Consider the following 123,826-nt stretch of genomic DNA (forward strand, 5'->3'; position numbering starts at 1 on the left):
AAGTTTCCAGACCAGCCCCCAGACTACCCACATCACAAGCCAACCATCATTTGTATAACTCTCCTGTGGGCTAGGCCTGGGGTTTCATCTTTCCCACATAGGGTTTAACGTCCTTTTTCTTGGAACTCTGTTCAGCATTGTTATCTTTGTGGGTGCAGTGAGGACTGTGTCTTTGAGAGGTGCCCTATGCCCATGTGGCTTAATACACTTTTCACAGTGAATCTGTGTATCAATCACAAATGCAGAAGCCTATTCATTTACCCATACATGACTCATTCAAGGCCAGTGGCTGGCAGTTGGGGCTAAACTCATAGGGGAAGACTCTCTGGTCCAAAGATCTAAAGGACTGTTGAGGAATTTTCCTCCTCATCAGTGATCATGGTGGGTGTGCTGTTGATGGAAATGCTGGTGTAAAAGTCATGAACTTCAGAGCAGGAAGGGCTCAAAGGACATCAGTGCCATGCCCTGAGCTCCATCCTTCCTTACTTAGTCACACTGAGTCTACTTGTGGTCACCACATACTTTCTTTTGTTTTCATTTATTTAAGGACCACTTCCAGCATTTTCCTCAATGGTATCTGTCTACTGCTCAGTGCTCTCCTACACTGTCCTGCTTTATTCTAGACATGAACCCAGAGCCATCTGTGTTTATAGATTGTTCATCTCTTTCTACAGCACTCTAAGCACATGGGAGAAGGATCTGATTGGTCTGCCCTACTCTGTAGCAACATTACCTGGCATAATGCCTGACACGTAGTGGGAACCCCTAATGTCCTTGTGAAAGAGTGAAGCAGTGAGAGTCTCCAGCCCTGCTTTTCTGGGAGCTGCATAAATTCATTTTTTTAGGATCTTATAATCATCCAGTAATCAAAATTTCAAGTAATAAAATTTGGGTCAGAGTGAAGTAGCTCTTTTTGGCTTGAGGGAAATAGGGCTTAGGGGTTCCTATAAACCCATGATGCCCTGCAAGCAGCACCCAAGTTTCCTTGTATAGTACCCAAGGGCTCAAAGAGCACAACTTAACACCCATAGATCTGGTCCAACCTCCTCATGAGTAAATAAAGGCAGAGAGTTGAGATGAGGTGCCCAAGGCCACATAGGAGAGGCAGGACTGGAGGACAGCTTATTTACCTGACCACACTATCATAATACCAGATGGATACTGTCCATGCTGGTCTACCTGTTTGTCTGGGGCCACCTATGGGCCAGCTGCCTCAATATATTTCTATCTCTGGGTTCCCAAACAAGGTCAGATCCCAGCTAACTGCATTCTAACTTACCTCTTAATATCTAAAGTAATGAAATTTGGCTTTTACTCCACATACAGGGAGAAAGTTGGTGAGCTGTAGCAGATGCCTCAGGCATAGATGGATTATCAATAAAGTCACTCTTCTATTGAGTCAGCTGCTCTTAAACCAGTGGGCTTGGGAGCAGAAATGATTTCTCCTTGAACTCTGGATGTGAAGGTTCTGATTTCTGAGGGAGAAAATGAGGATTAGATAAGGATCTTGATTATTTTAAAACATAGGCTCATGGGGGTGGTGGATGTTGATAGTGATGGTCTTGACATGATAGTGATAATGCTGCTGTTGATTGTATTAGTCAGGATTCTCCAGATAAACCAAACCAATATGATGGATGGAGATATCTATCTATCTATCTATCTATCATCTATCTATCTATCATCTATCTATCTATCATCTATCTATCTATCTATCTATCTATCTATCTAAATTATATATTAGATTGGCTTACAGGATTCAAAGCTGGTTAGTCCCACAATGACCATATGCAGTTTGTAGTACTAGAAGAACCAGTAGCTGCTCTGTCCAAGAAACTAGACCTTCAGAAGAAGGGGCTCTAGCTGATTAAATAATTTACTTAAGTCCCTTTCATTGAGAGGCGAGATGTGATTTAAATTTGTATCATCTTAATTATAGTGACAGGATTCTCACCATGGGGAAGGTATCTGAATCATCTTGTTTTTGTGTTAAAACTCCAGATATGAAATCCTGTAAACTAAACATGGCAGCACTGTGCCCTATTCCCTTACCTATGCATCACAGACCATGTCCCTTCTCTACTGGTTCCAGCTTCATGCTCAGGAATATGTATTACTCCAGGGAAGTTGCTGCTGGGTCACAGAGAGCCTGAAATCCCTCTTCCTACGGAAAAGACTTTGCTCAAACAAACAAACAAAAACCAAAAAAGAATGTAGTTTTGTAAAATTTCTGAAGATAACTTAAATTGGAAATGAATATACCTATTCAACACTTTCTTCCATTCCACTTCTATTAACTTCTATTAACTCTTACCAAGTGAAAGATAAACCCATTCACAGATTTATTTCTGAAGAGCCAGAATAAGGTCAGCAGAAATGGTAGAATTTCACAACTCAGCACTTCCTGATATTTTCTCAGTCCTGCCAAAGATGAAATCCATAGAGTGAACCATTGCCCTCATTATGGACAACTGAAAGACTCTTCATATGAGTGGTTCTCATATGAAGGCTGGAGAATAATAGAGAAATTTCAATGGATTACATAGGATAGGACATTGCATTCTCAGTGCTAAAAATTACACAAAAGGAACAGATTTCTGGACTGAGATGCATTCAGAATCTGCTATTTTATACACACTTTAAAAATTTAAAACCATCATTGAATTCAACAAAGAAGTTACTCATGTCATGAGTAAAATTATAACATATGATTCTTCACCAATTTTTCTTTTGTCTCTTTAATGTAAAAACAAAAACAAAAACAAAACAAAAACACCATCAGCCCTATTGGAACAATATGTATCAGTTGGAACTGTGGGATATCAAGAGAAAAAAGTTTGTGAAAAATTAGCAAAGGCCTATGTTAAGGGTCAATTGTCTATAAGGAATTTACAATTAACTGTATGATGTGCTTTCTAATTATTTGTAGATTATGTGGCATACATTATTTATATCAGTAAAATTTATAATTAAAGCATATTTACTTAAGTATAGAATTGTTTTGAGAACCAGAATATTACTGTGTGAATCTCACATAAATTTTAAGCAGGAATCATAATCCCTGATGAAAGTGACAAAGAATAAGCAAGAAGTTTTATGTTCTCCCAAAACAAAGAAGAATTGTAGACATACTCATGAGATACTGTAATCCAGATAAGACAGCAGGCAGTTCAGCTGGGAAGATGGGGTAGGGATAGAAGTAACTTCAGTAATGAAATTTATTAAATTTCTTAACAGGCAGAGACTTTTAGAAGGTTTATAAGATTAAATACACGTTCATCCAGTGTGAGAAGATTCAGCACTAAATCAGCCCTAAAACAATGTGAAAAGATAGATAATAACATTTGTTTTTTGGATGATCATTTTTATGAAAATATGTAGAAGAAATTAAATGAAGTAATGTTCAGAAGAATTTTTGAGTGATGAAAGAGAGGCTTCTAACAGAGATATCTCCATCCACAAAAAAAGTAAAAAAGATACAAATATATAAATGTATTTTAAAGAAAGTTCCAGTTGGAAAAGATTGCATATGAGCAGAGAGAGACAAAATTTGAAAAATTCAGGCTGGAAAACTCCCAAAAGGTTCAGACATATTAGAGGGAGGAAATGTGTTAGAAAGAGAAAAACCCTCTAAACCAGCAGAAGAATGGCAGCAGAGAGAAAGCCCTTAATAAATTACAGTAAGAGGGTTTCCCCATAAGACCTTAGGAGAGGGAGATTGGAAGAGCAGCACAGGCAATATAGAAAAGATTAGCATCTCAATTCTTTAAAACCCAAACTTGTGGTGCAACTGGGTGCCTGGTGACATCAAGTCCTCTGGTTGCTTGAGCACCAGGGGTAGCCAAGATAGCAGGGATGGAGAGGATTTTTGCTGAGACTCATGGACGTTGTACAGCCTCTTCACCTGTCCTGGAACGCCTAGACTCCATGGACCCAAACTTGGGTAAATGTCAGGGCAAGTACCTCCTGGGAAATGTCTATGGGAACTGGATGCCACACTCAAAGCATGAAAACCAGCAGTGGGCACCACCATAGGGACACAGGGCAACCCCATTAACATAACAGCCCCAGAGGGGATGAGATCAGACCATGGAGAAAGAGACCAAGTCCCAAAGGACATGTCACCCTTTGGCTGTTGAAATAGAACTGAAATTTTCTCAGAGTTCGTGCAAAGGACAGGAAAAATGATGGTATAGGTATGTTGGGAAAAAGAGAGAGACTCATCCAGATGGGGTGAGGGGAGTGGGAGTGCTCAAAGAAGAGACTTCAAGCTCCTTCTTATCATTTTCCTACAGAAAATGTTAGGGATTTCCAAGCACAAAAGACAGCAGGAGAAGTGTGGGGGAAGCTGGAAGGAAGGGCAGAAGAAGAAAAGGAGGGTGAAGGGGAGGGAAGGTGAAAGGAAGAACAGAAAACAGAGAATGAAAAAACCCAAAGGAGACAGCAGAGAAGGGAAGCATAAAAGAAGGAGAGAAAGAGAAAAGAGAGAAAACCACAGGGAGGAGGAAGTGGGTTAAGAAAGCCCTTCCAAGGGAGATGGCAGTCTGGGCCACACAGGTACATAGCCAAGCAAGTAGCTCGTGGATATGAGGTGATGGGGCACGGAGTGAACTGTGAGAGCACAGGGAGGTGGGAATGTCGCTCCAGAGTTCTTTTGGTCTGTGCAGAAAACCAGAGTGATTGGTACCTATAGCGCTTTTGTCCCAACCAATGGTCTCCTGGGCGCTCCCAATAGGTGAAGCAGCCACAATCAGGTGGGAATCTCCTTGAGGTTGATTGCCACGGAAAGAGGAGGAGTTCAAGGAGAGGCCACTGCAGTTGGTGGGTGCACTGGCGAGCAAACAGTGTGTGTTTTGTGTTTCTTGTGGTGGAAAAGAAGGAAACGCTGCCTGATGGCAGGAAAGGCCACACTAGGAAGTGGAGACCGGGGCACGAGCATGGGAAGGCCAGGATGGCACCCACTGGCCACGATCCGGGAAATTTCGGGGAGCAGCAGTTCAGGAAGACCAATTGGCTGCTGAAGAGGGATGCCGTGGAAGTGAGCAGGCAGCATACAACTGGAAAGCCAGGTGGGTGCTGCTAGATCCCTGCGAGAGAAAAAACGTCAGGAATCCTAGGCCAGGGGCTCACGGGGGTGGTGGTGGGTGGGGGGGGTGGGTGGGGAGGGTGGGGGGTGGGGAGAGGCTCCAGAGGCAGCAACTGAAGTCTGAAGGTAGCCCTGCAGACTTCCCAGGGTCCTGTGCAAAGGATCGGTTGCAGGTAGGTGGCAGGCAGGGACTGGGTGCCAGAAGAAGCAGAAGTGACTCCCAGGTCCCATTAGGTTGGGCAGACTTCCATGGCAGGGGAGATGGTACTGCTGACTTATCCCCAAGCAGGCTTGACCCTGGCCCACGCCCCCCTTCTCCAACCCACAAGGCCCCTGGGATCAAAATCCCCCTCCACCCCTGCGCCTAGGTTGCAGACCACCTTGTGGAGGAGAGAGGTGCAATTTTCTCAAAATTCGTTCACCCTAGAATTGCGTAGGTGGCGAGACAGGTATGCGGGAGCACTTGCTTTGCCAGAGCCAGCTAATAGAGCGCCTAGGTGGCAGGCCACCATCTTGACCCAGGGTTCCTGGGGCGGCAGGGATGGAAGTGGAGCATCAGCCTGATTCCCCTGGCACCCATGCACATCCCTGGGAATTGTGGGAATGAAGGGAAGGCAGGCAGCTGACAAGGTCAAGGGAGAGAGTCCCCCTCCCCTCCAAAGTCATTTCTATTCAACCAAAGGCTACTGGCTTACCCCTAGGTCTCTTTTCTTTCCACGAAGCTGGGGGTGGCAGGTGAGAAGTGCAGGAAGGTATCAGAGCCCTGGAAATTGGGAGGTGTCCTTGCAGGATGGAGCTGTGAACCTGTGGGGCATATATTTGATGCCTGACTGAGAAAGAGGAGAGCAGTTCCCTGGCTAGCGTTGCTGGACTATACAGCCAAACTAGCGAGGGGTAAGGGAGCAGATCCTCTGGAACTTTGGGAACCATAGACCCATCTCTCTCATGCCCAGCATCCTTCTCCCCTGCCTCTGTTTCTAACTCAGAGGGTTTTTATCAAGGAACCCGTATTTGCAGAGCCAATGAGTAGAGGTTGGTGTCTTCTATGTGTGTCCCCATGAGGGCAAGAGGTCCCACAGAAAAGTCCCAGAGAAGGTTGCATACATTGGTTTTGGGATTGTTGCAGCTAGCTGCCTTTCTCCATGGCCTTGCTCCTCAGGATGGATGGGGTTATGGTTTGGATGTGGATGTCCCAAAAGCTCACCTGTGAGGCAATGCAAGAAATTCAGAAGAGAAATGATTTGATTGTGAAAGTCTTAACCTAATCAGTGAATTAGTACCCTGATAGGGATTAACTGAGTGATAATTAGTGGTAGAGTGTCACTGGAGAAGGTGGGGCATTGGGCATGTGGCTTTCAGGTACATATTTGTATCTGGCAAGTGTAGACCTCTGTCTGCTTCCCGATCACCATGTGACCTGCTTCCTTTGCATACTCTTCTGCCATGAAGTTTTGCTTCACCCGAAGCCCAGTGGAATGGAGCCAGTCTTCTGTGAAACTGTGAGCTCCAAATAAAACTTTCCTCCTATACAATTGTGCCGGCCAGGTCATTTTAGTCACAGCAGTGAAAAAGCTGACTAAAACAGATGCTTTCATCTATTCCTGGCCTGTGCATCCCTCTGAAGGGGCATGCAAGACAAGGAGAGGCCTGAAGGGTGTTAGTAGAGGGTGTGGTGCAGGTACCTGCAACACATGCTACTCCTGAGGCCCAGGTGAGTTTTGTAATAGGTTGAGGAGAGCCTGGAATTGTCTTCTCATAGGGGTAGTTAGGGTGTTGGTGGGTGCTCCTTGTGTTCATTCTGATCTAGAAGGGTTCCTAAATGTTCCTGAAAGTCTGGGCTTGAGAGGAGCTGATTAAAGAAGCCTGAGGTTTCAGCAGGGATTGGAGGTGTTACCTGATGAAGTTGTGCAGATGAGTGGAGCAGCAAAGCCAGCATCACAGGCATCAGAAAGCCCAGGGTTTTCTGGGTGTCCAGGGGTCCTGAAGGACGACTTTAGTGGGTGTACATATTTCATCCCATCCTTGGGGCACCCAGCCCCAGGCCCCATGAGCCTCAGTTCCAGAGCCTGGCCTGCATGTCCTCCTGGCCCTTTGGCCAGCAGGGAGTCTGTTGATGGTGCAGCTCCTTTGTTGGGCTGGGACCTGGGGAGAGTAGCCTGGAAGGTAGCAGATGGAGGCCAGGAATGTGTCCTGGTGGCTCAGGCCCAGAGGACTGGATATCCAGTCCCATAGTTGCCTGGTCCATGTAGCCCCAAGCGAGATCCTGGAGTCCAGAAGGCACCAGGGATTGGTGAGGAGTCAGGTCAGTGGTGGCCAAGAATCTGAGAGCAGGTCCAGGGGAACAGTGAAGGGGGCTTCTAGCTTCCATGCAGGAACCACCAGTGCCCCCAGTTCCCCAGGGTCACAGTTGGGCTTCCCCTTTCCCCCTGTGGGGTATACCTCATGGTTACAGCTATTCTGGGGCCTGGGTGCTGAGCCCTGTGTTTCTGGAACCATACCAAGACTCAGCCCTCTGGGAGGCCCATCTCTCCTGCCAGTTTCCCCCTGACCTCAATCCCAGGAAATTGGGTGCCTTCAAAGGCTTGCAACATGATCCTGGTTTGAGTCTCTGAGACGGCTGTGTGCTTCCTTCTTTTCTTTCTTGGGGTGCCTAATTGGGGGCTTGTGCCAGCTGGAGGCCTTGCATGGCCCTGATCTTGTCCCAAGTCCTTGACAGAACTCCCTTCACTCTGTCTTACCTATTGAGTCCTCTGGTTCTGAAACCACACCTGGATCCTGGACTTGGAAATGCCCAATTCCTTGGCTAGGTTTCTCTGGTCATAATCCCAGAGTAGGGGTTCTGTGCATAGAAAAGCATCCTTCTGACTGGGCTACATTCAGGTGATCCTATTGCATGGGGTGTAAAGAAAGGAAAAGGAGACAGAAGCAAGATGCAGAGGCAAAGTGGCAGGATTGCAGGATGGCAGAATGACCAAAAAGTTAGAGTGGATTGTTGTCCAACCAGCCAGCTTTATTTATATCAATAGGTTAATTAGGTCACTGGCATCAGTAGTACATTATTGTGTCATTAGGCAGGTTACAGAGTTAGCAACATTATGCAGCTTATTCCTCAGTGACATATTCAGTTACATTCCTCAGTTAAAATATGCCATGTTAGGAGTTTTGTGAACTCTCAAGAAAGTCCATTGTTTAAAATTACTGTTTTGTGGACAGGTTCAGGTGCAGCAGAGCTTGGTAAAACATTGTGGTTGTCTAATAAGAGAGTTTCTTTATTCCAGGAGCTGTGTGCCTGAGATCAAGGTCTAGGCTGATAAGATGTAGCATACAGCCTCCTCATGCAGGGAATTGCTACAGCAGCTAGGCATCCTGTGTCTTTACACAGAAGTTTTTCTAGCAGGTAGGCATTCTGTACCTTTGCACAAAAACTTTCCCAGCAGCTAAGCATGCCACAGCCATGAAATCATCAGAGATGCCAATCCCAAACAGAACTGCTGAATCCTATTACTGTCATTCTGTCCCTTTAATCCCTTTACCCCTTTTAAAGCTTGGAATTTTCCTCCTAATATGAAAGGTATTGTGTTTTAATATTTATATATATATGTTTAATTTTATTAAAAATATTGACTGATTATATGGTATTTTACAGATTGTCTATCTGTCATGAAGACAGATAGACAATGTTTGGAATTTCTCAACTGAAGATGAGTTATCATATGAAAAAAATAATGTTTGATATGATGTGGCCAGTGGCCCTAATAGGACAACACCTTTGTAGCCTTGGGAAATGAAAGGTGGCACACTGGATAAGTTAGTAGCTAATTGAGAGAGTCCCTTTTGATGGGAATACATAAACTGTCAGGTTTACAATTTTGGGGGTAACACAATGGAAACAAAACTTTGGTTGCTTTCAAAACATGCAAAACAATACAGTAATTTATGAGATCCAATTTATAAATATTGCAAAAGACTATGATTTACATTAAATGGTGCATTCCTGCCACCATCAATGCAATTGAGGGTAAATGCTCATGAAAGGAATTTTATAATGCCAAACTTTGTAGGGGTTCTGTCTTTTGGGACTGGGGTCCCTGATGACTTCATGGCTGTGGCATGCTTGGTGCCTGGAGTTTCTGTGCAAAGGCATAGGATGCCCAGTTGCTATGGTAATGCCCTCCATGCTAGAATCTTTTCAGCTTTGACCTTAATCTTAGGTAGGAAACTCCTGGAGCTACCCGCCTAACAGTAACTTCAGACAATGGACCTTCTTGAGAACTGCACAAAGCTCCTAATTTTGCATATTGTAACTATTAAGTGTAATTGTAGAATAAGCAAACGTACTGATACTCTAAACAATTGTGTGGTTATGGTACTGATGACCTAATGTAACCTATTGTTATAAATAAATGTAGCCACATGGACAAAGAGCCACTCTGCTATTTTCCCTGCCTCTGCACCTTGTCTCTCTGTCTACTCTTTATTATTATTCTTTATAAGCCTTAAACACATTTTTGTAGTTTCATTATATATTTTTTACCAAAGGTCTTCTTACCCTTCATTAAAAAATTGTAATTTTTACCATGATTAGTAAAATTGCCCAGTGTTCTTTATTAAATAAGACATTTTTGAAAAACCAAAGATTATAATATACTCTGATTATTTTCCAGAATAAATTAATACTATAATTTGCCCTTCACTAAAGAAGCAATTAAAAGTGTCTCAAGTAAGTCAAACAAACCTTCCTCTGTAGTGCCCAAGCTGTTCACCAGCTCTTTTTGATGCCTTTATCTCTACTCATTCTGAATTTTATTTTGAGAAATTTTCATCTGTTCCACACTATAGAGTAAAGCAGAAAGGAGTCTGTCTACTCATGACCATACCTCTTCTGATGTTAAGCAAGTGTTGTATTTGTCTTCATTTGATTTTCAATGGGGTCATATGACCATGACGGCCACAATCACAGTCTCCCATACTCTTTTATTTCTTAGAAGATGGTATTTTGTTTTATGGAGGAGGATGAAGTATATTTAATATCATCTCTCTAATTATTTTAGCATGTCATAGCTGCTATTATAAATATAAAACCAGCTGTCTTACAAACTATGAACATTTATTAGCATTCTATAGGCTAAGAAGTTCAAATTCAAGATGCTGAGAGGTTAGTTCTGGTAAGGGTGAACTTTTTGTTTCATAAGTGACACAGTCCAGCCATGTATTTACATGGTAGAAGGCATAAGAATCTTGCATTTGCATCTATCAAAAGAACACTAATCTCATCTTTGAGGACAGTGCTCATTGCTCACCAGCTCCAAAAGTCTCCAACTCCCAATACCATCCTAATTGGTGATCAGAATTTCAACATAAGAATTTGGGAATTTGGGGGAGACACAAATAAGGACCACAACATTCACTATTCTCTGTGTTTATTTCAATGACACTAAATATTTATCAATATGAACCTGGGTAAATGTATGTAGATAAATGCAGTTGCATTATCTTATTAACTTTTATTTTGGCCAGTCATAACCTTTCTTTTCTTTTTTGTTCATTACCCAGCTTTGTGCATTTTTCCCACCATAATTTTATTGGGGTAAAATTGAAGTACAATAAAATGCATATATATGAAGTAGGAAATTTGATCAGTTTTGACATGTACATATTCAGTAAAATCAATATAAAAAGCATATCTATTACTTTTCTAAAAATTGAAATAATTCAGACTGTGTTTCCTTCATGATTTATTACATAGAAATCAATAACTTTAAGATATATAGAACCCACCCCCTACATGTCAACTATTTCAAAATTAAATGGAACACTTATAAATACCTTAGAGGTCAAAGAAGAAAGCACAAGAAAAGTAAATAAAAGTGTTTTAAATTAAGTGATAATAAAAGCTTAAAATATTAGGATTTCTGTGATGAAACAGGATTCAGACAAACATTTATAACTTAAAGTACTTGTATCAAAAAGTAGCTAGAATAACAATCAAGTTACTTTCATATTATGTAATAGGAAGTAAAAAATAAGAGTAGGAGCAGAAATGTATGAAATAGAGAAGAAATAATACATCTAAAATTTTATAAAAAAAGGTCTAATCAAGGAAAAAAGCAAGCACTCAAAAATTAATATCAGTGGAAAGGGAGCTATGAAAACAACCCTACTGATGCTAAAAATATACTAATGTAACATCACAATTGTATGCCAACATATGAGATAACTTACATAACATGATTTATATAAGAGAAGGATCTGTGAGTTGCTGGGAAGAAAATGTATTCAGTCATGAATGGGTGCAATATTCTATAAATGTCTGTTAAGTCTAAATTATAAATTATAATTTTTAGTTCTATATCTTTTTTATTTAGTTTTGTTTGGGGGATCTATCCAGTGCTGAGAGAGGCATGTTGAAGATACCCAATATTATTGTGTTGTGGTCTATTTGATTCTTGAAATTGAGAAGGGTTTGTTTGATGTAACATAGATGCTCCATTGTTTAGAACATAAATATTTATTGTTGTTATGCCTTATTGGTATATGATTCCCCTAAACAGTATGAAATGAATTTTTTGTCCCTTCTAATTAGCTTAAAGTGCACTTTATCAGATACGAGGATAGAAAGTCCTGCTTGCTTATGTGATCTGTCAGTGAGTGATATTTTGGGGTCTTGTTTTTTAATCCAATATGCCCTTTTGATGGATGAGTTTAGACCATTAATTCTCAAGGTTATTACTGAGATATGATGTGTATTCCCAGTCATTTTGGTTTATTTTTAGTTTTTAATTTGAAATAGTTTCTCATTTGATTGATTATTCCTTTAGTGTACTTGCTCCCTTTGCTGCTTTTCACTATTTTTTCACCTTAGCTTCAAATAATTTGTTGAGAATGTTCTGTAATTCAGGATTTCTAGTTGCAAATTCTTTTAATTTTTATTTATCATGGAAGGCTTTTATTTCATCTTCAAATATGAAGCTCAATTTTGCAGGATACTGGATTCTTGGTTGGTATCCATTTTCTTTCAGAGCTTGATATATATGTTATTCCAGAGTGTGAGTTAGAAATCAACTGAGATCTGTAATGTTTTCCCCCTATATCTGATATTTTCCTCTTGTGGCCTTCAAAATTCTATCCTTATTCTGAATGTTTGGCATTTTCATTATAATGTGCCTTGGTGTGGGTCTGTTGTAATTTTGTACATTTGGGATTCTATATGCCTCTTGTATTTGATTTTCCATTTCATTCTTTAGGTTTTAGAATTTTCCTGATATTATTTCATAGAAAAGATTGTGCATTCCTTTGATTTATATCTCCATGCTTTCATCTATCCCAATAAATCTTAAATTTGATCTTTTCATGTTATCCCATAGTTCTTGGAAGTTCTGTTCATGGTTTCTTAACATCTCTCTGTGGTCAACTCTATTTTCAAGATTATATATTTTGTCTTCATTGCCTAAGGTTCTGTCTTCCAAGTGGTCTAGTCTGTTGGTGATACTTTCTATTGAATATTTAATTTTGTTTATTTTTCTTCATTTTGAGGATTTCTGCTTATTTTTTTTTCCAGAATCTCTTCCTCATTACTGAAGTGATCTTTCACTTCCTGTGTTTTCTCTCTGATTTAATTTCTTATACCTTTTATTACTTTGCAGACAGTTTAACTATGTACATTCTAAACTCTTTCTTTGATATTTCTTCCACTGTGGTGTCAATGAATTCTATTATTGGAGTATCTTGGTTTGTTTGGGGCAATTTATTCCCTTTTTTTCATGTTTTTTGTGTGTCTATCCATCTAACGGTATAGATATGAGGCAGTGAAGTCTTTATCTTGTGATCTTATAGTGTCCCTGAAGGTTTCCAGGGACCCCACTGTTTGGGGGGGACAAATAATAACAACCAATGCAAATAATATACAGCAAGCCAAATAATTTTTACTATCACACCTACAGTGTTAATTATCACAATAAACAGAAATGATATGTTATTGTCTACATAAAAATAGCAATTTTACAAAAAGAGTTTATAATTTCAAATGGTGGGCAGGGTGAGAACAGAAGTGATATAGGATGTGATGATTATGATTGAGGAGGAGAGAAGGAGGAGTAAAACATTAAAGGAAGAGTGAAAGGGAGAACAAGAGAACTTGGCTGTTAGCAGAATAAAACAATCAAGGAAAAAAGGATAAAAATATATGTGAAATAAAAATTTTAAAAATCTTGAGATTTTTAAATACAAATAAATCATTGTATTTCAGTACTTAATGGTTCATGCTAGAAGAATGTACCTCAGCAAGCTCCATTGGGTTTCACTCATGTGGTGTGGGACACAGTTCTCAGTCTCTTACACTAACTTCAGACCCACATTTTCTGGTCTCAGGTTTAGTCTCCAAACAATCTCTCCCATCCCTGTCCTTCAAGCAGTGTCAGATCGGAAGAGGATAAGGGGTAGAACCCACTGGGTTTCCATATTCAGTTGTTTCCTGTGTAAACCTCCCTCCAAGTTTGATTTTTTTCCTGGTCATTAAAGCACACTATGTTGTGCAATGTGTGTTTACTGTGTCTATATTTTGGGCCACACTCAGTTTTTTTTCCAGGAATTGGCCCCCTCTGCTGCCAGTCCCCATATGGCTGCTGAAAAATTTTTTTCTTTCCTTTTTCTCCACCTGCTTCATTGGAGACATGGCAACTTCTTTTTCCTCACATGGATACTGTGCAGTTTATCTTTCAGGTTTCCCAGGAAATGTCCTTTATCTCTAAATGCTCTGTACCCAGACATGCCTTGGGCCTCTCCAAAATGCTTTTTCCTTTAATTCTCTTATCTCTTTACTATGCTCACAGAGGGACACTGTGGCAGTGGCTGTGTGGCTGGGGATTTCCCTTTCTCCTCCCCCTCTTCCTCCTCCTTTCCCCCCACCCTCCTCCTTCTCCTTCTTTTTCACTATATCTGATATCCTGAGCTCCTGATCTGCTTTGAATGTCCAGTTTTGAATTCCAGTAAAGTCCCCTACTTTTTTGTTGTTGTTTTCCACCCACCTTGCTAAGAAGCTCCCTGTCTGCTTTCTTGGTTTCACTTCATTGAAAGCCAGGAAAGCAACATCCTCTATTCTGTCACCTTGAAAAAGCCTCCTTATTAACTCCTTACTTGTTTCTTCTTCACAACCAACATTTCTAAAATCTGGAAATTGCTCTTTTTCATGTTCTATTGTTTTTTCCAAATTAAAATTTTTCTATATTCTTTTTATATTTGTGCAAAAATTGAATCATACTATATCTAAATCATAAAATTTAATAATTATTAAACATATCAGAAAAATGAATCTGAGGGGCTGGGATTATGGCTTAGTGGTAGAGCACTTGCTTAACATGTGTGAGGCACTGGGTTTGATCCTTAACACCACAAATGAAATTTTAATAAAAGCCCATCAACAACTTAAAAACAAAGTGAATCTGAGATTAGTTTTGTTGGACTTCAAATGTTTCATGGAGACTAGTTTATTAATACTTAAAATCTGGGGCTGGGGATGTGGCTCAAGCGGTAGCGCACCCACCTGGCATGTGCAGAGTGCTGGGTTCAATCCTCAGCACCACATAAAAGTAAAATAAAGATCTTGTGCCCACTGAAAACTAAAAAATAAATATTAAAAAATTCTCTCTCTCTCTTTAAAAAAATACTTAAAATCTCCCCTGTAGTTTAGAATACAGATTTAAAATGCTGAAATAGGTATAGTATTAAGTTTCATTCTAACTATAAATTAAATCCTGACATTAGAAATTTAAAAATTAACATTTTATGCTTTACTCTGTCCAGCTCTCATGGTATTTCTACTTTTAAAATTCTTGAAAATTTACATTATTTTTTCTAATTATAATTTTTATACTTCTTTGTCTGTTTTTATGTACACATAAATTCAGTATTTATAACAAAATTTTACCATATTCATATAAGGGACTATTAAAATCAATTCTGAATTTTATGGTCAAGCTAATGTTTCTGAGCTCCATGTTCTCTGGTACTGCCATTCTCACCATTGGTGAGATTGAATAATTCTGTATCACTAGACATAGAAAATTTTCTTTTGTTAAATACATATCACCTCTCTCTAATTTTGGTATCAGATGTGGAATTTGAAAGTTCAAATTAGTGACAGAAATTTTAATATATAAAACACATCAACTTAGATGTTGAGCTTTAGCAATTTTTTAGTACTGGACCCTAAAAAGACAGCCAATCAGTGAACATACTGCAAAAGACGAGGATCATGAGGAGGGTCATTGGAAAGGGGAGACATCTCTGATGCTTCCAAGGAAGCCACATGTCAGTGAAACCTTGACCCATCCTAACACAGATGGCACTAGTGAAGCTAAAGTGTTGCTCACAAGTTCCCCCAGAGTGAGCCCCCCACAAGGGAACTCAGGTGATTGTTAACAATGGGTAGAAGCAAGGTCAATTTGATCAGCTTGATTTTAAACACCTAGCAAAAATAGTTAAAAGTCAAAACATAGACATTCCTGGGCATGTAAAAAAAACAATAGTTATTTTGATGTAACTTAAGATGTACACTTACATTAGTCCTCCTAGAATAAATAAGACTGGAGGTGACAAGAGACATGACAAGAGATATTCTTATAAAGAAATGCCTGATACCTATCAAGAGAAACTGCCAGAGTCAGAAGTTTTTAGTCAGTTTAAGGCCTACAGATCTTTCTAACTTTCTATACAGGTAGGCTTGATCAATGTAAGCTAATATAAAGTGATCATGCCAATAAAAAGATATTTTACAAAAGTCAAATGACATTAAGTAACTTAACTAAATATTGTGTTGACATTTCTGATGACTTTGGAAATCTTAAAAATCTACATTCCCCCTTTCCATGACAATGCTAACAATTAAAACAACAGGCAGAAATAAAAGTAAGGTTAAAAAAAAAGAATTCAACAGGGCACTGAGTGTGACTTGAGTTTGAGGGTGGTGGGTCACCAAGTGGCTGATGGGTCAGATCTGTCAAAAGAAAAGGAAAGTTTCTTTCTAGAGCAATTTGAAAAAAAAAAAAAACACATTAGAAACAAACCAAGGTAGAGATTATCACAAACAAACAAATAAGGGACAAACAACAAACAAGATAAGAAAAAAATCGAGAAAAACACTCTCTCCTTCCTCTACTGGATCCCAGTCTCCAGACTGCTGTCATGGTCTATTTATTGCAGTTCACTGGTTCTTAACCTGAGCCTTGTGAGGTTTCTGGTCACTTGATGTACCTTGGGCATTACAATAAAGCACTTAATATTCTTTGAAAGATTTACAAACAAGCACTTGATACACCCCCAGAGGAGAGCCCCTGATACATCTTGAAAGATTTACAATCAGGTGCTCAGAACTACTAAGGAATTACAATCAAGACAAATGGAAGGAACAAAGCTACCTTCCAACATATGCAGTTTTGTCTTCCTTCAAAGCTTCTGGATTTACAGGTATGAGCCACATAAGACTCTGGAATTACAGGCGTGAGCCACATCATAAATTCTTTCATGGGTGGGCTCATCATTGGTCACTTCGGATCCCAACCCTTGCAAAGCAGAAAGCTCCCACAACTAGAAAGGGAGGGTTTCTTTCTCTTCTTCAAAGGATCCAAGATTCCCATGGAGTCAAAGCCCCATCATCTTGCTGGGACTTCCAAAATGCTATGGTGAGATTGCAATCAATCACCAAGTAGCTCTTAAAGCAAGAGACAGAACCATTTTTCTTCACCAGCCAATCATCTGGATCCACTAGCTGGCAGGCCAAGGGACAGGCTGCAAGTCTACACCCTTTGAGCCCTTCCAAGAGTTAGGGCACACATTTATAGTCCAAAATCACATTAATTATAAGTGGTTGTTACTATGATTCAAAACCATAAACAAACATCATGAGATCTAAAATCATAAGCAGAAGGAGAAAATGGGTCAAAATGACCTTAGTTGAGTACAAGTTAAAGAGTAGTTACTGATGTTTAGACAATCATTCTCTGACAGGGTACAGTGTCCAAAACAATGAGAACCAAAAAGAGAACAATTCCATTGTATAAGAATTGCCATTTTGTGTTGCTAAACATTCTATGCTAAGTGACTCTTGATGGGTACAGAGACAGTTCCCATAAGAGAAACATTTCTTACATGACACACAGTCTCAGGGGCCCATAACAAAACAAAAGAAAAAGAAAAAATATCTCAAAAAACTTTCACCTCCCAGTGTGTAAAAAAAAAAAAGTCAATGGGTATGTGTTGGCAGCTTTTATGGGTGACTATAAACTTCTACGATAACCAGAAACTGCCTTTGGAAAAGGGAGAAGAGAAAATTTTAAGTTAGTTGCAGAGGAGGGTAGAAGATATAGAGAAAAAGAGGAAGAGAAACTACTGAAGAAGGGAAGAAGGGAGAAAGGGATATTTTGATATACAGTTCCTGAGGGCCCAAACTGAGAGTAAAGAGAAGATTTAGATGATTCATGTCTCTTCTCTGACTTTGGGCTTAGACCATCTACACATCATATTTATGTCAAAGACATAGTGGTGGGTCTAGGCTAATTTTCTTTAACAATTACGTTTTCTTTTTATTATAATTCTCCTACAGGAATTTAGAAAATAAATGATGGCATACAATTTCTAATATTCTTTTTCCTTTTAATAAAGATGAAGGTGGATCCTAGACATGAAGGAACATTGGAAAAATATACTCTTTAAATAGGTTATGTAGCGATGAATGTAAAATCATATAAAGGTTATATATTTAGGAGCAGATACTAATTGTTTTGTTAGATGGAAAATGTGAGGCTCTTAGTAAAATGTAAAGAACAAATGACACATACACAAGCACTCACAAACATTGTTTAACTGTGGTGGCTAATGTGAGGAGATAATATTTGGATTTTTATGGGAAATGAAATAGTATTGGTCAATACTGAGTTTAACAGTAGACAAACCACTCCTCTGAGACTGAAGCATTGTTCAGTGATGCTGGTGGATAGATCAGGGCCAACAGAATCATTTCAAAAGGAAATTTTGCAAATTATGGAGGACAATCTTATACATTAAGTAAAAGTTTGAGTATTTAATCTGTAATTTCCAACAATCTCTGGGGCATTGGCATTTCCTGATGGTCCCATAGAAAGGCTTGGAGAGTGAGATTATCTTCATTCAACTTCAATAAAATCAATACATGTTCAAGATGTTATAGATCATAATCTGAGAAATGCAAAACACATACACCTATCCATATCCATGTGTTTACAAATGAAACACACACATCAAACAGAAAAATAGTGTAGGAAGAGATACATTTAAATCTATCATAATCATCTAATTATGTATCAGTTCAGATTATTTGCCTCTCAAAGACAAGACAAAACAAAACATTGCTCTATGGTTTTATTAGAACAGCCCAGGAAATAACAATGATCAAGAGGAATCTTTCTTAAGTAAAAATTCAGAGTAGAATCACAGGTGGATATTACAATTGTCCTCCATGTTATAATTCATGATTCATGGACTGAGATAGAAGATAAATTTTTCATAGGCTTTCTCTTGTTCAGTGAGGAGGTCCTTGGAACTGGATAGAGGAGAGTGTGGCTGCAGAGTTGCTAATCAAGACCTCCAGAGACCAAGCAGCAAGCAGGTCTAATTTTATTGTGCAGTTACCATGTATATATACTCAGGCAGTAGCTAAGCAGATTACAAGAACCACCAATACAATTGCTGGCCAACTGTCCCTGCAGTGACCAATCAAGGAGTTGGCCATGGAGCAAGCTCAGGGACTACAACACGTGGTCTCACACCCAGGGCTGTGTTTACAGGGTAAGAGGTTTGCCATTCACATGCCTAGCATGGGGGAATGGTTTGCCACTCAGACAGCCTTAATGTATGCCATGTATACAGTACTCCATGCACTTGTCTCCACAAACTTTGTCATCATAAATATAGTGCTTTCAGAGAAACTCTGGCTATAAAAACAAAAAGAAATTAGTAGTACAGGTATTTGTTTGGCTATGCCTGGCAGTGGAACATGTTACATCTACACATTTTCCTGTGTAGAAAACTGAATCTTATCATCAGAACTAAGTACTAGGGATTTTGATAAATACAACACAGTATGCCCAGATCAAAAGTAGAGAACTAGAATTCTCTGCTCCATTTACAAATGACACATTATGCAAATACAGTAATCCATAACATGCATTATGGATGCAATAAATATTGCTCTACACTTAAAAATTTTAGTAGCAGGAACAAGTTCATTTTCCATGCAGGTGAAAAGCATGCACATTCTGTGAAGATGCTTATGGATAGGGAAATACAAATGAACATCAAGCAAGAGCCAGGTATCTTCTATTAATTATCTCAGGCAACTTGAATTTATAGAAAGTTTTTCTGGAGAGTGGACATGAAGTGTTCTGAAAGGAATAGAGTATTATAAAACAAACGTGAAAATATGGCAGCATGAGCCAGCAGAAAATATGCTAGATTGTTAGAAGAGTATCAGTTTCAAACAGAATCAATATGGTAGGATCTAAGAGAGCAGGATTTGGCACTTTAATTCCATGAGCAAACAAAATCCATGTATTTTATTGGCTAATATTTTCATAATTATCTCCTTGTAGATTCATCAGCACTCCATTTGCTAAAATCTCATTTCCTTATAAATTTCTATGTGCATATGAAATTTCTATGCTCGGTTTCTTAATAAAAGCTATAGTTGATATCCTTTCTCAGTAGGAAATGGAGATAAAATAGTATCCAGACTTTAGGTAATTGCATGTCACATTTTAGGTATGGATTAATTTTCAAAATTCTACAAACATTTCAAAACTCAGTTAAAATATATTCAATTCCAGTTATATCCATCACACACACTATTATAATAACTGCTTCTTTCTTTTTTTTGGACTTTTGAATGGGAAATTCACTTTAATAAGTGAATAAGTGAGAGAGTAAATATCATGACTGGTAACAATGCCTGGAACAGAAGATTCATAAATCAAATATGTGTTTAATGGCACATAGCACAGATAACACCTTGTATCAATGTGATTTGGTTGCACTCTTTAAGTGTATTCATGCGGTGAATTTTATGATTGGTTTTTGTATGTTGAAACAACCCTGCATTTCTAGAATAAACCCTTCATGGTGCAATATCCTTTTAATATGTTTTCATATACAATTTGCCAGTACTTTATTAAGAATTTCTGCATGTATGTTCATCAGGAATATGAGTCTGAAGTTTCTTTTCCTTGAGATGTCTTTGCTGGTTTTGGTATCAGGGTCATACTGGCTTTACAGAATGAGTTTGGAAGGTTCCCTCCTTTTCTATTTTATGGGAGAGTTTGAGCAATATTGGTGTAAGTTCTTGGAAAGACTGGTAGAACTTGGCTGAGTATTGGCCTTGTCCTGGGATTCTCTTTGTTGGTAGGCTTTTTATGACATCTTCAATTTCATTGCTTGAAATTGATCTGTTGAAATTTTCTATGTCTTCCTACTTCAATTTGGGTAGATCATATGTCTAGAAAGTTATCAATATCATAGTTTTTCTTTTTAGTATAGATTTTCAAAGTAGTTTCTGATTATCATCGATATTTCACTGATATTCATGGTGATTTTCCTTTTTTGTCACAATTTTTCATAATTTGTATTTTATTTCTTTTTTTCTTTGTTAGCTTGGCTAAACATTTATCAACTTTATTTTTTCAAAGTACAAAATTTTGTTTCATTGATTATTTGAATATTTTTTGTTTCATTAATTTTGGTTCTGATTTTAATTATTTTCTGTCTTCTGTTTTTTTTGTGTTATTTTGTTCTTATTTTTTAGAGGTTTGAGATGTAATGCTAGGCAATTTATATGATGACTTTCTTTTCTTTCAGTGAATGAGCTCAATGCAATGTAGTTTCCTCTTAGAACAAAATATAGTGTCCCATTATATTTTGTCACTATTTTCACTTATCTCAAGTATTTTTTAAAATCACTTCCCTGCTATTTTCTATTATTTATTGGTAACGAAAAAGTGTATTACTTAGTTTCCAGGTGTTATAATAAATATATTTTTAACTTTATCTTTATTTCTAATTTTATCCCACTATGTTCTGGTAAAATGGAAGGTATTATCTCTATATTTAGTATTTGGAAGCATTTATTTGTTACCTAAGACATAGTCTATTTTAAATGAGGATCAATGTGCTCTTCAGAAAAAAAGTGTATTTATTTATTGATGAATGAAATATCCCATATATGTCTGCTAAGTCTAAATAATTAATTGTATTTTTTAGTTGTATAGCTTTTTAAAAATTTTTTGTTTGGAAGATCTATTGAGTGGTGAGACAACAATTTAAGGGTCACCCAGTATTATTGTATTTTAATCTACTGGAAACTTGAAATTGTGAAGGCTTGTTTGATGTATGTAGATGCCTCATTGTTTGGGGGCATGCATACTTAAGATTGTTATGTCTTGATGATTTATATGTCCCATAAACAGTAAATGGGACATAAAGATGGCTTCTTTTAAAAATACCTTCATTTTATTTATTTTTTAAATATGGTGTTGAGGATCAAAGACAGTGCCTCACTTCATCCCTGCAAGGCAAGCACTCTAACATTGAGTACAACCCCAGCATGAAATGGCCTTCTTTATTCTGTAATAAATCTGTAATTCTCTTCAAGTTAACTTTAACTTGAAGTCCACTTTATCTGATATGAGGATAGAAACCTCTTCTTGTTAACAAGATCCATATGAATGTTAGTCATCCCTCCCAACACCCCCCACCCCAACCCCTGCTGTATCATTTTGCTTTCAGTCTATGCATGACTTTGCCTACGAGATAAGTTTCTGGAGAGAGCAAAATGTTATTGTTCTTGTTGTTTTCTTTCAAATACAATCTGGCAGTCTACCTTGCTCATGGATAGGCAGAATTAATATTATTAAAATGGCCATATTTCCAAAAGGACTTTACAGATTCAATGCAATTCTGGTCAAATCCCAATGGCATTCCTCACAGAAATAGAAAAAGCAATTATGAAATTCATCTGGAAAAATAAGAGACCCAGAATAGCTAAAGCAATTCTAAGCAGGAAGAGTGAAACAGGTGGTATCACTATACCAGATGGTTACTATACTTCAGAGCAATAGTAACAAAAACAGCATGGTACTGGCACCAAGGCTGATAGACCAACCCACAAAATTACAACTACCTTATATTAGACAAAGGTGCTAGAAGCATGCAATGGAGAAAGGATAGCATCTTCAACAAATGGTGCTTCGACAACTGGAAATCCATATGGAACAAAATGAAATTGAATCCCTAACTCTCACTATGCACAAAAATTAACTCAAAGTAGACCAGAGATCTAGGAATCAAACCAGTGACTCTGCATCTAATAGAAGAAAGAGCTGGCCCTAATTTCCATCACTGGGGTTAGGCCTCAAGTTCCTTAATAAGACACCTATAGCACAAGAATTAAAACCAAGTATCAACAAATGGGACGAATTTAAGCTAAAAAGTTTTTTTCTCAGCAAGAGAAATAATGTGTGAGGTGAATAGAGAGCCTACATCCTGGCGACAAATTTTTACCCCTCACAATCAGATAGAATTCTAATCTCTTGGGAATACAAAGAACTCCAAAAAATTAAACACCAAAAAACAAACAAACAAATAACCCAAGGATAACAAATAACAAATGGGCCAAGGACCTGAATAGACACTTCTCAGAAGAGGATATACCATCAATCAACAAATATACAAAAAAATGCTCACCATCTCTAGCAATCAGAGAAATGCAAATTAAAACTACTCTAAGAGACCATCTCACTCCAGTAAGAATGGCAGCCATTATGAAGTGAAACAACAATAAGTGCTGGCGAGAATGCGGAAGGGGGGGAGGGGGGGAGGGGGAGGGCGGGGGAGGTACACTCATATATTGTTGGTGGGACTGCAAATTGATGCAGCCAATATGGAAAGCAGTATGGAGATTCCTTGGGAAGCTGGGAATGGAACCACCATTTGACCCAGATATTCCTCTTCTCAGTCTATACCCAAAGGACTTAAAAACAGCATACTACAGGGACACAGCCATATCCATTTTTACAGCAGCACAATTCACAATAGATAGACTGTGGAGCCAACCTAGATTTCCTTCACTGGATGAATGGATAAAAAAATGTGGCATTTATACACAATGGAATATTAGCACTAAAAAATAATAAGTTCATGGTATTTGTAGGGAAATGGATGGCATTAGTGCAGATAATACTAAGTGAAGTTAGCCAATCCCCCCCCCCAAGTGCGGAATGTCTTCTCTGCCTTGCGGGGGGGGGGTGTGTGACTCAAAATGGGGTAGGGAGGAAGAGCATGAGAAGCTGCTGAATGCTCCCAAATGAAGTTGTTCCTGCCATTCCGGAGAAACACCTCTGCTTAGAAAGACTTCAGCAGGGCACAAAGGAGAGAGTGCACCCTGAGAACTAATTGAATATATAAAGTTTCAAGCAGCTGGTGCAAACACTGTTGGATTTCCAGTTCAAGAGAATGCTTGAACCTAGGAGAACAAAATTTGGGGCAAAGTGTGACTGGTGAAAGTGACCCTTTGTCCTGCCAAGTCAAGACAAATTGGAGGAAAAAAGTTTTCAGATTTTCCAGTATACACGGACATTTCTGCAAGCTGCTGAAGGCTCCCAAATGAAGTGGTTCCTGCCATGCTGGAGAAACGACTCTCCTTAGAGTGACTTCAACAGGGCACAAAGGAGAGAGCATGGTTTTCGTAAAGTAGTACATATTGACTCTGGAATAATAAAGCAGGAAAGAGATGGTCCTCTCAAATTTCAGCATCCTTTCTTTAAACAAAGCCGGGATGACTTGTTGGAGGACATTAAAAGGAAGTTTTCATTTTCAAAACCAGAGGAAAATAAAATTCGCCAAGAAGATTTAACAAAAATTATAAGTAGTGCTCAGAAGGTTCAAGTAAAACAGGAAACAACTGAGTCCAGACTTTCAGAATTAAAAATTGAGAATGAGTCCCTTTGGAACAAGGTGTCTGAATTAAAAGCAAAGCATGCACAGCAGCAACAAGTTATTGGAAAGATTCTCCAATTTATTGTGACATTGGTTCAGAATAACAAACTTGTGAGTTTAAAGCGCAAAAGGCCTCTACTTCTGAACATTAATGGAGCCCAGAAGAATTTATTTCAGCACATAAAGAACCAGTTAATCATTATCATAAAGTTCCACACAGTAGGACTGAAAGTTTAAAGACAGGAGAGTGGATTTCAGATGACAGCATTATTTATGATGTTACTGATGATAATGTGGATGAAGAAAATATCCTAGTTATTCCAGAAACTAATGAGGATGTTATATCTGATCCCTCCAACTGTAGCCAGTACCCTGATATTGTCATTTTTGAAGATGACAATGATGATGAGTATGCAGCTGTCATTCAGAGTGGAGATCTGAGTGAACCAGCCAGAAAATCCCTAGGTTCAGGCAGTGGTGGCATCAACCCTCTCATGTCTAGTGCTGTCCAGATAAATGGTTCATCCTGTCTGTCCATAGAAGATCCTGTGACCATGATGGATTCCATTTTGAATGATAACATTAATCTTTTGGGAAAGGTTGAACTGTTGGATTATCTTGACAGTATTTATTGTAGTTTAGAGGACTTCCAAGCTATGCTGTCAGGAAGACAGTTTAACAAAGACCCAGATCTCCTGGTTGATCTTTTCACTAGTTATGTGCAGATGAATCCCACAGATTACATCAATAATACAAAATCTGAGAATAAAGGATTAGAAGCTACCAAGAACAATGTAGTTCAATCAGTTTCAGAAGAAGGAAGAAAATCGAAGTCTAAACCAAATAGGCAGCTTATCCAGTACACTGCCTTTTCACTTCTTGCATTCCTTGATGGGAATCCTGCTTCTGCTGTTGAGCAGGGGAGTACAACATCATCATCAGAAGTTATGTCCTCTGTAGATAAACTCATAGAAGTCGATGAGCTTTTGGATAGCAGCCTGTACCCAGAAACAACCCAAAGTAAGCTTGTTCACCTGGAGCCATTGATTGAAGCTGAAGCTAGAGCTACACAGTTTTATTCATGTGAACTTGCTCCTACACCTCTGGATAGTGACATGCACTTTTAGATAGTTAAATCCCTAAGAAGTAAACTCAACATGTATATATTCATCAAAATGATGAACTATTTATTTTAAAGTATCATTTGGTACTTTTCTTTTGTAAATTGCTTTGTTTTGTTTAATCAGATACTGTGGAATAAAAGCACCTTTTGCTTTTCTCACTAACCATACACTCTTGCAAAGCTTTGAAATGTTACTCACCTGCCTAGATATACACAAAATTCAGTGCACATTATTGGCATATCTTTAAATTGGATTCAGATGGCCATTTTTTTCCAGTTGTAATTTGGATTTCATTTTACAGATATGACCATTAGCAACAGTTATTTTTGTTTTGCTTGTTTGATGGTGTCTAAGTTTGAGTGTAAGTCACTAGAACTAACGATAGAACTTCTAAAGCTTTCTCTGTTCCAATTATTTTTATTAAGTGTTTTTCACTTGGCTTATTTTTAAAACTGGGAACATAAAGTGCCTGTATCTTGTAAAACTTCATTTGTCTCACTTGGTTCGAAGTAGTTCATTTATGTTTGGAGTTCATTCATGTTTAACAGGAAGGGCAAAGTGTACACAAATACTCACTGTCTGATATGGTTCCAGCTCCATATACATGGAAACACATATACATAATGTATTACATAAATAGCTGATAGAAGACAAATTATTAATTTGTGGATTTAAAGAAAAGGAGAAAGTTCAAATGTTGGCCTTTATGCTCGAGACATGAAATAATTTTAAAGAATATAAGGCATTTTCAATTATATAGAAATTATTATGAAGGCAGAAATTGGCAAATCTTCATCAGGAGAAACAGAGTATTCTTACAGTGATTCTTGGCACCAGTGGGGAATGAAGTTTCCTGAACTTAAAGTTGTACTCCAAAATGCTTATTTCATGTAACCAATTATTAACTTGGCCTGTAAAGAGTTAATTTGATTATATTTTGCTTGTTTGGTGTTAAGTACATGTGTTGTTGGAATATTGGGAATTTTGTGTCAGATCCTGGTTAAGAGAATATATCTAATAGGTAGATGATGGTCTATTTTTTTCTCCAAGTTCATATGAAGCAATCTTCTGTCAATAGATGAAGGAAAAATTTTTAAAAAATTACAACTCATAAGTATGAGTCCATTACAGGTACTGAAACATTATGTGGCACCTCATTAATATGTACTTTTTAAAAATGTTTTTGTGTATCAGTTAAAACATAATTTAAAAATATTTGGTTCTAAATAACCATACTATTTGATAGAAGTGGAAAAATTGTTTTCGTTGTTGTTGTTGTTGTTGGAATTACAGCACAGTTTTTTGTTTGTTTTTGGGTGCCGGGCATTGAGCTCAGGGGCACTCCAGTGCTAAGGCAAATCTCCAGCCCTATTTTGTATTTTGTTTAGAGACAGGGTCTCTCTGAATTGCTTATCACTTAGCCTTTTGCTGAGGCTTGCTTTGAACTTGCAATTCTCCTGCCTAAGCCTCCCTGAGCCCCTGGAATTACAGACATGTACCACCACACCAGGTGCACAAAACAGTTTTTATATAAATATTCAGGCCTTAGGTGATTGATTGAGTTTCTACAGAAAATATGTGCACTTTGAGGTCATAAGATTTATTATCTATCTTTATATAGACCATACTTAACTAATGTTTAAAATGATTCATACATCCAATCACCGTCGTTAATTGTTTTGCAGGTTCGTCATTTTCAGTTCTAATTAGTTTTGGGATTACTATAATTTATTGCCTGTTTTGACCTAGGAAATCCAAAATTTTCAGTTACTATACTTAATATGAGATGTTGCTATTCTCTCTCTTTTGTAGACAAGAATGGTTCAAAAAGTGCATTCTAGGGCTGAGCTGATCTTGTGGGCGCTGTGCTCGCAGGTTCCGTTGTATTGAACCTACAGTCAAGATTTCAATCATTTAAGTGCTAATTCCACCACTGTGCTAATTTTTCCTCAAGAAATGTCTTGAGTCAAGGGTCAGATAGATCACTAAGACTTATGAATCACTCTTCTGTCCAGAGAGGCTGAGCAATTAGATCTTGCAGTTTAGGAGTGTGTGGATGTGTGTGGGGTGGGGGGTTGGTGTGTTAGAGAGTAGTAATGGAAAAGTAGAGGCCTGGTAGAGACAAATCTTCAAGTACTCTTCTTCCCCCAATTAAGAGATCTCAATAGGGTTTCCAAGGAAAGACTCTGAGTCCTAGGTTGCATTTCCCCCCAGGATGGTAATAATTTCATTGGCTCTGTAACAAATATGCCTTGGAAATGATAGCTTTCTTCACTAAGGCCTGTTAGGTAAAGCCTTTCAAATTGACTAAGGTTAGGCCTTTTTGTCCAGGAGTAAGAACCTTCAACAATTTTGGCACAAATAACTGCAAACTAAAACTCATATTGGATTAAATTGAAATTTTTTTGAGATGTTTTCCTCATTTAAAAGTGTTTGCTAGCTGGCTGTAACTATTGATTTTCATATAAATCTCATAATTTTTTCTTCCTTATTAATGACATATATGTTTGTAAATATTCAATGTAATGTCCAATAGAACACTCAGCTAGAGATAGAGTTGTATGTGGTATTCTCACACAAAAAATAGTGGAAGCAGAAAACACTTGTGCTGAGACTTCTGTTGAAAAGACATAATTTCTGCTACTGGATTGTACCATAAAAGTTATTGATCCTCTGGAAAAAACAAACTTAGACTTAATAATTCATTATTAAGCATTTCTTCCTAACCCATAGTAAATACCAAAATTTTGTCCAAATAGAACAATCCTGATAAATATTATTGAACTGAATATGCTAAGCAATCAATAAAACATAAACCTTTATTGTTCCTGAAGACTTATGGTATACACACTTAGCAGAATACCATGGTTGTGCATTAGTAGTCTGAATTTTGACGCTAGAAACCAGTAAGTGAAAAATTTTAACCCAGGGAAGAAGATTTGCAAGTCCAACCTGATAGGAAGTTAAAGGAATAAATTACTAATTAAGAATGGAGATTTCAGGTTGAGATGCATTATACAATTGAAACTTCAATTTCATTGGGGATTAATATTACATTTAATGGGCTAAAGTGATTTCAAGTGTCCTTTTTGGCATCTCTGTGCACATTAAAAGTAACACGAGTGTCATTTATCTTTGGTTAATCTGAGAAAGTAAAATAATTTTACTCTAATATTGCATTTTATATATTAATTTTTGATATACATAATTTTTAAAATGGAGCTGTCATTTTTGTGTTTCATTTAAGCAGTTTTGTTGAGAAATTCTAAACAAATATGTACTACATTTCACCAATATGAAAATGTCAAAATAAAATTGAGCCCATGTTTATAAATAGTTAAAATTCAAAATGTGTAAAAACCAAAGATCACCTTTTGGTTATAGAACAAAATGATACTGGTGTTAAATTAAAATTGATGAATTGGATCTACTATAATATGAAAACTAAAAAGCTAGCGAAAACATTTAGAAAATTTCTTTTTTAATAATCACTTCCTGATATAAATCAAAGTATGATTGTGAGCATATGTATGTGCATGTGTGTATATGAATTTAAATATATTTTTGTATCTTTTCCTTTATTTTGTTGGGGGATGTCAAGAAACTAAAAATAAAATTAGGAATGGAAATGAGGTTTTTGGTTTCAATATATTCATAAATTAAATAAATTCTTAAGTGTTTGATTTGCATATTTCTTTCACTAAGGGTCTAATTGTATTTGCTAAGTGTCTTACCTGATATATTCCTGAAAGTTCATTATTTCGTCCTAATATCTGTGAATATTGAGTTGGTTGTTTCTTTCTTAATTCCATGTTTGGTTTCTTTCCTGTGACATACTGCATCTCCTAAAAAGTAAAATGAAATGCTGAAAGAAGTGATGCTAATGAAGCTGTTTTCTTACAGATCTTAAAGGAAGTTTTTGGGCTTTGACCCTCTGATATTTACTCTGAATATTTTGAATATACCTGATTCTTTTCTATAAAACATTTTTTTCAGCTGTTATGGAGATAGCCTTATGTGATTTTCAAAGCCCGTTTTTTTATAATGTATATGAACATTGATTTTCTGGAGTAAACAAACTTGGCCATAATGTACATGGCCAAAACACCCCTTATTAGATACAGGTAGTAATCTTCTTTCACCAGAGGGCAAAGAATGGTATCATGATACCTTAAAATTGCCAAATGCTTTGTCTTCATCTATTAAGGTAATCATCCTATTCTGTTAACATAGTGGCTTATACTGTTTGATTTTCAAACATTAAACTAACTCTTTATTCCGGGGATCACCCCACTTAGTCACAATATATTATATTGCCATATGTTGTGTGGGTTCTCTCTTGTCCAGCAAGGAGGTCCACAGAGGAGAGTGTGACTACAGAGCCACTAATCAAGACCTCCGGAGACCAAGAAGAAAGCAGGACTGATTTTATTGCATATATACTCAGGCAGTAGCTAAGCAGATTGTAGGCAGCCACAAATACAATTTCTTGCTGCCTGTGCTTGCAGCAACCAAATGAGGAATGAACTGTGGAGCAAGTGCAGGTACTGCAACACATGGCCTCACATACAAGGCTGTGCCTATGGGGTGAGTGGTTTGCCACTCACGCATTTAGCACAAGGAGGGTGTTTTGCCACTCAGACACCATTAACATATGCCACGTATGCAGTACTCCAAGCACTTGTCCCCATATCTCCCCCATCTGACTGTGCTGCAAGGACATTTGCCCGCATTGCTGGTTTTTGTTCAGTGGCCTTTATAAGGTTACATAATTATCTCACAACACAAGAAAAAATTATCACTATTATAAACAGTAAGTCCAGGGAAATAGCATTTTAAGGATTAGTTAATTTGGCTATCATGTCTTTCCAATGTTCAATCAATACCTGGAAGAAAGAAGAGGTTGTCAAGATAGATACATTAGTCTCATTGGTTTTGACAATTGCCTTAGTAAGTTTATGCATAGTTATAACATAGTATTCCAAGTGCCCTTAATATACTGAGAAAAACTGGAGAAGTGTAAGATTACATTTTCAGATACAAAATATTGGGTGACACAAATACTACAAAATTCAGGGTCACAAGTGAGCCTTTGCAACATAACAGAATATCTAGTTGTTCCTGGTGAAGATCTAGTTCTTGCCAAATGACTAAATTAGCAGCTTGGTAGAATTTATTTAAGTCATTTTGAACAGCAAAGTCTTCTGCCATAGCAGTAGAAAAATTGCTTACAATCTAAGCAGTCTGGATACTCTGAGTGAGAGAATCAGTGCCAATGGCTGTGGCACCAATGGCATCTACAAAGGAAATAATTCCATCGATGATGAGGCTAATTGCATGCCTTGTCCAATTCAGGATCTCATTCAGAAGATTCTTTATCTCCATGTCCCATGGGCTCCTCCACTCTGGACAGGTTCACTGGAAGCCAGATTGCTGGGGCACTCTGAGGATAAATGTATTTTTGGTTTCACAGGAGGGGTTATACAATTTGTGAGCCAGCAGGATGTATTGACTGCACAAAGGATCTCTGTATGAGTGATATTTATGCCATCAGTATCATTGATTATTAGCAGAGCAAAGGGTTATGTAACAAACTCTTGTGCATAGTGGGTATGGGTATAATTTGGCATAAAGGCAAATTCATGGTGAGGATCTGGACTCAATATTGATTGATTCATCCAGCTGGCTGCTGCCCTTTTGATGGGTCTAGCAGCTAGCAATATTGGCGTGATATCTATCATGCCATATTGATTTTCTGCATAATGGTTGGTAATGGCTGCAGTAGCCAATATGGTTCAGTAGCCAATATGGTTTTTGGGCACATCAGCTACATTCCAGGGAGCTGCACTCACCCAGGTACATAGATGTTCTTCACCAGAGAAATTCCTCTTATCAAGGGAATAAGGTATGGCTTGGGATGCTATCATTATCTGAGGGGGCTTCACTGTTAACAGTGAGCACTGCACAGAGGACCACCCTCATAGGCCCAAGGATGAGATTGCTACCAGGCAAAGGAGCCTATCTGTGACTTAGTCAACAAATAATATCACCCCAGGTAACTTTACTTGAGGTCCATTTTTGTTGTTGAGTCCTTTGCCTGCAAGGGTTCTCCTCCAGAGTAAGTTCCTTCATCTTCTTGGTTGGTGGTTCTTGGGGTCCAGAGCTTGACTTTCTGGTAGGCACCAAGATGTGGTGATGCTCCTGTTAACATATGCAAATCCTGAACCCTTGCATATGAAGAGCCCTGGGTCATCCCATGTATTTATTATGAGATCCTTTCATGAGACCACAGGTAGATGGGAGGGCCTTGTGATGGGAACCCAATACTTATGGGCTGATGTTTCCATAGAAAATTTTGAAATTGAATGGAAGTTTAAATTAAATAAGATTTTTTTATTCAAGCATTGCTAGGGGACTTGGTATACTTTCTCCCCTCTGTTTTTTTTTTAATGCATGGTCTTTAATTTCTTTTGTGTTCTTTTTATAATGCCTTGAGTATAAGGGGTTGTAGGAGATTCCAGTCAAGTGCTGTATATGCCAATAATTGCAAACCACTTGAAATGTCTTGCTAGTATAGGCTGGCCCATTTTACTTTTTAATAGACATGGGAACATCTGTAACTTCATTTTGCCCTATAGGGAGGAATGGAAATGGAAATGGATATGAAACAGGGTTTTTACTAGCTGCTTGCAAGTTCACACACTCAATTAATTCTGCACTCTCTGATTTGTTACTTTTTGAAGTAGTCCTAAGCTGAAGTTAAAAGAAACAGCTTTATTTGTGAGTGTTTTAGGAGCAATAGGAGAATACTGAGGTACTGAAATAAATCTGAAAATATTTTGGTCAGATTTCTTTGATACTGGGTAGGTTTTTATCCTTTTCTTAGCTTTACTAGGCTCCCCAAGTTTGGATCTTCTAAGTTAAATGGTTGTCTAACAAGTTAGCATTAGGGTTAGGGTTAGGGTTAGGTTTGGTCAAATTTCTTTGATACTGTGCAGGATTCATTCTTTTCTTAACCACAAGTTTGTGTCTTTAAAGTTCAATGGTTCAATGTAAGAAACAGTTTAAATTTTCAGGTTTAACTTCATTTTGCCCTATAGGGATACGAATGGAAATGGAGGTGGAAATGAAATAGGGTTTGTGCTAACTGCTTAACACTTCACTCACCCATTAGTTCTCAGTGTGCATTCTCTGATTTTCTCATTGTTAAAGTAGCCCTCAGCTTATGTAGAAAGAAAAATCTTCATCTGTGAGTCTTTTAGGACCAAGCGGGAGAATACCTATATACTGTAGTAACTCCAAAAATTTTTTGCTCAGATTTCTTTGATACTGGGCAGGATTGATTCTTTACTTAATCTTACTATACAAATTTGATTTTTTTTAAGGTTCAACAGCTTGCTGGAAGAAACAGTTTGAAATTTCAGGTTTCACTTCATTTTTCCCAATAGGGATAAATGGAAATAGAGGTGGAAATCAGTGTTTGTGCTAGCTGCTTGAAACTTCATTCACTCAATTAGTTCTCAGCATGCATTCTCTGGTTTGTTCATTATTGAATTTGCCCTAAGCTTAAGTAGAAACAAACATCTGTATCTGTCAGCATTTTAGGAGAAAGCACAGAAATATCCATATACTAAAATAGCTCCAAAATATTTTTGTTTAAAATTCTTCCATACTGGGCAAGATTCTTCCTTTACCAAGCACCACAAGGGCTCCCCAGGTTTGGTCTTCTATGTTCAACGGTTCTCTAACAGGTTAGGGTTAGTATTAACACTAGTATTAGGGTTAGCCTTAGCTTTATGATTAGTGTTAGTTTTGGTTGGATTTCTTTGAAGCTTAGTAGAATTCATCTGTATTCAGCCTTAATAGGCTCCCCAAGTTTGGGTCTTCTAGGTTCAAGTGGGCAGGAACACTTTGAATTTTTAGGTATGACTTCATTTGGCCCAAGGGAGATGAATGGAAATTGAGGATTACGGTTATGGTTAGGGTTAGGTTTAGGGTGAGATATTGTCAGATTTTTTTGATTCTGTGTAGGATTCATTCTTTACATAAACTTACTCGAGTCCAAATGTTTGGGTCTTATAGGTTTAACAGTTAGCTGGCAGAGACATTTTAAATTTTCTGGTTTCACTTCATATTTTTCTATAGGTATGAATGGAAATGGAAGTGTAAATCAAATAGGGTTTGTGCTAGCTGCTTGAAGCTTCACTCACTCAATTACTTCTTTGTGTACACACAATCCTTTGTTCTCTGTTGAACAGGCCCTAAGCTGAAGTAGAAACAAACAGCTTTTTCTCTGAGTTTTTTAGAAGCAAACAGGAGAATATACATGTACTGAAATAGCTCTAAAAGTTTTGGTCGGATTTCTTTGAAACTGTGCAGGATTCATCCTTTATTTAGCCTTTCAAGGTTCCTCATGTTTGGTTCATTATGTTCAAGGGTTCACTGGCAGGAATAGTTCATGTTGCTCTCTAGAAATGAAAGGAAATATAAGTGGAAACCAAGAAGAGTTTTTGGTAGCTTCCTGAAATTTACACTCACTGAATTATTTGTCAGTGTGCACACTCTGGTTTGTTCTTTGTTGACGTAGCCCTCAGCTTTAGTACAAAAAAACCTCCAGATTTATCTTTGAGAGATTTCAGAGCAAGCAATAGAATATGCATGTACTGACATAGTTCCAAAATGTTTTTGGTAAGATTTCTTTGATACTAAGCAGGATTCATCTTTACCCAACCCCACTAGGCTTTCTGAGTTTGGGTCTTTTAGGTTTATTGGCTGTAGAATAGGTGAGGGTTAGGTTTAGGCTTAGGGTTAGCTTTTGGATAAGGGCTAAGGTTAGGATTGGTCTGATATCTTTGACACTGGGCAGGGTTCAATATTTAGGAAGCTGTACTAGGCTTCCTAATTTGGGGTCTTTTAGGTTCAATGATTCTGAATTAGGTTAGTGTTTGGCATAGGGTTAGGGTTAGGTTTAAATTTAGCAGTATGGTAAGGGTTAGGTTTATTCCTATTTCTTTGATACTGGGCAGGGTTTTTTCTCTAGCTACTCTTACTTAGCTTTCCATGTTTAGTTCTTCTATGTTCAACCATTCACTGGCAGGAAATGTTTGAATTTTCAGGTATGACATCATTTTGCTCTACAGGGGTTAATGGAAATGGAGGATTAGGGCTAGGGTTAGATATTGATTTTTTTTTTTTTGATTCTGTGCAGGATTTATTCTTTACATAAACTTACTCGATTCCAAAAGATTGGGTCTTTTATTTCAAACAGTTTGCTGGCAGGAACATTTAAAATTTTCTGGTTTCACTGAGAATTCATTGTCTTTGTGAAGTTTCTGGAGCTAGCACAAACCGTGTTTGATATCCAGGCTGAACTCCATTCATCCCAATAGGGCAAACCCAAGTGAAACCTGAAAATTCCAAATTTTCCTGCAAACGAAAGGACAAACAAATCTGGGGAGCCCAGTGCAGTTGGTGAAAGGCAGAGGGGAGTTCCCTCTACCCTGGTGAGGTGGTATGCGGGTTCCCCCAGACACGCGCCTGGAAGTGTCTCCCCCAGGGAGAGGTGAGGCCCCTCTCTCCGGGGTGCGGAGGGGGCTCCCACCAACATCCCAGATGGAGGATTCTTCCCCCAAAAGTGGGTAGTCCCCTCTACTCCAGGTGCATTCGGGGCTCCCCCGATACCCAGGCTGGAGGGTTCTTCTCCCCGAGAGTGGGTAGTCCCTTCTATCCGGGGTGCATTGGGGGTCTAGGGGACACCCCCCTAGAGGGGCAAGACCACTCCAACCGGGGTGTTGGGGAGAGCTCCCACCGACAGCCTGGTTGGAGGGGTTTCGCCACACTTGCTTAGAGTACCCTCCACCCAGGGTGCGGTGGGAGCTCCCCCTGACATCCTGGTTGGTGGGGTCTTGCCTCTTGGGGTGGGAGTCCCCTCCACTTGGGGTGCTTTGTGAGCTCCTCCTGACAACCCATTTGGAGGACTCTCCACCCTCGAGGGGGGAGTTCCCTCGTCCCCTGGTGCAGTGGGAGCTTCCCCTGACACCGGGTTTAGAAGGCTCTCCACCCTCAAGGGGGGAGTCCCTTGACCTGGGTGCAGTGGAGCTCCCCCCCACACACACCCTGTTGGAGGGCTCTCTACCCTCTGGGAGAAATCCCGTTGACCCAGCATGCAATGGTATAAGAGCTCCCACAGAAACCCAGGTTGGAGGGTTCTCCCCCCTAGAGGGGGAGTCCCCTTGACATGGGGTGTGGTGGATGCTCCCCCACACCCGGGTTGGAGGGGTCTCACCTCTTGGGGGGAGAGTCCCTCGAACCGGGGTGCACTTTGAGCTCCCCCCGCCACCCTGATTGAAGGGGTCTGGCCCCTCCGGGGGGGAGGATTCTCTTGACCCAGGGTACGTTAGGAGCTCCCCCCAACACCCAGGTTGCATGAGTCTTGCCCCTCGAGGGGGGAGTCCACTCCACCCGGTGTGTGTCGGGAGCTCCCACTGACACCCCAGTTGGAGGGATTTGAACCCACCAGGGAGGCGTCCCCTAGACCTGGGATGTGTTGGGAGCTCCCCCCCATATCCAGGTTGGAGTGCTCTCCCCCCTTGGTTGGGGAGTCCCTCGACCCGGGGTGCGCTTTGGGCTCCCCCAACACCTGGATTGGATGGGTCTTGCCCCTGGAAGTGGGAGTACCCTCAACCCGGGATGCGGTGAGAGCTCCGCCCGACACCTCGGTTAGACGGCTCTCGCCCCTGGGGGTGGGGGAGTCCCCTCAACCAGGGGTGCATTGGCAGCTACCCCCGAAACCCCGGTTGGAGGGTCTGAACCCACGGGGGGGTCCCCTGGACCGAGTGCGTTGGCAGCTTCTATCGACACCCAATTGGAGGGGTCTGAACCAAAGCGGGGGAGTCCCCTCCATCCAGTGTGCGTGTTGGGAGCTCCCTCTGGACACCCAGGTTGGAGTGCTCTTCCCCCTCGGCCGGGGGGAGACCCCTTGACCAGGGGTGTGGTGGGAGCTCCCCCACACCCCAGTTGGAAGGCTCTAGCCCCCCAGGGGAGGGAGTCTTCTTGACCAAGGGTGCGGTGGGAGCTCCCCACAATACCCCAGTTGTAGGAGTCTCACCCGTAGGGGGAGGAGTCCCCCGTACACCCGGGATGCCATGTGAGCTCCCCTAGACACCGGGGTTGGAGGGCTCTCTTCCCTTGGGGGAGGAGACTTTATGACCAGGGGTGCGGTGGGAGCTCCTCATGACACCCTGGTTTGAGGGGTCTCACCACTCAGTGGGAGAGTCCCCTCGACAAAGGGTGTGGTGGAAGCTCCCCCGATACCCCGGTTGGAGGGCTCTAGCCCCTTGGGGGGCAAATTCCCTCCACCCAGAGTGAATTGGGAGCTCCCCCCGCCACCCCAATTGGAGGGGTCTCACCCCTCTAGGGAGGAGTCCCTCCACCCGGGGTGCATTAGGAGCTCCACCCAGTACCCCAGTTGGAGGGTTCTTGGGCATCGAGAGGAGTCCCCTCAACCTGGGGTGCATTGGGAGCTCCCCACGACACCCCAGTTGGAGGGATCTCCCCCTTCAGAGGGGGATTCCCCTCGACCTGGGGTGCATTGGGAGCACCCCCTGACAACCTGGTTAGAGAGGTCTCACCCCTCAATGGGGGAGTCCACTCTAACTGGGGTGTGGTGGGAGCTCCCCCTGACAAACCGGTTGGATTGGTCTCGCCCCTTGTTGGGGAAGTCCCCTCTAGCGGGGTTGCGGTGGGAGCTCCCACCGGATCTCGCCCTTCAAGGTGGGAGTCCCCACGACTTGGGGTGTGTTGGAGCACCTACGACATCCCTGTTGGAGGGCTCTACCCCCCTCGAGGGGGGGTCCCCTAACTCAGGGTGCATTGGGAACTCCCCCCGACACCCTGGTTGGAAGGATCTCCCCCTCGGGGGGATTCCCATAGAATCGGGGTAAGGTGGGAGCTCCCTCCGACAACCCAGTTAGAAGGGTCTCGGCCCCTTGAGCTGGGAGTCCCCTAGACCCAAGGTACGGTGGGACCTCCCCCAAATAACCCAGTTGGAGGGGTCTCGCCCCTCCATGGAGAGTCCCCTGGACCCAGGGTATGTTGGCCGCTCCTTCCAAAACTCCAGTTGGAGGGGTCTTGCCCCTCAAGTGGGGAGTCCCCTTGACCCAGGGTGCGTTGGGAGCTTCCCCCACACCACAGTTGGAGCGGTCTCTTCCCTCGAAGGGGGAGTCCCCTCGACCCGGGGTGCTTTGGGAGCTCCCTCCGACACCCCGGTTGGAGGGCTCTCGCCCCTCTAGCTGGGTCCCATCGCCCCAAGGTGTGTTGGGAGCTCCCGCCAACAACCCGGATTGAGGGGTCTCGGCGCTCGACGAGGGAGTCCCCTCGGCCCGGGGTGCATTGGGAACTCCCCCAGACACATGGGTTGGAGTGTTCTCGCTTCTCGCTTCTCGAGGGGTGAGTCCTCTCGACCCGGTGTGCGGTGGGAGCTCCCCTGACATCTCGGTTGAAGGGGTCTCACCTCTTGGGGTGGAGTCCCCTCAACCTGGGGTATGGTGGGTGCTCTCTCTGACACCTCAGTTGGAGGGGTCTCGCCCCTGGGGGCGAGTCCCATCAACCAGGGGTGCGGTGGGTGCTCGCCCGGACACCCCGGTTGGAGCGGTAGAGCCCCTCGGGGGGAGTCCACTGGACTAGGGGTGGATGCTCCCCCCTTCCTCGGGCTGGGAGTTCCCTCAATACAAGCTGCAGTATGAGCTCCTCTCAACAACCAGTTGGCGGGTCTTGCCCCTCGAGGTGGGAGTCCCCTAGACCCATGACACCCCTGTTGGGGGGCTCTCTCCCCTTGGAGAGTGAGTCCCCTCAACTCAGGGTGCATTCAGAGCTACCTCCGACACCCCGGTTGGAGGGCTCTCCCCCCTTGGGAGGAAGTCCCCTGACGCATCTCCAGGGGGATTTCCCTTCGACCCTGGGTGCAGTGGGAGCTCCCCCCCACACCCCATTTGGAGGGCTATCCACCCTCCAGCGGGGAGTCCCCTAGACCTGGGGTGCAGTGGGAACTTCCCCACACACCCTTTTTGGAAGGCTCTGTCCCCTCGACCATGGGTGTGGTGGGAGCTCACCCTGACACCCGGTTTGGAGGTCTCTCCACCCTCGAGGAGGGAGTCTCCACAACACGGGGTGCGGTGGGAGCTCCCCCAACACCCTGTTGGGGGAGCTCTCACAACTCAGGTGTGGAGACCCCTCTACCAGGAGTGTGGTGTCCCTGGTTGGAGGACTCTCCCCCCTCATGGGGCGAGTCCCTTCGACCCGGGTGTGGTGAAAGCTCCACCAGACACGCGGGTTGGAAGACTCTCCACCCTCGAGCAAGGGGAGTCCCCTCTATCCCGGGGTGCCATGGGAGTTCCCATCGACACCTTGGTTGGAAGGCTCTCCACCCTTGAGGGGGGAGTCCCCTCGACCCAGGATGAAGTGGGAGCTCCCCCCACACCCTGGTTGGATGGCTCTCCATCTTCAATGGGGGTGTCCCCTAGAGGCGAGGTGCAGTTGGAGCACCCCCTTACACACCGGTAGGAGGTCTTTCCATCCTTGATGTAGGAGTCCCCTTGACCTGATGTGCAGTGGGACATCCCCCAAACACACCGGTTGCAGGGGTCTCCCACCTCCAGGGGGAAGTCCCCTCTACCTGGGTTTGGTGGTGTACGAGCTCCCCCTGACAACCCAATTGGAGGGGTCTACCCAATAGAGGGGGCTGTCCCCTCCACTAGGGGTGCAGTGGGAGCTACTCACGACACCCTGGTTGGAGGGGTCTCTCCCCTTGAGAGGGGGAGTCCCCTCAACCCGGGTGCATTGGGAGATTCCTCCGACATTCAGGTTGGAGAAGTCTTGCCCCTCGAAGGGGGAGTCTTCTCGACCCAGGGTGCGTTGGGAGCTCCCCCTTACACCTGGTTGGAGAGCTCTTGCCCTTCGGTGGGGGAGTCCCCTCTACTTGGGTGCAGTGGGAGCTCCCCTCAACACCCCAGTTGGAGGGCTCTCCTCCCTGGGGGGGAGTCCCCTTGACCCAGGGTGTATTGGGAACTCCCCCCAACACACCGATTGGAGGGCTCTCCCACCTGAGGGGGGGAGTCCCTTTGACCCGGGGTGTGGTTGGAACTCCCTCCAACATCCTGGTTGGAGGGCTCTCGGTCCTTGTGGTGGGAGCCCCCTAGACCTGGGGTGTGGTGGGAGCTTCCACTGACATCCCGGTTTGAGTTCTCTCGCTTCTGGGGGGGTGGAGACCCCTCGACTGGGGTGCCATCTGAGCTCCCAATGACACCCTGGTTGAGGGGTCTCGCCCCTGGTGGGGGGAGGCCCCTCATCCCAGGGTGCAGTGGGAGCTCCCTCAGACACCTGGGTTGGAGGGGTCTTGCCCCTCAAGCTGGGAGTCCCCTCGACCTGGGGTGTGGAAAGAATAGCCCCCGACACCTTGGTTGGAGTGGTCTACCCCCTTTAAGGGGGAGTCCCCTTCACCTGGGGTGCAGTGGGGGCTCCCCGATACCCCAGTTGGAGGGGTCTCCTCTGTAGAGGTGGGAGATGCCTGGAAAAGGGGTGTGGTGGGAGCTCACCCCAACACCCGGGTTGGAAGTGTCTCCCCTCTCGAGGGGGTGTCCCCTTAACCCAAGGTGTTGGTGGGAGCTCTCCATGATCCCGGGATGGATCTCCGCCATCAATGAGGGATTCCCCTCGACCTAGAGTGCGGGGGCAGCTCTGACACCCCGGTTGCAGGGTCTCCCTCTTGAGGGGGGAGTCCCCTCCACCTGGGGTGCGGTGAGAGCTCTCCTGACACCCGTGTTGGAGGACTTTCGCTCCTCGAGGGAAGAGTTCCCTCGACCTGGGGTACATTGGGAACCCCCCCCCCGTCACCCCGGTTGGAGGGCTCTCCCCCCTCGGGGTGGGAGTCCCCTCGATCCGGGGTGTATTGAGATCTCCTTCCGACACTCCAGTTTTTGGGCTCTCCCTCCGTGTCCGAGGGAGAGTCCCTTCGACTGGGGGTGCGGTTGGAGCTCACTCCGACACCCTGGTTGGAGAATTCTCGAACCTCGGGGGAAGGTCCCCTGGACTCTGGGTGTGGTGAGAGCTCCCACCTACACCCATGTTGGAGGGCTCTCACCCCTCTGCCGGGGTCCCCTCTACCCCAGGTGTTGTGGGAGCTCCCCCCCAACATCCCGATGGGATCTCCCCATGACACCCGGGTTGGACGTCTCTCAACCCTCGGAGGAGGAGTCCCCTGGACGCAGCGTGCAATGGTATATGAGCTCCTCCCCTCAGACAACCCAGTTGGGGAGTCTCCCCCCTCATGGGGGGAGTACACTCGACTCCTGATGCCTTTCGGGCTCCCCCGAAACCTCGGATGCAGGGGTCTCCTTTCTCGTGTGGGGAGTCCCCTCAACTCGGGGTGCGTTGTGAGCTCCCCATGATACCTCATTTGGAGGGCTCTCCCCTTTCAAGGGGGGTAGTCGTCTTGACCTGGGGTGTGGTGGGAGCTCCCCCAGACACCTTGTTTGGAGGGCATTCCATCCTCGGAGGAGGAGTCCCCTCGACCCAGGTTGTGGTGGGAGCTCCCCCAACACCCCGTTGGAGGGCTCTCCGCCCGATACTCCTCTGGAGGGCTCTCCACTCAAGAGCAGGGAGTTCCCTCCACTCTGGGTGTGGTTGGAGCTCCTCCTGACACCCCATTTGGAAGGCTATCCACCCTCAAGTGGGGAGTCCGCTCAACCCAGGGTTGACCCAGGGTGCAGAGAGAGCTTCCTCACACACCCACGCCCTGTTTGGAGGGCTCTCCACCCTCCAAGGGGGAGTCCCCTCGACACCTGGTTGGGGAGCTCTCCACCCTCAACCGGGGAGTCCCCTCGATGCGGGGTGTGGTAGGAGCTCCCTCTGACACCCCGTTTGGAGGGCTCTCCACCCTTGAGGGAGGAGTCCCCTCGTCCCTGGGTGTGATGGGAGCTGCCTCCCCACACCCCAGTTGGAATGCTCTCCATCTTCAAGGGGGGAGTCCCCTAGAGGCGAGGTGCAGTAGGAGCAGCCCCTACACACCTGTAGGAGGTCTCTCCATACTCAAGGGAGGAGTCCCCTTGACCCGATATGTGGTGGGACGTCTCCCCGACATGCTGGTTGCAGGGGTCTCCCACCTCGAGGGGGAAGTCCCCTCTACCTGGGTTTGGTGGTGTATGAGCTCCCCCAACAACCCAATTGGAGAGATCTACCCGGTAGAGGGGGGTGTCCCCTGGACCCAAGATGCAGCGGGAGTTCCTCACGACACCCTGTTTGGAGGGGTCTCTCCCCTTGGGGGGGGGAGTCCCTTCAACCCCGGATGCGTTGGGAGCTTCCCTCGACACCCAGGTTGGAGGGGTCTTGCTACTCAAGGGGGGAGTCCCCTCTACCAGGGGTGAATTGGGAGCTACCCCCAGAAATCCAGTTGGAGGGCCCTCCACCCTCGAGGGGGGAGTACCCTAAACACGCATGCAGTGGGAGCTCCCCCGACACCCCGGTTAGAGGGCTCTCCCAACTAAGGTATGGAGACCCCTCGACTTGTGATGCAGTGTGAGCTCTCCAGACACCCCGGTTGGAAGGCTCTCCCTCCTCAGGGAGGTGTCCCCTTGACCCGAGGTGCAGTAGGAGATCCCCCTGACATCTCAGTTTGAGGAATCTTCACCCTTGAGCAGGGGGAGTCCCCTCGACTCGGGGTGCGATGGGAGCTTTCCACTACACCATGGTTGGAGTGCTCTCCAACCTCAAGTGGGGAGTCCCCTCGACCCAGGGTGCAGTGGGAGCTCCCCCTGACACCTCGATTGGAATGTTCTCCATCTTCAAGGGAGGAGTCCCCTAGAGGCGAGGTGTGGTGGGAGCTCCCCTTGACATACGGGTAAGAGGTCTCTCCATCCTCGAGGGAGGAGTCCCATTGACCTGGGGTGCGGTGGTGTACGAGCTCCCCCTGATACCTCAATTGAAGGGGTCTACCTTGTAGAGGAGAAGCGTCCTCTTGACCCAAGGTGTGCTGGGAGCTCCTCCCGACACCCCGAGTAAAGGGGTCTCACCACTCGAGAGGTGAGTCCCCTCGACCCCGGGTTAAGTGGGATCTCCCCCCAACACCCTGGTTGGAGGTGTCTCTCTCATAGTGGGGGCAGTACCCTAGATTCAGGGTGTGGTGGGAGCTCCCCTGACACCCCGGTTGGAGGCATCTCGCCCCTGGAGGGGGGATTGCCCTCGACCTAGGGGTGTCAACATCCTGGCTGGAGGTGTCTTGCCCCTAAGGGGAGTATCCTCTAGACCCAGGGTGCGGTGGGAGCTCCCCCGACACCCCGGTTGGAGGGGTCTCGCCCCTCGAGGGGTTAGTCCCCCCAACCCAGGGGACGATGGGAGATCCCCCAACACCCCGGTTGGAGGGATCACTTCCCTCGTTGTGGGACTGCCCTCGACCCGGGATGCTGTGGGAGCTCCACCGGACACCCCGGTTGGAGATGAGTCTCCTTCACTTGGGGAATCCTCTCAACCTGGTGTGCAGTGGGCGCTTCCCCTACACCCCGGTTGGAGGGGTCCCGCCCCTTGAGGGAGGAGTACCCTCGACTCAGGTGTGGTGGGAGTTTCCCCCGACACCCCGGCTGGAGGGGTCATGCCCCTAGAGTGGGGTGTCCCCTCGAACCTGGGGTGTGGTGATAGCTCCCCCCAACTGTTGGAAGGTTCTCACCCCTCGAGGGGAGGTGTCCCCTCTACTCGGTGTGCAGTGAGAGCTCCCCCAGACTCCTCAGTTGGAGGCTTCTCTTCGACCCGGTGTGCGGTGGAAGCTCCCGCCAACACTTTGGTTGGAGAGGTCTCGCCCCTCGAGGGGAGTCTCCTCGACCCGGGGAGTGGTGGGAGCTGGAGAATATCATGCTAAGTGAAATAAGAGAATACCCAAAAGCAAAGGCCTACTATTCTTTCTGATATATGGATGCTAACACACAATGGGGTGGGTAAAGAATTTAAATTCATTGGATTAGACAAGGGGAAAGAATGGAAGGAAGGGGGGATAGGAATAGGAGGGGGTGATGGGAAAAGGAAAGATGTTAGAATGAATTGGACATCACTGTCCTATGTTCCTATATGAATACATGACCAGTGAAACTCCACATCACGTACAATGAAATCCTAGTATAAATTATACTCCATGTATCTATGGCAAAATACACTCTACATTTTTGTATCCCTGAAAAGAACAAATGAATAAAAAGGGAAAAACATTTTCAACTCAATTGGGCAAATATTTAGAAATGTGATTGCTGGGTCCAATGGTAAAACTATACCTGGCTTTATATGAAACTGTCAAACTGTTTTCCAAAGTGATTGCATCTTTTCCAGCGGCAATGAATGAGTGTTCCTATTGCTCTGTATCACTGCCTGCATTTGGCTTTTTTGTTTTTTTTCGTCCCTAGTAGGTATGTTATATTTTATTGTTCCAGTTTGCAATTGCCAAATGATATGTGTTGTTGAGCATATGCTTATTTGTCGTCTGTATATCATCATACTTACTTTTTGAATTGTCTGTTCAGATCTTTTGCTCATTTTAAAATCAGATGGTTAGTTTTTTTTTTTTAATTTTTTAGGTGTAGATGGACACAGCACAATGTCTTTATTTTTATGTGGTACTGAGGATCGAACCCGGGTCCCGCCTGTGCTAGGCGAGCGCTCTACCGCTGAGCCACAATCCCAGCCCAGATGGTTAGTCTTTTCGTTGAAAATTCAGTGGCATTTTAAAAAAGTAGTTCTTCCTGATGAAATAAATAGAGCTCAATCACAAACTCACTTATTCAGTAACTATAGCAGGTGCTAATATTTCCACACCTAGTATCTGCATTCCTCCGTTTTACAAACAAAATCCTGTTTAAAATAGTATTTCTGATTCCTTTGCAGACAGGGATGGTCATGTGACATGGGTCTTGATAATCAGAGGCAAACAGAGGAAAGACTGTTAAATGGGCAGATTTAATTGGCATGAATATTTTTCATCTTTTGCTTTTTGCCTCTCTCCCAATACCGCCCACACTATTTAACCTGCATGTGACAAAATGCCTAGAAGAGGAATAGCCATCATCAGAGGTTGAAGGCAAAAGCCCCATGACAAGGGCAGTACAGCCAATGGCTACAAGGAGCCTAAGACGTGTGGCACCATGAAGATGCTGCAGAAGGCCTGGGACTCTCTCTAGTCTTTCTGTTTTGGGAAAAGATACGCCCCTGATAAGCACTTTAGTCAAGTTTCTGGACAGACAACCAATACACTCTGATTCAGTTATACTTTTTCAAGCTCTCTAAGGGGGAGACACCCTTCAGTGGTAGGCACTAGCCCCCTAACAAGAATACTCTAAGTAATTTTTATATAGAGGACTGGTTCATAGGAGCACTATATTTGAAACAATCTTTTATTATGGACACAATAGTAAGGGTAGAATTCTATGTACTACATGTCTAGTATTGAACTAGCCATTTTGAGGGGAGGAAAGAGGAGTTTAAAATAAGGACCTTACTTTCAGGGAACTAATGATCTAATTGGAGAAGACCTGTAGGAAAAAAAAAAAAACAGGACCATGTGACTGAAGGTTAATAGGGGTGCCAACTAAGCCTAGCAGCAATTCATGTAAGGCAGGGTTACTGAGGAAAGGAGAGGCCAGAAAAATGTAACTAGCAACTCTGAAAACACACTCTGAGTATCCCATGGCTTCATATTTTTCAATCAATGACCTAAACACAGACATGGCAGCTATTCTCCTGGGTAAATGAAGAGGAAAGGAAGTAAAATCATTTTTATTTGAATGTCAATGTACCTTTGAATTCTACTGCAATTTATCATGTATCAATATTTCAAGTACTAGGACATTGCAATCATTCATTAAAATCCTACTTACCTTGTTAATTATCAGTACATTTCATGTTGGTATGATATACAAACTGAGTATATGTCATCTTAAAATAGACCTTTAAAAATCTTTCCTTTGAAACTGCTGTAGATTAATAGATTGGCATAGGGAAGTGTTTGATTTCTTCCACTGTCCTTCTGATACTTTGAATTTTGCTATAATTATCAATTACTATGCATTGCCCCCAGCTTTTACTTTGTAACTAGCTGGAACAGATGTGGACCTTTATCATACCTATCACACCTCTGGTGAAGACAAGAGCAAGATAAGATGAATTAGGTTTTCTTGGATTCTTTCTTGGGATTTGAAATCCTTTTCCTAAGAGTACTTTTTCATATTGTGATGTTATTTGTAAATAATTTAAAAGACACATGGATATAAAATACATATAACATTTCTGTAAGATATTTAAAAACTCATTTTCTTCCAGACCTAGGAAAGCATACTTGTTTTTCTTTCTTCCTTGCCTTTCCTCTTTCCTCCTTTTTCTTAAGTCTAGTTTTGCATCAGTCACCTGGTACCACCTGGCTATGTTTCCCTATGCCAGGGCTTACTTAGGTTGGTAGGTTCAGGAATATATTTTAATAGGTACTGAGGCTTTTCTCACGCAAGGCGGACAGAAATTAGAAATGGGACTAATATAAAAGGAAGAAGAGTCTGCAGAGGGAAAGAGGGTAAGATTTTGAAGGCAGAAGGCTACCAGATTTGGACAGGGTATAAAGCCAACTGGCAAGAGGGCTATAATTCTTTCAGGGTTAATTGAAACCTCAACCGGGCAGGATGTTTGACAACCTACAGATAGACAGACCTGTTTCCAGGAGCCCTCAAATTTCAGCTAAGATTAGGGTCTTATGGAAACTCAAGGGACTATACTGGGTACCTGGCAACCGGGGGAAACATAAAGGTACTTGCCGAGAACTCGACCCAAACCATCCTCACCTTTCCACTCGGAAGAAGATACAGCCAAAGACTCATTCCCAAGCTGAGGACTAAGGATGACTGCCACCTCCTGCGCAATCGCCCACCCGCCTTCGCCGGTGCTCCGCACTCCTACTGGTTCCCCATTGGCCCAGACGCTCGTCAATCTTCATGGAGCGGCCCTGTGAGTGGTCTCTGGTTGGAGATACTGATCCTCCCCCTCTGGCTTCAGTCGGCCCCGCCCCCGGAGGGGGCGTGGCTGCGACCGCGGCCGGGCGGGAGGCGACGTACCTCGTGCAGCTGTGGGCGGTGTGTTGCGGAAGGGGGCGCGAGATGACCGGGCAAGGCGGGATGTTGGAGATCCAACGGCTCCGGCGCCAGCGGTGGGACCGCGGATCGGTGAGTGCGGGCTGCGGCCAGCTGGGCACCCTGGTCCAGGCTGCCCATTGCTTCTCGGCTCCGGGCCAGGCAGCCTCTTGGGGAGGGGCGGGCGCGGGGCCGGGCCCTCACCGGCCCGCGGTCCAGTGAATTTGCTGCCTCGCGCCATACGCGCTTCGGCCACGCGGTGGGGCCCAGTAGGGGCCGCGCCTCGCCGGCCGCCCAGCTGCGTCCTCTTGTCTAATTCCCGCGTCAGCCGGGGCTTCCCGCCATAGCAGCTCGGCAGCCCTCCTCTCCCGCACCCTCAGTCCTCTTCGACCACCACAGTGGTCAGCGCGCGGTACCCGAAAGCGAGACAGCTGTCCGCATTCCTGGCCGCAGGTTGCGATTGGTCCTTTACTCCTGGCCCACGAACGATTGTTCCGGGCCATTTCGCGTCTAGGACCTTCTCATCCAGCCATTCCTCTTGGTTCGCAGGTGGTCTCCCGCACGTGGCCCAGCCCCCGCGTGCCCACTGCCGAGGGGGTCGAGTCCTACCGGACCTCGGAGCGCCCTCGTGGTGCCCTCGTGTGTGGCGGTTGTGGGCCTCCTCCCTTGGGCTTCGGTACTCAAGGTCCCCGGCCTTGGAGGCCAGGCCATGCTCTCCTTGTGCTGGGAGAGCAGTTGGGGCAGCTAGCCAGTGGCGCGCTGCAGGACCAGAGGAAAGGACTGAGCGACCTGGAACAGCTGGACTTGGATGGATCATCCCCCGGGCTGCCCCTATGCTGGGAATGGAGCCATGGCGTCTGACCCTCGAGCTGCCTGGGTGAGCTTCTAGGAATGCACAAGGGTTCCCTCTCTTGTCTTTGGTATTTAGGGGCAATGGCGATTTTGGCTTTTGCAAGGAATAGTTCCCTAGTGATGAGCAGAGTTCTTAATTATTAAGAAACTATGCGAAGTTTTAGGGATGAATGGGAGCATGTCATTTTCTTGGTCGCTATTGGGTGGAATAGGAATCCTTTCTTATTTGGCGATTAATTTTTAATTTGGTGGTTTACTTTCAGCAGTGAATCTGAGTTTTCAAAAACTGAAAATTAGAAAGGCTTATTTTTGCTTTTAAAATCAAATGCAGAATGGAACGTGACATTTTGACTGTCAAGGAGAGGCTAGCCATTTGATATATTTTGATTTTAAAAGTTAGGTTTATCTAAAACTGTTGGAAGGCCTGGGACTCTATCAAAAACTGAGTTCAAAGTGTCAGAATTGACTTTTTTTTCTGTCACTTCTAGGGTAAATTCTATTGAATTCCTGTTGTTTCTTTTTGTGTATCCTTTACCAAACTTTCCTTTTCTAGCACTGGAACAATGCTGTGATTCTTACAGCTAGTTCTTTTATCTACTTGAGAGGTTAAACAGGACAAAGCTGGTTTGACCTTTCCCAAAGGCACTTTTCAGTGTATTGTCTTTGCTTTTCCTTCTCCCAGGGTTCTAATGGCTTCCTTATAGTATTCATTTTTCTTTACTTTTAAAGGATCATTGGAATTGATATTTTTGAAAGTTGTGTCTTTTAAAATGTTCAAAGTTCACTAGGTTGAAAAGTTAGGCTGACTTTTTTTTTTAAATATTTACCACCTGAACCTGTATTTTGTGTTCACTTAAACAGTGAGAAGTTTGTTCTAGAACTATCTATATATAAAAATTTCTCTTAAGTTTCCAGTTGATTATGTGCAGTTGCTTGATCGCATTGTTTTTTGAAGCAAGATGAACTGAATTAGATCTTCTCTGACTCATTTAATCACCATCCAAAAATGTTTCCAGTGGAGCCTAGTGCAAGACAAATGAAAACAAACTCCAGGGTTGGCCAGACTTCAGTATAAGAGGCTATGCTATTTAAGCTTTTCTAAACCAGTGGACAGCAAGGGGCTTGAGTATCCAGAGTGGATGAGGAATATGAATAGAGCCTGCAGCAAGTCCAGATGACAGAATCAGTATGGGTCCCTAGGATTTTAGAACAAGGCTCAGACCACTTTATAAAGTCATTGTTTTCCTTTTGAAAAAACAAATCATGACTTGCTCCTGGGATTCTACTAAAAGTGAATGTCTGCCATAGTGACTTTTGGACCTAAACTTTCCAGTATGAACTGGTGGTCTCATCACTGGATGATCATAAAGGAGATGCACCTAGAGGTGCTTCATTATACTACTTGAAAAACAAATAACACATTTACAATAATTAGGTAATCTACTGAGTTGACCTCGAAAATGGACCCATTGGATTAAAATTATAGTCCAGTTTTAGAAGTAATACTATAGAAAATGATGCACATTCTTTAATCAAACACCATCTTTATTAATCAAGTGTACTTCAGTAATGTTGTGTAGCAAACACTCCAAAACAGTGGCATAGAGTACTATTTCTGCCTGACACATCTAAGTCGGTTGAAGATTGGCTGATCCAATGTGGCTTCAGGAAGGCCTCACTCCTGGCATCTCCCACCATTCAGGACTAGGGGCTACCCCGTAGCATGCTCCTCTCTTGGTGGAAGGCAGGAACTTAAGAGAGCAATCCCAAGACAAGCCTCTACTCATGGCCACTAAAATCCTATTAGCCAAAGCAAGGCACATAGCCAAGCATATATTCAAGGGGTAGGAGAATTTCTCCTTGAGGAGAAGGTCATGGTAAAGATTTACTGAGCAGTAATCTAATGTGCCATATAATCTGAGTTTATAACAGGCATTTTTATCTTTAGAAAGATAAAAAATGTGTTATCAAAGAGCTGTAATGGTACGTATAGTTGATTCAATACAATTTAACAGAGTGTTTTTTTCTGTGTTAGGTATTCAAGGTGTAGAAATGAATAAGACTAGTCCCTACCCTCAAGAAAACTCAGAGGCAGAGCTACAAATGAACAATATAAGCAAATGAATATTTGATTTGATGACTGCAACAAAAACAATTTTGTTCCCACTTTATACATAAGAAACCTCAGAGCAATTAAATAATTTGTTTAATATTATATAACAGACAAAATTGAAATTGAAGTTTTTTGAGAGGGTTTAAATTCTAAAATCCTTCCTGTCATTCCTTACAGCTGTCTTAACAAGGTAAGCACAGAGGTCATCCTATCTCATACCTCACTTTTACTGAGATCCTTGTATTTTTAAGGCCACAACAATTCTTGGTGAATTGAGCCCCATGACAATGCATGTAGAATGGATTAAATATACTTTCCATTTCTCCATAATTCTGCTCCTTTGACTTAGATTTCACATCAAACTAACCTTTATAATAATAAGTAGCAAGTCTGATTTATATACCTATCTAAGGCAAATAGAGATGTTAGATACTAGAGGATACCTTGATCAGTTTTTAAAATACCTGAGTCACAGGCAACAGTCTTTTGGTGGAATGTAAAATATTTTGATGACTAAGGAATACATTGAATGGACCATTGGCTTCTTCATTCCAAAGAAGAAAAGGAACTTGGGCAGTTATAAGGTGCCTGATGGTTGGAATGTATGTATATTCATGACTACCACCTGTGTTAGCTAATGCCATGGAGCTATTACTTTAATGTTTTATTTCAATATCGTATTAGTGTGTGTCATAATATTTGAATATGAAATGCCTTTTCATATTTGTTCAGAAGAATATCCATAAGATTGAAGAACATTTACCATACCCTTTAAAGGCAAATGATAGATACTATATTATCATTCCTATCTCAAGAAAGAGAAACTAGAAAAATTTAAAAATATCCACTCATCTGGGTCAAGTAACCAGTCAATGGAAAAGCCAAAGATAGGGCAGGTTTCTAATGATTACTAGCCTGGGGAGCAGACTTTTGGCATTTGAAACAAAACTCCTGGGAAATGTTAAAAAGCATAAAAACTAATCCAAGCCCTAAGTTTTGATTTTGTGTGGTTTGACAGCAACAGAAAGTTGATGTAGACACTCAATGATGGGATAAGTACCTAGGTCATTGTGAATGTTAGAGAGGACCCAGAAACTTGATGAATAATAATTTTTCTATTCCATCATTTTACAGGAGAGGAGATTTGTATTCTGTTCATTTTCTACAGTGAGTTTCTTGTTGGTTGTTTCGGTTCTAGGTATGATTAGGGTAATACTGAATGCCAATATCTTGCCCCTTCAGTTTCCTCTCCCTTCCCCCCATGTAGTTCCTAAGCTTGTTAGAGCTTGAAGGACCATTTTCAGAGATGCTCAGTATTAAACATCTGTCTTAGTATAAGAAAGTTTCTTATGCAAATAGAAGCCCAGTCAAAATGTAAACATTGCTTCCCCTCCTTGGTGGCCAAGTCCTGGAGCTGGATTGGGATTATTATCATTGGGTAACTATTGTTGTACCGATTAACCAACTTCTTGGAGATCAGCTTTTTTTACTTCTACTTAAGAGTGAGAATGTGCAGTATTTGTCCTTCTGCATCCGGTTTATTTCACTTAGCATAATGTCTTCCTGTTTAATCCATTTTGCTCCAAATGATGGAATTTAATTATTTTATGGCTGAATAATATTCCACATAATAACAATACATAATTATAGATTACATAATAACATATAACAGATTTTCTAAACCCATTTATCTGCTGCTGGACACACATCTGTTGATCTGTATCTTGTCTATTGTGAGCAGTGCTGCAATAGCACGGGAGTTCAGATATCACCTTCATACACTGATTTGGTTTCCTTTGGAGATATACTCAGAAGTGTGATAGCTAGGTTATATGGTAAACCAGAAACAAGGTCTCAAGTTTTTCTGCCTTGACAGAGCATTTCTTTTCACAAAGGGAGGAGAGGAGATGGCATGAGGTTTTAGAGTGACTTGTTCATGAACACATGTGAGCAGACCACCAGCATAAGGAACTAGATATATTAAAAACTGATATGTATTTACTGTTTATCTTTTTCTGTCTGATTTTGAGAGAAACAAGTGAATGGAAAAACTTACTGGCCCTCTTTCTTTGGATTCAGATAGTATTGCTTAAATTTTGTTATCAGAAAAGTTTTTGAAAAGTGTGGGAAAGGGTAAATTAAAGAGCAAGATCCATTTCATATAGAAATGCTCAGCTTATTTCTGTCCTAATAATGGATCCTGCCTCATGGCTAAGTTTGAAAATTTCTTCAGCCTACTTAATGGGCTGGAATTTATTAATTCAAATTACTGTAATAGTCAATTGCTACATTATCTCTTCTGAATAAATATTTTTTAAATTCTTGCCATAATTTGTAGGATTATTATTTTTTTAAATTAATTCCTATAGAAAACTCCTATAACTTATACTATTATCCTTTGTAAATTACATATTTTCTTCTTTAAGCATCCTGTCGTGTTTTTTTTCCATAGTGACTGAATTACTTGTATACCCTTTTTATTTGAAGGTATACTACTCAGTTTCTTTCTGGCTCATAATTAAATTATATATATCCTCTACTAGATGTCTGATGCAAACAAACTTATTATTGTGACTTTTGTCTCTTTGTTTCCTGTTTATGTTTTGGAATTGAATTAGTATGTGAATACCTTTCTTTTCTATGAGGGACCCTAATTGTTAGAAGGTGAAGGCTTGTAATTTATTTGGATATTTCTAGATATAATTTAATTGTCATGATGATTGGATTTTCCTTCTTATGGATAAAAATGTGTTTTGTGAAAGGGTTCTATACTTCTTTCTCCTCATGATTCAGACAGTATTGCTCATCTGTCTTAAGGAGAATTTCAGGTGTGATTCAGGCTTCTACTGTCCCCTCATAAGGAAAGCAGAAATGAATACTACATGATAAGTATATGCAACTGAAAACTAGAAGTTGAGATGGATGAGCTGATTTTTCTAAGTATCTTCAGAAGTAAGGCTAATTGCCTTCCTTCTGATCTCAGATCCTAGCGTTGTTTATTGGCTTCACTGTTTCCCTGTATTATCTAGATTAATTTTCTTCTGAGGAAGAACAGTGGCTGAGAAACAAAAGAAAGCTACCTTATGATCTACTGTGCCATGTGCTATGGGTGTACAAATAAGTACAAATAACAACTTCGGTTTATTGAGCAAACTCTTCTTCAGGAACTTTCCATATCCTCTTCCTTACCCTTACAACAATCTTTTAAGAAGGATATTGTTATCCACATTGTATTGATCAATGAACTGAGGGATCAAGCGACTTACCCAGAGTTACACAGCTAGTAAAAACTGAATTGTTATTTTAACTGAGACCTGTCTGACTCCAAACAAATTCTCTTTTTTTTTATGTCACATGTCCTTATCATTAACTCCTTCTTCTAAGAATCAGTCTTGGTTTCTGCCCTCAAAAGATTACATGTACACCAAATATCACATTTGGATAATTCAATCTACTTGGAATGTTTAGATAGGAAGACCTATATAGAAAGTTAATTAGTAGTTGCTCAAGTCTAGGGTGGAGTAAAGGAAGTGAGTGCAAATGGGCATAGGATTCCCAATGGGGGTGATAAAAATGTTCAGAAGTTGTTTGTGGTGATGGTTGTACAACTCTGTGACAATACTATAAATCATTCAGTTATTCACTTTAAATGGGTGAATTGTATGCTATGTGAATTATAGCTGAATAAATCTGTATTTTTTCCCAGTTAACAGTGTAGTAAGAAAAACAGATCTATAAATGGCTGGCGTAATACCAGATGATGTGAAAAGATACGATATGAGCTGATATACATAGCCTAATTCTCTCTTTAGATCAGAAGCCAGCTTATCACATGTTATGAAGGATTCATTTCTGTTTTCTGTAAAAATATTAGGATGTCTGTATAGCCTGGCCATAATTTGATGTTGTAAACCTGCTTGGAATGCCTGCTCATGCCTTGAACTCACCCATTCCCCATTTTCCCTGACCAGATAACAACCCTCTCCTAAACCTTAGTGATGCCTCATAAATCCTGGCCTTCCCTGGCCACATAATAACCTTCTCTGAGGCTCTACTGACCTTCAAAAATTCTGATATCAGTGCCAGCAAAAATGTAAACCAGCATTTGTGTTATGCTCCTTTGTTATCTGTAACCCTCTTTGTGTAACTTTTTGGGCTATAAAGCTGGGCTGCAAGAAGTTGCAGTGCTGTCCTTAGCTCCCACAATTTTGTTGAGAGAGGCAGCCCAGCTGGTTGCAATAATAAGCTTGCTTTACTTTGATTTTATTAACAACAAAGCCTGAATGACAGTGCATCTGTTTACAACATGGTTTGCTGAATGTCATAAGCCCACTGTTGAGACCTACTGCTTACAAAAAAAAATTCCTTTCAAAGTGTTGCTGCTCATTGAAAATGCCCAAGAGCTTTGATGGTTAATATTGAGGTTAATATTGTGTTCAGGCCAATAACATGACATTTATTCTGTGGCCCATGGGTCAGGGAGTAGTTTCAAATTTCAAGATTTAAGAAATAAATTTTGTCAGGCTACAGATACCCTAGATAGTGATTCTGCTGATGACTCTGGGGGAAGTAAATTGAAAACACTCTGGATAGGATTCATCATTCTATGTCATTAAGATCATCCATGATTCATGGGTGGAGGTCAAAATATCAACATTGACATTGATTTGGAAGAACTTGATTCCAACCCCCATGGATGACTATGAGAGGTTCAGGACTTCCCATGGAGAAAGTACCTGGTGGAAATAGTAAAAGACAGAGTTAGATGTGAAGCCTGAAGTTGTGATAGAATTGCTGTTATCTGATGATAAAACATTATTGGTTGAGGAGTATCTACTAATGGTTGAGAACAGGAACTTGTTTCTTGAGATAGAATCTACTCCTGGTGAAGATGCTATGAATATTGTGGAAATTTTGTGTTAGAGGACATAGAATATTTCAAAAATTGTTTTGACAAAACAGTGACAATGTTTGAGAGGACTGACTCCAATTTTGAAAGAAGGTCTGTGGATAAAATACTAAAAACAGCATTGTGTGCTTCGTAGAAGTATTTCATGAGAGGAAAATTTCATTGTTGTCTTATTTTAATAAATTATCATAGGCACCCCAAACTTCAGCATTCACCACCCTGATCAAAAATGATCATCATCCAGGCAAAACTCACCAGGAGCACAAAGATGAGGACTCACTGAAGGCCCAGATGATCATTAGCTTTTTATTTTATTAACAATAAAGTATTTCCAAATTAAGACATGTGCATTTTTTTTTCAGACTTAATGCCATAGCACAGTTATCAAAGTACAGTATAGTGTAAACCTAAGTTTGATATGCACTGGGAAACTAAAATATCATGTGATTGAACTTATTGCTGTATTTGTTTTATGCAGTGATTTGGAACCAAACATGCAATAGTACAGAGATATGCCCATATTTTACTTTTGCAAACCTTATAAAAACATTAGACTTGGTAATACATTATTAAGTCCCCACCAAATACTTCAGAAGAGGCCAGTGCAAGTGAGGAACCCTGTGTTTGAAGCTTTATTAGTTTCATGGTAGATCCACTTCAGGATGATTGTTGTAGGAACAAATTTGAAATTCTCAGTAAGCCATAGTGATAATATTTGGGGAAAAAATTACTGACAATCTTCTTTAGGAGGTAAGTATTTAGAAACAATAGGTATCATCTGTAGATTTAAGTGCCCATTCTGGTCAATAGGAAAATTTACTAATTTCTGTTTTTCAGTGTTTGATCTAGATCTTTTTCCCCTCTCAGCCTATAGATGTCTTCCCTGCAACCTCATCTACTCTGATTGTCTCAATTGCCACATGTATGTAGATGATCTCCAAATCTAATCTCTAGCTCAGTACTTCTCCTGAACTTTAGAATTGTATATCCCACCATCCTTGGATACTCCTACCTCAAGTAGAAACTAACTCTCTTCCTTTTCAAATGACCTTACCTCCTGTGATCTGACTAAGCCCTGTAGACTGTGGAACACATTGCAGGCCCAGAATGTATGTGTACTGGATGCTGGATATTGTGTTACAATATCATAATCACATCAATTACTAAATCTTGGAATTCATGCTGAATATTTCTAATACAACACTCTCTTGTGTTACCATTTCTATCCATGCTACTGTGTTCTCTCATGTGGATAATTGCAATACTCTTAACTTATCTCTGTCTTCATCTCACCCCTTCTTCCAATTCCATGTTCACACTGTGGCCTGAATGAGCTCTTTGGAAATGGAGCCCTGATCTAGAAACTCAGCTGATCACTCTTCATAGCCTTCACATTGTCCTGGGAATGAAGTTCTAAGTCTTTTACCCCTGTTTCATGGATCTGCACCAGGCTCAGTCCTACCTCTAGTCTTATTTCTTGGCTCTTTTCTGAAATAACCTCTGTTTTAAACACTCTGAGTATCTTTAAGTTACTCAAATTGTCCCAGGCATTGGATTCCCAGAAATTTTCACCCCTCAAATTTGATCAGACACCAGGTATAGTGATTCTTCCTCTTGAGTACTTTTACTTTCTTTCATTCCCACACTGCTGCCACTCTAGCTTTCTCCATGTCTGTCTCTGTGATAACCTCCTAAGTGACCTCTTCTTGATCCCAGCTTGCTCCTTTCAATTCTTTTTCTACCCTGCCAGCAGAATGACATTGCAACAACAAAAATTTTATTCTATTCATTTCCTTAAATATAATAATGGCATGTATTCCTAGAACTTTTTGGACAGAAATAAATCCTGCCCCACTAGAGCTATAGTTTAATCTTTTTCGTCTCCTTCATATAACCCATTTGCCAGACTGACTTCACACTGTTCTCTAAACAACATGTATCTTTTTCTACCTCTTTTCTTCATTGAGCATCTTCTGTGGCCAGGCTTACCTTATTCCTCCACTTATCTATCATCAGCCAGCTCAATGTCATTTTCACCCAGTTTAATTCAGACAACTACTTTTTGTCCTCCTGATATTGTCTATGTGACACATTCAATTTTCCAGCTGGACCACACACTTCTAGACCACACTAATCCACTTTACAATCAGTAATCTACGAGAGGAATTAAGATAGATATAAAACAAACTTCAAGAAGTTAAGAGTATTATATCTTTGGATTTTATACATTAGTCATTGATTATTTTTATACTCTAATAAAAGGATTGTGAAGAGACACCTATTGAAGGAGGCAGTGGTATATAGGTGCATAAAAGCAAGGTGTAGAGGGATAAATTGGGCTACAAGATGGATGGTTTTGTACCTGTTTCAAACATCTGAGGGGCTTTCATGGAGAAGGGCCGAGATAGTCATATGATGGAAATCATATGGAAGGAGATTTCCTTTGCTATAGGAAAGCTGAACAGAGTTGTTTGGAGAATATAAATTCAGCAGCAGAGGCAAATGCCTCCTCCCTGCAGCCAGCTCCTCACCCTGAGCAAACAATCTGCCTCAAAGGCTGTGAAGACCACCATGTCCACAGTCAATTTCAACACTTGGTTTCTCTCTGAAACTAATAACTGGGCCCATGCCATATGGTGAACATACCCCTCTAGATAAAGATTGTGTTTATTTAGGTTCATGCAGAAGCCAAAGACGAAAGAACAGAATAGATGAGAAAATCCCATAGTGGGCCTTGAACATGAGCAGAGCCTATTCCACTAACCTGGCTCTCCATGTAAGCCCACTGCTGTACCCATAAAGTACCCTTCCACACTTTGGCCTTCTTGAGTTTTCAGTTTTAATTTAGAACTAGCTGTTTTACCAAAGTTTCCTTCCTTGTTGTTTTAGTCACCTTTTCCATCACTGTGAACAAAAGACCTCACAAGAACAACATACAGGAGCAAAAGTTTAACTTGGTTCCCAGTTTCAGAGGTTCAGTCTGTGGTTGGCTGACTACATAGCTTTGGGCTCAAGGTGAGGCAGAACACCATGACCAAAGGGCATGATACAGGAAAGCAGCTTAGGACATAGCAGCAAAGAGGCAGAGAAGAAAGCTCCACTCACTAGGGACAAAATCTAAACCCCAAAGACATGCTGCCAGTGACCTATCTCTTCCAGCAACACGATACATGCTTTTAGTCACCATCTAGTTAATTCACATCAGTTGATTAATGCATTGATTAGGTTATAACTCTCATAATTTAATCATTTCACTCTGGTGGTTCTTGCATTGCCTTATACATGAGCTTTTGGAGAACACCTCATGTCTAAACCATGACACTTGTATTTTCCACATTCCTCATACCATCTTTTAAAGTATGTTGTGAAAAAGCTGGTCCAAGCAATTGAGTGAAAGAAGTGTTATTTACAATATAATATTACAGACTTCACTATCTGTAAATCAGTGGACATCTGATGTGTTCTTTGATGTCTATATGTGTAAATATATAGATGCATAGGTAGATTTTTAGATTTAAAATATAATTATATTTCTATGTGGATTTCTACATGGAAGTTATAGATAAAAAATTAACCTTAGTTTCACTTGCCTTTTGTAACCAGTTGGCATCTGATTTTTTCATATAATTGGTAAATGTACATAATAAGCTTGAAGAGGAGCTTAAAGAATATAAGTTTTCCTTTGTTTTATTTAAAGTATATTTGAGATGGGAGTAAAATAGAGTCAATTTCAATGAAGCCTAAGACCTTTCATAAGTTTTAATATGCTAAGGTTCATGTGTTTGAAACTATAGCCTTATAGTCTACATTGCTGCAGAAATTCCAGTAACCCAAATATGATTTTTTTCCCATTCTTCCATCGCATTTTAAAAGTTGTAGTGTACTATGTGTACAACCAGAGATATGAAAAATTGAGCTGTATATATGTACTAAGAATTGTAATGCATTCCCACTGTAATTTATAAATAAAAATAAATAAGAAAATATTTTCAAAAGAAACAAGTTGCAGTTTACCTAAAAGTATTACCAATTCACTCTTGCACCTTTTCTCCTGACTGAAGAAAGAATTTATTTCAAAACGTGCTCTCTCTGAAGTTTTCTTTCTTTGATGTGTCTTTGCCTGGTTTGGGGATCAGGGTGATATTGGCTTCATGGAACGCGTTTGGAAGAGTGGCCTGTTTCTCTATTTCCTGAAATAAATTGTAGAATGTTGGAAATTGTAGAGTATTAGAAAACTTCAGACCAATATCTCTAATGAACATAGATGCAAAAATTCTCAATAAAATTCTGGCAAATTGAATACAAAAACATATCAAAAAGATTTGCACCATGATCAAGTGGGATTCATCCCAGGGATGGAAGTTGGTTCAACACACAGAAATCAGTAAATATAATTCATCACATCAACATATTCAAAGATAAGAATCAGATGATCATCTCAATAGGTGCAGAAAAAGGATTTGAAAAATACAGCACCCTTTCATGTTCAAAACACTAGAAAAACAAGGGATAACAGGAATATAAACATTGTAAGGGCGATCTATGCTAAGCCCCATACCAACAGCATCCTAAATGGAGAAAAATTAAAGGCATTCCCTCTAAAAACTGGAACAGGGATGCCCCCTTTCACCACTTCTATTCAACATAGTTCTTGAAAAGCTGGCCAGAGCAATTAAATGAAAGAAATTAAAGGAAAAAAAAATATGAAAAGAGGACTTAAATTAGCACTATTTGCTGATGATATGATTCTATACCTAGAAGACCCAGAAAACTCTACCAGAAAACTACTAGAACTAGTGAATGAATTCACCAAAGTAGCATGATATAAAATCAATACCAATAAATCAAAGGCATTTCTGTATATCAATGACAAATTTTCTGAGAAGGAAATGAGAAAAACTACCCCATTTACAATAACCTCATAAAAATAAAATACCTGGGAATCAACTTACCAAAAGAGATGAAAGATGTATACAATGAAAACTATAGAACCCTAAAGAAAGAACTGAAAGAAGACCTTAGAAGATGGAAAGATCTACCTTGCTCTTGGATAGGCAGAATTAATATTATCAAAATGATCATATTACCAAAAGCACTAGATATTTAATGCAATTCCGATCAAAATCCCAATGGCATTCCCCATAGAAATAGAAAAAGCAATCATGAAATTCATCTGGAAAAATAAGAGACCCAGAATAGCTAAATCAACTCTTAGCAGGAAGAGTGAAGCAGGTGGCATCACTATACCAGACCTGAAACTATACTACAAGAGCAATAGTAACAAAAACAGCACTAAAACAGACGAGTAGAATAGAGGACACAGAGACTAACCCCTAAAACTAAAATTATATTAGACAAAGTGGCTAAAAACAGGCATTGGAGAAAAGATAGCATCTTCAACTAATGGTGCTGGGAAAACTGGAAATCCATATGCAACAAAATGAAATGAAACCCGTCTCTCTCACCATGCACAAAACTCAACTCAAGGTAGATCACGACCTAGGAACTAAACCAGAAATTCTATGTCTAATAGAAGAAAATGTAGCCCATGATCTTCATCATGTGGGATTAGGCCCCAACTTCCCTAATAAAACTCCTATAGTACAAGAATTAAAACCAAGAATCAATAAATGGGATGGAATCAAGCTAAAAAGTTTCCTCTCAGCAAAAGAAATGTTCTGCGAGGTGAACCAAGAGCTTACATCCGAGGAGCAAACTTTTACCCCTCACACATCAGATAGAGCACTAATCTCTAGGGTATATAAAGAACTCAAAAAGCTAAACACCAAAAAAGCAAATAACCCAATCAACAAATGGGCCAAGGACCTGAAGAGACACTTCTCAGAAGAGGATATACTATCAGTCAACAAATACATGAAAAAATGTTCATCATCCTCGCAATTAGAGAAATTACAAATCAAAACTACTCTTAAGATATCATCTCACTCCAGTCAGAATGCCAGCTATTATGAAGACAACAACAACAAGTATTGGTGAGGATTTGGGGGAAAAGGTACACTCATATATTGCTGGTGGGACTGCAAATTGGTACAGTCAATTTTGAAAGCAGTATGGAGATTCCTTGGAAATCTGGAAATGAAACCACCATTTGACCCAGCTATCCCTCTCCTTGATTTATACCTCAAAGACTTAAAATCAGCATACTACAGGGACACAGCCACATCAATGTTTATAGGAGCACAATTCACAATAGTTAAGCTGTGGAGCCAACCTAGATGCCCTTCTGTGGATGAATGGATTAAAAAAAAGTGGCCTATATACACAATGGAATTTTACTCATCAATAAAAGAGAATAAAATCATGGCATTTGCAGTTAAATGGATGGAGTTAGAGAAGATAGTGCTAAGTGAAGTTAGTTGAATGTTTTCTTTGATATAAGGAAGCTGATTCATAGTGGGATAGGATTCATAGTGGGGGGAATAGAGGCACTCTAGATAGGACAGAGGGGAAGGGAGGGGGCATGGAGTTAGAAATGATGGTGGGATGCAACGGACATCATTATCCAAAGTATATTTATGAAGACATAAATTGGTGTGAATATACTTTGTATACAACCAGAGATATGAAAAATTTGTGTTCTATATGTGTAATAAGAATTGCAATGCATTCCACTGTCATATAAAATAAAAATAAATAAAATTAGGAATCATATAGCTAATCATATAGCTAACTCCTAAATTTATTGGGAGAGGATTGGGGTAGAGCTTAGCAGTAGAGTACACACTTGGGCTGAGCAAGGCCTTAGTTGGATGAATAGCAGTAAAACAAAAACAGAACAGAACAAAAGCAAAACAAAAAAAGTTGTTGGAAGAATTAAATAAATGATATCATGTCTCTAAATTGTAAAGCAAATAACCCAGCCCCTTTCACAGGGCTCACTAATTCTCACCAATTTATTCTCCTTCCCACCCCCCTTTAGAAAGGCTATATATTTGCAGATTATATTAGCATATTTTAAAATTCATTATAACACCTTTGACATTTAGAGAATTTACATATGCAGTTTTGATTGCTTTCAAGGAACACCAGTGGTCCACGTAATGTAATAATTGGAACTTTGTGTCAATGTACACATGGTTTGCAGAGTTTTCATTTAACCTGGGCTTGAGCCTGTTCAGCAGCAAGTATCCTCATCTCAGCCTGACTTTATAGTTCTTAGCTCATGTTTCCATCCATGTACCTGTTGTGAAACAGGAAAGTCTCTATCTCTTTTGGAAAATGCCCCCTCTAAACAAAGAAACAGGGAAAAAGCAAAACAAGTTAACAGAAAAAACATTCTAAATCTAACCAGCAAATAGTATCAGCCCACAGCTGAAGAAAAAGTGAAGAAATCTGTGCTTATTCAGAATAATAGAAATTTAGGATGAATTATGAAGTTGGAATGCCACATGGATAAGTGGTTTGGATGCATATGATGAATTTTGTCATGCATTCTGTGAGGAGGTAAGGAGAGAAAACTCACAAACTTTCAATAAATTTTCCAGACATAATTTTATTATTAGCTTTATTAATGAGCCTAGCTCTCAATTCACAGAATTATATAAGTCTTAAGGAGTTAATTAAAAGGTTTGAGTAATACTTGGCTGCACTTTATGGGAGGAATTCCATGCTATAATGGTATTTCTGGTTTTGGGAATTTGTAAATGTCTCAGGACCCATCTCTTAAAAGATTGCCTGCTACATAGCATGAGTCTCTACGATTTTGTCTCACTCCAGTCAGAATGGCAGCTATTAAGAATACAAACAACAATAAGTGTTGGTGAGGATGTGGGGAAATATTTACACTGATACATTGCTGGTGGGACTGCAAATTGGAGCAGCCAATTTGGAAAGCAATATTGGGATTCCTTGGCAAGCTGGGCATGGAACCACCATTTGACACAGCTATCCCACTCCTCAGTCTATAGCCAAAGGACTTAAAAACAGCATACTACAGGGACACAGCCATATCAATGCTTATAGCATCACAATTCACAATAGATACATTGTGGAAACAATCTAGATGTCCTTCAGTAGATGAATGGATAAAGACAATGTGGTATATATATACAATGGAATATTATTCAGCCTTAATCAAGAATGAAATTATGGAATTTGCTAGTAAATAGATGGAGCTGGAAATAGTAAGTGAAATAAGCCAATTCCAAAGAACCAAAAGCTGCATGTTTTCTGATATGTGGATGCTAACCCACAGTAAGGGAGTAGGGTAGGGAAGCATAGAGAAACTTTGGATCAGACAGAAGGGAGTGAGGTTAGGTAGGAAGGATAGTAGAATGAATCCGACATTATTACCATATGTACATATATGATTACTTGACTGATATAATTCTACATAATGTACAACCAGAAGAAGGAGAAGTTATACTCCACTTATGTGTGATGCTCAAAATGCATTCTTCTCTCATGTATAACTACTTAGAACAAATAAAAAAATAAAAGAATAATTTTTGAAAAATTCTTTATGTAAGAATTATAGCAAATAATCAGTTTCTAAAATAATCTAAATTATTTATTCATCTAATAATCTAAAATAATCTCAAATACATTTTGTTCTACTTCACAATGTTACTGTGGCTCACAGTAAAGTCTCAATAAATACAAACTCTCAGAATTACGCTTTTTTGTTGTTGTTCCTGTTTTTTGTTGTGCTGGTGGTGGTTTGTAGTACTAATGATTGAACCCAGGAATCCTCTACTAGTAAGCTACATTCCCATTTCCATTTTCCTTTTTACTTTTTTCTGGAACATGGACTCCTACTGACTCAGCCTCCTGAATATAATTCATCTTTTTGAAGAATATACTCTCTGTTTTCGAAGATGTTGTAGAAAGAACATATAAGATAAAGAGAATATCCTCAAAATTTATTTTCCCATGTAGACCATATTTAGTTTCAACATAAAATATTCACTATACTAAACCAAATTTTATTCTCAAATGTCATATTCTATTTACTATTCCATAAGTTTCAGGATGAGCAAGTAAGGAATATGTTCTGAAATGACAGTAGGAGTTTCATATTCCAGCATATGCTGGAATGTAACCTGTGTATGGCAATGTAATCTGTCAGATTAGGAGACTTAAGTTTAAAATGAGTGAGCAATACAATATTATTATACTAAAAAGCACTTCTTAATTTAGGCTGCATTACTACAAAATGGCCTCCCCACTACAAAATAGATTGGGCCTCTTTTATAAGCAGCCAATCCGGCTATTCTTCAACTATTACTTGTTATTATTCATCTTCTATAGGATTATGTCAAGGCAGAATATATCCAAAGAGATGTGAGTAGGATGGTGGAAGTGCGTTATCTTAAGCCACATAAGTTAAGAGAGAAGAACTGGGAATTATTAACCCAGAGAAAACAGTGCTTGATTTGGACATGGCTAAATATTTCTAGCTTCCTGAAACAACCATAGCTACTTTTTCAAAACATAATTAGATATATTATTCATGATGTTTTATAATCTATTTTGTCTCTTAACCCATTCAATGAGTTCATACTGTTGGTTATATGTATTTTTATAAATTCTTTTTTCCATGTGTATTTATACTTGACTTTCTTATTTTATTTGTGTCACTCTAGTGCCTCACCTATTGAAGAGTGCTATATTTTTCATTCAGATTCAAAGAATGCGTGAACTTTCAGAGAGTTTGGAGTTCTTGAACTTATGATGTGTGTAAATTATAATGTAAGCAATTACATAGTATATACCATATAATACACATTTTCCATATTAGCTATGGGACAAATGAACCATATTCCTGGGGTTGGGTAATTATTGTATTTTATTTCTTTATAATTTCTTTTTATTCTGTAAGTTTTGAGGTGTACAAGTGTGTGTGTGTGTGTGTCCTCATTTTGTGGATGGATTAGAAAAATATATATTTATGTACTTTCATTTAATTGCTTTCTTTTGCATGTGTTTATGATTTAGCCTTGTTTTGACATAGGTGGGATATAATTATATATAGGTTTAAACTGTTTTAATCTTACATTAGTTTGTTTGTTTGTATATTGGTTTTTGTCCTTAATCCCATTTCTTTAGTTTCTCCCCATCCCAATACCAAATTTTCCTGCTCTCTCTCCTCTGTTGTGTTTTAGTTTTAGTTAATTTTAGTTAATTTTTTTGTAACTCCTTCTTTATGGTCCTTGAGGACAGAACTTCAACTTCATGCCTCCAAGACAGGATAAAGGCTCTCACATGGGGGTGTTCTGGTGGCCAGCATGGAGGTGGCAGGAGCAGCCCACAGAGCCGGGGGAGTCACTAACTCTAAGGGAGAATTTATCCAACCAGAGGGCTGAAAGTCCAGGGAGGGAGCAGAGGCCTCGCGGGGGTGACTGAGCCCCTGGCGGCAAGTTCCTGGTCAAAGCCCAGGCCAGGTCTCTGTTTAAGGCAGAGCACCAAGGGTGGCAGGAACCCTGCGCTGTCCAGAATTCTGAATGCTTTTGTCATAATTGACCTCAACAAAGTTCCAGGACATTCAGCTGGAAGGTGGTTGGCCATACAGTGGTTTTTGGAGCAGAGATGAGGGCTCTCTGAAGCTCTAGCAATGTCTTCGTGGTTTAGAGGCCTAGGCTTCGGCTTGGGCCAGTCCTTGGGTCAGGAGGGAGGCAGCTTGGCTTCCCCCACTGGCCAAGTCTCCAGCTGCACTATAGATATGCCTGTGGAGGTCTCCAAAGCTGTGGAAGCCGGTTCACTTCGTTGTCGGAGAAAGAAAATTGAAGCCACAGAATCAAGGTGGAGATCCGAGAATACAAGACTTGAAAAGTATTGTACTGATCTGGAAAGAAAGGATGAAGCATCACAGTTTCAAATAAACCTTCAGTCTACAAGTTACGAAAATCAGCTGCAACAGAAACAGGTAGAAATCAGCCATTTTCAAGCAAGGCAGATGGCAGTACAGAAGCAGTTGTTGAGCGCGCACTCAGCTGCTCAATCAGTACCTTCAGGAGTGGGTGGTGTACCAGCAACCAAAGCACCTTGTTCATTTGGTTATGGACTCAGTGAAATCTGCAAACTACAACATACTATTAAGGTCCTGGAACAAAACCGCAGTCAAGACATAGATCATCACCAACATGAAATGTCCATTTTGCAGAATGCACATCAACAGAAATTGGCGGAGTTAAATCACCAGCATCAACAAGAGTCAAATGACTATGAAGGACGGATTGCAGAACTTGAAAAGCTGTTACACCAAGGTGACTCAAGAGTTACAGTAAGTGATGAGTCTCATGTCTGGGAGATGCAAAACATGATTCAGGTTCTACAAAGTGAAAAACTAGAGTCCATAAAAAGAATCAGAGAACTTGAGGATACAATAAAAGACATAAAGAAAAAATTATCTTCTGCAGAACACGACAGAGATGTCCTGAAGGGAGAAAAAGAGCATATCAGTGTAGAAAAGCAACAAATAACTGAAGAGTGTGAAAACTTGAAACTGGAATGCAGTAAATTGCAGCCTTCTGTGATGGAGGAGAGTGATCCTGTGGCAGAAAAGGGAACAATTCCTCCACAGAGTTCATCAGTGGGAGAAGTGTTCAGACTACCACAAGCCCTGTCTGATACTCATAATGAAAGAATGAAACTGAGTAGTTTAAGGCAGGATACCAGTCTTGCTGAAGACAATCTGAAACTTCAAATGCACGTGCAAGTTTTAGAACAAGAGAAGTCATTATTAAGTCAAGAAAAGGAAGAACTTCAGATATCACTTTGCAAACTTAGCTGGGAATGTGAAGTCCTTAAAAGTAAGGCTTCAAATGACATGAATTTAAATGTACAAATACATGAGTTAACACTGAACTTGGAGGCTAAGGAGCAAGAACTGAATGAGAGTATTAATGAAAAGGAAATGCTGATAGCTCAGTTAGAAGAACTGAAAAACGAGCACCAGGAAGATACAAAGCACATGAATTTGACAATAGATAAGCTATCAAAACAGCAAAATGAAGGAGATGGTCTAATCAAGAAGTTGAAACAAGATCTAGAGGATGAAAAAGAGAGAGTTCAACAACTTGAGGAGGATAATATGGACATGACTAAAGAGTTGCATGTACAGAAAGAAAAGTTAACTGAGAGTGCACTGAACCTCCGTGATTTGCATTTAACCAAGCAGAAGCTTGAAGATAAAGTCAAAGATTTAGTAGGTCAGCTAAGTCAGTCACAGAAAAGTAGTTTAAACATCCAGCAGGAAAACCTGGAACTTAAGGATCATATTAGCCAAAAGGAGGAGGAATTATGTACAGTTCGGAACAAGTTAAGACATGCTGTTAATGAAGACTCTAACAGAAATTTTAAGGATGACTTGCTTAAAGAAAGGGAAGTCGAAATTACAAACTTGAAGCAAAATCTTGCAGAAGTAGAACAGCTCAATGAAAATTTAAAAAAAGTTGCTTCTGATTTCAAAATGGAAAATGAGAAGTTGATTTCAGCATGTGAAGATATAAGGCATCAGTTGGAAGAATCTATTGCTGGTAACAACCAAATTTCTCTAGAAAAAGACACTATTATGGAGACGCTGAAAAGAGAGAAAGTACAGATAGAAGTAGAACTGTGTCAGGCCAAAAAGAGACTGTTGGAAGAAGCAAACAGTTACAGGCAGACAATTCAGGAACTCTCAAATGTATGTAATTGGAATACCTCTGCCTTACAGCTGGAACAGGAGCGTGTAGTGCAACTCAGTCAAGAGAAAGACTTTGAAATAGCAGGACTCAAAAAGAATATTGAGCAAATGGCTACTGATCAGAAAGAAACTAAGGAAATGTTGGCATCTCATTTAGAAGAAGAGAAGCAATTGATGCAACTTATAAATGAGAAAGAAGTTTTTATTGACCAACTCAAACAAGAAAATTCAGCACTGCAAAAGGATTTAGATAAGAGTTCTCAGGCCTTAAAACAAAATGAAACTTTAAGGCAGACCATAGAGGCAAAAGACAGAAGTTTCAGCTCCATGAAAGAAGAAAACACTCATCTGCAAGAAGAATTGGAAAGAATTAGGGAACAGCAGAATCGAGTTGTAGCTGTGGCTGAGCCTAAAACCCTTGATAGTATCACAGAACTAGAATCTGAGGTCTCTCAACTGAATATCATCAAGAATCATCTGGAAGAGGAAGTTACACATCATCAAAAGGTCATTGAAGATCAAAACCAGAGTCACACGCAACTACTTTATTCACTACAGGAGCAGAAGGAGGAAATGGATAAATTTAAATACCAGTATGAGCAGATGAAGGCTGCACATACTCAACTGTTTTTTCAAAAAGACAAGGAAATTAAGAATTTGCAGAAAACCATTGAACAAATAAAAGCCCAGGGGCATGAAGAGAGACAGGATATTCAAACAGAGAATGCTGATAGTTTTCCAGAAACAAAAGTGAAAAGCCTTAATAGAGAAAATGGGAGTGAAAACCATGCCATCTGTAAAACCAAAATGGAAAATTTTGTGAAAAGAGTCAAAGAACGAATACTTGAGATTAAACTTCAGAATTCAAAGAATATGTCTTTAACCAGACAGATAGATCAGCTGTCGAAAGATGAGCTTGAGAAACTCACTCAAATTATCCAGCAGAAAGACATGGAGAGAAGAGCTCTTCATGCTAGAATGTCTCTAGTTTGATACTCCTAGGATGTCCTTGACGTCCACCAGCAACTCTAGACCTGCATTATGGAAAAGAGAACAAGGATTTACATTTTGAATGGGAAGATCCAAAAGTGACCCCAACATACCTTTGAGACTAGCTGAGCAAACTAGGCTTAAAAGTTCTTTTTCAGGACTTTTGGTTCAATTTCTAGAAAGAGAATCTTATCCAGCTATTCTACAAAGAAAAATTTTTGATCATACCATGAAACTTTTAGACTCACCTTTAGGAAGGAGAAAGCCAGGTGTAAAAGTACCAGGAAGTTGTAAATATGGAACAGAATTCAGCCATTCTTGGCTCCCCATTTGGAAGCTGTGACTCTTATTAACCCAGCTGGACTTGGTTGGGCCTGGTGGACCTGGGCATCTTCATTTGAACTGTACACTATTGCCAATACCCCTTGACAACAGCCCTAGAGTTGTACTAAAGGACCTTTGTAGGCAATAGATAATATTCAAGCCAGAGATAATTTAGTACTTTACAGAATCCATAAACTCAAGGTACTTTTTCCCTTTTGGAAAAAAGTCATATATTTTTAGAAAAAAGATAAAGAAAAAAACCCTGATGTATAGAGCTATGAAGTTTTTTGTTTTTGTTTTTGTTTTCATGTAACACTTAAAATTGTTTGATTCTTTGTTTGCTGTAGCACTTTTCGTTTATTAAAATTTGTTCTGATGTTATGAGGTAACTCTATGCAGTATTCAATTCTTAAATACTTTGATTGTGAATCAGAGCAGTATCAGTGAACTATACAGCTCAACCTCTTTTTTATAATATTTGTTAAATTTAATTATATTAAAATAAAAATGATACATTTAAATGACGGAAAAGAAAAATCCAACCCATATGATAAAGATATATCTCCAAAGTTAGAGTATGATGTAGCAAGAAGTTGTGAATTCTTTATCAAGGAAAACATTGTACAACTACTAAAAGAAAATTACAGTTGTAGGGCCCAAATGAAAAATTTAGTGGATTAATTCTAAGATTCTTTTAATCAAAATACTATGAACCTATCCATTTAACTATTTTTAATTGTCTAAGAAGTCACTTCAGGTTAAACTCAATTTTCTAGGAGTTAAATATGTTCATAAGGAAAATATTTTCTACACATTAAGTTTGAGTCAAACCAAAAGACTTATTACATCAATCATTTCCAATGAAAAGTCAATTCATAAGAATGTATCATTAAAATATGGACTGTTTATCTAAATGCTTCTCTGGGTTAACAAAAAGAATATATAAAATTAATCTTTGTTATTTTTGTAAATTAAGATAAAAGATGAATCGAGTTTCTAGCTTGAGTTGGGCAAAGTCGGAGAAGAGAGAAAGCAGATTATGTGGCAATTGCTTCTCTGAAACCTGTAGTTTTAGAACCATTAAAGGACATTCTTTATTAAAATTAATTTAACAAACTTTAATATGAAATCAATTTTTAAATATAAATTATATTGTAATTTAAATATAATTTAATTTTATCACATTTAATTTAAATTTATTTTATTATTTTATGTTAGTTTTATTACATTTAATTTAAATTTATTTTTTGATGTAGCACTTAAAATTTAATTAGTATTATTTTTAATTTAATAAAATTAATTCATATTAAATTATAACAATTTATATTTAAAAATTTATTAAATTTGATTTAAATTAATTTAATAAAATGTAAAGAAATTAATTTAATTTAAATAAAATTTAACATAAATCAGATTATTTAATATTCATTACATAATTTAATATAAATTTTCATACAATCAATTTCAATGAGTGTTCTTAGTGGTTTTGGAAGCCGCAGGTGTCAGAAAGATATTTGCTGTATTGCCTGCTTTTTTCTCTTCTCCAATTTTACCTAGCTTGGGTTGGAAACTTTTGATTTGTCTTTTTTCTTAATATACAAAAATCAAAAATAGAAGACAAAATACGTGTAGCTATAAATATATGTAAGCTTTTCTTTCTTTTTTCTTTTTAAAAAATTTTCTCTCAGTTTTAACTTTTTCTTTCTTTACACATGATAATCAAAATACGTAAAATATTTCCTGTTAGAGAAATCTCAGAAATGGAAGTTCATTGTGAATCTTTAAGGTTTTCAGGAGTACCCACTAAGACTGCAAGATCCCCTGGGCAGTGTAATACCCAGTGGTGTGCAGAAACCAGCTCCTCACAGGCCAGTAGGGAGTGTTAACAATGCCAATTTCCTGGTATAAGCATTTCTTCCAAGGCTGATTACTAGCTACCAAAAGTTGAAACTTTGCTTGTAAAATTCCTAAATATTGAGCAGTTATCTCTCACAAGCTGGTACAGTTTGGCTCCAGCAAGCCACTGGCTTAATTAAGTCTTTATCAACCAACTGCCTGAGGAGAATGATGACAGTTACCTAAGAGTGAGGATTTTGAGAAACAAGAAAATGGAATGTGAATAGGAAGAGAGAGGTGAAAGAAAGAAAAGGGAAGGGAGGACTGAGAACATAGACTAGATGATGTCATGCTCTCTCTGGGAAATGTAGTTACCTAGCGTTGTACCAGTTGTAGGTGTGCAGGGTTCTTCTTGAACTGGTAGCTTGGTTTGAGCAAAGAATTGGAGAGCAGTCTTTCTTCAAATGAGATGATGCTACTGGGTTCATGTGTAGGGGCCTCCTTTCTTATATCCATATCCTTACTTGGAATCAAGGTAGCTGGCATCTGTGTGTGTGTGTGTGTGTGTGTGTGTGTGTGTGTGTGTGTGTCTGTATACACATATAACATATACACTTCTTGGCAGGAAATTAGCAAAATTCTTTTTGAACAGTGATGTGCCCAAGACAAGAATATGTTTTTTTTTTAAGGGAGAAGAAACGTGAAATGAATTGCAATGGAATTAAAATTATAATAGTTTGGGGATCATAGAAAGCAGCTCAGTGTGGTTAGTTACACTAGGAGGGCTGTATAGAAAAGCTAGAGAAAAGGAGGGAGATTAATCTATCATCAAGGTCATGAGATTTTTCCTGCAGGCAATGGAAAATTAAGCAACCCTTTAATTACCTTTTATCACTGTTAGGGAATAATTTTCATTTATCTTTCTAGCTGTGTCCACAGAGAGCATACAACAAACTAAATAATTAGCAAGAGAAAATGCATTCATTAATTGGCAATATGTACAGGTAACTGGACATTCTAGGAAGAGTTCCCATGAGTTCTTTTGAAAAACATAGTTTAAATATGATGTAAATAACATTCTTAGAGATTATGTCATCTGGCAAGTTTCAGATACACAGGGCAAAATCTTTAGAAAGATGGAGCAGAAAGTAACCATTTTTTAAATTTTCTTTTTTTCTATTTTGATATAAGTAGAATATCTTCTTATTTTCTTGTTGTATGCAAAGTATGTTCACACCAATTCACATCTTCATATGTGTACTTTGGGTAAGGATGCCATCAAGTTATTTCCCTAAAACTTTACAAAGACTTGCCTGTTCACCAGCCCTCCCCTCGTGCAAAAAAGCCACTTTTTTTAACAAGTAATTTTTAAATATTAGTGAGTAACTTTCTTACACAGTGGATAGAATCAAACAGAAAAAAAGAACTTTGAAATATAGGGGTGGTACAGATAGTAGATAAACATTTCACAAAAGAACAATTGATATTCTCAGAGAGGTAAGAAAATATATTACAATCAAAAACTGAAAACGGATAATATTTTAACATAGGAAATCCTAAAAAGGAAGATCTATAGAAAATTAAAAAGTGATAGAAATTTAAGAAAAGTGTATATAATGTACTGGATATTAGAGAACACTTCCAAAACCCAAAGAAAGTTAAAATAGAAAAAAAGAAGATGGAAAGTTTTATCTAATATGAACTCTAGGAAGAAAACAAGAGGGCAGAAAAGCACACAAAAAGTAATTTAAGAAAATTTCGTGGAACAACAGGTATTAGTGTAAAAATGTGAAAATATACCACCTGAAATTTTAGAGCCTCATAGATAATGAAGCAATGATGAAATCTTCAAAGTTGTAGACAGTGGAAAACAGTTCATATAATATATGGTAGAAAATTCCATACTGTCATATCTCAAACCCTAATGGGAGTAAGATGGGAGTACTGGGGTTGTAGCTCAGTTGTAGATCACTTGCCTTGCATGCATGAGGTACTGGGTTCAAATCTCAGCACCACATAAAGATAAATAAATATGTTGTGTTCATGTACAACCAAAAATATATTTAAAACAAGAAAGTCCTAATGGCACTGGCCTTCTTGGCAGCATTAGATACCAAAGGGAAAGTCATTTCCAACCTAGAGTTTATATCTAGCTGCACTGTTAGTGATATGTGCAGGTAGGAAATATTGTAAAAACACTGTCCGATGTGCAAGTCTAAAAAGAAAAAAGAAAACTTGCATTCTTTCTCAGAAATCAACTCACCCTACAATAAGAGGATGTAGCCAACAAAGAGGAAGACTTGGGTACAAAGAGTGGTTTAACCATGAAAGAGGTAAATGTAATTAATTCCCAGTAAGATAGGGAAAGAGTGTCCTAGCTGTGCAGGGGGCCTGGAAACAACCTCTCTAAAATGAAAAGGGAAGACACATGGTCTAGAAGAGTAGATACCTTATTTTTTCCCGGTATGGGGACTGAATCCAGGGGTTTGATATCACTGAGTTACATCTTTAGCCAGCCTTTTCACTCATTCATTCATTCATTCATTCATTCATTCATTCATTTTGAGACAGAGTCTTGCTAAGTTGCTTAGGGCTTTTCTAGGTTTCTGAGGCTTTCCTCAAATTTGCCATCCTCCCCCCTCAGCCTCCCAAGTCCCTGGGATTATAGGAGTGTGACATGGTGCCCACTTGGATGTCTTTCTTAACAATAGAAAGGAACTAGTAATGTGATCAACTAGTGACATGAGAAGAGCTCACAAATTTGGGGAAGAATTGTGGAACAATTAGAGATACATAAAATAGAGTTATGAATTAAGAGTCCTTAAATAGTACATTGATTAGTGGGGAAAATTAAAAAGTAAAGTATGCAATAGTAATATATATAATAGTATATTAATTATATAGTAATGTGTATTATTTTAATGGAAATATATAGTAGTATATAATTACACATTTCTTTACACACTGAAGCATACTATCATACCTATGTAGTAACAAGTTAAAGAATTAATCTTTGTTGTTTATGATACCACTCTATTAGGAAGATGAGAGGAAGAAAAATGGTATGTATTTGAGGTGAAAAAGGTAAAATAATCCTTACCTTTCGTAGTAGGAAGTCAACAGATTATGTCTGAAAAGTAAAGATAACATAAACCAGGTGTGGTGGTGCATACCTATCCCTTCAGGAGGACAAGGCAGAAAGGTTGAAGTTCAGGGTCACCCAAAGCAACCTTATCTCAAAATAAAACAAATAAATAAAAGAGATGGGGATATAGCACACTATTAGAATACCCCTAGATTCAATCCTCAGTACTTTAAGCTAATAACAACAATAATAGTAATAATAATAATAAATAAATAAATAAATAAAATATTATTTCAAAATATAGGAGTAAATAGCAGAAGTCATAGTAATCAGAGCTTTAGCAGTTGCCTTTAGGGGCTAGGAAAAGATGATGGGACCCACAGGTATGTAGCTTCTCCTCAAGGATGGAGTTGAATCACAGAAGTTAAATGACTTTATTTACATTTATTTTTTATGTAATATTCTTTGTGGAAAAGTTGTCTGCTATGTCACACTTGTGTGTGCTGCCAGGGATCAAACCTAGGGGCATTGCACATACTGGGTAAGTGCTCTATCACTGAGCCACATTCCCAGCCCTGGTGGTCTGTTTTTAGGGGTATGTTTCTTAACTGCACCCACCTTCTTTTATGTTTCTGCCCAGAGAGGTAGGAAAAGAACTCCCCTTTCTCTGCTCTGTTGATATCAAGGTTGTGATTAGTAACATTGTTTGTTACTGATAAGATTTCCAGAAATTGTTTCAAATCTTGCTCCTTCCCACTGATCTCTATCCTCAGTTTAAGGAATATGAATTTAAAAATAATACTAAAGTTTGGTCTTTTGTTCATACATATGCAAAATTGAATTTTTTAATAAAAGTTTCACACAGTGATTAAAGAGACATATCTTAGTCCATTTGTGCTTCTTTAACAGAGTACCATAGAGTGGATAATTTGTCAAGAACAGAAACACATTATAGAGGTACACAGAGTTCCAGAATGCTCTATTGTTCAAACTTGTGTATTTTGGAGGAAAACCTACAGAGACCTAAGATAATATGGCCAAAAAACTCTACCAAGAAACTTCTAGAACTACTAAATGAATTCAGCAATGTAGCAGGAAATAAAATCAACACCCATAAATCAGAGCTATTTCTGTCTATCAGTGACAAATCCTCTGAAAAGGAAATGAGGAAAACTACCCCATTCACAATATCCTCAAAAAAATAAATAAATATAATACTTGGGAATTAACTTAACAAAAAAGGTGAAAGATCTTTACAATGAAATCTATAGAACCCTAAAGAGAGAAATAGAAGAAGACCTTAGTGGGCTGGGGATGTGGCTCAAGCGGTAGGTGCACTCGCCTGGCATGCGCCCGGGTTCGATCCTCAGCACCACATACCAACAAAGATGTTGTGTCCGCCGAGAACTAAAAAATAAATATTAAAAATTCTCTCTCTCTCTCTCTCTCTCTCTCTCTTTCTCTCTCTCTCTCTCCCCCTCTCTCCCCTCTCTCACTCTCTCTTTAAAAAAAAGAAGACCTTAGAAGATGGAAAGATATACCTTTCTTATGGATAGGCAGAATATTAATAAAATGACCATACAACCAAAAGCACTATACAGGTTCAATGCAATTCTGATAAAAATCCCAATGGAATTCCTCATAGAAAAGGCAATCATGAAATTCATCTGGAAAAATAAGAGAACCAGAATAGTTAAAGCAATTTTAAGCAGGAAGAGTGAAACAGGTGGTATTGCTATACCAGACCTTAAACTATACTACAGAGTAATAGTAACAAAAACAGCATGATACTGGCACCACAACAGTCTGGTAGACCAATGGTACAGAATAGAGACACAGAGACCAACCCACAAAATTACAACTACCTTATATTAGACAAAGGTGCATGCACTTGAGAAAGAATATCATCTTCAACAAATGGTGCTGGGAATCAAACCAGAGACTCTGCATCTAATAGAAGAAAAAGTTGCCCCTAATCTCCATCATGTGGGGTCAGGTCCTAAGTTCCTTAATAAGACACCTATAGCACAAGTACTTGTACTTCATACAAGTACATTGGATAATGATGTCTATCACATTCCACCATCCTTCCTAATCCCCTGTCCCCTCCCTTTTCCTCCCTCCCCTCTTTGCTATCTAGAATTTTTCTATTCCTCCCATGTTCCCCTCCCAACCCCACTATGAGTCAGAGAAAACATTTGTTTATATTTGGTATTGGCTAACTTCACTTAGCATTATCTTCTCCAACTCCACCTATTTACCAGCAAATGCCACGATGTTATTCTCTTTTATTGATGAGTAAAATTTCATTGTGTGTATATACCACATTTTGTTCTCCATTCATTTACTGAAAGGCATCTATATTAGCTCCACAGTTTAGCTATTGCGAATTGTGCTGTTATAAACATTTATGTGGCTGTTTCCCTGTAGTATGCTGTTTTTAAAATCCTTTGGGTATAGTCTGAGGAGAGGGATAGTTAGGTCCAATGGTGGTTCCACTCCCAGATTTCCAAGGAAACTTCATAGTACTTTCCATATTGGCTGCACCAATTTGCAGTCCCACCAGCAGTGTATGAGTGTATCTTTTTCCCCACATTCTTGCCAACATTAATTGTTGTTTGTCTTCATAATAGCTGCCATTCTGACTGGACTGAGATGATAGAGTAGTTTTGATTTGTATTTCTCTTATTGCCAGAGAAGATGATCATTTTTTTCATATATTTGTTGATTGATTGTAAATCCTCTTTCGAGAAATGTCTGTTCATGTTCTTGGCCCATTTGTTGATTAGATTATTTGGGGTTTTTTGGTGCTTAGCTTTTTGAGTTCTTTATTTGCTCTAGAGATTAGGGCTCTATCTGATGTGTGAGGGGTAAAAATTTGCTCCCAGGATGTAGGCTCTCTGTTCACCTCAAAGATTATTTCTTTTGCTGATAAGAAACTTTTTAGTTTGATTCCATCCCATTTATTGATTCTTGGTTTTAATTCTTTCACTATAAGTATCTTATTAAGGAAGTTGGAGCCTAATCCCACATGATGAATATTAGGGCCTACTTTTTCTTCTATTAGATGCAGAGTCTTTGGTTTCATTCCTAGGTACTTAATCCATTTTCAGGTGAGTTTTGTGCATGGTGAAAGATAGGGGTTTAATTTCATTTTGTTGCATACTGATTTTCACTTTTCCCAGCACCATTTGTTGAAGATGCTATCTTTTCTCCAGTGCACAATTTTGGCACCTTTGTCTAATATAAGATGATTGTAGTTTTTGTGGGTGAATCTCTGTGTCCTCTATTCTGTACCATTGGTCTACCAGTCTGTTTTGTTGCCAATACCATACTCTTTTTGTTATCATTGCTCTGTAGGATAGTTTCAGGTCTGGTATAGCAATGCCACCTGCTTTGCTCTTCCTACTTAGGATTGCTTTAGCTATTCTGAGTCTCTTATTTTTCCTGATAAACTTCATGATTGCTTTATTTCTATGACTAATGTCATTTGGATTTTGATCAGAATTGCATTAAATCTGTATAATGCTTTTAGCAGTATGGTCATTTTGATAATATTAATTCTGCCTAAAATGAGTAAGGTAGATCTTTCCATCTTCTAAGGTCTCCTCTGAGTTCTCTCTTTAGGGTTCTGTGGTTTTCATTGTATAGATCTTTCACCTCTTTATTAAGTTGATTCCCAAGTATCTTATTTATTTTGAGGTTATTGTGAATGTGGTAGTTTTCCTCAGTTTTTTCTCAGAGGCTTTGTCACTGATATACAGAAATTCCTTTGATTTATGTGTATTGATTTTATATCCTGCTGCATTGCTGAATTCATTTACTAGTTCTAGAAGTTTTCTGGTGGAGTTTTTTGGGTCTTCTAGGTATAGAATACCATCAGCAAATATTGATAATTTAATTTCTTCTATTCCTATACTTATCCCTTTGATTTCTTTCATCTGTCTAACTGCTCTGGCCAGTGTTTTAAGAACTATGTTAAGTAAAAGTGGTGAAAGAGGACATTTATGTCTTGTTCCAGTTTTTAGAGGGAATTCCTTCAATATTTCTCTGTTTAGAATGATGTTGGCCTGAGGCTCAACATAGATATCCTTTATGATGTTGAGATATGTTACTGTTATCCCTAGTTTTTCTAGTGTTTTGAACATGAAGGGATGAAGCATTTTTGTCAAATGCTTTGCATCTATTGAGATAATCATATGATTCTTCTCTTTAAGTCTATTTATGTGATGAATTACATTTATTGATTTCCTTATGTTGAACCAAACTTGCATTCCTGGGATGAATCCCACTTGATCATGGTGCACGATCTTTTTGATACATTTTTGTATTTGATTTGCCAGAATTTTACTGAGAATTTTTGCATCTATGTTCATTAGAGATATTGGTTTGAAGTTTTCTTTTTTTTTTTTTTTTTTTTTTTGATGTGTCTTTGCCTGGTTTTGGGATCAGGGTGATATTGGCCTCATAGAATGACTTGGGAAGTGCTGCCTCATTTTGTATTTCTTGAAATAAATTGAAGAGTATTTGTATTATTCCTTCTTTAAAAGTCTTGTAGAAATTGAACTTGACTGTGTATCCATCCAGTCCTGTGCTTTTCTTGGTTGGTTAGCTTGATGGCTTCTTCTATTTCCTTATTTGATATTGATCTGTTTACATTGTGTATATCGTCCTGACTCAATCTGGGCAAATCGTGTGACTTAAGAAATTTGTCAATGACTTCAATGTTTTCTATTTTATTGGAGTATAAGAATTCAAAATAATTTGTAATTATCCTCTGTAATTCTATAGTCTTCTATAATATTACCTTTTCATAATGTATGCTGGTAATTTGAGTTCTCTCTTTCCTTCTATTCTTTAGCATGGCTATGGGTCTGTCAATTGTATTTGTTTTTTCAAAGAACCAACTTTTCGTTTTCTCAATTTTTTCAATTGTTTCTTTTGTTTTGATTTCATTGTTTTCAGCTCTAATTTTAATTATTTCTTGCCTTTTACTGCTTTTGCTTCTGATTTGTTCTTCTTTACTATGGCTTTGAGATGTTGTTGTGGAGTCATCTATTTGTTGACTTTTTTGTCTTTTAAGGAATGAACTCCATACAATGAATTTTCCTCTTAGTATTGATTTCATAGTGTCCCAGATACTTTGATTTGTTGTGTCTATGTTCTCAGTTACCTGTAAGAATTTTTTAATCTACTTCTTAAAGTCTTCTGCAACCCATTGTTCATTCAGTAGCATATTGTTTAGTCTCCAGGTGTTGGAGTAATTTTTACTTTTTATTTTGTTGTTGATTTCCATTTTCATACCATTATGATCTGAAAAAATGCTAGGTAGTATCTCTACTTTTTGTATTTGGTATGAGTTGCTTTTTGGCATAGCATATGGTCTATTTTAGAGAAGGATCCATGTGTTGCTGAGAATAAAGTGTTTCTGCTTGATTCAGGTTGAAATATCCTATAAATGTCAGTTAAGTCTAAGTTATTGATTATGTTATTGAGTTCTATAGTTTCTTTATTCAACTTTCATTTGAAGATCTATTTAGTGGTGAGAGAGGTGTGTTAAATTTGCCCCATATTATTGTGTTGTGGTCAATTTGACTCTTGAACTTGAGAAGAGTTTGATTGATGAACATAGCTGCAGCATTGTTTGGGGCATATATGTTTATGATTGTTATGTCTTGTTGGTAAATGGTTCCCTTGAGCAGTATGTAATGTCCATCTTTATCCATTTTGATTAACCTTGGCTTGAAGTCTACTTTATTTGATATGAATATGGAAACCCCTGCTTGCTTTCACAGTCCATGTGAGTGATATGATTTCTGCCAACATTTTCTCTTCAGTCTGTGTATGTAATTTTTTATCAGATGAGTATCCTGTAGGCAGCATATTGTTCAGTCTTTTTTTTAAAATCCAATCTGCTAGCCTATGTCTTTTGATTGGTGAGCTTAATCCATTAAGATTTTGGGTTACTATTGAGACATGGTTTGTATTTCCAGCCATATTTGTTTAATTTTTGTTATTTTACTTACATTAGTTTTCCTCTTTGATTAGTTTTCTCTCTAGTATACTACCTCCCTCTGCTGATTTTCATTGCTGTTTTTCATTTCCTCTTCATGAAATACGTTGCGAAGAATGTTTTGTAGTGCCAGTTTTTTAGCATTAAATTCTTTTAACTATTGTTTATGGTGGAAGGTTTTCATTTCATCTTCAAATCTAAAGCTTAATTTTGTTGGATTTAAGATTCTTGGTTGGCACCCATTATCATTCAGAGCTTGATATATGTATTTCCAGGATCTTCTAGCTTTCAGGGTTTGTGTTGAAAAATCTACCGTCATCCTAATTAGTTTTCCCTTTTATGTAATCTGATTCTTTTCACTTGTGGCTTTTAAAATTTTCTCCTTATTCTGTATGTTGAGTATTTTCATTATAATATGCCTTGGTGTAGGTCTGTTGTGATTTTGTACATTTGGCGTCCTGTAGGCTTCTTGAATTTGAATTTCCAATTCATTCTTCATATTTGGAAAGTTTTCTGATATTATTTCATTGAGTAGATTGTTCATTCCTTTGGTTTGGACCTCTATGCTTCTCTTTATTCCAATAACTCTTAAAGTTCGTCTTTTTTTTTTTTTTTTGCAATCCCATATTTCTTGGATATTCTGCTCATGATTTCTTATCATTTTCACTGTGTGGTGTATGTTCTTTTAAGATGATTTATTTTATCTTCATTGTCTGATGTTCTATTTTCTAAGTGGTCTACTCTGTTGTTGATGCTTTCATAGTGATCTTTTGCTTCTTGGATTTGTTTATGTAGCTCATTGTTGAAGTGATATTTCACTGCCTGTATTTGTTCTTGAGATCCCAACACATTTTACCCATGTATATCCTGAAATATTTCACTGTCATTTTTTCTTCTGTAGCTGCCAATGCTTCTAATGATGTGTTGTTTTGATTTGTTTGTGCTACTTCCTTCCCTTGTCTTTTCATGTTGCTCATGTGCCTTCCTTTCCAGCTCTGTGGATCTGGTGTGTTATTGTTTTTACCCTATAAATTTGTAGTGCTTTTGTACTACAAAGATCTCTCCTTTTTGGATAAGACCAATGTTAACAGATCCCAATATCAACAATACATTACCTATAAACAAATTGTTGTTATTAAGACATTTACGGTTTAGTCTCAATGCCCAGAAATGTTGGATTCAATTATTATTTAAAATATAATCAGTAGTTTCATAAAAAGGTTTACTTTTTCTGGTGGTGGACAATGAACTGGGGGTAAGGCATAGGATGAAATGTTGAGGGGAGAAGATGTGAGGGTATAGAGATAATATATCTTAGGAAATGTGAAGGAGAAATCTAGTGAAGTGGGTTAGCAGCAGCAGAATAGATAGGAGGTAATTTGGGGTAGACAATTACATGGGAAGGCAGTAGAGTACCTAAAGCTAACACACGTATGTTTTCAGAAAAATACAGGATGTTAAAATGGTATATTTGGAGGGTGAAGGAAGAAGAATAATAAAAAAGGGAAAGTAAGAAAAAAAGAGCGAAGAAAAATAAAAGAAAAGGGGGGCTTATGCAATTCCTCTATATTATATTATTAGGTGACTTATTCCTCAAAGTCCTATTCCAAGCAAAGTTGTTGATTTTACATATATTGGGGATGTGAGGGTGATAGGATAGAAGAGAAAGGAGAAAAAGAAAAAGAAATAGTCTTAGAGATCCATTTCTTTCTCTTCTCATCCAGTAGGTGGGCTTGTCTCATGCAGTAGCTGTCTCTGCCCTCAGGATGCTGTAGGTAACCAGGGTGTGAAGACTGTACCTGGTGTGGAGCATCTGAATTTGGGGAGTGCTGTCCACCAGTCCCAGCAGAAAAATAGTGCCTCACGGGTGTTTTTTGTGACCACTTGTCTGATTTAAGCCCCCAGTATTGTCTCCCTCTCTTGCCTGGAGACTTCCCAAATCCTGATGTCTCTGCTATGCTCCAGACTTTAGTCCCCTCCTCTCTCTTATTTATCAGATCCCAACTGCTTGATCTCACCTCCAGGTTCACACTAGGTGGGTGGCACCCTGTTTGCTCTGCATTCCTGCCCAAGTGAGAGCTGATCTTGTGTTGGACGGCCACTGTGCTGAGTTAACGCTATTAGTGAAGGGGGAGGAATTGGAAATCAGGTACCCGCTCAACTGGAGATCTGATCTGATAGACACACACACCACAAAATGGTGAGAAAGGTTTGCCAAGATGGAGTCTGTCTTCTTCCAGTTCTGGCATATCTGGTGATGTGAGGGGAGCTGGGTGATGGCCTTGTGCTGTGGATAGGTAGCAGCCGAGTAACCTGCATGGGAGTGGAGCACAGTCTGGAGTTCTACAGAGGTGCTTATATGTGTTGCTGCTAAGCAACTTGTGAACTGTGCATGAACTAGAACTGTTGGATTTGGGTATGGAGTTTGGAGAATTACTCAAGCCTGGAGGCTCATTTCTGCATGGGTGGTCACAGTGCTGATAATTTCTGTGAAAATCCACTGGCCCCTGGAGATCAGATCTAGGAACTGACCCCACCTAACAGTGAAAATATTGAGCCAAGATGGTGGCTGTCTGCTTTCAGCGCTGAGGTGTCTGGTGAGGTGGGAGAGCCAGGTGATGGTATTGTGCTGTGTGTAGGTAGCAGCTGAGTGACCTGCATGGGAGAAGAGCGAAGTCCTGGCGATCTGCAGATGTGTTGATAAGTGATTCTGCTAATGTGCTCACTGAGTCTTGCATGGACTGGAGATTCTAAAGTTAGCTGTCTTTCCTCCAGGGAGGAGAGTCAGGAAGAAGTCCTAGGCCAGTCTGGGTTTACTATGGTCTCTTGGCTGCAGGTATTTGGAGGAAAGTTTCAGCACCTTTAGGAAAGCCAAGCTTTGCAATTGACTTGCGAGCAGAGCACTGGCTCAGCCAGCAAGGCACAGTAAAGGCAGTGGGCAGAGGTCCAGCAGCCCATGGGCTGAAGGGCTGTGGTGCTGGTGGGCTAGGGATGAGCTGGTGGGAAATAGCAGGGAGGGAAGGGGCTCAGGAGGAAGCTCCACCCTGATTCTGGTCTTGCTGCCCATAGATGTCTTGCATTTGGTCTTTCCCCTGTCATTCCCCTAGGTTCCTAGCTGGCCAGCAAGCCCCCTCTCACCCCATGGATAGGAGCAGGGAGTATCTGTTAGACACAAGGCCTGAGCATCACTCACACTGGTGCTTGGGCTTTAAAGTGTATGTGGAGAAGGCTCTGGCAATTTGTTCTTTCCATTCATCCCTACTATTTTTCTCCCCCAAGTAAGTCTCAGAAGTTCCCTTCTTCCAAGCCTTGCTTCAGTAACCTGGGCTTCAGGACCACCAGGAAGCCTAAGAACTCCTAGGCCCAAGTGAGACAGGAGCCACTACAATGAAGACTGAGAAAGATGCTTGGCCTGTCTCTACCGCAGGCTCCAGAGATGCATACCATGCAAATAAAGACCAGTGTTTCAAGGCACCCTCGGGTCTTCCTTTCTGACTCCCTTGTACTTTACCTGCCAAAAAGGGCTTTGAATCCCTTACAAGCTTTCTGCACTTCAGGTAGAATCCCCTGTTTCATTTGCCAGCAGCTTTATCTGCTTAAAGAACCTACTTTTGGGACTGCCAAGAAGCAGCAGACACAACTTGGCTTTGCCAAAACAGCATGTGGTTTTGTTCTCCCATTCTTCCTCACCCCATTTCCTTGACTTGCCAACTGGAGAAAGCAGGAGGAGGCAGAAGAAAGTGGGCAGAAGTGTGGGGGTGGGGGAAGATAGGGTGCAGAACAAACAAGTTCTCCAGTAAGTTATTTACATTGCATGTGGACCCCACGACAGTCTGGAGGCTCCACTGCCAATCCGAACAATATTCTGCCCTGCATTTTCCCCTCCTTTGAAGTTGGGGAATGATGGGAGATAGGTGGAATGGAGAGACAGTCATCTTAATTGGCGGCTTCCTAACCAAGTTTAGGATCAAGAACAAGGACTACAGTAACAGCATAAAGTAAGACAAACAAGTTTTGTCTCCCCTAGCTGCACCCCTTGGAAACGAGGGGGCACCTGCATGGTTTGTGTGCAGTTTGCATTAACAACAGCATCAGCCAGGGTGCCTGCACATTCTCGCTAGTATGTAGGTACATACAAGCTTGCAGATCCTGGTGAGAGGAGTGGTAGCCAGAGACATCTGGAACTCAGAGCTTCCAAGAAAGCACTAGACATGCTGGTGCCAGAAGCTCTGCAACTGCTGCTTTGCCCAGACTCCAGCATAGAGCCACCCGCAGTCAGCCAGAGCCCGCCAAGGCTATTTATGTGGCACACCAGTGGGCTATGGCTTTCTCTGCCCCCCATCCTGGCGCGCATCCATCTCCCAGGAGTAGCTGTGGGACTCGCGTGTGAGCATGTTATTTGGGATCCTCTGCCTGGGAACCGGGTGCCAACTTCTGGGATGTTGCCAGCCTTGTCCTTGGTGGTGGTAGGTTTTCTTGCCCACACTCTGGGGCATTGCATCTCCTGCACCCCACTCTGTCCCAGCCACCTTCAGGATGCAGGTGAGTGAGCACCTGGAATGCGACATCTGAAAGCTGAGCACAACCAGGCTCTCTCTCAACCAGTCAGCAAGGCCATTTTACTTGATTTTATTGTGTACCTTTGGGTAAGGAGGATTTTCAACTGTATTTACTTAGGGTGGCTCTTTAGGTAGTTTTTTTGGTGTTTTTTTTCCATTTATGGATTCTGGTATTTATATTTTTTGAAGAGCAAAACCAACCTCATAGTGTCTTTCTGGGGTAATGTTTCTGTTCTTAAGTTTGATGTATATTTTGTAGATTACACAGAGTTAGCTGGAGGAGACAGGGGAGATTCATGAAAAGACTAAGACTGAGATTCCAGTTATTTTTCATGATGTTCTTTCTTCCTTGCTATGGGCAAAGCCACAACCCCAGCCAGGCAGTTAACCGTGGGACACCCACACACATTCTCTCTCCTGTTTTTTTCTTCAAAACACATCTCTCTCTCTCTCTCTCTCTCTCTCTCTCTCTCTCTTTTTGACAGGAAGTCTAATGTAGGAATAATGTAATATATTTTGTTTTGAAAGCTGTAAATCAAACATCATCATTTCTTTTTATCCTTGTATTTTTAATCATTTATGTTGTCACATTAAATATCTTGAATAAGCAATTTGTGATTTTTTATTCTAAAGTAGCCCGTAATATCCAGCCTGTATTTCTCCCCTTTGAATTCATTTTGAATTTTCTTTGACTAAATATAATGTGCTTAAAGATGTGGATGTGAATTTTAAGGCTCAGAGGACATGCTTCTATTTTATAATTTTGCTCTTACTTGTGAAATAATAATATTTTCAGAAATATATGAATTTTTAATTTCTGAGTCTTTAAAGTTTTGGTTCATTGGCTAAAGTGGTTGCCACTGTTGAATGAAAATTCTTTTATGCTGTTTTACATGGTACTTTATCAATGTCGTAGTCAGAAGGCTTTCAGAAGAGAAGGATTTTTTCAATAAAGCATTTATGAAAAATACAGTCTACTCTCTTTTAGAGTTAGGACAATAAGAAATGAAGTATATATGAGTTAGGACTTGACTGTCTGAGGAAATACAGACAAGGCTGTGGTTTCATTTCATTAATTGCAATATTTGTGTGATCTAAATAACAAAAAGTCCAAGAAGACCAAATTTCCTCAGGTGTGAGGGCTGCTAACCTATGTATGGCTATTGAACTATTAAGGTTTTCCTCAGAGTCAAATATGTTAATGGAGGATGAGGAAATACAACTAGAGGTGAAAATACTGTTTAATGGCAAAGGAGATTCAAATTTAAGAAAGATTTAATTGAAAAACTATTAATATGTACATTTTGTAGACTTCTTTTCCATTAAGAACTACACATATTCTTGTCTTAATCACATTTTCCAACACCAAAACTTAATCACTTTGATAGTTCTTAAATTTCAATGTGCAATAGTCAAAATGAATTTAGTATATTTTTTTCTTTTTTCGTACCAGGGATCGAATCCAGGGGTGCTTAACCACTGAGCAATATCCACAGCCCTTTTTATTTATTTATTTATTTATTTTGTTTCAAGACAGGGTCCTGTTAAGTTGCTTACAGCCTTGGTAATTTGCGGAAGCTGGCTTCGAACTTGAGATCCTCCTGCCTCAGCCTCCCTAGCTGCTGGGAGAACAGGTATGTACCACCACATCCAGAAATTTAGTGTGCACTTTGATGCAGCAGTTCCACTCTCCCATGAATAATATCTGAGTAAATTATGACAAACCAAGGTAAACCTAGTATTGGTTGAAGGAATTATGTGTTATTGCTAGAAAATAAAAGCATTTATTCAAATAAAGAGAACTAATATGTTTCAACTTGGTAATTTTATAAAATGTTACAGATGATGCTATTGAGAAAATATCTTGAATAAAATTTAAATATGTAAAAAATTCACTCTGTTAATTTTGCTATTTGTAAGACTAATTTGGGAAAACACAAAATACTGATTCTCATGTCTTCCCCTGTGTCTCTACAGGTAATAGAAATCTTTGATTTCATGCATAGGAACCAAATTATGTAAAGTAGAGATTACAATTAGATTCTTTAGAATAAAACAAAGAAAGAGAGATTGAAAATAATAAAATTATTATTTATGACTAATAAATAGCAAAACCCAGAGTAAGTGAATTATTATTCTCTCTAGCCAGTGTTCTTCTGATATACCATACTGCCCCTGGTGAACTGGGCATCTGATTCTTCGGAATGCCTCTTAGATATTAACTACCTGGAGTGTAAAGATAATGTCTTCTTTTTCTTTTGCAGTTCTTTGCAGTGTTGGCCCACAGGTAGAAGCCAAGCAGTGGTGTTAGTTAATAGAGATGTGGACTTGACAGTATGGAAAGAGGCTTGGCATCAGATCAATGGAGAGTGAATCCTGGGTAAGTCACATCTTGGCTGCATGACCTAATTGCCTTATTTAATCTCTTAACCTACTTTTCTCATCAGTAAAATATAGATGAAAATATCTGCATCATAGTAGTTTTATGATTTAAAAAATATGGGCTGGGTTTGTGACTCATTGGTAGAGTACTTGCCTAGCATGTGTGAGGCACTGGTTTGGTCCTTAGTACTACATATAAGTAAATGAATAAAATAAAGGTTCATCAAAAACAATAACAACAAAAAAGAATATTTGTAATCTTTCCACATAGTACCTGCTAGCAAATAGATGCTCACAATTCAGTTTAACTATGGATCTTAAGACTTTCTTTTTTCCAGATTAACCCCCCTTTTATTTTTCCTGCGGAGATGTTTTTATTTGTGTGATGGCTTAGTTTTATATATGTTTTTTATCTTAAAAATTAGACTGCCTTGGTTGGTCCTCTAGGATGGAGCAACCCATTTTTATAAGAGCATCTTCATATCTGACCTTGCAAATTCCAAGAAGCTAGAAGAAAGGGAAATAAGCAATTTACCTGAAGCACATACATCATATTCCCCATTTCTTGCTCCCTTTGGTCAGGCAGGTTCGTTACAAAAAACTGAACCAGGAAGATTATTAGGAGAAAAGTCTGACTTTGTGAATATGCTCAGAAGTCAAATGTTGTCTCTGCCTGAACCAGTAGATCCTTGGAAACTTGAAACATGAAACTTAATTTTTAATTTTGTTTGTGGTATTTACAAGTGAAGGTACAAGGGTTTTTTTCATAAAGTTATGAAGCTATTAGATGTGGCAAAACTAGATATTGCCCCGCTTTATTTTAAGATTTTTGTCTTACCTTTGCAGCATTTTCTTTTATTTTTTATCAAAAGTTGTAAATCTCAATTTGCTTAATATGATATTTTTAGATTAATAACCCAGTCATTACAATAAAATCATATTTCCTGGAGCAATATGTTTTATTAACAGTTTTATATAATAAATATAAGATTCCTCCTTCCTGAACCTCATTTTGACTCCTGTTAGTACCTTTGCTGCCTTCCATTAATGGCTTTGGATGGAATGATTTCACATCTTTTAAGTACATATCTTTGGTAATTTATATCAAGGCTCTCTTCTGAGGACCTCTACAGAGGCCTGTAAAAAACTTAGGTGGGAATTTTATTCTTAACTTGGCTATGTTTTAAATTTAGGAAGCCAATTTTTCTGGTTCTGAAGTAATTTTCTTCTTTTTTTTAATATAAATAAGACTAATTAATTTGTAGTTTCTACTGAAATTGCATTCTTCTCCCTTCTGTCTAAATGGCCCAGACCATTTTATTCTATGGTGTGAGCTCCTCACAGAGCTCCCCTGTTGTCATTAATACATTATCCTATCTGTTATGATCACCACTTTACACATTCACACTAGGAAAGTTAGGTTGAAATGTTAGAATCTTTCTTACAGCTTTCAGACAGTAATGAAGCACTAAGGAAGAACATTTTAAAGACACTTTTACACTCATGTCTTTCCTCTTCCTCAGTGCTAGGAAAATATATGGGATAATTTAGTCAAAGGAGTCCAATTTTATTTCCCATTTGTCTGGAAATAATTATTTACTGAGGAGATAATGTGCTCTGTGGAAGAAAGGTTTGGCAAGTAATATATATTCTTTAGCTCATTGATGTTGGGAGCATATGTTAGTGATCCTATCATAAAAAGCTTATGTTTAAAAAGTAGTTACTGTGTGAGCATAGTAACTCTTCTTATATGATATTGTTATATGGTATTGTGTCATGGGGAGGGCTTCATTTTGTCTGGGAGGAATGAATGAATTTAACCAATACATCAATTCTGTAATGAACTTTTCTTCAAAGTCTGATCTAGCACTACAAATATCTGTTCATTAACTGTAGAAGCTGGGGTTTCCATTATACTTACTTAGAGGTAATCTTCCAGTAAAAATTCTTAAGTAGATAATAAAAATGGGTGTTAAGTGATTTAAATATGAATTTAGAAACTAGAGAAAGATAAAAATAAAACCAAACCACTTAAACATAGTCACATCACCTGTCAATAATGTCAGTGTATTTTGCTGCCTTTAAGTTATTTCCATAGACTTGCCATACCTTTTACATGACTAAAAAGGAAAAGTTAGGTATGAACCTGGTTGAATGTTTAATAAAAATTTAGCACTGTCATGCTGATGTTGATGACATAGCCTCTTTTTTTGTTTGTTTCCTTCAGACATGGTCCCATTCAAATAAGTTGACTTGAAAAGTGTTAATTACCATTTAGAGATGAACTTGTGTTCAAAGCAAGCCACATGTCTAGCACAAAGTGTGTTGAATTTATGAATGTGTAAAAATATGTTTATCCCTTTTTTTCCAGTTCAAGAACATTTTCCCCGAAGAGCAGCCAGTGTTTTAGCTTTTTCCTTTTCTTAATGCCTTTTTTTTCTTGCAAGATACTGTGATTTCTTTAAAATTCAAGAAACTATTTTTGTATCTAGCTTAATATTCAACCTAAATCATTGTTCTTACCCACTGTTAAACCAAATTAGTTTGTAAAGGATGGATTTTAAATAAGTATGTTTAGGACTGTATAAAAAAATGAAGAATATTGAAGTGCATTTTCAAATGTTAGAACATAAAATTAATTTAATCTTTTGTACAGAATTTCTTTAGAAGTTGAGGTTTTATGTTAAAGTTTTTTTTTCTTGGGAAATTAGAGTTTCTTAGTAGACCAATGTTATTTGAAAATTAATTTTTTCATAAATGTGTAGGTTAGTTAAAAATATTTTTCATATTGCTTCTTTTCATCTGTTAAATCTAGGTTACATAGAATGATGAACTGTAGCTAACAATATTGGTCTGCCTTATCCTCAGAGAAAAAAATAGGCCTGTACATGTAACATGTGATACTCACAATTTAGAATTTAATTAACTGCAAGAGAATACCACAAGTTTTGATATTTTACTTGTTTGCCTTTCTTGTTTGTTTTTATTTTTTAATTTGAGGAAATAAGCACTCTGTATTCCTCACCCTAATTGCCAACTGTGCCCTAGTGGGATGGACACCAAGTATTTGTCACATTTTTTGTTTCCTTCAGGGAAAGCAGGACATCACAAAAAATAGTGAATGTTTTGCTGTATAATGGCATTTAAAAATATTAATTAATTTAAGCACATTTATTGTTTTTATAAATCAATTTTTTTATTACAAGATCATGTGTTTTGTGCATATACACATTCTTAAATGTCATGCATTCTGTCTCATCTTTATAATTTTTCCAATAGTATAAATAACAAGATTACCTTAGTTTTCTGAAATATAATTAGTGATTAAATTAGAATGTAGCATGTTGAAATAATAAAGGAAGTTGTTTTTAAAATTTGTTTCTAGTTCTAATTTGTTACATATGACAACAGAATGCATTGCAATTCATATTACACATATAGAGCACATTTTTTCATATCTCTGGTTGTATATAAAATTGTATATACAATTTTTCATATCTCTGGTTTTGACCGTTCATGTCTTTACATATATTTAGGGTAATGATGTCCAATCTCATTCCACCATCTTTTCTACCTCTATGCCCATTCCCCTTCCCTCCCACCCAAAAAGGAAGTTTTGAAAGTTTATATCTTTACAGTATTGAGACCGTTTGGGAGAGTTTATATTGATTTTATTATAAAGTAAGTAGATGAGTCATCTAAAACTTGTAGCTTTATGAAATTCAGAACTATTCATCACTGTGGAATTAGAAATGCTGCTTTCTTTATATATTGACTTTTAATTGCAATTGTTAGCCAATACCTTCATTCTCATTTTAGCTCTTTTGTTACCACATTTTTTTTAGCAAACGTGATAAAATGTTGTGTTTTAACAATAATATGTAGATATTTTTATTTTCTGGCAACTGATAAATATGTCAGAATATTTTTGGGTTTAGTTTCATTTGAATGGAAAACTTAAGATAAAGATCATTTATTTTCATGAGAGCTATAAGGATTTGAGCATTTACTGTAGCATATGGTACATTTTCTGTTCTATTTTGTATACCAGCCCATTAAGATGAAAAACTGAAATAAGTAACCTAAAAATAACTCTGCTATTGGCCTAATTTTTGTTTATTTGTTTTATGGTCAGTTGATTTTATTGTCCAATTTAACAACAACAAAAAATCATCTTCTGTGCATGAGTGAAGTTCCACATTTGACTACCCTGATGGAAAAGCTCTAAAGCATTTTGTCACCTATTCACAGAGCAGCATCTTGTTTGGCATCAGCATAATTGTTCAGAGGGCTACTCTGACTTTTTTATAGTAAAAGGTGTTAGCCTTGGTCATAGCTCTAAACTCCTTAGTCCAAAGTGACCCACCTGATGATCACAGTTTGACCACACCTCTAGTTGCCTAGGCACACACATTTTTCCGAATCACATTCATTTTCACCACAACTTACAAACTTGAACTGGAATTGATGTTTTTAAAAAATGATGGAAGAAAAGGTATATACTAAAACTAATCACAAGAGGTATAGTCAATGCCTTTAACAGTTCAATTATTATTATTTTACCTATTCAACTGCTCCATAAATTATCAGAGTATTTTATAAATAGTAGAAACTTGTAAAGTAGAATAAAGTTAGGCATTTCTTTCCTTCTTACCTTTTCTTTGGTGATGTTTGCTGTTTTGTTCATACTGTTGACTGGTGTCCAGATTGTTAATATATGTATACTTTTGGGCATCTTCTTTTCTTGCTGATGGAAATAGTATAAAAACCAGAAGATGGTATACAAATGGTATAGAAACCAGAAAATAGTGGTTCTTTTTCTAACTCTTAAGAAATTTGAACATTTTGTTTGATAATACATTCAGAGTTGATTAGAAGTGCAAAGTGCCTCAGAAGCATGACTGTGTGACAACAGTGGCAGAATTATACATTTCTTCCTGGTGGGGGAACTACTTGGCCCTGGTATATTTAAAGGCTTTTGCACTTACATTCAAGGAATTTTTATTCCTTCCTGAAGAGCTTTAAGAATTTAGTAGTGAGCATTTGCTGTGGCATATGGTGCATTTTAAATTTCAAAATACTTTTGAGTCCATGATATATTGGACTAGTATCAGCTTAGAACACCCATAAAAGTACTTTAGCTCTTTTTAAAATTTTATACATTCTAATTTTTATACATGATGGCAGAATGCCATTCATTTCATATTACACATATAGAGCAGAATTTTTCAAGACACTGATTGTACACTACTTTAGCTCTTAAAAAGATAAGTTATGGAGTCAGTAGAAAAGAAAATTTGTTAAAGAATACCAGCACTCAAGTATTAGAAGGATTTTAAGAGGATTTTAAGTAACAGCCCTAGTAGGGAGCTGCCATGGTAGATTGCTACATTAATGGCCTGCAAGAAATCACACCTTCCCAGATACACTTTTCTGTAGATCCCATTCCATTTGACTGGTTTTAACCAGTGGGACATAAAGGATTGTGAAGCTGGGCTCCTTAGACTGCTTCTGTTACTATATGAAGAAGCCAGGTCTAAGAGTCTGGAGGACAAAAGCCCACGTGGAGTGATTTAACCCTACAGGCATATGGTGCATTTTAAATATCAAAATACATTGCCCCCAGCTAACCTACCAGGTAAATGCAGCTACATGAGTGAGCTTATGCCAGATCAGCAGAAGCATCATACAGTTGAATCAGTGGATAGTGAAAATGATCAGTTGGTTTAAAGTCACTAGATTTTGTTTTAAGCAATGAAGCAATGACTACAGGAAGTTATTTTTTCTGTCTTTTCTCTATGTCTCTTTTATAGCAGTCACTTTGGTAATGTTCCTACAATACCTACTGTCTTACAAAACGCTGTATCTGCAGAAGATTAAGCAATAATTGTTCATAATTTTCACTGTATGAAATGGGATTTCTATCTTTTGATTTATTAGTATGAGGGAGGAGTCTCAAAATGAATGAAGCTTTTGTAATGTTCCATGTTCATATCTAAACAGCATGATTTGGTTAGATGCTTATGAGGACTCTCCACATATCTATGAGGATGACTATATGTTCATGGGAACAGCTCACCTTTAGATAGGACTGAGATTTGAGATTTTCACACTGTTCTCAGGGTCATACAGTGTTGTGAAAAGAAGAGATGTTTATTCGAGAAGAAGACATTGTGAAGTTCTCAGGTAGACTAGAGTTAACTTCTCCAAAGCAGAATTTATGACAGAGTCCTCAAAAGAAGGACAGGGACCATAAGGAGCAGTGATAGATATATTGATCTCTGTAAGACTTTTATGGACTTATGTCCTGTTATACTTTGTGACTCATGTCCAAAAGTATGACACTGATGGGAGTGGATATTTTTGCCCACTCTAACAAAGGTATCTTTTGTATTAAATGGAAACACAAAGCTAAGGAACACAGATTGGAATTATCAAATGCTGTAGCACTAATTGATCTAGAAGTCAGGCTTCTTGGTACCTAGCAACAGTGGATTAGAAATGTGCTCCCTTAATTTTTAGTAGCTTATACCTGCTGTCCCTAGGATGGCTTCCACATGGCCCGAGGGCATAAGTGGTCATCATCAGGAGAAGCAAACAGGGAGGCTCCAGAACTCATGTCCCACTGATCCAAACAAGGAGAAATACCTCAGCTCCCATGGGCAATCTCTGGAAATTTTTTAACTTAGTCAAGAGGCATTCATTTGGTGGAAGTTGAAATGCTTTAGGGTTAATCTGGATTTAGCCACTCTCATTTTTACTAGTTGACACCTTTGCTTTACCAGCCTGATGTGGACTTGGAGAACATGAGTTAGACATGTACGTACTGGGTTAATTCCACTTCTGTTGTCTTCAGAAAGAACTATAAGAACAAAAATAGACAGTACAAAAATATTCTGATAGAAATTGAGAGTCCTAAGTTTATTGTGTTACTTGGGGTCATCAATTGATCCTTCATTAGAGATTGAATTGTGAATTGTGTAAGAATTATGCAGCAATGGGAAATGACTCCTGGAAGACCCAGGACAGTCATATTAGGAGATAAAATAATTTCTACTCTCCTTTGTAGGTAATTATTAAAAAGCCAGATGTGAAATAGAATGGTATGACCTTTAGGTGAAGCATGTGAAAAGTACTATTAAGTTTCAACAAAGAAACAATTTCTAAAATTCTAAATATAGTCTCTGTATTTTCGTAGAAGTTAGTGACATTTGATAAAGATTTTTATATATTTTTAAAGCTGTGACAATTAAAATTCCAACAAGATTGGTTTTTGTTTTTGTAAAATCATTTTACCAAACAGAAAAGAATTGGAAAATTTCAAGTTTATTCTAGATAATCACAAATGAGAGAAGAAGGAAACCATGATACATCAAGGTCAATTTAATTCACATTGTTTTATTCCACAAAGGATTTAGGAAAACTACAGAAAGAAATCACTCCAGTGAAATAATGATGATGTAGAAAAGAAAAATCAAATAGATGGAAAAACTGATTCACTGGAAAGTCAAATTGAGGGAAAAATATGTATCAAAATGAATGATGCAGTGACCTACATAGTTAAACTCCTAATTTGTCTTAGAGATTCCTAGCAGATAAAATAGATTGTAATTTGTTTTAGAATTTTCATTTTGAATAAAAGGGAGAATGGCTTTCTTTAGGAAAGGGACTTTTATTTTTGGACTAAGTTCTAAAGGCAGTGTCTCATATTGGCAGATATCCCATACCTGAGAATAATGAGCACTACTGCCCCCTAGTATCCTCAACCGTGTTCCCACAACAGATTTTCTGAAGGGTCTCTTTCTGTAAAGCCCCAAAATATAAAATATACCTTCAAATCACATGTCTGTGAGCTCAATTTGAGAGAGACTAAGACATTTAGTATTCTAATTACTGTATATTGCAAGGCAAAAAAAAAAAATCAAACACCATTGCCACTGAATAAGCCATATTTAGGACCTAGGTTGCTACCTGATAGATACTGCTTAACAGCTCCAAACTACAGACTGAAGTCCTTAATTCAAAAGGGGCCTAACCATGGAAGACTAATTCCATGGTTAAGTGTTGGTACTGTTGGTACCAGACCTACTAATACCCTTACTATATATGAGAAAACAGAGGTACAAAAGAATTTGCCCAAGGATACCCAGCTTATAGATGATTAAGCCTGGATTCAATCTGAAGCAGCAGCACCATAAACAGTGTCTGTCTCAAGTAAAGTTGCAACTCCAGTGTTAGCCACAAGCCAAAGACCAACTCCAGTGTTAGCCACAAGCCAAAGATTTACAGTGCAGACTCCACCTTCTCGTTCCACTACTGCCAAGCCAGTTCCTTCAACAACTGTAGTTCAAAATGTTCTGATTAATCCTTCAATGACTGAGCCCCAAAATATTCTTATTACCACCAACATGCTTTCATTACAGAACACAGGCAATGAATCAAACCCACTGAAGAGAAAACATTAAATAATGATGACAATGATACTATGTAAGGGGGATACTCTAGTCTACATTCATTTAAAAAGTGTGTAGTTGGTTTTGAGCTGATATACTGTGTTAGAACATTCTAGATCTTAACTTTTTTAATAGAAAAATATAGCTACAATACTTATCGTTGCTTGTATTCTTATTTTTTCACATTAGTTCAAACTGGTAGATTTTTTTTAAATAAGAGCACAAATGTTTTTCAATTAGGCTTCAAGTACAAAAGTTAAGTATTTGTTTCTTAATAGTTTCATTAATGTTTAGTCCTACCACAGCAATTCTATTTTTGAAACAGTTTTCAGCCATCAATTACTGACAGTAGCACTTACATTTCAGTTTCTACAGCCCAATCTGTGGACTAATCTTTAATTTCTAACCTATATTTAAAGTTGTACTTTGTTTGGAAAGATAAAATAGTCACATTTATTGTCACTAATTTTTTTAAATTGTTGAATGTATTTAAATTTTTTCTTGGTTTTTCCCTAACTTCCCACCTTAAATCCCTCTCTAAATCCCATTCATTCTGTACTCACCCCCACAGTCTTAAATTTATCCCTATTGCTCTTTTTTAAAAAGTAATTAATTTATTTATTCTAATTTGTTATACTTAACAGCAGAATTCATTTCAGTTCATAGTACACAAATGGAGCACAGTTTTTCATTTCTCTGGTTGTACACAAAGTCACACCATTTGTGTCTTTATACAGGTACCTAGGATAATGATGTCCATCTCATTTCACCATCATCCCTACTCCCATTCCCCCCCCATTGTCTCCCTCCCATTTTTCCTATCCAAAGTTCCACCTTTCCTTCCATGTTTCCTGCCCCCCCCACCCCATTATGGATCAGCATCCACTATCAGAAAATATTTGGCCTTTGGCTTTTTGGGATTGGCTCACTTCACTTAGCATGATATTCTCCAACTTCATCCATGTACCTGCAAATGTCATGATTTTAATGCTGAGTAATATTCCATTGTGAATATATACTCCACAGTTTCTTTATCCATTGATCTATTGAAGGGCATCTAGGTTGGTTCCACAATTTAGCTATTGTGAATTGTATTGCTATAAACATTGATGTGGCTTCATCAGTGTAGTATGCTGTTTTTAAGTCTTTGGAGTATAATCCAAGGAGTGGGATAGCTGAGTCAAATGATGGTTCCATTCTAAGTTTTCTAAGGAATCTCCATACTGTTTTTCAGATTGGTTACACCAATTTGCAGTCCCACCATCATGTATGAATATGTCTTTTTCTCCACATCTTGCCAACACTTATTGTTGCTTGTATTCTTAATAACTCCCATTCTGACTGGAGTGAGATGAAATGTTAGAGTAATTTTGATGTGCATTTCTCTAGTTGTTGAACAATTTTCATATATTTGTTAATTGAGTATATATCTTCTTCTGAGAAGTGTCTGTTCAGTTTCTTGGCCTATTTGTTGATTGGGTCATTTGTGGTTTTGGTGTTAATTTCTTTTTAATATTTTTTTATTTGTAGTTGAACACAATGTCTTTATTTATTTTTATGGAATGCTGAGCATTGAACCTAGTGCCTCACACATGTGAGGCGGGCGCTCTACCACTGAGCCGAGTTCCAGCCCTGGTGCCTGATAATACAGGTGTCATTTTCATGTTTTTAAAATATGCTCTACATGCTTAATGTTCTCTAGTTTACTTGAACCTTCTATTTTGCATTTTTCACTTCATTTTAGATCAGATGGGTTTTATCCCTTGCCTTCATACCACATATATATATGATTTGTACACTACTGCTTGAGTCCTTCTATTGGTATAATTCAGATCATTTTTTCTAGCTTATTGCTAAGGATTTCACACATGAGATGGCTTCAAACTTGGAAGTAGAAAATAGTGATTCTCTTCCTCTTTTAAGGTCAAGGAACACAAATAAGTGTCATGTGACTTTCATTTAGGTATGCATGGTCTCCCTCTCATCCAGCGAGGATGTCCACAGAAGAGGGTAGAGGAGAATGTGGCTGTGAAGTAGCTATTCAAGACCTCCAGAGACCAAGCAGGTAGCAGGTCTGATTTTATTGTACAGTTACCATGTATATACTCAGGCATAGCTAAGCAGATTACCAGCAACCACCAATGCAATTTCTGCTAACTGTCCTTGCAGCTACCAATTGCAGAGTGGGCTGTGGAGCAAGCACAGGGACTCCCACACAGGGCTATGCCTACAGGGTAAGTAGTTTGCCACTCAGACACCCTTAACCTATGCCATGTATGCAGTACTTCATGCACTTGTCCCCACAGGTATACTCTGGGTAGGTTTCCCAGTAATGTTGCCAAACACCTTCCCATGTTTTGCATTTATACACCTAAATGTCTTATAGATTGCAAATCTCTTAAGAATAAAAACAAACCTGTTTGGTTTTAGTTTGATATAAACAGCATGGGAATATGTAGGAAGAAATTTTTGAAGTAAATCTTCATATCATAGTCTAAGCATGTGTAGCCAAGGATCCTTAAAACTTAATCATAAATTTCATGTTAGAATGGTGCTAGATACATCTAAGAAATAGCCCTGAAGCAGGGAAGAAATGTCTTATCAGTTTGAATGTTCAAGGATATTAGAGAAAGGTGATAGGAAAACTTATAAAAAATGGAGTTAATCAACATTATAGGAGAAAAAAATTTCATTATATAGTGTGGACATCATTACTTGAATGTTCTTAGTGAGGCAGCATGTCAGAAGGCCTAAGTTCTAGTCCTGGCTCCATTATTTGCCAAGTATGACCCTGCTTCACCTCTGAGCTTTGTTCTCCTTAGTAAAAGAAAAATAACACCTACCCTGCCTAGATTTTGTGATGGTTTCATTATGTATGTGAAAGTTCTTTCAAAACTGTAAAATGCTATATAACCATCAGGAATTATTGTTAATGTATTTGTTCTAAGGCTATTAATAAAATTTACATTTATCAGTAATTTACCACCTATGATTCCTCCACTTCAGAGGAAACTTCTAAATGACTTCCCAGTCACTACCCCTCCTTCTTCTAGAAAAATGATTATTTTTTTTCTGATTACTTTTCTCATGTAGTAATCTGTTGGGATTTGAAGTGATAATATGTTCTTGTTTGTGAGCCATCTTCCTTTAGACCTACATTTGTGTCATTCTCTATGGCGAGATTGTCATTTATTTCAATTTAATTGTGTATTTGTTTCACTGCCTTGATATGCAACTTTTTGGTGTTGTTGTTATTGTTCTTGTTGTTGTGCTGGGGATTGAACCTGGGTCTTGTGCATGGGAAGCCGGCACTCTACCAGCTGAGCTATATCCCCAGTCCTCAATATGCTAATTTTAAAGCTACATTATTTTGCTGATGTAAATTTATATTGTTTCTCCACTTTAGAGTTTCAAAAGATAAATCTGTAGTTTTTGGTGCTCATATGAATTCATTTCATATAGATGTGAGATTGCTGGGTCATAACCATACCTATGCTATAATTTAGTAGATACATTAAAAAACTTAATTTTTTTTTTGTTTTCCCAGTCTTTATTTCTTCCCTGTAAATGAAAGGGGTCCTATCATCTCAGTATCTCCTGAACACTTGCTACCAAGATTTTTTTTTTAAATTAGTCAGTCTTATGAGCAGTAATAATAACCAATTATGTTAGTTTTCATTTAGTTGACAACTAATAAACCTCTTCATTTTTCTTTTTTTCTTGTCATTTGCCTATCAAGTTTGTAAAGTCCTCTGGGCATATAATTGGATATCTCCTTCTTATACTTTGAGATAATTCTTAGAACAATTATAATTATTGTTGATATGAACTATTTGTTAATATTGAGTTAATTATAGGTATTAATACTTGGTTAATATTTGTAAAGCATAAAAGAGAATAAAATAATGGCATTTGCAAGTAAATGGATGGAGTTGGAGTATATCATGCTAAGTGAGGAAAGCCAATCTCCAAAAACCAAAGGAAATGCATTCTGCTATCATAACAAATTAGAATAAATATTTAAAGAAAAAAGATGTAAAAAGTATCCATCGTTTTGGGAGCCACTAAAAATGAACAGAGATTGATTGAAAGGTAGAAAACAGTGAAGAGTGTGAATTTCCATGTTTCCAAATAAATGCAATGTCCTCAGGAAAAAAAAAATTAAATAACAGCTGAGGAGACACCAGATGTTACCATGTAAAATTCATGCAAATATATTTAAGATTATACTGAATTTTTTGAGAATACTCTTTTACAATCCAGAAATTTCCACTTAATGTTTATGTCTAAAATCATTGTAAATGGTTGTGAATTGGAAAATGCTTTTAGAATTCATGGTAACTTGATAAAAATGTTAGGTCAATTTTGAGACTCATAAATAACCAGTTCAAATTATGAACACATGTAATGCAATGGCCACTGAACGAATTTATTTTAAAGAATAATCATTCCAAGTGGCTCAAAGTTATGGTCTTATGTTCCCAGTCCCTTATGCCAAGGTCAGACATTTTATTCTGTCCTGACTTTACTGTCTAAGAAAAGGTAGGGAATAGATTACTCATTATAAAAACTTCATGCTACAGATCCACCCACACCAGCCACTGCGGGGCCCAGGCACACAGCATGCCTGGTCCACCCCTTTCTCCACTAGCCAGAGCTTAGCCTCTGGTGCAAAACCACCTCTCTGATCAGTGGACTGTGTAGAGAGCCAAGATCCCGAATAGACTGCCCACACTAGTCCACATGGGTTCCAGGATCTCAATAGGGTGGTTGACCCCTCCCCCACCATGGCAGAGACTGCCAGAGCCAAGCCTTTGGCACTGGACCACACCTTCCTACAAGCAGGCTACTGCGGGGAAGTCAAGCCCAGCTGCTCAGATCCCTACACATTGGCCTCTGCAGGGCCCAGGCCTGGAGCAAACTGGGCCCATCTCATTCCTAGTGGGGCAGACACTTTCCAGAGCCTAGCTTCTGGTGCAGGACCCCCCCCCACACACACACACACACTTTCTACCACTGGGGTTCAAGCCAGTGAACCAGATCCACCCACTCCAACTTACGCAGGTCTCAGATCCAGGATGCAGTACCATCCATTGAGGGACACCAGCAGGGTCTGGAAGCCCAACATCAAGGTGCAGTACAGAAATTCTGCATGGGTACTCCAAGAATTTAGGGAAGAAATTATAATATCTCAGATCCACGCTGCAAGAAAGGAAGACACAGAGATAACACAAAAAAACAAATGAGAAAAGTGCCCCAAACAAGCCCGGATGCTATAATAACAGAACCTATGGACAGTGAAGTTGATGAAATGTCAGAGAAGGAGGTCAGAATGTTCATAATTAAAATGATCTGTGAATTAAAGAATGACCTAAATGAGAAAATACAAGCAAAAATTTATCACTCCAACAATGAGATAAGAGAGCAAATACAGGTAACAAAAGATTACAAGAGAGAGAGAGGCCCTGAAAAAAAGTCAGAAATCCTAGAAATGAAGGATAAAATAAATCAAATAAAAAAATTCAATAGGAAGCATAACCAACAGACTAGATCACTTGGAAGAAAGAATGTCAGATAATGAAGACACAGTATGCAATCTCAACAATAAAGTAGATCACACAGTGAAGATAGTAAGAAAGCGTGAACAGAACATCAAATAATTATGGGACAACATCAGAAGACCAAATCTAAGAGTTATTAAGATAGAGGAAAGCACAGAGTTTCAAACCAAAGGAATGTACAATCTCTTCAATGAGATAATATCAAAAAATTTCCCAAGCATGAAGGATGAATTGGAAAACCAAATACAAGAGGCTTACAGGACAATAAATGTACAAAATTACAACAGATCTACATGAAGGCAAATTATATTGAAAATGCCTAGCATACAGAATAAGGATAGAATCTTAAAAACCTCAGGAGAAAGAATCAGATCACATATAGGGGGAGAACAATTTGTATCTCAGCAGATTTTTCAACCTAGACCCTCAAAGCCAGGAAATCATGGAACAACAAATACCAAGCTCTGAAAGAAAATGGATGCCAACCAAGAATCTTATATCCAGCAAAACTAAGTTTTAGATTTGTTGATGAAATAAAAACTTTCCATGATAAACAAAAGTTAAAAGAATTTACTACTAGAAAGACTGCACTACAGAACATCCTCAGCAAGATATTCCAAGAAGAAAAAATGAAAAACAATGATGAAAATCAGCAGAGGGAGGAATTACACTAAAGGAAATTCTAATCAGAGGAGAAACCAAGTCACATTAAATACCAAAAATAAAAAAAAATGGCTGGTGATACAAATCATGTCTCAATAATAACCCTGAATGTTAATGGCCTAAGCTCATCAATCAAAAGACATATACTAGCAGATTGTATTTTTTAAAAAAGACTCAACAATATGCTGCCTCCAAGAGACTCATCTCATAGCAAAAGACATTTACACAATGAAGGTGAAGGGTTGGGGAAAATCATACCACTCACATGGACTGCGGAAGTAAGCAGGGGTTTCCATCCTCATATCAAATGAAGTAGACTTCAAACTAATGTCAATCAAAAAGGATAAAGAAGAACACTATATACTGCTCAAGGGAACCATATACTAACAAGACTTACCAATTTTAAATATGTATGCCCTAAAGAGTGGAGCAGCTATGTTCATCAAAGAAACTTTTCTCAAGTTTAAGAGTCAAAAATTTTGGGTGACTTCAACATAACTCATTTATCACTAGATAGATCTTCCAAACAAAAGTTGAAAAAAATCTACATAACTAAACAATACAATTAATATCTTAGTCTTAACTGACATATATGGAATATTTCAACTTAAAATGAGAGAATATACTTTCTTCTCAGCAGCACATGGATTCTTCTCTAAAATAGAACATACATTATTCCACAAAGCAACTCTTAGCAAATATAAAAAAGTAGAGATACTACTCTGCATTCTGTCAGATAATAATGGAATGAAAAACGAAATCAATGATAAAAGAAGCAATACATTGCACTCCAATACCTGAAGACTAAATAATATGCCACTGAATGTACAATGGGTTACAGAAGAAATAAAGGAGGAGATTAAAAAGTTTTTAGAGGTGAATGAGAACACAGATACAACATAACAATATCCCTGGGACACTATGAAAGCAGTTCTAAGAGGAAAGTTCATTGCATGGAATTCATTTCTTATAAGAAGAAAAAAATCAACAAATAAATGAATTAACACTACATCTCAAAGCCCTAGAAAAAGATGAACAAATCAACACCAAAGGCAGCAGAAGACAGAAAATAATTAAAATCAAAGCTGAAATCAATGAAAATAAAATAAAAGAAAAACTGAAAAAATTCACAGAACAAAATTTTGGGTCTTTGAAAAAATAAATAAAATTAATGGAACCTTAGCCATGCTAATGGAAATACAGAAGATAATTAGAAAATATTATGAAAACCTGTACTTCAATAAAATGGAAAATATTGAAGGCATCAACAAATTTCTAGAATCATATAATTTGCCCAAATTGAATCAGGATTATATACACAAGTTAAACAGATCAATTTCAAGTGACAAAATAGCAGATGCCACCAAAAATCTAGCAACCAAGAAAAGCCCAGGACTGGATGGATACACAGTTGAGTTCTACAAGGCCTTTAAAGAAGAACTAATACCAATACCCTCCAATTTATTTCAGGATATAGAAAAAGAGGCAGCACTTCCAAATTCAGTCTATGAGACCAACATCACTCTGATTCCAAAAGCAGGCAAAGACACATCAAAAAGAAAAAGAAAAAAAAACATCAGACTAATATCTCTAATGAACATAGATGCAAAAATTATCAATAAAATTTGCTCAAATCAAATACAAAAACATATCAAAAACTCATGCACCTCAATCCAGTGGGATTCATCCCAGGGATGCAAGTTTGGTTCAACATAAGGAAATTAATAAATGTAACTCATCACATCAAAAGACTTAAAGATAAGAAACACATGATCATCTCAATAGATGCAGAAAAAGCATTTGACAAAATAAAGCACTCCTTTACATTCAAAACAGTAGAAAAACTCAGGATAACAGAAACATATCTCAACATCATAAAAGCCATCTATGCTATGCCCCAGGCCAACATAATTCTAAATGGAGAAAAAATTGAAGGCATTCCCTATGAAAACTGGAACAAGACAGTGATGCCCTCTTTCACCACTGCTATTTAACATTGTTCTTGAAACACTGGCCAGAGCAGTTAAACAGATGAAAAAAATTAAAGGGATACATATAGGAAAAGAAGAACTCACATTGGCACTCTTAGCTGGTGATATGATTCTATAACAGGAACACCCTAAAATTTCCACCAAAAAACTTCTAGAACTAGTAAATGAATTCAGAAAATTAGCAGGATATAAAATCAACACCCATAAGTCAAGGGCATTTTTGTATATCAGTATCAAATCCTCACAAAGGGCAATGAGGAAAACTACTCCATTCTTAATAGCCTAAAAAAAAAAAAACACTAGAAGATGGAAAGATCAACCTTCCTCTTGGATATGCAGAATTAATATTATCAAAATGACCATACTTCCAAAAGCACTATTCAGGATTAATACAATTCTGGTCAAAGTTCCAATGACATTCCTCATAGAAATAGAAAAAGCAATCATGAAGATCATCTGAAAAAATAAGATAACCAGAATAGCTAAAGCAATCCTTAGCAGGAAGAGTGAAGCTGGTGGCATTACTATACCAGACCTTAGACTATACTACAGAGCAATAATAACAAAACAGCATGGTATTGGCACCAAAAAAGACTAGTAGATCAATGGTACAGAATAGAGGACACAGAAACTAACCCACAAAAACAATTATATTAGACAAAGGTGCCAAGAACATACATTGGAGAAAAGAGAGCCTCTTCAACAAATGGAGCTGGGAAACCTGTTAATCCATATGCAACAAAATGAAATTAAACCCCTGTCTCTCACCATGAACAAAACTCATCTCAAAATGGATCAAGAAATTAGGAATACATCCAGAGAACCCGTGTATAATAGAAGAAAAAATAGACCCTAATATTCATTATGTGTGATTAGGCCCCAACTTCCTTAATAAAACTTTTGTGGTGCAAGAACTAAAATCAAGCATCAATAAATGGGATAGAATCAAACTAAAAAGTTTCTTCTCAACAAAATAAACAATCTGTGAGGTGAATAGAGAGCCTACATGTTGGGAGAAAATCTTTATCCATCACACATCAGATAGAGCACTAATCTTTACATAGGCATATGAAGAACTCAAAAGCTAAGTGCGCGTGCACGCGCGCGCACACACACACACACACACACACACACACACACACACACACACACACACAAATAATAACCCAATAAATAAATGGGACAAGGACCTGAAGAGACAGTTCTCAGAGGTTGATGGAAAATCAATCAACAAATACATGAAAAAATGTTCATCATCTCTACCAATTAGAGAAATGCAAATCAAATGCACTCTAAGATTTCATCTCACTTCAGTGAGAATGGCAGCTATTATGAAGACAAACAAAAATAAATGTTGCCAATGATGTGGGGAAAAGGTACACTCATACACTGCTGGTTGAACTGAAAATTGGTGCAGCCAATGCAGGAAGCAGTATAGAGATATCTTGGAAAATTGGGAATGGAATCTCTATTTGACCCCGCTGTCCCTTTTATTGGTCTATACCCAAAGGACTTAAAAAGAGCATACTACAGGGATAGCCACATCAATGTATATCGCAGCACCATTCACACTAGCTAAATTGTGGAACCAACCTATATACCCTTCAATCGATGAATGGATTAAAAATGTTGCATATTTACACAATGGAATATTATTCAGCAATAAAAGGGAATAAAATGATGACATTTTCAGGTAAATGAATGGAGTTAGAAAAGAGAATGCTAAGTGAAGTAAGCCAGGCACAAAAAAACAAATGCCAAATGTTTTCTTTGATATAAGGAGGCTGATTCATAGTGGGATAGGGAGAGGGAGAATGTGAGGAACAGACAGAACTGGCAGAGAGGTTGAGTGGGAAGGGCTGGGGCGTAGGATAATTAATGATGGTGAAATGTGATGATCATTATTATCCAGAGTACAGGTATGAAGACACAACTTGGTGTGAATATACTTTGTATACAATCAGAGATATGAAAAATTGTGCTCTCTCTATATAATAAGAACTGTAATGCATTCTGCTATAATATATAAATAAAATATAAAAAATTAAAATCCAGTGCTTATTAAACATTCTACATTTGCTGTTAGGACATGAAAAGAAAAACCTGCTCAGCTCATTTTATTTATGTGTAGATAATGAGTAAATATTATTGAACAATTTTTGTCCAGCTTCTTCAGTGAGTATTAGGATATGAATATATGGATTGAGTTATTGGGGAGTTGTGAAATTTTAGAGGTATTGTATTGTTTTCTCATGTTGTCTTTGTTACTATTCTGAGGTCTGTGAATAAAGTTGGATACATTTCTATTCTATTATATGTGGATCATTTTAGTGAACAATTTTCTCTTTGGGATGTGACCTGGCCACAGATATATCTCAGTGTTAAAGCCGCAACTGAACAGGACTAAAGTGTTAGGTTCACTTACCAGAATCCTATAAGAGGAAAGAATAACCAGTAACAGGAACAACACAGAAACAAAATGTATGTCAACTAAAAATGACTCCATTAATAAAATTGGAGAAGTAGGAAATAACAATATGCACCTGGCTGAAAAAAATTAATTTTAATGACAATAAACACAACAACATGTAAAGGAAGAGGTAGAATAAAAAGTAAAGTGCTGGCAAGGAACAGGGGCAGAAGAATCAATGGGGAGAGAAGAAAAAAATTAGAAAGGATGGGGCTTCATTAAGGTATGATTCTAAAGAGAAAAAATAAAGAAACCAAAAGATCCCACTATTAGAAGGAACATAAGAGACAAATAGTGAGGGGAACCCATATACAGTAAGTGACCAAAGACCAAGAGCAACAACCAGAAATATTTGAGATTTTTTCCTTGCTGATGCAATTAAGTGGAACACACTTCCATCCAGTAATTCTAGATTTAGAATCCAGTAGCTTTGGGAGGTTTCTTGGAAGGAACTATATTCAGCTGTTCCTTCTCAGTTGCAGCCCAAACAGGCCAAGCCTGGGAGTGGTGTGTATGCTGAGTTCCTCTCCTTCTTGGCCCCAAGAGTGTGCTGAGGGAATGTTGACAGCTGTGTAGGTATAGTTGTGCTCACTATTTGCTTTTGTACCCACAGATGTGGTCTGTTTCTAACAAGAGCTACCTGATAAGCCCTCTAAGCTGTGAACACTGGAGGCCAGGCCACAGTACAGACCTTACTTCTTGAGTCCTTCAGTCAGTGAATTTAGGGGTGTGCAAGATTTCAGGTTCCATGGGGTTTCTTTCTAGTGTCTCTGAGCATGGCAGAAGCAGTCTGCCTGCAGAACTTGAGCTTGGTTGGGGGAGCTATTGGCAACAAGCTTTCCATCAGACCATGCCCCTTTGCTCCAGGATCCTTCTGCCTTTTGAGAACACACAGCTGGTTTCTCACACTGCCATAAGTCGCAGAGTATCTATTTGAAATGGGCAGTGTCATCCACTGAATTTGACTCTATAGACTGTCCAACAGCCAGGCCAAACCTCCTGTTAACCAGTTTGGGGCACATTCCTGTCAGTCTCTTTCTTGAGCCCAGACTCTGTGATGGGAAACACCATGACTGTGAAGGGATGTGGCTATGGTGTCTTGAGCTATGAGCCATGCAGGGGTTTCTGGTCTCTCACACAGACATTCCTGCCATGGAATCTTTTGGAATGGAGCTTTCCCTTAGGGCTCTAATGGACTATGCAGGGAATTGCTTGGGACCTTCTTGGTGGAAGTGTAGGCAACATTTCCAAATGCCTCTGAGCATGGTACTGTGATCAGGAAAGAGAATATTGTTCACCTGTGTTGAGCTGCATGTAGTAAGTTTTCTACCACATCCAACCCTGGAACTCATTGTCACATAGCTCCAAACTCCACATAAATTTTAAAAAGTATCCTTGGCTTCTATCTCTGAGGTAGACCACAAGATCTTCCCTCCAGCTGCTCAGCGCTCTCACAAGATTTGTGTCTGACCTTCTCTCCTAGACTCAGCTTGACTCTTTTTGGTGACATACTGAATTAATTTCACAGTTGGGTATTTGAGATACAAAATAAAAAGGCTAGGCTTTTGATTTTTTTTCATGAAGAAAAGCCTAGAAAAAGACCCCAGTTGGAGGTAGCTCCTGGGGAGGCACTGAATCTGCAGGTAGTTTTCACAGTTCATCTGTCCTCCCTTGACATCTCAGGCATAAACCAAGGCCCTCTTCTACTGTTTGTTATCTTTAGAAGAGGCTGTCTTTCTGTGGATCTCTGGGATTCTTCCCTTCATTCTATCAGAGGGCAGTTTCCCATCTTCAACCTAATTTCCCCCTTGTCCAACTGCAACCTATTTTTTTTCAATTAAGACTTTTATTAGTCTAAAAGCCAATGTCTCGGGATTTGTTCTGGCCACCTGTTCTCTGTAATTGACTCTAATGTTTTCCCACAGCTTTTTTATGTCTTTGTGCAGCCTCACAATAGTTTATCTGATTCAAACTCTTCTGAGTTCCTAAGCACTGCATGCTTTTTGCTAATGTCTTTTCTTGCTTGGTGTCCTTTGTTTACTTCTTTCTTAGGTGGAAATGTTGTATACTCTGGCTGATGTGTGTGTGCTGTAATGTAAAAGTCAAACATAGAAACAGTATCTTACTACTTTGTTATTTTATTAAAATAGATTTTCTGTGAATTATCAAAAGGTAGTTGCACATTTTTTAAACTCTCATAGACCTAAATGAAGCAACTACAGTAGTCAAACTCAGCTAAGTATCTTAACACTAAAACAGTCTGTCAACAGGAAATCTTTAATGGTGTAGAAAGCAGTTGTGCTTATAAAAATCTGTTTACATTTTTTTTTCAAATGTACTATTTTTGGTGGGGAAGGAAAAAAATTATTAAGTACACTGAGGTTATTTCCTTGTGCACATATGTACATCCATGGGTATACTATCAGTGGATAGTGGGTATGCTTCTTTCTTCCATCCTGGTTTTACAGTGTGAGTAACCACATGAACACATTAGTTCAGCTTTATCTGAAGAATACGGGTGAGGCTCTCTTTAGAAAAACTTCAGCTTCAATATGAACTTAGTTGTCTAATTTTTAAGACTCACTGACTTTAAAACAGGCAACTTGGGTGCCTTCTTAGAGAAGGGCTAAGAAATCTTTATGCAACTCATTATTGATATGAATTTTAGCAGAGTATCTATGAAAGTGTTCTAAAGAAGAATGTTTGTCATTTACCTTGTAATGCATACCAAAGAGCAAAACATAGAGTAGATAGACATGGGAATGGTAAGAATCACATATTATAAAAAATTGATTGGAGAGAATTTTTGTCAAAAACATGAACAGCAGCAGTATATTTTAACAGTGGAAAAAATTACACCTACTAGAATGTAAAATTGTAATGCACCAATAAAATTATGAAAAAAAGAAATTAGGTAGCTAGAGCACTTCAAGTATACATTTATTATAGAACATCAAATTTATAAATAATTGTCAAATATACAGTATCTTTGTAAAATAGTTTATCAAAGTAAATTGTTTAAAATGCTTTATATAAATAAGAAACTATAAAATGAAGATGTCATCAATCATGAAAAATTAAGACTAGGATGATGTTTTTAAAAATGAAAAAATCAGACCATTTGGCGCACTCCTCTACTCCTAGCAAATCTCATCAAGGCTGAGGCAGGAGGATAGCAAGTTTGACACCACCTCAATGATTTAGTGAGATCATTTCTCCAAATGAAAACTAAAAAAGATTATGGATATTGTTCAGATGCAATATGTAGTACAAAGAAAAATGAAAGAAAACAGCTAGCAGAAGTGAAAAGAGGAAAGAGGCGAGGGAGGGAGGAAGAAAAAAGAAGGAAGGAGAAGATACTGATGAGGCCATATTCCAGGATGTGTGTACACCTGTAATCCTAGCAAGTCAGAAGGCTGAGACAATAGGATCACAAGTTGAAGGTCAGACTGGGGATGTAGGTCAGTTCTAAATTGTTCCTGGGTTCAATTGTTAATAGTAAGTAGGTAAGTAAATAATAATGAAAAAAAAAGACTAATAAGCTTTATATTATAAATTTCAGCCTACTTTCAACTCAGTTTTAACCAAGGTATGATTCTGTGCCTTCCCCTTGGAACCTCACCCCAGTTCCTTTGCCCCTCAGTTAGGAAGGTGGCTACAAAGGGAGAAGGGACCTCTTCTTGGGAAGGGCTATCCCCTGGGGTGGAGGGACAGCTGGGCTGCAAAGCTTCTTTCTTGGCCTGTGGTGTACAATCCTGACCTTGAGCAGACCTGTGACAAGGAGGCTCCAGCTGCAATACTGGGCTGCCTAAGCTGATAGAGCGCTGGGACCCAGAAAGAGTACATGGCAGGAGCAGAACCCTAAGAAAGAGAGGCACCAACAGCACTCTCAGAGACGGGTTCTGGGGCCTGGTGTCCCCTCGGCAGCAAGGCAAGACTGTGGAGTGCAGTAGAGCACCCTTGGTGCTGCTGAGCACGGGCAGCGCTGGTCTGGCCTTGCAGGAGTTGGAAAAGTCTTCTCTGCCCTAAGCTCACTATTTTTTTAAAAAAGTTTTGATTTATTTTATTATTTTATTTTTGTTACTGGGGGTTGAACCCAGGGTGCTTAACCACTGAGACACATTTCCAACCTCTTTTAAAAATATTTTGTTCAAGACAGGGTCTCTCTGAGTTGCTAAGTGGTTCGGCAACTTGCTGAAACTGGCTTTGAATTCGCGATCCTCCTGTCTGTGCCTCCAGAGCCCCTGGTGCTCCAGCCCGCCAGGTTAGTGATTTTTGATCTGGAACCAGGAGGCTTAATCTTCATCCACTCCACCAGTGCTGAGCTGCAAGTTGTGCTTGGTGAAGGCAGGGCCAGCTCTCCTTCTACAGTTATCTACTGGGTCCCAGAGGCGCGCCAGGCTCTACTTCCTCTTCCAGCGCCCTTGCCTCTGGGACCTGATGTCCCACACCTCCACCTTCTAAGTGGGCAGAAGAGCCTAGAACTGGCTGGAGCTCACGTGGGTCTTGCAGGAGCTCAGTCAGTGCTGCCGGTTAGACAGATGCCGTGGAATTCCCATGCATGTTTAAGCAACATCTATTTTTGCCAGGTTGTCGCCCTGATTGGAGCCCGCCAGGACCTCAGCAGGGAAGACTGAGAAGCTGCACAGGGCACAAGAGCGCTCCTTAGTTTTATTTTATTTTATTTTATTTATACTTCTCATAGGCTTTGCTCATTAGTTGAGAGCATTTTCAAGTAGGTCTAAGCCTGTGCTAGGTCCATCCTTCTGTCCCTGGGTCTTGCTCTATGGAGGACTTGCCTCTCCCAATCTGACAGGCACACAGTAGGTGGCCTCTGACCTACACCCCCACCCGGTGACAAGGTTCAACAGTGTCCTGGAGACCCTGGGCGCCATCCGAATAGGAGCAAAGGTGGTTGGGTACAGCCCCACAGGAAGACAACACAAAGCTGCCAGGGATAGCGACTTGGATGAGATGAGGCGTCTCCTTGTTCAAGGGAGCTGTCATGTCAATGACAGAGATCAGAAGAACAGGTAATAGAGTATGGAGGCCCGCAGCCCCAGAGGCAAGGGGCCTACTGGGGGAGGCAGGGCCCATGGTGAAGAAGCCTGCACCATCCTGGCCATTCCCTGGAGGACAGAGCAGAAGGGTGGCCAGGTCTTCTTTTACTGGGCTGTTTGGCTTTCACACTCCCAGGGACTCATCAGCACCTAGTACCTATGGTACCTATGCAGTGTGACGCCCAGGCCCTCTTAATGAGCAGCCACATGGAAACACAATTTAGCCAGTTTCCTGGGTGCTAACATATCCCCTCAGGAGGCTGGGGAGCAAGCACTGCAGAGTTGTTAACCAAGGGGACAGTGCGAGGGTTGGCTCCTGGACCTAAGCAAGGGTCCTGAGGAGCCTCACGAAGGGCCGGCAGAGGGCAGGATCACATATCCTGACATGCTGGGGGCATCCTCCATCGGGGAAGAGTCTGGGCTAGGAGATGTGCCAGGTCCACTCCTCTGTCCCTGGGTCCTACCTTAGGCAGGACTTGCATTCTGGGCTAGACTCCTAGGGTAAAGGGCCAGGGAAGAGGTGGAAAGGTCAGCGAGAAGGAGCTCTGCCTGAGGCTGGAGGGGGGTGATCTTTGTCCTCACCCAGATGGTGCCTATGCCACCCTAACTCTAATACTATGTCTCACTAAGAAGATTCAATAAAAATTAGAAAAAAATAATATATATATATATATTTTTTTTTCTCTCTCTATATATATAGTTCAAGTAGGAAATGTAACTCATAAAAATATCATAAAAATGTCACTCATACTATATACTACTTTATGGATGTATACTTATGTTTACATTTTGTCTACTCTGGAGCCTTATAAGGGTCTTTGATGAGGGCCAGTGATTTTTTGTTCCCTGTTCTGGGTTTAGTTTTGCAATTATTTTTCACATTAGTTTTCTTCGGGTTGCCACTTCTACTCCTCTTTATGTGCTCCTTACTTCTATTTTATTTTATTTTATTTATACTTCTCATATGCTTTACTCACTAGTTCATGTGTTCTCAATGTCTCTTGATCAGACAAACATCTTCTTAACATGATTATTGAGAATCCTTGTTTTTTTCTGCAGGTACTAAGTTAACTTTCGTGAGTTCTGAGAGAGTAGAATAGAGGTCATGCAAGGCAGCATTCACATTCTCCAAAGTACCAAGCACATTGTGGATTTTCAATCTTGTCACCATTTCAGGCTGACCACACTAAGGAACATTCACTAAATGCTTTGAATGAAAATCTGCAGATTCATGCTGTCTGGGTATCATTTCCTGTAGTTATCCATTCTTGTTCTTTTGTTTGATCAGAGCATCTGTTCACAGCATCTAAGTGGTACAGGCTCTCAGTCACCAGGGCCAAGAGGACCGCAGGCAGGGTATGCCCAGCCTGCACAGACTGCAAACTGCTGCCCTAATGCCCCTTCTCTGTTTTGTTATAAGGAGACCTGGAATAGCCAGGGCCTGAACCCTGGTGTGGTGTATTTTAAGAGAAATATTCATTATTACCAAAGTCTGAGCTTTTTCTATGGTTAACAGTTTCAAATAACCAAATAAAAATGCCAGATTTTAATCTTTTTTGAGTTCTACATACAATCTTTTAGGATAATGATGACACTAAGAAAATGTTTGTAATAAAGACTTGCCTGTCTCTGTACCAAATTTCACATCAACTGTCCCAAATCGCCAACAGACAAAAAGGCAGATAAATGAGTGGAACAGAATAAAACTAAGAAACACCCAAATATCTGAAAAAGTTTAGAATGTGCTACTGATGACATATCATAATAGTAGGAAAAGAATTATTTGTCAATGAGATGCGTGATAATTGTAGAAAACTAGTTGGATTTTTATGTCACAAAAATAATTCCCGGGTACAATATGGATTATTAATTTTAAATAATACAAAATGAGAAAAATGTTAGACGAAAACACAAATTCTTCTGTATACATTTTATGTGGGCAAAGTCCTTAGGAAAGAATGAACTGAAGAAGAAGTCTTCCTTTTGTTCTTTTTCTCTCTTAGTTTTTAATTTTGTTCCGGGGAATTGAGCCCATTGCCTTGAGCTTGCTATTTGAGTGCTCTGCCACAAAACTGAATCCTAGAGCCCTTGAACTCTAAGTTAAATTAGGAAAATTCCTTTCTTTCCAGATGCAAAAGTGACCTGTGGATATAGGAAAAAGTACTTTGTATCCCTGGTTAGAGAAGGAAATTTAAGTTTAATGATAAATTAAATATAGTTTCTAGTTACAAAACTTGTGAGATAGAGAGTAGTGGTATTTACACTGCTATTTAAGTGCTGAGTTGCTTATGACTTCTCAAACTATTGTATGTTCATTTTAATAATGCATATTTCTGTACACAAATTCTTTATACTAAATATCTTTAGGGTATACTAAAAGATGCATACAGATTGTTTTTCTGAGAATGGCTTAAAATAGCAATGTTTTAGAAAAGACTCATAGAATTGATTGTAGGAAGAAAATGCAGTGCATTCCTAGAATGGAATATTATGTGACTATTAAAGATGACAAAGATATAGATGTATTTTGACCTGGGAAGAAGTCTTTTTGAATATCAAGTGAAAATGAAGCTTCACTGTACATATACACAAATAGATTGTGGTTTCCTGTTTGGCACAAATATGTACAAAATGTAGGAAAATTTACTATTTACAGCATTCAAATTAAAAGTAATGTTTCGAGCAACTAAGAAAAAAATTTCGTTTTGTCTTTCATTTAATATTTTATTTTGAATATTTGGTCATTCCTCTTTATCTTTCTGTTTGTTTCTACCTTAGTTTCATTGACAGCAGTTAACATGCTCTGTATTGGTGCAGTATTTTGACGTTTTCTGTGTTCTGCTTTTTTTTTTTAACCTTCCATATGGTTAATTTTAGTAAAATTCCACATTGACTTCTACTTTTCCTTTTTCTTACCTGTTATTTCTACAATGAATATGTGTAAAAATTTTAGTGAGAATTTCTTATTAATAAAATAATCTCTGGGAGGAGCAGGGAGATGAATCTTGTGCTGATAAAATTTTTCACTTTCTACTAACTTCTGCGTACGTGTGTGTTTCTGTAGATTGATGTCTTCAGTGGACTTTTAGCCTCTTCAGAAGAGAAGGTAATCTTTTCATCCGTGCTTATACATGTTACTACCTATATATCTCTTACGCATGTATGTTTCATTTCATACAGGTTTATTTCAAATGCAATTGTAGTTATCATTTTGTTTTAGTTACATTCTTATAATGTAAAAGAAAGCAAATATAAAAGAGTATTACTACTGTGAAAGTATTATTTTAATTTACAAAACTTTTATCTAAAAATGCTGAACGTCCCTCCAGGTGCCTTAGTGTAAATCTGTAATCCCAACCACATTTGAGGCTGAGGCAGAAGGATCACAAGTTTAGAGAGGCCCTTAGCAACTAAGGGAGATGTCTCAAAATAAACTAGCTCAAAATAAAGAATAAAAATCGCTGTGGCTGTGGATTAGTGTTTAAGTGCCCCTGGATTCAATTCCCAGTAGAGAATGAACAGACAAATAAAGAAAAAAACACCACGCACTGAACTCCCCAAGTATACTTTATGTGTTCTTTCATTTTATTAACTCACCATTTATATCCTGAATACCTATTATATAGTCAACATATTTTATTATTTCTCAGGTCCTCTTTCGTGTTTCCCTGACTGGAGATTTAAAACTGAAGGGATAGAACTCAATTTGAAGTGAAGCATTTCCTCCTGCTTTTCAAACAAAAGCACTTCTGGAGATAAGAATTTGTAAACTGCCCATTTGAAAAGTTAAGATCACATTAATACTGATATAAAGTATTGGGTATATCCAATTTACTTACGTGCTACAAGTCTAAATCCTGAACAAAGTGAAACATACTATTTCATTTGAAATCATACATTTCCTTTGGCTTTACGATTCTTGAAAAAAAAAACAAGAAAAACTTTACATTAAATTTTGTCTTTTGCTGTTTTCTTATTCAACCCTCTTTATCTATAATACTTATTGTAACTAAAATTTATTTAAATTTCATTCATATGACTAGAACTGTCATTGGTTGATTGTTTTATCATCTTTCACTTAAGGTAAGGCACCATGGATTATGTGATGGTTCTTTTTTTTATGTATGAAGAAACATTTTAAACATTGAAATACATAGTCCTTAAAATACATCTGAAAAATTATTAACAAAACACAACAAAAAACAAGATTCACTGGTGTCAGAAGCAATGGTGCATTCTTATAATCCCAGTGATTTGGGAGAGAAGGTGAGACATAAAGATTGCAAGTTCAAGATGAGCCTGGACAACTTAGTGGGACCCTAGCAGAAAGTGAAAAATAAAAGGGCTCTGGAAATGGCTCAGTGTTGAGTGCCCTTCAGTTTGATCCTCAGCAGTGAGGACTGGGGAAAGGAAAGAAGTCAGTGAATAGGCAGCTAGAATGTTCTGATCTTTCATTAATTTAGTTATAACAGCTAGTAAATATTGGTGTTCCTTCCTAAGAAATTGTTTTGAAGGGAGAGGAATTAATTGCTATCTAATGTTCACAATGTCATGAATAATTGTCTGTTTTAAGTGGGAGCTCTATGACCTCCTAACCAATCTTCTAACTTTTGTAGGACCCCTCTACATTACGCATGTGCCTATGACCAGGCAGAAGTGGTGGCTTTTCTAATAAAGAAGAAATGCAACATTCACCTCTGTGACAGTGAGAACAACACACCTCTGATTAAGGTAGATGTAGCCAAGTATTTCTGTGAGGGATGAACTACACTTAGAATAAAAATTGATACATATCATTTAAATGTAACTAATTAGTAAATCCTATAAATGTTGTTCATAAGCAGGGTTTTCAAATCTTTATCCCTCACACATCAGATAGAGCACTAATCTCTAGAGTACATAAAGAACTCAAGAAGCAAAGCACCAAGAAAACAAATAACCCAATCAATAAATGGGCCAAGGACCTGAACAGACAATTCTCAGAAGAGGATATACAATCAGTCAACAAATATATATATAAAAAATGTTCATCATCTCTAGCAATCAGAGAAATGCAAATTAATACTACTTTAAGATATCATCTCACTCCAGTCAGAATGGCAGCTATTATGAAGACAACAATAAGTGTTGGTGAGGATGTGGGAGAAAGGTACACTCATACATTGCTGGTGGGACTGCAAATTGGAGATGTCATTATGGAAAGCATTGTAGAGATTCCATGGAAATCTGGGAATGAAACCACCATTTGACCCAGCTATCCCTCTCCTTGGTCTAAACCCAAAGGACTTAAAATACTACAGAGACACAGCCACATCAATGATTATAGCAGCACAATTCAAAATAGCTAAACTCTGGAGCCAACCTAGATGCCCTTCAGTGGATGAATGTTTTAAAAAAAAATGTGGCAATTACACAATGTAATTTTACTCAGCAATAAAAGAGAATAAAATCATGGCATTATCAGATAAGTGGATGGCATTGGAGAATATAATTCTAAGTGAAGTTAGTCAATTCCCCCAAAAACCTAAATGCTGAATGTTTTCTCTGATATAAGAAGGCTGATTCATAGTGAGGTAGGGAGGGGAGAAAGGTAGGAATAGATAAATTCTAGATAGGGTAGAGGGGTGGGATGGAAAGGGAGGGGACAGGGGATTGTCAAGGATGGTGGAATGTGATGTGACACCATTATCCAAAGTACATGTATGAAGACACAAATTGGTGTCAAAACACTTTATATACACCCAGAGATATGAAAATTGAGCTGTATATGTGTAATAAGAACTGTAATGTATTTTGCTGTCATAAAGAAATAAAAAGAAACACAAATCCAAAGACACAACATAATATATCTATATATCTATAACTATATCTATATCTGTATCTATATCTATCTATCTATATATATATGTTTAAAAGACATATATATGTCTTTTAAAAAAGAATATATATATATATATATATATGTATTTTAAAGACTCTATTAAAAACAAATGAAAGATTTCCAAATAAATAATAAGATTACGCTCCACCTCAAGTCATTAGTAAAGAAAAAAACAAACTAATACCAAAATCAGTAGAAGATAAGACATAAGGTCTGAGTGGAAATCAATGAAATTCAAAATAAGTCCCAGTCATGCAGAGGTACCTTGGTTCATCATCTGTAAACTTATATATGTTCCAACAGCCACATACAGAATTGAACATCCTATGAAATGCTGGTACTTTTTTTAGCACCTTTGGGAACTTAGGAATCATAGGGTTTGTCATGGGCAGATGGAGACCACCATTGTAGCAGTTCTTTTTGAAAACCAGAAGGATGGAGGAAAGGAGGAAGGCAAGAAACAAGGTAGCTAATTGTGAAATAATGTCATGTACCAGGGACATAGATTTTTACTTGAATTCATTTAAATAGTTCCTTGGAAATGCTTGTATGAAAACACTTGATATGGTGGCCATCTATGAAAACCTCTGAAATGTTTCTATTTATGAGTCTTTTGTATCCCCAATTTGAAGTGAAGAGTGAAGGTTAGATACAAAAAAGACCAATGTCAACATAGGCATTCATCTTTGCACAAAATTGTCTTTATGAGCATAAGAAAAATATTTTTAAAGGCAACAATTATCTAAGATGTGTGTCAAATCCAAAATGCACCACTGGACTCATTACATGTCTTAGTGTGAATATCTCTCAAGGATAATTTGATGAAGAGGAAAGAAGTAGAGTCAGGAAAATAGAAAAGTGTTTGCAATTTTATGTGGTGATTAGGTCAAATGAAGTGGTGATATAGGATGTGTTGATTATGAGGATGAAAGAGTATATAGAGAAATAAAAATTTCAAGGAAGAGTTAAAGAGTATGGTAGAATTTGGCTGTTAGCAATGAAAGGAGAAAGGATGTAAAATAGAGAAGTGAAATAGACAATACAAAACTAAATCAAAATTTATTAATTGAAAATCCTAGCCCTCAAAATGCAGAGTAAGAAAAATTGACTTCTTTCATTAAAAAAGCCTAGAAATGGGAATATATATATATATATATTTATATTATATTATATTATATTATATATATATATATAATATATCTATCGTATGTATATATATGACACACTGGAAAAATAAAGAACAATGAAAGAAAGAAAAAAGTGAAAATGTTTTAATTGGTTATAGATAACAGTATAATGCATTTATGCACTTTGACATATCATACAAAGATGGGATATAATTTCTCATTTTTCTGAGTGTACATGTTGTAGAATCACATTGGCCATGTAAATTATATATACATATAATTATATATATAAATTAATAATATCTGCTTTATTCTACTATCCTTTCTATCCTCACATCCCCTTTTCTCCTTTTACTACCCTCTATCTAATCTAAAGAAAATCTATTCCTCTCTAGTGCCGTGCCCCACTTTATTGTGAATTAACATCTGCATATTAGAGAGAACATTTGATCTTTGGTTTTGGGGGATTTAGTTTATTTTGCTTAGCATGATATTCTCCAACTCTACCATTTACTGGCAAATGCCATAATTTTATTCTTCTTTAAAGCTTAGTAACATTTAATTGAAAATACATACCACATTTTCTTTATCCATTCATCTATTGCAGGGCACCTAGGTTTGTTCCATAGTTTAGCTATTGGGAATTGAGCTGTTATAAACATTGACATGGTTGCATTCCCATAGTATACTGATTTTACATCCTTAGAATATAAACTGAGGAGTAGGATAGCTGGATCAAATGGTGGTTTTATTCCATGTTTTCTGAGGAATCTCTGTACTGCTTTCCATAGAGGTTGTAACAATTTGCAATCCCACCAGCAATACATGAGTATACCTTTTTCCTCACATTCACATCAACATTTATTGCTGTCTCTATTTTTGATGATTGCCATTCTGACTGGAGTGAGATGAAATCTTAGTGTAGCTTTGATTTGCATTTCTCTAATTGCCAGAGATGTTGAACACTTTTTTATATATTTGTTGATTGATTGTATTTTTTTCTTCTGTGAAAATCTTGGTAAAAAGTAAAGGAGTCTTTTCCATTACAGTAGTTAATATAGTCAATAATAATATATGTTCACTGTTTGTGCACAATTGATTTTCTTTTTATTTCTTCTTGAGTCATAAACTGAGCATGTGCGTAATGGCTGCAGGCTGTCAGGTCCTTCCTACTATTTTTTTCCAATCCCATATAGACTACCACTACAATAAGACATTCCCTTCTAAATAAAGTAGTAAGGAAGAAGAATATAATGACACTCAAATCGGTAAATATTGCAGTAAAAATTCTCTAGAAAGAGTGATAATGAAATGTATGATACTGTAGCAATTATCCCATTACTAATTCTTCTCTGGTTCTTCAAAATTTGAGGGGAAGATTTGGCATAAGAAAGACGAGTGTCAATGTTAGTACCAATGATTAAAAACAGATAATTACAAGCAATGTAGCAAGGCCCTAAGCAACTCAGCAAGACTCTGTCTCTAAAGAGAATACAAGCCTATCACCATAGCACCCTCAAAGCTAAATAGAAAGCAAATTAATAAGAACAAAAAAAAAAGACTGGACATATGTCTCAGTGTCTCAGTGGTGAAGAGCCCCTGGTTGGTTATATCCCTGATGCAAAAAATAATTATATAATAATTTTATATATATATATATAATGGAATGGTCAGTGGTACAAAACTATAATCCCAGCTACAAATTAGATTGAGACAAATGTTTTACTAGATCCCAGGAGTTCAATGTCAATCTGGGAAATATTGAAATCTCATCTCTTAAAATAATCAATTTTATTTCCAATATGACACTCAGCCTATTGAGCAATTGCATTGAGTGTGTTGTATGTCGAGTCAAAGATTATTTGATGCCCATAATTACTTTTGTGATCAGGACTGCTTTTAGAACATCAAACAATATATTGTTATATATGTTTTTATGTTGCTATTATTTTCATTTTATTTAATCTTTTCAGTTCCACATGGCAGTAGAATCTATCTGAATATATTTATAAAAGGATGGAAGATACCATATTTTAATTGGAAACCCAGTCTTGTAGGTGTACAGGGCATTGAAATTCACTATGATGTATTCATATATACACATAGGAAAGCTATGTCAGATTCATTGTACTGTGTTCCAGTAGAATGAATTGGTATTTTATTTTGTAGGCAGCAATTATTAGTTTCCCAGAGTAGTGACTTGATATATCCCAAGTAGCCTATGTGTTCTGCTTCTTTTTTCCTCTTATTTTGTATCTTTTTACCTTGTTTGATTTTTGTTTACACAGTGACAACTGAATCGCATTCCCAGATGCTAAGCATCTGCTTAACCTGTAAGATTTACCACTGTACTTATCTTACAGGTTGAGGAGTCTCATATGTCCTTCTCTCATAATGTTTCAAATAAAATACCTACATATTTTCCCTTAACATAGAAAGATGTGTAAATGTGGAACTATATGATGAACACAATCCTCATAAACAGTTCCTGGAGTTCATTCTCCATCTCAGTTGATAACTTTGATTGGTTTCATCATGAGCAGAAAACTTTGATAGGATGAGTTCTGTTCAACTATCTTTATCCCTTTCCTCAGTCTGTCCAATTGTCTGGCATTCCTTCTCACCAATCCCAATATTTTAGACAAATACAGACCCCATTTAGAGATGCTATCCTATCTTGTAACTGCCTTCCATCTGCTCATTCTTTATTTCCCTCTAGCTGGTATCCTCATACTTGAACTCTCAGGTCACTATTATTTGTAGAAAAGTCATCTCCAACACCATTATCTACATTAGTTCTTACTAGAAACTCACAGAATAATTATGGCATCCAACAATAAAATCTTTTTGGAGAAAAGTGACTGATTGATTGTCTCCTGTTCACAATCAAGAGAGATTTACATGCAATAAATAATGTACACTTTAAGTCATACATGTACAGTAGAAAACAGATAAAGTGATAAGGAAACGTGAAGAAACGAAACACCACTTTAAGAAAGAATGATAGACACATTCAAGGAAGACTTTCTTAAGCAGACAAGAAATTTTTCATATTAGAGGACAAAATTATTTCAGAAATAAAGGACAGTGTAATCATTGATAGGTAGAAATATCTGTCAATTTGAAAACAATTGGTGATGAAAGGGATTTTTAAAAAGTTAATATTCTGAGGTAGAACATAGTAAACTGTGTGGATCTTCATGTTTCTATGGTATTTTGTTTCTGAAAACTTTCCACTTGTCTTGAGTGGTGAATCTTTGAGATGCTTGTGTGCATTGATCTGGTAACATCTAGTGTCTCCCCAAGAGTTTATTTGAACTTTTGATGTAGAGAACTTGGAAATGAATCAGTATAGTCCAAGAGTCTCAACATTTAATGAGTTATCAGTTGGGGACTATGTCCAGAATATACATTCAGATTCAGCAGTTTTTGATTCTACCTTTTCTGATACAACTTAAGGTGATTCCAATGTTCCAGCTCCCTAGACCACATGCCAGGTAGCAAGGGAATCGACCTCTCTTGAGAGATTGTCAATGAGGACCATTGGATCATAGTTCAGGCTATAATTAGATCATGGGGAAACATCAATCTTGTTTATAATCTAAATATGTCTCTTGATAGGTGAGAAGGAAGACAAAATTAAGAAACTGAGACAATGAATTTCATGTGGCTTCAGTATATTTGCATTAATAAAAGATGAGATTTTAGTGGTCCTGAGTTGTTGGAAGAGGTGGGGCTGCTAATATTGTGTAATCTACAGCTACTCATTCTTCCTGCTTTAATGACCAGCCATTGGGAATGGGTGTTGCATCATGTATTTGTTCACATGAGATGTCATTTCAGAAACTTTGGTTATCTTATTAAAGATAGCTTATTTTTTCATTTTGGGGAGTGATGGTACTATGAACTGACCCCATGGACTTGGGCCTGCTATGGTTATACTCTTTTGTGACTGACATTCTCATTCTTACATAGCTAATTTTCTGATAAGATCCTTTAAAGACTAACATGATGTACCCAAACAGATTAATTTTTAAGCAGAAGACTTTGTAGATTTAATAACTTGAACACAAAAACTGTCATTTTAAATATAATGATTTTGAATCATAATTGTTCTTGATATATGATAATTCTGTGACACATGCTTTCTTCTTTGTGATTACCACATTTTAGTATTTTAAGCTTATTATACTTTATTTCTCAGATGTGGGTCCTATGTCTTCCCTCATAAGTGGATCAAGAAATGATAACATGGCTAAAACAGAGGAAATAAGAATTATCAGTGTACCTATGTCTCCCATATATGTATGGAAAAAGAAGAATATTTTCATAAGCCTGCATTCTAAAAGAATGTCTGAGCTGATCAATGCAGAGAATTTCCTTTGATTAGCAGTGAATTGTACAATTCCCTGGAGCCTTATGACAACTTTGTACTACTAAACTTGTAGAAGAAATGGAGGGACATGACACACAAATATAATATAATGGATTAAATATTTTTTGTGTTACATTAAAGATACAAGCTATTACATTCTGAAATGACTTTCACATTTAGCCTGTCAAGGTCCTGCTTTTGTCCTCTGATTAGAGGTCAACTTTCTCTCCATCAGTCTGCATATTTAGAATGGTAAACATACATTCTTAATTGATTTTGGTCATCGGAAACATAATCTCACTTTTGGAAACTTAACTACATATTCCTGGTGTTCTTCAGTATATTTAGGTCATGTGACCTACCAACCCCCAAAAGGAGACACACCCAGAAATATAATAATCATTATATCACCTAAGCACAGTGATTCAGCTCCATACTAATTCAGCAGGAATGGAGGAGTGATTTTTGTCCTATTAATGTTTAGTGATATATGTCCCTTTTGCTTTTCAGTGTCTCAAGAGAAATTTTCTAAGGTAAATGTAATTCAATTTTTATTTGTATCTTGAATTAGTGATTGCACATGGTATGAAGAATGTAATATTTACTATCTTTTTAAAAAACACATCCAGTCTACCACTACCATGAAAGATTCTTTTCCATATGTAGCAGTAGGGATCTAGGATATAAGGTCATTCAAACCCGGTAAATTTCACAGTAAATAATCTCTAAAATGAATTATATTAAAGCATGTGAATTAGTATGCTCTTTCTATTCCTAATTATTTTTTCTCCACATTTGAAATGATGATTTTGCATAATCATGACCAGTGCCTATGTTGGCACCTGTGATAAAAAGTAGATATTAATAAGCATAAGAAAGATTTTTAAGTTGTAACATTTATCTCAGATATTTATGTTTTAAGCTCTGCTATTGAAGTCACTACACATTTGAGTGCTTCACAAAGGTGTATTATTGGGCCAATATTTTTCTCCATGTTGAAATATTTTTAACATTGGGGTAGGCAGTGAGACCTAGTGTAATCCCAGCTTCTCATGAGAGAAGCAGGAAAACTTATCTCTTTAAATAACTGATTTTATTTCAATTATAACATCCAGCCTATTGAGTAATTGCACTGGAGTGTTGTATATTGTGTCACACTTTATGTGATGCTCATAACACTTATGTGATCAGGACTGCATTTACAAAATACATAACATATTGTATATATATATATTTAATTTTCTCAGACCTTTAAAATTATATTGTATTTTGTAGAGAACAATCATTTATGTCATAGAGTAGTGACCATGAGTGATAAATTCAAAGTTACTTATGTGTACCACTAATGTTTTTCCTCTCATTTTTGTCATTACTTCTTTGTTTTGTTTTTTGATTTGTATGGTGGGGATTGATACCATTTATTTTGCAAACTAAATAGCTGCTTTGCCACTAAGATTCACCATCAGTCTTCTATCATTTTTTAAATTTTATTGGCTGTTTTTATTTTTTCATGAACTTGGGATTCATTTAGATACAATTATGAAATTACAGATTATTTTTTTACTCTAGTTCGTGTCCCTGTACTTTACTTTTCCCTTTTGACTTTCTTCCCCTGTTCCTAGGTCTCCTTTCCCCTCATCTTCTATTATTTTGTGCATTTATTTGTTTATCTTGTCTATTATATACTCTATAATACTCTTGAGAGTATTCATGTCAAAGCACCTTAAACTTACCTAGAAAGCATTGATGGAATGAGTCTGTTCAATGATTTTTAACCTTTCCTACATTTTTTATTGTCTTCTGCCATTCCTACTCACTATCCCAATATTTTAGAAAAACATAGACCCTATTTAAGACTTGCCACCCTCTCTTGTAATTGCTTTCATGCTCTCATTCTTAATATCTCTCTGGATAGTATGCTCATATTTTAACTCTCAGCTTAGGACTACTTCAAGCAAAATCATCTCCCCATTCCATTTATCTACATTAGCACTTACCAAGGACTCGAAATATAATTAAGGAGTCAAAGAAATAAAGGCTGAGTACACAAAGGTGACTGAAAAGATTTTCTCCTGTTCACAAGTAAAAGAAATTTACATGTCGAGAAATAATTTACAGTTTAAGCCATAAAGGTGTAGACATATGCTGAAGTTTGCCCTTAGGAAAGAAGCTCCT

The 123,826-nt window shown here is 38.6% G+C and overlaps 1 protein-coding gene and 2 pseudogenes across 1 annotated transcript; all 3 read left to right on the plus strand.

Annotated features, from left to right (window-relative positions):
- Nucleotides 1-4,951: 4,951 nt before the first annotated feature.
- Nucleotides 4,952-25,224, plus strand: LOC144365103 (heat shock factor protein 2 pseudogene; annotated as a pseudogene).
- A 21,081-nt stretch (nt 25,225-46,305) lies between these two features.
- LOC144365023 (uncharacterized) lies at nt 46,306-115,619 on the plus strand. Its single transcript, XM_078015745.1, has 6 exons — nt 46,306-46,454; nt 46,911-47,238; nt 85,222-85,322; nt 85,953-86,068; nt 113,333-113,374; nt 114,885-115,619. Exons 1-2 carry the CDS (start codon nt 46,389-46,391, stop codon nt 47,220-47,222), a joined length of 378 nt encoding a protein of 125 aa, XP_077871871.1. The 5' UTR covers nt 46,306-46,388; the 3' UTR covers nt 47,223-47,238; nt 85,222-85,322; nt 85,953-86,068; nt 113,333-113,374; nt 114,885-115,619.
- On the plus strand, nt 64,801-67,913 carry LOC144365022 (thyroid receptor-interacting protein 11 pseudogene; annotated as a pseudogene).
- Nucleotides 115,620-123,826: the final 8,207 nt, after the last annotated feature.

This window comes from Ictidomys tridecemlineatus, chromosome 6 (assembly GCF_052094955.1).
Source record: "Ictidomys tridecemlineatus isolate mIctTri1 chromosome 6, mIctTri1.hap1, whole genome shotgun sequence".
NCBI classification, from domain to species: Eukaryota; Metazoa; Chordata; class Mammalia; order Rodentia; family Sciuridae; genus Ictidomys; species Ictidomys tridecemlineatus.

Bases quoted from the DNA above. Each gene is read 5' to 3' on its own strand.
- LOC144365023 (XM_078015745.1), top strand. From the start codon at position 46,389: ATGACCGGGCAAGGCGGGATGTTGGAGATCCAACGGCTCCGGCGCCAG. The intron at 46,455-46,910 runs GTGAGTGCGGGC...CTTGGTTCGCAG, and splicing joins AGCGGTGGGACCGCGGATCG to GTGGTCTCCCGCACGTGGCC.